At 47.5% G+C, this 143229-nt stretch overlaps 6 protein-coding genes and 1 non-coding gene across 16 annotated transcripts; 5 read left to right on the top strand and 2 right to left on the bottom strand.

Annotated features, from left to right (window-relative positions):
* The first annotated feature begins 27041 nt into the window (after nt 1-27041).
* LOC100284211 (uncharacterized) lies at nt 27042-28134 on the top strand. Its single transcript, NM_001157106.2, has one exon. The coding sequence runs from the start codon at nt 27109-27111 to the stop codon at nt 27886-27888; it is 780 nt and encodes a 259-aa protein (NP_001150578.2). The 5' UTR covers nt 27042-27108; the 3' UTR covers nt 27889-28134.
* A 2399-nt stretch (nt 28135-30533) lies between these two features.
* LOC100280409 (uncharacterized) lies at nt 30534-32960 on the top strand. Of its 2 annotated transcripts, NR_160409.1 has the most exons (2): nt 30534-32429; nt 32554-32960. NR_160409.1 is itself a non-coding variant. In NM_001367932.1 (1 exon), exon 1 carries the CDS (start codon nt 30643-30645, stop codon nt 32278-32280), a length of 1638 nt encoding a protein of 545 aa, NP_001354861.1. In that variant the 5' UTR covers nt 30534-30642; the 3' UTR covers nt 32281-32506. The 2 variants fall into 2 exon arrangements, 1 of the variants encoding a protein (NP_001354861.1); NM_001367932.1 differs by lacking the exon at nt 32554-32960 and having other exon boundaries at nt 30534-32506.
* Nucleotides 32961-72999: 40039 nt separating this feature from the next.
* Nucleotides 73000-79835, top strand: LOC100191835 (uncharacterized). Of its 9 annotated transcripts, none has more exons than XM_008668844.4 (16): nt 73000-73337; nt 73459-73721; nt 74463-74762; nt 74857-74936; nt 75033-75133; nt 75247-75372; nt 77435-77504; nt 77615-77701; nt 77779-77844; nt 77953-78045; nt 78130-78186; nt 78273-78401; nt 78463-78553; nt 78626-78714; nt 78989-79179; nt 79324-79835. In XM_008668844.4, the coding sequence occupies exons 3-16, from the start codon at nt 74528-74530 to the stop codon at nt 79421-79423; spliced, it is 1515 nt and encodes a 504-aa protein (XP_008667066.1). In that variant the 5' UTR covers nt 73000-73337; nt 73459-73721; nt 74463-74527; the 3' UTR covers nt 79424-79835. The 9 variants fall into 9 exon arrangements, with proteins under 9 accessions (XP_008667066.1, XP_020402948.1, XP_008667068.1 ...); XM_008668845.4 differs by having other exon boundaries at nt 73037-73337; nt 74498-74762; XM_020547358.2 differs by having other exon boundaries at nt 73064-73337; nt 73588-73721; nt 74498-74762.
* A 433-nt stretch (nt 79836-80268) lies between these two features.
* Nucleotides 80269-84836, bottom strand: LOC100384792 (uncharacterized). Its single transcript, NM_001362470.1, has 8 exons — nt 84481-84836; nt 82467-82574; nt 82143-82331; nt 81948-82036; nt 81138-81464; nt 80915-81063; nt 80725-80817; nt 80269-80652 (listed from the first exon to the last, which is right to left on the bottom strand). Exons 1-8 carry the CDS (start codon nt 84755-84757, stop codon nt 80328-80330), a joined length of 1557 nt encoding a protein of 518 aa, NP_001349399.1. The 5' UTR covers nt 84758-84836; the 3' UTR covers nt 80269-80327.
* Nucleotides 84837-89985: 5149 nt separating this feature from the next.
* LOC107228385 (Nicotinamidase 2) lies at nt 89986-90907 on the bottom strand. Its single transcript, NM_001320430.1, has one exon. It carries the CDS (start codon nt 90816-90818, stop codon nt 90219-90221), a length of 600 nt encoding a protein of 199 aa, NP_001307359.1. The 5' UTR covers nt 90819-90907; the 3' UTR covers nt 89986-90218.
* Nucleotides 90908-99296: 8389 nt separating this feature from the next.
* LOC100285732 (uncharacterized) lies at nt 99297-135431 on the top strand. Its single transcript, NM_001372328.1, has 16 exons — nt 99297-99675; nt 101073-101201; nt 101459-101560; nt 115409-115513; nt 115618-115693; nt 116742-116816; nt 117243-117345; nt 117633-117698; nt 118277-118352; nt 118773-118870; nt 118962-119038; nt 119178-119291; nt 133323-133442; nt 133694-133822; nt 134430-134508; nt 135081-135431. Exons 1-16 carry the CDS (start codon nt 99341-99343, stop codon nt 135200-135202), a joined length of 1806 nt encoding a protein of 601 aa, NP_001359257.1. The 5' UTR covers nt 99297-99340; the 3' UTR covers nt 135203-135431.
* On the top strand, nt 132119-132191 carry TRNAK-CUU (transfer RNA lysine (anticodon CUU)). The gene has a single exon. It is a non-coding gene; the product is annotated as a tRNA-Lys (tRNA).
* Nucleotides 135432-143229: the final 7798 nt, after the last annotated feature.

The following is a 143229-nucleotide window of genomic DNA, read 5'->3' as shown; positions in this document are numbered from 1 at the left end:
ATCAACGACACGTCCGAGCCCGAGGCACCCTCGGCCCAGCCCGAGGTACCCTCGGCTCAGTCCGAGGCACCCTCGGCTCAACCCGAGGCACCCTCAGCTCGGCCCGAGGCACCCTCGGTTCAGCCCAAGGTACCCTCGGCCCCCGAGGGTGAGGCACTGTGCGTCGAGGAGGAGCGAAGCGGGGTCACGCCTAATCGAAACTGGCAGACCCTGTACCTGCAATATCTCCACCGAGGAGAGCTACCCCTCGACCGAGCCGAAGCTCGGTGGTTGGCGCGGCGCGCCAAGTCGTTTGTCTTGGTGGGGGACGGGAAAGAGCTCTACCACCGCAGCCCCTCAGGCATCCTCCAGCGATGCATTTCCATCGCCGAAGGCCAGGAGCTCCTACAAGAGATACACTCGGGGGCTTGCGGCCATCATGCAGCACCTCGAGCCCTTGTTGGAAACGCCTTCCGACAAGGTTTCTACTGGCCGATGGTGGTGGCCGACGCTACTAGAATTGTCCGCACCTGCGAAGGGTGTCAGTTCTACGCGAGGCAGACCCGCCTACCCGCTCAGGCTCTGCAGACGATACCCATCACCTGGCCTTTTGCTGTGTGGGGTCTGGACCTCGTCGGCCCCTTGCAGAAGGCACCCGGGAGCTACACGCACCCCTGGGAAGGGCTGTTCGTCATCGCCAAAGTTCTGAAGCCCGGAACGAACGAGCTGGCCGACAGTCAAGGCGAGGTCTACACCAACACTCGGAACATCCAACAGCTACGTCGCTTCTACCCTTAAGATGTTTTCAAGTTGTTCGTATACCTCGTTCCTGAGAGCACCTAGAGGGGGGGGTGAATAGGTGATCCTGTAAAACTTCAAAACTTAAACCACAAAAACTAGTTAAGTGTTAGCACAATTATGGCCAAGTGGCTAAGGAGGAGATCTTGCACAATATGACAATCACAGAGAAGACACAGAGATTTATCCCGTGGTTCGGCCAAGTACAAAACTTGCCTACTTCCACGTTGTGGCGTCCCAACGGACGAGAGTTGCACTCAACTCCTCTCAAGCGATCCAATGATCAACTTGAATACCACGGTGTTCTTGCTTTTCTTTTCTCAATCCCGTTTGCGAGGAATCTCCACGACTTGGAGCCTCTCGCCCTTACAACAGATGTTCACAGAGAATCACGGAGTAAGGAAGGGGATGAGCAACACACACAAGACTTCAAAAGATCAGAGCAACAGCACGCACACAAGTCGCAACAAGAGCTCGCAACACAACTCAAAGAGTTCACAACTCCACAAGAGCTCTATATGCTATCACAATGAAACAAATGCGCGAGATCGATGTCTTGGTGCTTAGGAGTGTTGTAGGAATGCTTGGTGTTCTCCTCCATGCGCCTAGGGGCCCCTTTTATAGCCCCAAGGCAGCTAGGAGCCGTTGAGAACACATCTGGAAGGCTATCCTTGCCTTCTGTCGTCGGGCGCACCGGACAGTCCGGTGCACACCGGACACTGTCCGGTGCCCGATTCGTTTCCATAAAAAGCTCATCCGACCGTTGCTTTCTGCTGCAGATCTGGGCGCCGTTGGCGCACCGGACATGTCCGGTGCACACCGGACAGTCCGGTGCCCCATTCCGACCGTTGGCTCGGCCACGTGTCGCGCGCCGATCGCGCGGCCGACCGTTGGCCCGGCCGACCGTTGGCTCACCGGACAGTCCGGTGCACACCGGACAGTCCGGTGAATTTTAGCCGAAGTCGCCGGAGAAAAAACCGAGAGCGGCCTCTTCGGCCGAGGCAGCCTGGCGCATCGGACACTGTCCGGTGCACCACCGGACAGTCCGGTGCCCCAGACCGAAACAGCCCCTTGGCTGTACACAGCCAAGTCTTCTCTTCTCTTCTTCTATCTGTTTCTAACACTTAGACAAATATATTAGTACACAAAACCAATGTACTAAGACTTAGAAACATACCTTTGTTGTAGATTTGCACTTTGTTCAACCATAGGCATTGATTCTCATATAAGCACTTGTGTTGACACTCAATCACCAAAATACTTAGAAATGGCCCAAGGGCACATTTCCCTTTCAATCTCCCCCTTTTTGGTGATTTATGCCAACACAACATAAAGCAACTAGAACAAGTGCAAAATCACTTCAAATAAAACTCAAATTGATTTTGACTCAATTTTGGCATATATGGATCATCCTTTGCCACCACTTGGTTTGTTTTTGCAAATCAAACTCAAATCTCTATCTCTAAGTCAAACACACATGTTGAAGCATAAAGAGAGTCATTCCAAAAGAGATTGATCAAAGATTTCAAAAACTCCCCCTATTTCCCATAATCAATACTTCTCCCCACAAGAAGCCAACTTTTGACAAGAGAGACAATAATAGACAATAAAAGCGTTTGACAAAACAAAAACTCTATTCTACTATTTTCTAAATCTCTCAAGTGGTAGCTGATCCATTTATCGCTTTTGGCCTTTATTTTCTCCCCCTTTGGCATCAAGCACCAAAACGGGATCAATCTTGGCCCACTAACCCCATTGCCTCACCAAGATCTTCAATAAGAATACAAAGGCAATAAGATTGCATGAGATGAACTTGGAATTAGTTACCCTCTCATCGGAGTGCAGTGGAAGTCTTTCATGGTCCAAGTCCACCTTTTCCCTTTCAATCCTCCTTCGAGACTAAATCATCAAACTCAAGCACATGGTTAGTCTCAAAGGGTCAAGTTGTAACACATCTCCCCCTAAACATGTGCATCACTTTGCAACGGACTTGTGAGGTCCAGGAAGTGTTTGTACAACTTGAGCACCATAATAAGCAACAAAATGCAGAATGAACATGATCAAAGGCATAAACACATGTATGCTACAGTTCAATCCAGGTTCCGCGAATCTAAGACATTTAGTTCACTACGCAGCCTGCAAAAGGTCTTCTCATCTAGAGGCTTGGTAAAGATATCGGCTAGCTGGTTCTCGGTGCTAACATGAAACACTTCGATATCCCCCTTTTGCTGGTGGTCTCTCAGAAAGTGATGCCGGATGTCTATGTGCTTTGTGCGGCTGTGTGAAAGGGAAATGTGCCCTTGGGCCATTTCTATGTATTTTGGTGATTGAGTGTCAACACATGTGCTTAATTGGGAATTTATGTACAAGGATGAACAAAGTGTAAATCACAAGTAAAGGTATGTTTCTAAGCCTTAGTACATTGGTTTTAAGTACTAATATATTTGTCTAAGTGTTAGAAACAGAAAGAAGAAGAATAGAGAAAAGGAGAAGGGACTTGGCTGTGTGCTGCCAAGACCCAGCTCGGTCTGGAGCACCGGACTGTCCGGTGTGCACCGGACAGTGTCCGGTGCGCCAGGCTGGCACGACTCGAACTTGCCGCTCTCGGGAAATTGGCCGGCGGCGTACGGCTAAAATTCACCGGACTGTCCGGTGTGCACCGGACTGTCCGGTGAGCCAACGGTCGGCCGGGCCAACGGTCGGCCGCGCGATCGGCGCGCGACACGTGGCCGAGCCAACGGTCGGAAGACGGCACCGGACTGTCCGGTGTGCACCGGACATGTCCGGTGCGCCAACAGCGCCAGATCTGCCAACGGTCTGCAACGGTCGTCTTCGCCGTTTAAGGAAACAAATCGGGCACCGGACAGTGTCCGGTGTGCACTGGACTGTCCGGTGCCCCCGACGACAGAAGGCAAGGATGGCCTTCCGGATTTGCTCTCAACGGCTCCTAGCTGCCTTGGGGCTATAAAAGGAGCCCCTAGGCGCATGGAGGAGACACACAAGCAACCTTTGAGCATTCTTGATCATCCACACTAAGTCTCTGCGCATTCGTTTGTGTTTCTAAGTGATTCGAGCTCTGTTCTAAGTGAGAACTCTGAGATAGTCTTGTGAGCTCGATTCTTGGCCGTGTGTGTGCGCTTTTGCTGTGGATTTGTGTGTGTTGCTTCCCTCCCTTACTCTGTGTTTCATTTGTGATCATATACTTGTAAGGGCAAGAGACTCCAATTTGTGGAGATTCCTTGCAAACGGGATAGTGAAAGGAAAACAAAACACCGTGGTATTCAAGTGGGTCTTTGGACCGCTTGAGAGGGGTTGATTGCAACCCTCGTCCGTTGGGACGCCACAACGTGGAGTAGGCAAGCGTTGGTCTTGGCCGAACCACGGGATAAAACCACTGTGTCACTCTGTGCTTGATTCTCTTGTGGTACTGTGTTTTGTTGAGACTTCACCTTAGCCACTTGGCAATAATCGTGCTAACACTTAACAAGTTTTTGTGGCTTAAGTTTGAAGTTTTTACAGGATCACCTATTCACCCCCCCCCCCCTCTAGGTGCTCTCAATTGGTATCAGAGCCGTTCTCTTCACAAAGGGACTAACCGCCCGAAGAGATGGATCCTAAGGGGAAGGGTATAGTGATCAACGACAAAGAGAAGGAATCCTTCGTCAACGAGCCGAAGGACGATAAGCCTACCGACTCCGGCTCGGGCCAAAGACGGAAGGAAGGGAAGAAGAAGAAGACCAGGCGCATCAAGGAGATCGTCTACTACGACAGCGACGAGTCTACTTCTTCCCAAAAGGACGAGGACCACAACGACTACGAGAGAAGAAAACCGGTTAATTCGAACTTTTCTTTTGATTACTCTCGTATTCCGCAAAGTTCACATTCTCATTTGCTCTCCATTCCACTCGGCAAGCCCCCACACTTTGATGGAGAGGACTACGGATTTTGGAGCCACAAAATGCGTAGTCACCTATTCTCTCTCCATCCTAGTATATGGGAGATTGTAGAGAGTGGAATGCATTTTGATAGTTCGGATAGTCCCATGTTCATTAATGAACAAATTCATAAGAATGCACAAGCTACTACTGTTCTTCTAGCTTCCTTGTGCAGGAATGAATACCATAAGGTGAGCGGCTTGGATAACGCCAAGCAAATCTGGGACACCCTCAAGATTTCTCATGAGGGGAACGACGTCACCTTACTCACCAAGATGGAGTTGGTGGAGGGCGAGCTTGGACGGTTCGCAATGATAAGGGGCGAGGAGCCAACGCAAACATACAATCGGCTCAAGACCCTCATCAACAAGATAAGAAGCTACGGGAGCACGCGATGGACGGACCACGACGTCGTCCGCCTAATGCTAAGGTCATTTACCGTTCTTGATCCTCACTTGGTGAACAATATACGTGAAAATCCCAGGTACACCAAGATGTCGCCCGAAGAAGTTCTTGGGAAATTTGTTAGCGGGCGAATGATGATCAAGGAGGCGAGATATGTGGACGACGCCTTGAATGATCCGATCAACGAGCCGCAACCTCTCGCTCTCAAGGCAACACGAAGCAAGGAGGCGCTACCTAGCAAGGTGGCACAAATTGAGGCGGCCGGACTCAACGATGAAGAGATGGCTCTCATCATCAAGAGATTCAAGACGGCGCTAAATGGTCGCAAGGGGCAGCCAAGCAAGACCAAGACCAAGGGGAAGCGCTCATGCTTCAAATGCGGTAAGCTTGGTCATTTTATCGCTAACTGTCCCGATAATGAAAGTGACCAGGAAAAGGGGAACAAAAGAGAAAAGAAGAAGCAATACAAGAAGGCAAAGGGCGAGGCGCATCTAGGAAAGGAGTGGGACTCGGATTGCTCCTCCTCCGACTCCGACAACGAAGGACTCGCCGCCACTGCCTTCAACAAATCGGCTCTCTTCCCCAACGAGCGTCTCACATGTCTTATGGCAAGGGAGAAGAAGGTGAGTACTCAAGACTCCACTTATGCTTCTTCTAGTGATAGTGAGTCTAGTGATGATGACATAGATTATTCATGCTTGTTCAAGGGCTTAGATAGATCTAAGATAGATAAAATCAATGAATTGATTGATGCATTGAATGAAAAGGATAGGCTTTTAGAAAAGCAGGAGGATTTATTGTATGATGAACATGATAAATTTGTAGAGGCACAAAAATCATATGCTTTAGAAGTAAAAAGAAATGAAATGCTTTCTTATGAACTATCTACTTGTCATGAAACCATTTCTACTTTACAAGGTGTTAACAATGATTTAAATGCTAAGTTAGAAGTAGCAAATAAATCTAATTCTTGTGTAGAACATGTTAAGATTTGCACTAGGTGTAAGGATTTCGATGTTGATGCCTGTAGTGAACATCTAGTTTTAATTTCCAAATTAAATAAGGAAGTGGCTAGTCTTAATGCCCAACTTAAGACTAGCAAGAATGAAGTTGATAAAATAAAATTTGCAAGGGATGCCTATACGGTTGGTAGACACCCCTCAATTAAGGATGGTCTTGGCTTCAAGAGAGAGGCCAAGAACTTAACAAGCCATAAGGCTCCCATCTTCGTCAAGGAGAAAGGGAAGGCCCCTATGGCTAGTAATGCTAAAAAGAACCATGCTTTTATGTATTATGATAGGAGAAATGCTAGAAATGCTTATAATGATTTTGATTCACATGTTTATGATTCTCATGCCATGTTTGCCTCTAGTTCTTCTTATAAGCATGATAGGGATATGCCTAGGAGAAATATTGCTCATGTGCCTAGAAAGAATGTTATTCATGCTCCTAGGAAAGTAGTGAATGAACCTTCTATAATTTATTGTGCTTTAAACACTTCCTTTGCTATTTGTAGAAAGGATAGGAAAATAGTTGCTAGGAAGTTAGGGGCAAAATGCAAGGGAGACAGGACTTGCATTTGGGTCCCTAAGGACATTTGTGCTAACCTTGCAGGACCCAACATGAGTTGGGTACCTAAGACCCAAGCCTAAATTTGCCTTGCAGGTTTATGCATCCGGGGGTTCAAGCTGGATTATTGACAGCGGATGCACAAACCATATGACGGGGGAGAAGAAGATGTTCACCTCCTACGTCAAAAATAAGGATTCCCAAGATTCAATTATATTCGGTGATGGGAATCAAGGCAAGGTAAAAGGGCTAGGTAAAATTGCAATTTCTAATGAGCATTCTATATCAAATGTATTCTTAGTGGAGAGTCTTGGATATAATTTGCTATCTGTCAGTCAATTATGTCAAATGGGATATAATTGTTTATTTACAAATGTAGATGTGTCTGTCTTTAGAAGAAGTGATGGTTCACTAGCTTTTAAGGGTGTATTAGACGGCAAACTTTATTTAGTTGATTTTTGCAAAAGAAGAGGCCGGTCTAGATGCATGCTTAATGGCTAAGACTTGCATGGGCTGGCTGTGGCATCGCCGCTTAGCACATGTGGGGATGAAGAACCTCCACAAGCTTCTAAAGGGAGAACATGTGATAGGTCTAACCAATGTTCATTTCGAAAAAGATAGACCTTGTGCAGCTTGTCAAGCAGGGAAACAGGTGGGAGGAGCGCATCACAGCAAGAATGTGATGACCACTTCAAGACCCCTGGAGCTGCTGCATATGGATCTCTTCGGACCCGTCGCCTATCTAAGCATAGGGGGAAGTAAGTATGGTCTAGTTATTGTTGATGACTTTTCCCGCTTCACTTGGGTGTTCTTTTTGCAGGATAAGTCTGAAACCCAAGGGACCCTCAAGCGCTTCCTCAGGAGGGCTCAAAATGAGTTTGAGCTCAAAGTGAAAAAGATAAGAAGCGACAACGGGTCCGAGTTCAAGAACCTTCAAGTGGAGGAGTTCCTTGAAGAGGAAGGGATCAAGCACGAGTTCTCCGCTCCCTACACACCACAGCAAAATGGTGTGGTAGAGAGGAAGAACAGGACGCTCATCGACATGGCGAGGACGATGCTAGGAGAGTTCAAGACCCCCGAGTGCTTTTGGACGGAAGCCGTGAACACGGCGTGCCACGCCATCAACAGGGTCTACCTTCATCGCCTCCTCAAGAAGACGTCGTATGAGCTACTAACCGGTAACAAACCCAATGTATCGTACTTTCGTGTATTTGGGAGTAAATGCTACATTCTAGTAAAGAAGGGTAGAAATTCTAAGTTTGCTCCCAAAGCTGTAGAAGGGTTTTTATTAGGTTATGACTCAAATACAAAGGCGTATAGAGTCTTCAACAAATCATCGGGTTTGGTTGAAGTCTCTAGCGACGTTGTATTTGATGAGACTAATGGCTCTCCAAGAGAGCAAGTTGTTGATTGTGATGATGTAGATGAAGAAGATGTTCCGACGGCCGCTATACGGACCATGGCGATTGGAGAAGTACGGCCACAGGAACAAGATGAACGAGATCAACCTTCTTCCTCAACTATGGTGCATCCCCCAACCAAAGATGACGAACAGGTACCTCAAGTGGAGGCGCTTGATCAAGGGGGAGCACAAGATAATCAAGTGATGGAGGAAGAAGTGCAACCGACACCTCCAACCCAAGTTCGAGCGATGATTCAAAGGGATCATCCCGTCGACCAAATTCTGGGTGACATTAGCAAGGGAGTAACTACTCGATCTCGATTAGTTAATTTTTGTGAGCATTACTCCTTTGTCTCTTCTATTGAGCCTTTCAGGGTAGAAGAGGCCTTGCTAGATCCGGACTGGGTGTTGGCCATGCAAGAGGAGTTAAACAATTTCAAGCGCAATGAAGTTTGGACACTGGTGCCTCGTCCGAAGCAAAATGTTGTGGGAACCAAGTGGGTGTTCCGCAACAAACAGGACGAGCACGGGGTGGTGACGAGAAACAAGGCTCGACTTGTGGCAAAAGGTTATGCCCAAGTCGCAGGTTTGGATTTCGAGGAGACTTTTGCTCCTGTGGCTAGGCTAGAATCAATTCGTATCTTGCTAGCATATGCCGCTCACCATTCTTTCAGGTTGTTTCAAATGGATGTGAAGAGCGCTTTCCTCAACGGGCCAATCAAGGAGGAGGTGTACGTGGAGCAACCCCCTGGCTTCGAGGATGAACGGTACCCCGACCATGTGTGTAAGCTCTCTAAGGCGCTCTATGGACTTAAGCAAGCCCCAAGAGCATGGTATGAATGCCTTAGAGATTTCTTAATTGTTAATGCTTTCAAGGTTGGGAAAGCCGATCCAACTCTTTTTACTAAGACTTGTAATGGTGATTTGTTTGTGTGCCAAATTTATGTCGATGACATAATATTTGGTTCTACTAACCAAAAGTCTTGTGAAGAGTTTAGCAGGGTGATGACGCAGAAATTCGAGATGTCGATGATGGGCGAGTTGAACTACTTCCTTGGGTTCCAAGTGAAGCAACTCAAGGACGGCACCTTCATCTCCCAAACGAAGTACACGCAAGATCTGCTAAAGCGGTTTGGGATGAAGGACGCCAAGCCCGCAAAGACTCCGATGGGGACCGACGGACACACCGACCTCAACAAAGGAGGTAAGTCCGTTGATCAAAAAGCATACCGGTCAATGATAGGTTCTTTGCTTTACTTATGTGCTAGTAGACCGGATATTATGCTTAGCGTATGCATGTGTGCTAGATTTCAATCCGATCCTAAGGAGTGTCACTTAGTGGCGGTGAAGCGAATTCTTAGATATTTGGTTGCTACGCCTTGCTTCGGGCTCTGGTATCCAAAGGGGTCTACCTTTGACTTAGTTGGATACTCAGACTCCGACTATGCTGGATGTAAGGTCGATAGGAAGAGTACATCGGGGACGTGCCAATTCTTAGGAAGGTCCCTGGTGTCATGGAACTCTAAGAAACAAACTTCCGTTGCCCTATCCACCGCTGAGGCCGAGTATGTTGCCGCAGGACAGTGTTGCGCGCAACTACTTTGGATGAGGCAAACCCTCAGGGACTTTGGCTACAATCTGAGCAAAGTCCCACTCCTATGTGATAATGAGAGTGCTATCCGCATGGCGGAAAATCCTGTTGAACACAGCCGCACAAAGCACATAGACATCCGGCATCACTTTTTGAGAGACCACCAGCAAAAGGGAGATATCGAAGTGTTTCATGTTAGCACCGAGAACCAGCTAGCCGATATCTTCACTAAGCCTCTAGATGAGAAGACCTTTTGCAGGTTGCGTAGTGAGCTAAATGTCTTAGATTCGCGGAACCTGGATTGAATTGTAGCATACATGTACTTATGCTTTTGATCATGCTCCTTTTTGCATTTTGTTGCTTATTGTGGTGCTCAAGTTGTACAAACACTCCCTGGACCTCACAAGTCCGTTGCAAAGTGATGCACATGTTTAGGGGGAGATGTGTTACAACTTGACCCTTTGAGACTAACCATGTGCTTGAGTTTGATGATTTAGTCTCGAAGGAGGATTGAAAGGGAAAGGTGGACTTGGACCATGAAAGACTTCCACTGCACTCCGATGAGAGGGTAACTAATTCCAAGTTCATCTCATGAACTCTCATTGCCATTTGCTCTTAATTGAAGATTTTGGTGAGGCAATGGGGTTATGGGGCCAAGATTGATCCCGTTTTGGTGCTTGATGCCAAAGGGGGAGAAAATAAAGGCCAAAGTGATAAATGGATCAGCTACCACTTGAGAGATTTTGAAAATAGTAGAATAGAGTTTTTGTTTTGTCAAAAGCTTTTATTGTCTCTTATTGTCTCTCTTGTCAAAAGTTGGCTTCTTGTTGGGAGAAGTATTGATTATGGGAAATAGGGGGAGTTTTTGAAATCTTTGATCAATCTCTTTTGGAATGACTCTCTTTATACTTCAACATGTGTGTTTGACTTAGAGATAGAGATTTGAGTTTGATTTGCAAAAACAAACCAAGTGGTGGCAAAGGATGATCCATATATGCCAAAATTGAATAAAACCAATTTGAGTTTTTATTTAAAGAGATTTTGCACTTGTTCTAGTTGCTTTATGTTGTGTTGGCATAAATCACCAAAAAGGGGGAGATTGAAAGGGAAATGTGCCCTTGGGCCATTTCTATGTATTTTGGTGATTGAGTGTCAACACATGTGCTTAATTGGGAATTTATGTACAAGGATGAACAAAGTGTAAATCACAAGTAAAGGTATGTTTCTAAGCCTTAGTACATTGGTTTTAAGTACTAATATATTTGTCTAAGTGTTAGAAACAGAAAGAAGAAGAATAGAGAAAAGGAGAAGGGACTTGGCTGTGTGCTGCCAAGACCCAGCTCGGTCTGGAGCACCGGACTGTCCGGTGTGCACCGGACAGTGTCCGGTGCGCCAGGCTGGCACGACTCGAACTTGCCGCTCTCGGGAAATTGGCCGGCGGCGTACGGCTAAAATTCACCGGACTGTCCGGTGTGCACCGGACTGTCCGGTGAGCCAACGGTCGGCCGGGCCAACGGTCGGCCGCGCGATCGGCGCGCGACACGTGGCCGAGCCAACGGTCGGAAGACGGCACCGGACTGTCCGGTGTGCACCGGACATGTCCGGTGCGCCAACAGCGCCAGATCTGCCAACGGTCTGCAACGGTCGTCTTCGCCGTTTAAGGAAACAAATCGGGCACCGGACAGTGTCCGGTGTGCACCGGACTGTCCGGTGCCCCCGACGACAGAAGGCAAGGATGGCCTTCCGGATTTGCTCTCAACGGCTCCTAGCTGCCTTGGGGCTATAAAAGGAGCCCCTAGGCGCATGGAGGAGACACACAAGCAACCTTTGAGCATTCTTGATCATCCACACTAAGTCTCTGCGCATTCGTTTGTGTTTCTAAGTGATTCGAGCTCTGTTCTAAGTGAGAACTCTGAGATAGTCTTGTGAGCTCGATTCTTGGCCGTGTGTGTGCGCTTTTGCTGTGGATTTGTGTGTGTTGCTTCCCTCCCTTACTCTGTGTTTCATTTGTGATCATATACTTGTAAGGGCAAGAGACTCCAATTTGTGGAGATTCCTTGCAAACGGGATAGTGAAAGGAAAACAAAACACCGTGGTATTCAAGTGGGTCTTTGGACCGCTTGAGAGGGGTTGATTGCAACCCTCGTCCGTTGGGACGCCACAACGTGGAGTAGGCAAGCGTTGGTCTTGGCCGAACCACGGGATAAAACCACTGTGTCACTCTGTGCTTGATTCTCTTGTGGTACTGTGTTTTGTTGAGACTTCACCTTAGCCACTTGGCAATAATCGTGCTAACACTTAACAAGTTTTTGTGGCTTAAGTTTGAAGTTTTTACAGGATCACCTATTCACCCCCCCCCCTCTAGGTGCTCTCACTGTGCTCAACAGGATTCTCCGCCATGCGGATAGCACTCTCATTATCACATAGGAGTGGGACTTTGCTCAGATTGTAGCCAAAGTCCCGGAGGGTTTGCCTCATCCAAAGTAGTTGCGCGCAACACTGTCCTGCGGCAACATACTCGGCCTCAGCGGTGGATAGGGCAACGGAAGTTTGTTTCTTAGAATTCCATGACACCAGGGACCTTCCTAAGAATTGGCACGTCCCCGATGTACTCTTCCTATCGACCTTACATCCAGCATAGTCGGAATCTGAGTATCCAACCAAGTCAAAGGTAGACCGCTTTGGATACCAGAGCCCGAAGCAAGGCGTAGCAACCAAATATCTAAGAATCCGCTTCACCGCCACTAAGTGACACTCCTTAGGATCAGATTGAAATCTAGCACACATGCATACGCTAAGCATAATATCCGGTCTACTAGCACATAAGTAAAGTAATGACCCTATCATTGACCGGTATGCTTTTTGATCAACGGACTTACCTCCTTTGTTGAGGTCGGTGTGTCCGTCGGTTCCCATCGGAGTCTTTGCGGGCTTGGCATCCTTCATCCCAAACCGCTTTAGCAGATCTTGCGTGTACTTCGTTTGGGAGATGAAGGTGCCGTCTTTGAGTTGCTTCACTTGGAACCCAAGGAAGTAGTTCAACTCCCCCATCATCGACATCTCGAATTTCTGCGTCATCACCCTGCTAAACTCTTCACAAGACTTTTGGTTAGTAGAACCAAATATTATGTCATCGACATAAATTTGGCACACAAACAAATCACCATCACATGTCTTTGTAAAAAGAGTTGGATCGGCTTTCCCAACCTTGAAAGCATTAGCTATTAAAAAGTCTCTAAGGCATTCATACCATGCTCTCGGGGCTTGCTTAAGTCCATAGAGCGCCTTAGAGAGCTTACACACATGGTCGGGGTACCGTTCATCCTCGAAGCCAGGGGGTTGCTCTACGTACACCTCCTCCTTGATTGGCCCGTTGAGGAAAGCGCTCTTCACATCCATTTGGAACAACCTGAAAGAATGGTGAGCGGCATATGCTAGCAAGATACGAATGGACTCTAGCCTAGCCACAGGAGCGAAAGTCTCCTCAAAGTCCAAACCTGCGACTTGGGCATAACCTTTTGCCACAAGTCGAGCCTTGTTCCTCGTCACCACCCCGTGCTCGTCCTGTTTGTTGCGAAACACCCACTTGGTTCCCACAACATTTTGCTTCGGACGAGGCACCAGTGTCCAAACTTCATTGCGCTTGAAGTTGTTGAGCTCCTCCTGCATGGCCAACACCCAGTCCGGATCTAGCAAGGCCTCCTCTACCCTGAAAGGCTCAATAGAAGAGACAAAAGAGTAATGCTCACAAAAATTAACTAATCTAGATCGAGTAGTTACTCCCTTGCTAATATCACCCAGAATTTGGTCGACGGGATGATCCCTTTGAATCATCGCTCGAACTTGGGTTGGAGGTGCCGGTTGCGCTTCTTCCTCCATCACATGATCAACTTGTGCTCCCCCTTGATCACATGCCTCCTTTTGATGAACCTGTTCATCGTCTTGAGTCGGGGGATTCACCATAATTGAGGAAGAGGGTTGATCTTGCTCATCTTGTTCCTGTGGCCGCACTTCTCCAATCGCCATGGTGCGTATGGCGGCCGTCGGAACATCTTCTTCATCTACATCATCACAATCAACAACTTGCTCTCTTGGAGAGCCATTAGTCTCATCAAATACAACGTCGCTAGAGACTTCAACCAAACCCGATGATTTGTTGAAGACTCTATACGCCTTTGTATTTGAGTCATAACCTAACAAAAACCCTTCTACAGCTTTGGGAGCAAACTTAGAATTTCTACCTTTCTTCACTAGAATGTAGCACTTGCTCCCAAATACACGAAAGTACGATACATTGGGTTTATTACCGGTTAGTAGCTCATAAGACGTCTTCTTGAGGAGGCGATGAAGGTAGACCCTGTTGATGGCGTGGCAAGCAGTGTTAACGGCTTCCGTCCAAAAGCACTCGGGGGTCTTGAACTCTCCTAGCATCGTCCTCGCCATATCGATGAGCGTCCTGTTCTTCCTCTCTACCACACCATTTTGTTGTGGTGTGTAGGGAGCGGAGAACTCATGCTTGATCCCTTCTTCTTCAAGGAACTCCTCCACTTGAAGGTTCTTGAACTCGGACCCGTTGTCGCTTCTTATCTTCTTCACCTTGAGCTCAAACTCATTTTGAGCTCTCCTGAGGAAGCGCTTGAGGGTCCCTTGGGTTTCAGACTTATCCTGCAAAAAGAACACCCAAGTGAAGCGGGAAAAATCATCTACAATAACTAGACCATACTTACTCCCTCCTATGCTCAGATAGGCGACGGGTCCGAAGAGGTCCATATGCAGCATCTCCAAGGGTCTTGATGTCGTCATCACATTTTTGGTGTGATGAGAGCCTCCTACTTGTTTCCCTGCTTGACAAGCTGCACAAGGTCTATCTTTTTCGAATTGAACATTAGTTAGACCTATTACATGTTCTCCCTTTAGAAGCTTGTGAAGGTTCTTCATCCCCACATGCGCTAAGCGGCGATGCCACAGCCAGCCCATGCTAGTCTTAGCAATTAAGCATGCATCTAGACCGGCCTCCTCTTTTGCAAAATCAACTAAGTAAAGTTTGCCGTCTAATACACCCTTAAAAGCTAGTGAACCATCACTTCTTCTAAAGACAGACACATCTACATTTGTAAATAGACAGTTATACCCCATGTTGCATAATTGACTGACAGATATCAAATTATAACCAAGAGACTCTACTAAAAACACATTAGATATAGAGTGCTCATTAGAAATTGCAATTTTACCTAACCCTTTTACCTTGCCTTGATTCCCATCACCGAATATAATTGAATCTTGGGAATCCTTATTCTTGACGTAGGAGGTGAACATCTTCTTCTCCCCCGTCATATGGTTTGTGCATCCGCTGTCTATAATCCAGCTTGAACCCCCGGATGCATAAACCTGCAAGGCAAATTTAGGCTTGGGTTTTAGGTACCCAACTCATGTTGGGTCCTGCAAGGTTAGCACAAATATTCTTAGGGACCCAAATGCAAGTTTTATCTCCCTTGCATCTTGCCCCTAACTTCCTAGCAATTACCTTTTTACCCTTTCTACAAATAGCAAAGGGAGCATTGCAAGCATAATAAATGGTAGAAGGTTCATTTGCTACTTTCCTAGGAGCATGAATAACATTCTTTTTAGGAACAACATTTTTCCTAGTAACATTTCTATCATACACATATGAAGAACTAGGAGCAAACATGGTATGAGAATCATAAACATATGAATCATTACAAGCATTTCTAGCATGTCTCCTATCATGGTACATAAAGGCATGGTTCCTTTTTGCACTACTAGCCATAGGGGCCTTCCCTTTCTCCTTGGCGGGAATGGGAGCCTTATGGCTTGTTAAGTTCTTGGCTTCCCTCTTGAAGCCAAGTCCATCCTTAATTGAGGGGTGTCTACCAACCGTGTAGGCATCCCTAGCAAATTTTAGTTTTTCAAAATCACTTTTGCTAGTCTTAAGTTGAGCATTAAGACTAGCCACTTCATCATTTAGTTTTGAAATTGAAACTAAGTGTTCACTACAAGCATTAATATCAACATCCTTACACCTAGTGCAAACTTCAACATATTCAACACAAGAGTTGGATTTATTTGCTTCTACTAGTTTAGCATTTAAATCATCGTTTATGCTCTTTAAGTTAGAAATAGAATCATGGCATGATGATACTTCACAAGCAAGCATTTCATTCCTCTTAATTTCTAATGCAAGGGATTTTTGAGCCTCTACAAACTTATCATGTTCTTCATACAACAAATCCTCTTGCTTTTCTAAAAGTATATCCTTTTCATTCAAGGCATCAATTAATTCATTAATTTTGTCTATCTTAGATCTATCTAAGCCCTTGAATAAACATGAATAATCTACTTCATCCTCACTAGATTCATCATCACTAGAAGAATCATAAGTATTAGCATTACGAGTGATTACCTTCTTTTCCCTTGCCATGAGGCAAGTGTGATGCTCGTTGGGGAAGAGAGCCGATTTGTTGAAGGCAGTGGCGGTGAGTCCCTCATTGTCGGAGTCGGAGGAGGAGCAATCCGAATCCCACTCCTTGCCGAGATGCGCCTCGCCCTTGGCCTTCTTGTAATTCTTTTTCTTTTCCCATTTTCCACTCTTCTTTTCCTGGTCACTATCATTATCGGGACAATTAGCGATAAAGTGACCAATCTTACCACACTTGAAGCATGAGCGCTTCCCCTTCGTCTTGGTCTTGTTGGGATGCTCCTTGCGACCCCTTAGCGCCGTCTTGAAGCGCTTAATGATGAGAGCCATTTCTTCATCATTAAGCCCGGCCGCCTCAATTTGCGCCACCTTGCTAGGTAGCGACTCCTTGCTCCTTGTTGCCTTTAGAGCAATGGGTTGAGACTCGTGGAGTGGACCGTTCAACGCGTCGTCGACGTATCTTGCCTCCTTGATCATCATCCGCCCGCTCACGAATTTTCCAAGTACTTCTTCGGGCGTCATCATCGTGTACCTGGGATTCTCACGAATATTGTTCACGAGATGAGGATCAAGAACGGTAAATGACCTGAGCATTAGACGGACGACGTCGTGATCCGTCCAACGCGTGCTTCCGTAGCTCCTTATCTTGTTGATAAGGGTCTTGAGCCGGTTGTAAGTTTGAGTTGGCTCTTCTCCCCTTATCATGGCGAATCGTCCAAGCTCGCCCTCCACCAACTCCATCTTGGTGAGCATGGTGATGTCGTTCCCCTCGTGAGAGATCTTGAGGGTGTCCCATATCTGCTTGGCATTGTCCAAGCCGCTCACCTTATTGTACTCTTCCCTGCACAAAGATGCTAAGAGAACAGTAGTAGCTTGTGCATTTTTATGAATTTGTTCATTGATAAACATAGGGCTATCCGAGCTATCAAATTTCATTCCATTCTCTACAATCTCCCATATGCTTGGATGGAGAGAGAATAAATGACTACGCATTTTGTGACTCCAAAATCCGTAGTCCTCCCCATCAAAGTGTGGAGGTTTACCAAGAGGAATGGAAAGCAAATGCGAATTCGAACTATGTGGAATACGAGAATAATCAAATGAAAAGTTCGAATTGACCGTCTTCCTGTAGTCGTTGTCGTCGTCCTTTTGGGAAGAAGAGGACTCATCGCTGTCGTAGTAGACGATCTCCTTGATGCGTCTTGTCTTCTTCTTCTTCCCATCTTTTCGCTTGTGGCCCGAGCCCGAGTTGTTGGACTTGTCATCCCTTGGCTCGTTGACGAAGGACTCCTTCTCCTTGTCGTTGATCACAATTCCCTTCCCCTTAGGATCCATCTCTTCGGGCGGTTAGTCCCTTTCTTGAAGAGAACGGCTCCGATACCAATTGAGAGCACCTAGAGGGGGGGTGAATAGGTGATCCTGTAAAACTTCAAAACTTAAACCACAAAAACTAGTTAAGTGTTAGCACAATTATGGCCAAGTGGCTAAGGAGGAGATCTTGCACAATATGACAATCACAGAGAAGACACAGAGATTTATCCCGTGGTTCGGCCAAGTACAAAACTTGCCTACTTCCACGTTGTGGCGTCCCAACGGACGAGAGTTGCACTCAACTCCTCTCAAGCGATCCAATGATCAACTTGAATACCACGGTGTTCTTGCTTTTCTTTTCTCAATCCCGTTTGCGAGGAATCTCCACGACTTGGAGCCTCTCGCCCTTACAACAGATGTTCACAGAGAATCACGGAGTAAGGAAGGGGATGAGCAACACACACAAGACTTCAAAAGATCAGAGCAACAGCACGCACACAAGTCGCAACAAGAGCTCGCAACACAACTCAAAGAGTTCACAACTCCACAAGAGCTCTATATGCTATCACAATGAAACAAATGCGCGAGATCGATGTCTTGGTGCTTAGGAGTGTTGTAGGAATGCTTGGTGTTCTCCTCCATGCGCCTAGGGGCCCCTTTTATAGCCCCAAGGCAGCTAGGAGCCGTTGAGAACACATCTGGAAGGCTATCCTTGCCTTCTGTCGTCGGGCGCACCGGACAGTCCGGTGCACACCGGACACTGTCCGGTGCCCGATTCGTTTCCATAAAAAGCTCATCCGACCGTTGCTTTCTGCTGCAGATCTGGGCGCCGTTGGCGCACCGGACATGTCCGGTGCACACCGGACAGTCCGGTGCCCCATTCCGACCGTTGGCTCGGCCACGTGTCGCGCGCCGATCGCGCGGCCGACCGTTGGCCCGGCCGACCGTTGGCTCACCGGACAGTCCGGTGCACACCGGACAGTCCGGTGAATTTTAGCCGAAGTCGCCGGAGAAAAAACCGAGAGCGGCCTCTTCGGCCGAGGCAGCCTGGCGCACCGGACACTGTCCGGTGCACCACCGGACAGTCCGGTGCCCCAGACCGAAACAGCCCCTTGGCTGTACACAGCCAAGTCTTCTCTTCTCTTCTTCTATCTGTTTCTAACACTTAGACAAATATATTAGTACACAAAACCAATGTACTAAGACTTAGAAACATACCTTTGTTGTAGATTTGCACTTTGTTCAACCATAGGCATTGATTCTCATATAAGCACTTGTGTTGACACTCAATCACCAAAATACTTAGAAATGGCCCAAGGGCACATTTCCCTTTCAGTTCCCACGCAAAATTTGGTCATCAAGGAAGGGTCAGCCTTGCCTCGGCAAAGCCCGACCCTCCCTCGGGGGCTAAAAAGGGGGGAACCCCCTCCACATCAAAATTTTCAATCAAAAAGGCTTCTGCGTTCCCCCGGCTATGTCGGTAGCAGGACCCCAAGAAGCGAACGCGGGTGCATGTAAGTGGCAAGGCTGACTGAGCCGAGGGACTCCTACGCCTCTGGGTTCCGGATACCTCACTCGTCACCTACCCCGAAAAATGACTCCTACTTGGGCAAGCCACCCCGCTACTGACGAGCGGGGCCGAACACGCAAAATGAAAAGGAAAAGGGGCACGACTTTATACTACGATAATAAAGTGTTCAGGCCTCAGCGGCCGCAAAAGACACACGTGCATTCAAAGGAAACTGCTCCAACAGTGTTAGGCGCCGCCCGGGGAAGGAGCCGCGCCTTCGGCTTCGTCCCCACCCTCGGCAAAGTCCACCCCGGCTTCGGACGACGGCGCAGGCGGGAGGATCTCTGCCTCGAAGGTGGTCGCCAGCACTGCGCTCGGGCCCGCGGCGGCCGCGTCGAGCCTCTAGACTTTAGCCAGGACGGCTTCATCTTCGTCAGGAAGGCAATACCCATCGCTGACCCGCTCCAGATCCACGACGTAGTGGGAAGCAAGCACGACGAAGGCCCGCCTGACGTCGTGGTGTAGCGCCTCGCGGAGTCTGCCGCGCACGTGATCGCCCAAGGCCTGCAGGCGACTTTGAGGGGAGCTTCCTGAGGGGACGTCGCCGAAGCCAAAGACCCGGCAGAAGTTCGAGATGGCCTCGGACATGGCCGCGTGGTCGGCCTCCCTCTGCTCGGCCGCCCCGGCAAGCGCCCTGGTGGACTCATCAAGGGCGGACTCGAGCTCTGCGAACAGCCAGAACGCAAGGCCTCAAACACAAGCGGAGGAAACAAGCTGAAACGAAAACCGAAAATGGCCAGGACATACCTCTGGCTCGGGCACGCTGCTCCGAGACTGCGGCCTGGGCTACGGCTAGGTCTGCTGCAAGGGCTCCAGCCCGGCTTTCGGCCTCGGCAGCCCGGCCCCGAGATTGGTCTCGCTCATTGGCGACCTGGTCGAACTCCGACTGCCGTCGTTGCACCTCTGCGCGTGCCACTGCCGCCTCTGCTCTCAGATCGGCGCAGAGCAACCGAAGGTCCGCCACCTCGGCGCCCTGCTGGGAGAGGCGCGCAGTAGCCCCGGCGAGCGAGGTCCTCAGGGATCGCAGCGAGCCCCAGATGTCGACCTCGTGGCGGATGAACGACGACTTGGCGGCGCTCAGATCCGTCAGATCCTGAGGGAAGGAAGCGGGGCGTCACAAAAGACGCCTTGGTCACAAAAAAGGTATGCCTGAAACCATTACCTGGAGGATCTTGGGGACGTCCCTGCAAAAGACCTCCAGCGATGACCGGAGCGACCCCACCGTTGCTTCGGCACACTCGCGGAGCTCGTCCCAAGACTGCTCCTCCCGTTCATCGTCAAGAACGAAGAAGGGATCCAAAGCCTCACGGGTCCGGAACCGGAGCAACTAGCGCCGCCCCTCGGAGCTCCGCTGCGCAGGGACAAGGCTGCGGCTCGGCGGGACGGATCGCGTTTCCACGCCCCCTCCTCCGAGGCACCGAGCGCCGACGCCTCGGCCATCTCAGCGTCGGCAGCAATAGGTCGCTCCCCGACTGGGACGGCAGTGGCTTCAGCAGCAGCAGGCGCCAGCACCGGCGACATGTCCGGTGGGCCCGAGGCCATGTCCGCGCCAGCCGCCTCCTCCAGCACGATGGCCGCCTCGGCAGAAGAGCCGGCCTCGGGAACTTGCTCCACGGCGACTGGTGCCACCTGAGCCCCCCCCGCTGTGGAGCGCCTTGCGAGAAGGTTAGCTGAACAGCGAGGCCCGGCGCGGCACCGGCCACGGAAGCCGATGCCGTCTTAAGGGCTTTCCAGGGAGCCAGATCGGTCAGGCCATGGCTTCGCTTGCTGAGGAGGAAAGAAAAGTCGCGGTCGGGACATATGAATGAGGAGCCAGGGCGAAGACGTTCCAAAGTACTTACCCGCTCCGGGCCATGATCAACCGCGCCTGAGGAGTGGTCTCTCGGATCTCGACCCCCGAAGGTACCGCCGAGATCCGCCTCGCCGCCAGCTTCGGTACCGCCCTCGCCTGGGGCACCTTGGACGCCCGGGTGACGGACTGCCCAAGCGCTGCCACGGCGACCTGAGGGCCGCTCTCTTGCGCTGCCGGCGTGGGCGACGGCTCTCGGGGAACAGACGCCTCGGCCTGACTCCCCGGGGTCACCTCGACTTCCCCGGCCGAGGGGTCAAGTACCCCCTCGGTCTGCCCCTGCTCTTCGGGCCGGGACCTCGGCGTCCCGAGTCCGGGAACTGACGGCGCCAGCCTGCTCGGGGGTTGGCTTTACGACTCCTGGCCTAGCCTCAAACCCGGGCTGAGGCCGAGGCGGGCAGCCATGTCGTCGTCCTCGTCATCGTCTTCATCATCGTCGTCGTCGTCAGGCGTTTCCGGCGACGGCTCCCTCGGGAGTCCATCCCTCTCCTGCCGACGACAGAGCTTTTCCAAGGCATCTTGGGCCCGCGTCCGCTCGCGGGCCTGAGCCTTCTCCGCGTCTTTCTTCTTCTTCTTCTCCTCCGCGGCAACCCGCCGCGCTGCTCGGTCCACCGCGTCCTCTGGGACCCATGGCCGGGAAGGCTTGTGCCACCCCACCTCCTGGAGACAGATGAAAGGTCTCGACCGTAAGGACCAAGGGCAATCCGACGCAGGGAGAAAGAAGGAACGGACACTCACCAGGGTCACACACCCGTGGTCGGGGCGCATCAAGGGCTGAGAGAAGGCGCTGGCGTCCGGTTTTTCCAACGCGACGGCTACCCGCCCGTGGAGAACGTCGATGGGAAGGGGATCCGAGGACATCCGCGAGCCCTCCAAGTCGGCCTCCGGCGTCATCTCCCAAAGCGGCAACCGCCGCTCCGCCAAGGGAAGCACCCTACGACGGTGAATCGCGGCAATCACTCCCGCGGTGGTGAGTCCCCCTTTCCGCAACGCCTCCAGGGCCTTGAGAAGGGGCTCGAGGTTCTTCTATCTGTCGTGCAGGGTCCCGTAGCGCCAAGCATCGGCGGCGACGGTGACCACTCGCTGGGAAAACGGCGGGAGCATCTCGCCGTCATTACGGAGGTAGAACCACCGGCGCTGCCACCCTTTATTCGAGGACGCAAGGATGGCGGGAATGTACAGCGATGCCCGCGACTGCCTCAGCTGGAGGATGCAGCCGCCAGCCCGCACTGCCACGCGGACCCTTCTCTCCCCCGTCGGCGAGGCAAAAAGCTCCACGGAAAAGAGATGAGTCCACAAGTCCCAGTGGGGGGCGATCCCCAAGTACCCTTCGCACACCGCTACGAAGATGGCGGCTTGCGAGATGGAGTTGGGGCTGAGGTTGTGCAACTCCACCCCATAGTTGTGTAGGATCGCCCGCATGAAGCGGCTTGCCGGCACCCCGAATCCCCGCTCGTGGAAGGAGACGAAGCTCACAACATACCCCGGCGGCGGGGACGGAGCGGCTCCGCTCGCGGGGGGAATCCACTACGGCTGCCTCTCATCAGAGAGAGGGCAAAGTAAACCCTCAACAACAAGATCCTCCAGGTCATCCGCCGTGACTGTGGAGAAAGGCCATGGGTCGCGCGGCGAGACGATGGTCACCCGGTCGGCCATCACCGAGCAAAAGGGGTGGCAGCGGAAAGGACTGGGTGGGCGGTTTCCTTTTCTCTGGCTAAAACTCTCAGGTTGCGAAAACCTAAGAAGGAGGCGAGAAGCGGAGCAAAGAACCGTCGCCAGACCCTCCCCCGAGTATATAAAGACCAAGGCGAGACCCGTTCAACGTTTCGCCCGGACCCGCCGCGGGATTCAAAAACTCAAAGCGAAACGGCCGGTCCTCGAACCGCTTGCCCCATCGCATTAACTCCGCGGCGGGAAAGGCGGCGCCTCTGGCAGGGGAAGCAAGCGACGCTTCGCCTTCGCCATAATGACCGCGTCAAAAGAGGTACGCAACGTCATTCGATTTCGTATCCTTTTCCTTTTTCCTCTTTCTCTCTCTTACAACAGGGACCGGGAAAGGGGGATACCCCAAAAAGGATCCTTCTCCGTGAAGGAAACAGGCTCCGAGCCTCCCTACTGATCAGAGGTTCGAAGGCTGGCCCCTCGCAGGGGTTCAACAGCCGTCTCAGAGCGCCTGGGTTCTGCGCCCACTACTGGTCAGAGGTTCGAAGGACGGCCCCTCGAAAGGGTTCAATGGCCGCCTCAGGCTACTCGGGCTCCGCGCCCACTACTGATCAGGGGGTCGTAGGCTGGCCCTCGAAGGGTTCACAGCCGCCTCAGACATAGAGCGAGGGATGACCATGGGTACGTTCGATACATAACCAAGGCTCGGGCTACGCTCCCGAGGTACCCTAGGACATTTCCGAGACCAGCGGGAACGATCTTGTAACGGAATCCCATCAGAGGGAGGCATCGAGCCCTCGGACCCCGTCGACAGGGGACCGGGTCCGGCAGATCACCCGCAGGTACTTTTGAGCGCGCCTCCGGGCCTCTAGCCGACCCCTAACAAATGGGGCACATGCGTCCACTCGGATTACCAGCCAGCAGCTCACCGGAGACACCATGTTCGACGCCCTCCGAGGGCAACATGGCGCTTTCCCCCCCTCCTCCTTGCGGAAAGGCGACACAGGGGCGTATGTTAAAAAGTCGAGTCTGTCCTTGACCGTCCTCTCGCCCTGTGCGGAGGCTCGGGGGCTGCTCTCGCAAACCCGGCTCCGGCCAAACCGTTGACAGCGTCAACATACCAGCCCGAGAACTTGGGACCCGACCGTGCACCCGAGCTACGGCCAGCTCGCATGAGGGAACGACCAGACCAGCCGAAGCATTGCGCGAGGCATTAAGACCTCGGAGGAGTCAAACCACTCCTCCGAGGCCTCGGGGGCTACACCCGGAGGGTGCGCTCGCGCGCACCCACCGGAACAAAACGCAACCGAGAAAGGCTGGTCCCCTTGCAAAAAAGTGCGACAAAAGCCTCCAAGCGAGTGTTAACACTCCCTTCGAGGCTCGGGGGCTACTGTCGGGGACCATAATTAGGGGTACCCTCAAGACTCCTAATTCTCAGCTGGTAACCCCCATTAGCACAAAGCTGCAAAGGCCTGATGGGTGCGACTAAGTCAGGGATCGGTCCATTCGAGGGACTCGATCACGCCTCGCCCGAGCCTAGCCTCGGGCCAGGGCAGCCGACCCTGGAGGATCTCCGTCTCGCCCGAGGCCCCCCTCCAGCGACGAACATACTTCCAGCTCGCCCGAGGCCCAGTCTTCGCCAAGAAGCAACCCCGGACAAATCGCCACGCTAACCGACCAAATCACAGGTGCATTTAATGCAAAGGTGGCCTGACACCTTTATCCTGACGCACGCCCTCCAGTCGACAGAGCCGAAGTGATCGCAGTCACTTCGCCGCTCCACTGACCGGCCTGACAGAAGGACAGCGCCGTCTACGCCGCTCCGACTGCTGTGCCACTCGACAGAGTGAGGCTGACCGACAGTTAGGCCCGACCTCAGGCACCATAGGAAACTCCGCTCCGCCCGACCTAGGGCTCGGACTCGGGCTCAGCCCCGGAAGACGGCGAACTCGGCTCCGCCCGACCCAGGGCTCGGACTCGGGCTCAGCCCCGGAAGACGGTGAACTCCGCTCCGCCCGACCCAGGGCTCGGACTCGGGCTCAGCCCCGGAAGACGGCGAACTCCGCTCCGCCCGACCCAGGGCTCGGACTCGGGCTCAACCCCGAAAAACGGCGAACTCCGCTTCGCCCGACCCCAGGGCTCGGACTCAGCCCTGACATCCGCCGACGGTCTCCGCCTCGCCCGACCCTGGGGCTCGGACTCGACCTCGGCCTCGGAAGACAGACTCGACCTCGACCTCGGAGAAGCCTCCACATCGCCCAACCTAAGGCACGGACCGACCACGTCAACAGGAGGCGCCATCATTACCCTACCCCAAGCTGACTCAGACTACGGGGAACAAGACCGGCGTCCCATCTGGCTCGCTCCGCCAGACAAGTAATGATGGCACCCCGCACGCTCTATGACGACGGCGGCTCCCAGCCCCCTTACGGAAGCAAGAGGACGTCAGCAAGGACTCGACAGCCCCGACAGCTGTCCTTCCGCCAGGCTCCAGCGCTCCTCCGACGGCCACGACACCACACGAACCGGGTGCCAAAACCTCTCCGACTGCCACGATGGCATGTACTTAGGGCGCTAGCTCTCCTCCGCTAGACACGTTAGCACTCTGCTACACCCCCCCATTGTACACATGGATCCTCTCCTTACGCCTATAAAAGGAAGGACCAGGGCCCTCTTACAGAGGGTTGGCCGTGCGGGGAAGAGGACGGGACAGGCGCTCGCGTGAGGCCGCTCGCTCCCCTCCCGCGTGGACGCTTGTAACCTCCTACTGCAAGCGCACCCGACCCGGGCGCGGGACAAACACGAAGACCGCGGGATTCCCACCTCTCTCTCTCGCTCCGGCTGCCTTTTCCCCCCCTTCGCGCTCCGTCTCGCGCCGACCTATCTGGGCTGGGGCACGCGGCGACATCTTCACTCGTCGGCCCAGGGACCCCCCGGTCTCGAAACGTCGACACTACTCTCTCTAGCAAAATAATAATAAAAAATCTCGACATGTTTAACTCTCCATAAAAGACTATATTTATCTAGAGTTGTGTTGCGTAAACATGTATTAAATTCTTTAATCTAAGTTCTCTAAGAATCGAGTACAACCAAATTGCTTGATTAGTTTACATTGTCTATTGATTTATACTCTGTTGCTGGTTGCTTTTAGCACTCTACAAAATCAAATTTGGTTTGAAGAAGATTGCAAAATTAATGTTGATTTTCAATCATACAGATGTCCAGTCTGTATTTGAGAAGGCACTTCACTTGGTCGAGATCGACTTCTTAAACAATAAACCAAGATCAATTATTTTTAAATAAATCTAATAATTCTCTTAACAACATTCTAACTATAGTTGGTGCATAAAGATAATGAAGTTCTTTTTAACTGTATAAACTATATCAGGTTCGATGATTATCAAGTATTGAAAAGCGCCAACAATACCTTTAAAATTTGTACTGTTCACGACTATATGTAGATAATTTGTCTGATACAATGAGATGAGTAGAAGTTAACTTACTTTTGTTAAGACAAAACTAAATCATCGTAAACTTTTTTTAACTTCAATTTTAATAAAATAATACAGATATCCAAGATCTTTCAATATAAAATTCTCTCTTAAATATTTAAGCAATTTAGAAAACTAAATGATGTGTCTATCTTCTGTTCTCTCCTTCCCCTGAGGGCCCAATCTTCTGATCTTGGCATAAGGCCTTCGACGAAGAACCTAAGCCCAGCCCATACAGAAAACCGATAACAACCTCACCATGTGGCCATGTCTACCGGATGTCCGGGTAGATAGATGCCGCAGTTTCCTTTTCCCCGCTGCCGTCTCACACTCTCACCTACTCATCACGCTCAGGGCAGGGCTTATTCGGTTACACCAATCCAGAGGGGATTGGAGGGGATTAAGGCTATACGCAGAGACGGACTGTAAATGCCTCCCTACTCAGATCGAGTAACGTTTGCAATAAAAAAATCCCGCAGCGGTGAACTGTAAAGCCCACTGGAAACATACGGTTGGCAACGAAAACCTCATATGTAGGGTACCATTTTCTCCTACTGAAAATTCTCTCTCCTCCAATTGGCTGGCATGATGCATGGAGCTTGGGAAAAAAAAGTCCAAGCGTAGAAACAACGGAGGAACGTCACTATTGTCGGGTCAAAATGTGAAATCAAACCGCTCGTTGTCGACAGCGTTGACAGGCCATTAATAGGGTGGGGATAAAAAAGTGTAAGGAAAAATGATAGAATATGGGGTAGTTGGTATAGGGTAGATATTTAGGGTGAATATGAACGCGGAGTATTATAGGATAGAGTAGAGAATCTCGCTGACCAGGATAAAATATTCCTTTTAGAGTAGAAATTTAGGGTTCCACGAGTGCGGATAGTCTAAATCCTCTCCTAGTTATTGTAACCGAACTGCCCTCACGGGGCCACCAATGGATTTCTTTGGAACCCACGGAGGCACGGACCCACCTCCCTGCCCCACCATGCCACCCCCTGGTCCCACTCGTCTGACACGACCCCTACCTCCCCTTCCCAACTCCCAAGCTCGTGTAATTGCTGCGGCGACAGTGCCCAAATAAAATCCCCTAAACCTAGCGCCGCCGCCGCCATGCTTCGCCGTCTCGCCGCCGTCGCCCAGCGGACCTTCTCCTCCTCTTCCCCGCACGCCCCGCCGCTGGCTGCGTCGGGCTACACCCCGCGCCGCGAGTACGGCCTGGTGCCCATGGTGATCGAGCATACCTCCCGCGGGGAGCGCGCCTACGACATCTTCTCGCGCTTGCTCAAGGAGCGCATCGTATGCATCCATGGCCCCATCACTGACGATACGGCGTCCCTCGTCGTCGCCCAGCTGCTCTTCCTTGAATCCGAGAACCCCGCCAAGCCCGTCCACCTCTACATCAACTCCCCGGGGGGCGTCGTCACTGCGGGCCTCGCCATCTACGATACCATGCAGTACATCCGCTCCCCCGTCACCACGCTCTGCATCGGTCAGGCCGCCTCCATGGCGTCGCTACTCCTCGCCGCTGGGGCGAGCGGGGAGAGGCGGGCGCTGCCGAACGCGCGGGTCATGATCCACCAGCCCTCCGGTGGCGCGTCGGGGCAGGCGTCAGACATCGCCATCCACGCCAAGGAGATCCTTAAGGTGCGGGACCGGCTCAACAAAATCTATGCCAAGCACACGGGCCAGGCCATCGACCGCATCGAGCAGTGTATGGAGAGGGACATGTTCATGGACCCGGAGGAGGCACATGATTGGGGGCTTATCGACGAGGTCATCGAGCACCGCCCTGTCTCTCTTGTGTCTGATGCTGTTGGCAGTGATTCGCAAAACCTCGGTGGAGGCGGAGCTGGGGTGAATAAAGGAGCGGATGAGCCATCCTCAGCGTGATGGCATTGGACAGTCGCAAGGTGCAATCGTTGTCATGCTCCTGTAGCTGTCTTATTTGGATTTGAGGTTTAATTCGTACATGAGGTGAATAACTTAATTTTCTGGTTGCTGGGCTAATCCACTAGCAACGCTGTTGTTTTGATACTTTAATTGATCTGTTGCTGATAACGAATGCTATCTGGTATGAGCCCTCAACAGCGTTGTTAAAGATTTGTTGTCTGGAATCAATGAGTCCTGTTTAACCCACAGCCTTGCAAAATTATGTTTATTTCATCCCGGGGCTAATTCAGAGTGCCATTTCTGTATTACACAAAATTCGAATTTCTAATTATCATTGCAGGTTACCTGATCTTTTCAGCCGTGTTATGACTCTTAGCGTTATAAGATGTTAATATTTTATAAGTTAGTTGAACAGTTCATGAGTATTGTGAAATCTCTGAATAAGAGGTTTTCTCTCACTTGTTTTTTTTCATAGCACTTGATAGCTTTCTCGAGTGAGAAGCTGATTTAACATAGAATTTTCTATTGACTATTGAGAACTGAGTGCAGCTTTCATTTTATTTCTGCTCTTGAGGAGCTGGATACCGAATTTTCTTTGTCAGAAACTAGAAGAGACCCTGTCATCATTTACTTTGAATGTAGATTATAAATCATATGAACCATTACCCAATGGTAATCATCTTTTTAACTGCTTCTCTTATTTCATAATTTCATTTAGGCATTGTCCTTACCCCGGTACTACACATGAAATTGAGCGTAGGAGTATATTTGCTATGTAGACTAAATGGCTAAAACCATCCAATATTTCCATAATCTGAAAAATGCAGAGAAGGCTACAAAGTTTGTATAAGTACAGGCTTAGTAGGAGCTTCTAGTATCTAGCACTAATAATATGTAGACATACTTCCTCTGTACCAAAATAAAATTCGTTTTAGGCAAATAGTGGATTCATCAAAGACTACTTCATGTATGTGTTTTATATATATATGTCTAGATTCATTATCATTCATTTGAATATAGACATAAAGAACAAGAACTAAAACGAGTACTATTTTAGGACGGATGGAGTATGACTGAACAAACAATCTGAGGACTAATGAGTGATGACAATATTTCCTTCGCTAATAGAGCTTAGATTAGATACAATGATTTGTTTCGATGTGGTTTTTCGAGTCCTATGTAGGACTTGAATATCATCCTTTTAGCCCATGGTCTGCCTGTTAACCCACCTTTGTTTTACCACCTCAATATATACATGTCAAGTTACTTTTCAAGAACCTCAAAGCAATTAATAGTTGGAAGCAGTTTCTCTTTGTTAACTTGTTCTGCTGCAACCCCCCCTATTATGCACTGTTGGCTGTGCATATATCTTGAGTCTGAGGTCTGAGCTGTCATCTTTGCTTTTAGCTGTGCGAGGAACAGACTTACAGACATCATGTTTAGCAGGTACAATAGTTGAACAGAACATGTGTAAATCATCAACTCCATTATGTTATTACAGGATATATCTTAGCATCCAACTATATGTTCAACTCGACCAAAGATTAATGCCAAATGACAGCGGGCTTGATCCAGGCCCCTCCACTGGAGATTTTATGGTGTCAAATGATTTTCATGACTCAGACCCTGTTTGTTTACCTTCTAGGTTATATAATCTAGCTTAAATAAGCTCAGAGGTAAACAAACAACACATATTATTAGGTGGATTATGTAATCTATATACCTAGATTATGATAATCCATAAGCAAGTCAATATGTGCTTATATAATACATAAGCTGGATTATATAATCGTGGAAGGAAACAAACAGAGCCTCAATAGTTTTATGAGAGCATGCTACATAGAGCTATGTTCGGTTTGTAGCACGCAATCAGATTATTCATCTTATGTTTTATCCAGCTATAGTTTGAGTTTTGGAACATGGTACTTCGATGTTGTGATCTGTATCACGGCCGAGAACTTGAGCGTATCGTTTAATTGTATTGTTTCAGATGGAACACTCTACTTCACTGCGTTCTTCTAGCCACCCTTATCACAAATAAATGCGGGCTTCAGATGATACTAGAATCGTTACCTTGTTACTATTGTCACTGAGGCCTTGAGGGCGTGGTCTGATTATCTTTTTAGGCACTGGGTCTGTTTGGTCTCAACCTGGCAGGCAGTCGCTGGCCAGGTACCTCCGTCGCTCGTTAATTTATTTATGAACTTAAACATGATAAATAAAAAAGAACTCAAATATTTGTCTTTATTTATGAACTAAAACGTGATAAATAAAAAAGAAAGGAGTGAATGAAGCGTTTGAAATCGAACGTCTGGCGATGTCGTTCTCCACGCACCTGGCCGAACCAAACAAGCCTGTATCGAGTGAGTGCTTGCCTGCAGTTAGTGCTGCCGAAGTGCCGATCAAGCTGGACAGCTATACGCGAACAATGGCACAAGAGGAAAAAGTGGCTATGTCTTGTGCCTCTTGTTGCACATAAGAGGGACAAATAGTTCCGTGGAACCATGCATCAGTTTTTCAATTGGATTTTCCCGTTCGGTACAAAATGCAGCGGTACGTTAACGACGCCATTGCATCACCTACACGACGAGTATTTATGCTCGAGGTACCTTCATGGGCTCATGGCTTCATCGACGGGGTAACTAGCCACCGCAAAGCCTCTATCAGGCGGCACTTAGCCGAAGGATAGATTTGAGCACAACACACCCGCCGGCCGATTCGTGGAACACCTCGCCGCTGTTGGCTGTTGATGCCATGGCGGCGCGGTCGCTGTGGCAGCTGGAGGACGCGATCATCGCGAGGCTCCGCACCTGCGCCACTTTCCGGGACCTCCTCCGAGCGCACGGCCTCGCCGTGCGGTTGTGCCTCTCGCAGAGCAGCTACGTTGCCACCCAGATCGTGCACATCTGCAACGCCCACGGCCGCGCCGCGCACGCCGCGCGGGTTTTCGCCCAGATCCCCGCCCCGAACCTCCACCTCCACAACGCCATGATCAAGGCCTACGCGCAGAACCACCTCCACCGCGACGCGGTCGAGGTCTACGTCCGCATGCTTAGGTGCCTCCCGCACCCTTCGACTGCTGGCTTCTCCGTCGGCGACCGGTTCACGTACCCGTTCCTCCTCAAGGCCTGCGGCGCCCTCGCTGCTTCTCGGCTCGGCAGGCAGGTGCACGCGCACGTGGCGAGGTCCGGGTGCGAGTCACACGCTGTCGTACAGAACTCCCTGATCGAGATGTACACGCGCTGCGGGGATCTGTCGACCGCACGCAAGGCGTTCGATGGAATGCGGGAGAAGGACGTGGTCTCCTGGAACACGCTCATCTCCGCGCACGCGAGAATGGGGCAGATGAGGAGGGCACGGGAGTTGTTCTATTCGATGCCCGACAAGACCGTGGTTTCCTGGACCGCCTTGGTGTCCGGATACACCGCCGTTGGGGACTTCACAGGTGCAGTAGAGGTGTTCAGGCTGATGCAAATGGAAGGATTCGAACCAGATGACGTGAGCATCGTCGCGGTGCTGCCGGCCTGTGCCCAGCTTGGCGCTCTGGAGCTTGGCCGGTGGATATATGCTTACTGCAGCAAGCACGGCATGCTGGGAAAGGTATACATTTGCAACGCGCTGATGGAGATGTACGCGAAGTGCGGGTGCATCGAGGAAGCGCTGCAGCTGTTCCACGGCATGTCCGAGAAGGACGTCATCTCATGGAGCACAGCGATCGGCGGCCTCGCGGCACACGGGAGAGCACGCGAGGCTGTCAGGTTGTTTGAGGTGATGGATAGAGAAGGAAGGGTGATGCCAAATGGCATCACATTCGTGGGGCTCTTGTCGGCCTGCTCCCACGCGGGCCTCGTGGACGAAGGCCTGCGCTACTTGGATCAAATGAAGGAAGATTATGGTGTGGAACCCGGCGTCGAGCACTATGGCTGCGTCGTCGACCTCCTCGGCCGGTCAGGGCGAATCCAACGCGCGCTCGACACCATACGAGGCATGCCGGTCCCTCCAGATGGCAAGATATGGGGGTCGCTGCTCAGCGCTTGCCGCAGCCATGGCGACGTCGAAACAGCCGTGGTGGCGGCCGAGCGGCTCGTCGAGCTGGAGCCAGGGGACGTGGGCAATCTCGTCATGCTGGCCAACGTGTACGGCGCTGCAGGCCGATGGGGCGAAGTGGCGAGTACGAGGAAGGAGATACGGAGCCGGAGCACGAGGAAGACGCCCGGGTGCAGCATGATTGAGGTGGACAACGTGGTGCGCGAGTTCGTCGCCGGGCAGGACCTGGGGCCTGAGTTGGGAGGCATTGCTACCGTACTGGATATCCTTGCCTCGAAGCTTGCCGACGATGAAGAATTAGTTGATTCAGATTGTGGGGATGCCATTGTGTTTGTTAGTGGGTAGTACTGATACTATATTGGAAGAGGTGGTCCGATGGTGGAATGGGAGAGGAGAATAACATCAGGAGAGCTAGTAAATGGCGATAGCTTTCAGGTGTTGTTCTGGTCTTTGACCAAAGATTCATTTCCTGGATAGCTTCCATCAGTGTTGTGGTAAAAACTTTTCCCACCTTTTTACTGGTTCATACAGGCTGATACAATTCAAGAATTATGAAGGTGATATATTTTGTAATTTGTATATAGCACGTTATCTTAACCTTAATCTTTGACATTGAAGGAGTCGATGGCTATGGTCCCGTCTCATTACTCAGCCTTCTACCTATGCTCCAGTGGAGGGGCTTTACCTCTATGGTGGACGGTGGTGTCGGTACAGGGAAGATGATGCTTATCGATCTGTCCTATGAACAGCTGTAAGTCTCCGTCACACTACTTTGTGATGGTGTTCCAAAGTTTTGGTCTAGTAATAGAGCAACAGCTTATCAGTTCGTCACACTGATTGATCACTGATGTATGGTTCTTGCTTTCTTTCAGTCTCTCACTTTATTACGTTCAAGTTTGTCTCAGCCTCAATATGTGCAGACAACCATTTGTTCTGTATTTGAACTTTGTGCCATCTAAAAAGTTCAACATTCAGTGTGGTTGACTTAAGGAGGTTTTTATCATAGAATAAATCTGGTACCACCTAAAATCAGTGCCACATCATCAAAACCGCCAACTAAAATTGTCTAATTTTGTGAAGTTGAGGGGGTTAAATAACCAATTTTGAAAGGGACGAGGTGAAGCAGACCATCCTCTAAAGGTCAGGGGATCATATAGACTTATTCCTCATCCAAAGTGAGTTTGAGTTCATTGGCATTTGATAAGCTTTCACATAGATCTTGTTTGACCTTAAGATCATGTCGACCAGGCCTCCAAACGATCATGACAAGTTGTCGTTGTTTGTGTCAAGAGTTGTGTCGTCATTGTGAGTGAGCTTGATATTCACCCTTTAGACTTTGGCTCAGTTGGACTATACCCGACCACAAGGAGATAGAGAACACAAGGAAGATTTTGGACGTTCCTCCTTGGCAATCATCTTTGGAGGCTAGCATGAACGTCTAAGCTAAATTGGAGACCTAGCCACTACCCAAATTAAGGTTTGAATTTTGATTTAGATCAATCTATCATTGAACAATCATAGTTATTGGTTGTGAAACCCTAATTTTAAGTGATTAACCATTTATTTGCAATCATCACTTCAATTGAGTTGCCTATTATCTTGTTCTTGCCTGTGTTTTTTAATTCATAATATGGGTTATTCTTCTTGGCGAGGTCAATTGGATTATGACATGGTTGATAACCAGAGAAAATATGATGCTAAGATTGTAAGGTTCAAATCTTTGTGATATGAAGTTGGATCGGTGTGTTACTCTTCAATAATTGATAAAAAAACACAACCTTGCAACATTGTGTTTGTGTTGTTAAGGCCATAGTCACAATGGTCTCGGGTGAATTGGATCGAGGAACGGGGTCGTGGGTCATGGGTCGACATTTGAAAAAAACATGGTACAAGGGTGTATACCTCTATAGGATGTGAATTGGGAGTACCAGTGAACCCTTATCTCATGGGTCGATGATCTCATGTCCTATTCCAAAATCCCAAGGACCCTACGTGCTATGCCCCAGTGGTCCAGCCTAATACTAGCTTAACACAACCTAACATATTAACACCAGCCTATTATAGCAATGAAACACTATACTTCTGCCCTAGACGCATAGGAGCCATAGAGCTCGCGAGGCAGAAGTGGCACCACCCAACCTAAGACCTTTGCAACCTGCAAGAGGAGCGATGGCGCAGGAAGCCAGAGAGCCATCTCTAGCTAGCCACGGGAGGATCCCTGTTCTTGCCACCATACATGTCGCCCTACTGTAACCTTTGTTGCCCTGCTCCTGCCCCAACTAGCATGATCCACCTCTGTCATAAATGAGCATCGACCGTTGTTCCATCTGCATTGGTATAGTTACTCCCTAGCGTTCGGGTCGATGACCCTCCCAACCCACAATTTAGGACAATGACCCAGGTCAGGGAACACGACATCTACCCCGTTTCATGTGTGTATCACTAATAATATGTAGAATTGCATATTACTGGATGAATAATCTGAGGTGTTGATAATATTTGGTTCGTTGGTAGGGATTTGACTGGATACGATGATTTGTTTCAAATACCAAGTACACATGTGTTTTTTCCAATTCTATGTTGACATGAAGGTCATCCTTTGACTCGTTTTATGGCTTCTTAGCCTATGATGCCATAAGATAAATTTAAGAGTTGTTGGTGTATTTTACTCATTTATTATTGGAAAACAATTTCTCATGCCTAACTTCTTATAGTACAATTATTATATTAACATTATTTATAAAAAGAAACTACTATTATCATCGTGGTACAATAACTAGGTACTATAAGTACACACAAGTGAAAAAAAGTTTATGGATAGAGCAAGGGACGTTGGCTGGAGGCAAAGTGATCCTAGGCATAGCCCAGTTACTGGCACACGAGCGGTTTATAGAGGTTAGAGCCTCAATATACATAATACCCTACGTTCTCTTTGAGTATGATCAATTGATGAACACAAAGATGAATAAGATTAAAAACTCAAATAACAACTAGGTGTCATAATCTTCTAGCTCTCCTTTATGTATGATTATGGTGAGAGTCTAAATTATTGATCTCTAGTTCACCTCTATGTATACCTTTTAATACATTTGAACAAATCATTGAACTGTTTGCGAACCTCTCTCTATGTTGTTCTACTCTTACTTCTTATAGGCTAAGGGAGGAGAGGGTTACATGGCTGCTAGGTGGAAGGCCCATCGAACAAAGGCTCACCAACACCTATCTCATTGTAGTCGTGGAGTTATACGCAACGATACAATTTGGTCATACCATTGTGTTGAACATGTCTTGTTGTAATGACAGATATGTCTTATCATGGAGGCATATCTATATTGTCATAGTAGAAAGTACTAGAGTCCACTCCTTTCGTTATGATACAGTTAGTAATTGTTGTAGCAGTCTGTATTTTATAATGCTTGCTGGTACGTTGGCTCATTCAAGTGTGACAAGGATCAATGACATACATTGAATATTGTCTTAGGTACGTCCGTTGTCTATATCAATATAATAATGTCTCTTTGATTGTTATATCATTCAACACATTTAATGTAATGGATGAGAGTCTTATCATGACTATCAATACCATAAGATTGTTTGGAGTAGAATTGGATGTGGTACTAGGGCCATACCTTCAAGGTCGTCTTATTGTAGGGCATGACCAACCATATTTAGTCTGCAGATGCTCTTGTACTTAGCCGAGTCAAGAGCCCTATTTTCCACATAAAAGGCATCAAGCCCTGTGACGTGACCATTGATCAAGACTTTGAAGCTAGAGATCTCAGAGAGCCTGAAGGGTGAGGACAGAGGGCTCTCGTGACCATGAGAGCTCTAGAAGTTTAGGAGCGCCCTAAAGCCTGGGGAGCCTCTAGGGCCCTGGGGACCTCAATCTCATATGTTCTGACATGTGACGAAGGTTGGAAAAGCCTTAGAGATCTAGGAGGCTCTGAGATTGGATTCTCCAGAGCATAATGGGTCCTTAGCTAGATCCGGGGTAGGTCCTCCGTGGCTTGTGGCCGGCATTAGTTGTTCCCCGTGCATTGCTCTAAAAACATCTTGGCAACTTTCAGAAGTATGGTCATTCATGAACACTGACAAATATCTACCGGTGGATGTACATATATCATGGATCTAAACTGGCCGTCATTCTTGCTTTTAGCTTTGCAAGGAACATACACATCATGTTTGGCAGGAAAATAGCTGGGCAGGAACATGTGTAAGTCATCAACTCCACGGTGTTATTGTAGGATATACCTGATCACCCAACTATATGTAATTTTTTTTAATTTTACGAAAAGAGCTCAACTATATGTTCAACTCGATCAAAGATATGTTGTCAGGTGGAATAGCTGAACAAGGAACATGTGTAAATCATCTAACTCCATGCTGCCATTGCAGGATCTATCTAAGCACCCAACTATATGTTCAACTCGACCAAAGATAAATGCCAAATGATGCAGCTGGCTTGATTACCTACAAATTGCTTGCTGAGCTAGTGGTCGTGCGCGGCCGGCCGGCAGCATGTGAGTGCCCATCAATTGCAAATCGTTTCCGACTGGTCAAGGCAGATTCCATGTAGATTCCTTTCACACCTTCCTCCAAATAAACAAGAGTACAGTGCAGCTACGTGCAGTACTATCATGCACGGTCCATTGTCTGCAGCACAAGTCGCGCACGCTTCCTTCTTTCTCAGAAGGATCCATGGACTCCTCCTTGGTAAGTACATGCGCACACGGCGCCATGGCGTGTTCCCTTCCCTTCGCCCTTGGCCGGTTGGCCCCTTGCGCGCGCGTCTTCCCTGGTTTTTGTTTTTGTTTTTGTTTTCTTGTGGAGCAGGCATCATCTGCGCCGCGGCACAACACGGTGCGACGTACGGTACGGGTGCGCCGCGGCGGCTTGCCTGCGACCCTCACGTGTTCATCTGCGCACAGCAACTTTGTGGCCATGTCGTTGTGTCACTAGGCTGCCTGTCGTTTACTTGCGCCAGAACCGAGGGATTCGCATGGGGCCTTGGCCGCTTGGCGCACATGCACACTGTCAGTATGGTTCGCTAGCCTACTAACCTTATACAAGTTGTGACGCCGTTAATCGCGAACAACACTATGATCTTCGAGATATACATTAACAACACTATCACAAAAAATAATGTTACATAAAATAAAGACCAAGTAGAAAAAAGAATAATGTATTGGATAAAGTAGAATCTTACGGAAAAACAAAAAGGTACAGTAGATATACCAAACTCTCAGATCTAGAAATATGAGCAAAGCTCACTACCTCAACTCTAACTCCTACGCTAGACTACCCTAATAGACTAATGATATAATGGATTTCTCCAGTGGCGGATCCAGAAATAGATGAAAAGAGGGGCTGAATTATGTATTGAGAGACTAAACATGGCCCCCACAATGTGAATTAATGGAACCACTATGGAGAGGATGCGCGAATTACATGGACGCCTGTTACCATCATGGATCAACAATTATGGAGCGTTCTTCCAATGACTATGCTAAAATTACTATAAAATAGTATAGAGTAACAACTTTGTCAAGATATAAAACTAAAATTCTAATAGAAAAAATGGGCTAGAATAAAAAAAAATCATCACTGCAACGCCGTTTGCGTGGCGGCTGAAAACGACAAGCGGTGCCCATGCGTGCTTCGTCTTCACCTTCTCAGCACACTGCTGGGAGCGGCGCCACCTCGAGTTCGACTGTGCAGATGTAAAACAAAGACCAAATAGACGTGCGTATGTAGCGGGCTAACGACTACTCACATAGAGGGTATGTTCACTTTATAGATCATCTTTGTGATATGACAGATTAGTTGGCCGAGAAGAAATGACAGAATCAGGAAAGTGCAAAGTTCTGAGGAGACATAGGCTACTGGACCGGGGCTCCCCGGTCCTAGATCCGCCTCTGGATTTCTCTACTCTTTACTCGAAGCAAACTTTGAGTCATGAATAGAGATAGGGTGTTAGCCTCTTTTGTAGTGGTTTAGAGGTGAATTCATAGGCCATACCCTCGAGCTGGATTGACACGACGTGGCCTCCTTCCGACCCTAGAATCATCAGCTGACCCTCCAGCGGACCCCATGCAGAGTGAGGACCAAAGGACAAAAGGCTCTAGGGAGGCGACGGGCAGACAACCACTCAGAGCTTATAAAGGGGGAAAAGGTACCCAACTCCGCCCTAAGGAGACAGCCTGAGTCCCAAGGGCATAAGTACCACAATCGCTCAAAAGGCGAAAGGACAAACGTCACCTGACCCTTCATCAGCCCCCGAGAGGAGATACTCATTCAGGGGCTCGAGGGCTACTATCAGGGATAAGATCCCTAGTCCCTAGGGCCCATCGGTTAGCGAGCGTGCTGGGGAAAAGCCTCTGGCAACTGGGGCCCGTCGGTCAGCTGGAGGAGAAAGGAAATGTCTACCCTAGAACCAGTCGCCCCCGGACGAATCCCGCGGCACCGAGCTCAGGGTCGGGCGTGGCGGAACTAGATAGGGAGGCATTGCAAACCGAAGTAAGCCACTCGAGTGGATCCCTCGCTCGGTCTGAGACCGACCTGCCATAAGTGACCGACCATATTAACTACGCATGGCACCGAGCCACTGCAAGGGCACCGATTCGCCTCCCACTCATGGCCTATAAGCCATTAAGCCCCTCGGGTTGCAGCGCACTCATAACCTACCAACCCCTCGAGCTACGACACATTTATGGTTCGCTCTCCCTCCGTCCTATGACACACTCATGACCTATCGGGATAAGGTCTGAGTGCGCAAACCGCCTATAGGGCACAACAAGACAAGCCGCGTAGAGCCCCAGGCTACGGAGGCCAGGGGTCGGCGTAGCTTGAATGATGGCGCTCGAGCCCCACGCTACCCATGTCATCCGCTATAAAGAATATAAGACAACTAGGCGACCCCGGAGCTCACAAATGCGCGTGGCTTCACTGGGGTACAACGCTTGGTTTTACCATCGCCTGTTGACTCCTTCTTGAGGAAGCCACCGCTGGCGGACTCCCTCCTTGGCCTATAAAAGGAGGTCGACCACCACACGGAAGGGACACACACACGGACGCCCAGACGGACACCAGACGCAAAGACGATGGACCGACAGGAGAAAGGATGACGCACCGACGAGGACTAGAGGCTGGATCTCACCCTTGCCAAGCCAAGACTTAGTTAGGACTCCACTCTGTAGCCCTTAGCTCCACCTTCTCCACCACAAGAGAGTTGGGAGCCTCTCATCCATCTCTCACTCGCTTGTAACCCCTACTATGAACATTGATCAGCAATGGTGTCGGTAGCGCAAGCTGCCGAAGACTGGATATGGGAACGTTCTATTCGAACCACTATAAATCTTACGCCCAGCACGCACACCGTCCGGAACCTGGAACACACACACAAATTTACTTGTTGGAGCTGGGCTTGAAACATCGACATGTGGGTACATAAGAAAATAATTCAAGAAGATCAATTCTCAACTCAGCATATCGTGAACCGTTCGGATTCTGGTCGCAGACCGCTTGAGGTACAAAAAAACTATTCGGACAGGAACTATGTCAAAATGATGATATGAACTACGGATCGTCCGAAGAAAAAAAAGGTATTGTCCGACACCCCTATGTGGACCATCCGGCCATAAGTGCAGACCGTCCGCATGTTTAGAATCAGACCAACCCGAAGGTGACAGGTTCAGTAAAATGAATTGGAATTTACATAATAAATTAACCTATTTAGCTTGGAATTTAACATTCCACCACTTTACAAAGTTCAGATATAAATCTATCTCAAATTCATGGGGTGAAAGATGAAAAATGATTTTATATATCAATAGAATTTGTTTCTACTCTACAACTTATAGGACGCTCTTCGGCTCACTCCTATATAGTAAAAATATAGCACATAAATATCTCCGACATCTTGTTAATAATAGTATACAAATATATTTTGAATAAAACTGAATTAACTTAATTGATATGTGCCTAAATTATTTTTATTAGAATGAAATTTAATTTCAAGGATCTAAACTGGATGCAAAATGAATGGATCCAAACGACCGTAATGGTTTATCTAATGACGAGGGTGATTTCGTAGACAGTTTTCAGAAGAACAGGTCTCTGGATACACAGCATGAAGAAGGTGACGCTCGAGGAGGATCCTGCTGAAGCTTCAGGCGACGGAGCAGCTGCCCCGGGCTCGACGTCGCGCAAAAGCCTCCGCGCGCGTAAAGGAGACAACACGTATGGGAGGGAGTGAGTGACCGAGCAGCTCTTCGCGTACATACTACGGCGGTGGCTCCCACGCGCACCCTGGACGGATCAAGCGCACCAGTCTCGCTCCGACACATCTCCTGCTACTCAACTGTCGATCGCGCTGGGCCGGGCACAACGGATACGCGCGCGGAAGACGTCGACACGCGCCGACCACGGCTGGGTCGGGGATTCGATAGGAGAAGGTAGATATAACGACGGCACTGTTAAAATATGGTCGCTTTACTTCACTTGGTATGGATAACCACAGAATCTACAAAAAGCTTTGCACAATAAAGATTCATCCGGAGAACCACAGACTTTAGAAAAAGCTTTGCAGGGTAAAGATTCGTCTGAAGAATCGCAAATTTTAGAATAGTTTTTACATGATAAAGATTGAAAGAAGTATATATTCAGAGTGTATGGCTCGTATGAAAAATAAAACATGCCATTTATTAGTTCTACCTAAGAAAGCGAGAAATATTGTAGAATGCAAACGAGTCTATAAAATCAAAAGAAAGTTAGCTGCCACTTACCACTAAAACCTAGTGACTATTAACTAGTTAGGGCGTCCAGTGAACCCTGCTACACTTCCTCGAAAGATTTAGGCTTGCTGCCTTTCTTCCATTTGTTCATGGCCGTAATAGTGTTGTCTGTACCCCTTTTCCTACATGTTGAGTTTCACTGTTTGTTCTTCGGATTCTTGCCTCTGTTGTCTCAGTGGTTTTGATCATCATATTTGTTAAAATAACAACGGCACTGTTAAAATAATATGGTCGCTTTACTTCACTTGGTATGGAGAACCACAGAATTTACAAAAAGCTTTGCACAATAAAGATTCATCCGGAGAACCACAGACTTTAGAAAAAGCTTTGCAGGATAAAGATTCGTCTGAAGAATCGCAAATTTTAGAATAGTTTTTACATGATAAAGATTGAAAGAAGTATATATTCAGAGTGTATGGCTCGTATGAAAAATAAAACATGTCATTTATTAGTTCTACCTAAAAAAGCGAGAAATATTGTAGAATGCAAATGAGTCTATAAAATCAAAAGAAAGTTACCTGCCACTTACCACTAAAAGCTAGTGACTATTAACTAGTTAGGGCGTCTAGAGAAAGGTTATATAGTGAAACCTTGCTACACTTCCTCGAAAGATTTAGGCTTGCTGCCTTTCTTCGACTTCTTCATGGTCGTGATAGTGTTGTCTATACCCCCTCTTCCTACATATCGAGTTTCGCTGTTGTTCTTCAGATTCTTGCCTTTATTGTCTCAGTGGTTTTGATCACCATATTTGTCGCATATTCTGTCTTATGTGTTTGTCCGCCTATCGACCATGTCCCAAAACTTGCCTAAGTTTTAGTGGTTTCGACCACCATATTAGAAAACAATAGATATTTCATATTTGTCTCTAACTCCATCGTCGAAAGTAGTCAATGGCATCTCTATCAGATATGTCCACCAATGTGCAGTGGATATCAGTGAAGCGCCTGTAATAGTCGATGTGCTTTCTCTATCTTTTTTGCTTCCAACTCTAGAGGTCATGGCGATTGGGTGGATGAACCCATGCACATGCACCCTAGAATTTCTCCACAATTTTTTTGGAGAGCACATGTTAGCTATTGTTAAACTTTGTTCTGAGTTGTTTGAGCTAGGTTAGTAGAGTAACCTCAAGCACCATTGGAAGCAGTCTACATAGATACAATCATTCCCTCTAGCAAGGTTGATGGTGGACAAGTAACATTGGATCTACTGATTTGAATATTCCTTTCCATAATACATGTCAATGTTGATAGGCATGAACTTTCTCATGTACTTGATGGAGTTTAGCCTTTTGAAAGTAGGGAAAGATATCCACTCGTATCATGTCATCGTCGTACCCAGTCACATTGGAAGACTCTGTGAGATCATGATCCTAATGTATAAATTTTAGTTGTTCATGGAGGTCATGAGTGCGGAGTCATTCATGTTGGTTGCCCTAATATTGATTGGGCTTAGGATGGCATATGCCTCCCCTATTTTGATGTTGATCGCCCTGAGAGTGGATTAAGCCTTCCCTATTTTGGCCATTGTTCCTTGGTCTTTCTAGGTTCAATTGTCTACTTTGATGCATCCAAATGGATCCTATGCATGATGAAGCTTGCTACTATACGGAGCATCAAAGTTGTAGATTCCATCATAACTTTAAATCGTTCATATTAAGGTGGCAAATTCAGTTCCTGATGTAACACATCTGCTACAAACATAATATTAACCTTGGGAGTGCTATAATTCATTTGTCATCTAACTTTCTAAAAATCAAAATCACGATTGCGTGCGACGGAGCCGCCTAGGTGGTTGTCAAGTTGATATCTTGCCAATTCACAATGTTGTTCTTTGGCTAACCGTTGTTTGAGTGCTTCGTGATTGTAATACCCAAAATCCTATTTTAGGATTTATAAAAGTTCCTCCATAATATTTGAGTTAAAATGCCTTTTAATAGTAGATTCCTTTCTTATAAAGTATTTCCCTAAAGTAAATAAATAGAAATATTAAAGTTTTGGTAGTTCGAAAGTTAGAGTTAAACTTTGAAACTAGAATTGAATTAAATAGGAAATATAAGACAAAGTACAAAGGTCCTCAATTGATTTATTTGGTGAAACTATTGTTTATGGAAACATTCTCTAAGTAGAAAGTAAATAAGAGATCCTTTTGTGAATAAGATTATTTAGGATGATTTAAAATTTAAAGAATATTCATTCAAATATTTAATATAATATATGGGAAATTGTTTTCTTACAATGGTATCTTTTGTGTATATGAATTTCATATTGAAAAGTATTTATAAATAAAACAATAAATAAATAAAAATTAAACTATGCATATATGTTCAGTATTTTATTGATTTGTGCATTTAACTAGTGCTTGATTTTAAAATAGATTTAAATTTGAAGATTAGAAATTAGAAATAAAAAAGAAAAAGCTCACCTATACTTACTTGGGCCCAACTCATTTACTTGTCGTCGACCCATCTTCTCGCGCCCCACTTCAACTCACTAACAGGTGAGCCCCAACCGTGAGCCGCACGTGCAGCCAATCCACAAGCTCCCTCATGCGTGCTGCCGATCGTTCGAGAATCTCGGATCGTTTGCCACCACCCAGTCTCCCCCGCGTATAAGAGTCGACTCCCTCGCCCCCTCGTTCCATTGTGTAGGCGTCCAGACACCTGAGCCCCATTGCCGAGAGAGGGAAGCGCAGAACAAACGTCGTGGAAGGGGATCAGAGGGCCACCATCGTCGACCGAAGGATTGAGCGACCTCCGTCCTCGGTAGACCATTTAAGCGAACCACCGTGTGTTTGTGGCCTCTCGGTGATCGGAACTGGTGCATATGGTGGGACCACGTCTCTCGCCCGGGGATGGCCTCGGGCGAGTCATGATTGCGTCTCCTGCCCGGGCTTGGCCTCGGGCGAGCTGTGACTGCTTCTCTCACCCGAGATTGGCCTCGGACGAGTCTTGACTGCTTCTTCCGCTCGAGGTTGGCCTCAGACGAGTCGTGACTGTGTCTCCCACTCGAGGTTGGCCGCGGTCGAGTCGTGACTGCGTCTCCCACTCGAGGTTGGCCGCGGTCGAGTCATGACTGTGTCTCCCGCCCGGGTAAAAGTCGCCTAGAGGGGGGGTGAATAGGCGAAACCTAAAATTTATAAACTTAAACACACACTAAAGGTCGGGGTTAGCGTTAGAATTAAATCCAATGCAAAAGATTATTACTCTTGCCACGAGTTGCTCAAATGATGCGGATGACGTTTGGGAGCAAACTCAAATCAATATTGGCAAGGAAACTTTAGAGAGAGGAAATAGGGCAAACAAATCAAATGGAAATCACACAAGTGGACACGATGATTTGTTTTACCGAGGTTCGGTTCCAAAGAACCTAGTCCCCGTTGAGGAGGCCATAAAGGCCGGGTCTATTTCAACCCTTTCCCTCTCTCTCAAACAGTCACTTAGACCGAGTGAGCCTTCTCTTAATCACACAGGTCACTAAACCCCGCAAGGACCACCACACACTTGGTGTCTCTTGCTTGGCTTTACAAAGCACTCAAGAATTGGAATGAGAAAGGAAGAAGGCAATCCAAGTAACAAGAGCGGAAATCAACACAAAAACTCTCTCTCTCTCTCTCAAGTCACTAAGTGATGGAGTTGATTTTGGGACTTGGAGAGGATTTTGACTATTGAATGTGTCTTGGAGTGGAGTCTTTTGCTCTTGTATTGAATGTTGAATTCAGAACATGAGAGGGAATTAGGCTTACACCTATTTCCTAATTGATTTTGGTGGTTGAATTGCCCAATACAAATAATTGGACTAACTAGTTTGCTCTAGTCTATAAGTTCTACAGGTGCCAAAGGTTCACAAAAAGTCAATAAAAAGACCAAGAATGGGTTCAAACAAAGAGAGCAAGGGACAACCGAAGTGTGCCCTGGTCTGACACACTGGACTGTCCGGTGCACCACCGGACAGTGTCCGGTGCACCAGGTGACTCCAAGCTGAACTCTTCACCTTCGGGAAATCTCAGAGGCGCTTCGCTATAATTCACCGGACTGTCCGGTGCACCACCGGACAGTGTCCGGTGCTCCAGGGGAGAGCAACTCTGAACTCGCCAGCTTCGGAAATCCGCTCCGCTAAAATTCACCAGACTGTCCGGTGAGTCACCGGACAGTGTCCGGTGCACACCGGACTGTCCGGTGTGACATCGGAGCAACGGCTACTTCGCGCGCAACGGTCGACTGCAACGCATTAAATGTGCGCCTGCGCGTGCAGAGGAGCAGAGCACACGCGGGTGACACACCGGACAGCCTACAGGGCCTGTCTGGTGCACCACCGGACAGCCAGGCGGGCCCACAAGACAGAGCTCCAATGGTCGGAACCCAACGGCAGGCTGACGTGGCTGGCGCACCGGACTGTCCGGTGCGCCATGCGACTGCAGCCCTCCAACGACCATTTTTTGTGGTTGGGGCTATAAATACCCCAACCACTCCTCATTCAATGGCATCTAAGTTTTCCACCTTCCAACTACTTACAAGAGCTCTAGCATTCAATTCTAGACACACCAAAGAGATCAAATCCTCTCCCAAATTCCACTCAAAGCTATAGTGATTAGAGAGAGTGATTGTTGTGTTCATTTGAGCTCTTGCGCTTGGATTGCTTCTTTTTCTCATTCTTTCTTGCGATCACCTCAATTGTAATCAAGGTAAGAGACACCAATTGTGTGGTGGTCCTTGCGGGGAAGTTTGGTTCCCATTTGATTGAGAAGAGAAGCTCACTCGGTCCGAGGGACCGTTTGAGAGAGGGAAAGGGTTGAAAGAGACCCGGTCTTTGTGACCACCTCAACGGGGAGTAGGTTTGAGAGAACCGAACCTCGGTAAAACAAATCCTTGTGTCTCACTTCCTTATTTGCTTGCGATTTGTTTTTACGCCCTCTCTCGGACTCGCATTATATTTCTAACGCTAACCCGGCTTATAGTTGTGATTAAGTTTGTAAATTTCAGATTCGCCCTATTCACCCCCCCTCTAGGCAACTTTCAATTGGTATCAGAGCCCGGTGCTTCATTAGAGCCTAACCGCTCGAAGTGATGTCGGGAGATCACACCAAGAGGGAAATGGAGACTGGCGACAAGCCCACTACAAGCCACGGGAAGGCTTCATCAGAAGAGTCCCGCAACAAGGGGAAGGGGAAGGAGAAGAAATCCTCTTCCCACAAGTCGCATCGGAGTGGTGACAAAAAGAAGAAGATGAGGAAGGTGGTCTACTACGAGACCGACACTTCATCACCATCGACCTCCGGCTCCGACGCGCCGTCCATTACTTCTAAGCGCCATGAGCGCAAGAAGTTTAGTAAGATCCCCTACGCTATCCTCGCATTCCTAAACATACGCCTTTACTTTCCGTCCCATTAGGCAAACCACCAACGTTTGATGGTGAAGATTATGCTAGGTGGAGTGATATGATGCAATATCACCTAACTTCACTCCACAAAAGTATATGGGATGTTGTTGAGTTTGGTGTACAGGTACCATCTGTAGGGGATGAAGATTATGATGAGGACGAAGTGGCCCAAATCCAACACTTCAACTCCCAAGCCACAACTATACTCCTTGCCTCTCTAAGTCGAGAGGAGTATAATAAGGTGCAAGGGTTGAAGAGTGCTAAGGAAATTTGGGATGTACTAAAGACCGCACACGAAGGAGACGAGGTGACCAAAATCACCAAGCGGGAAACGATCGAGGGGGAGCTCGGTCGCTTCCGTCTCCGCCAAGGGGAGGAGCCACAAGACATGTACAACCGGCTCAAAACCTTGGTGAACCAAGTGCGCAACCTCGGGAGCAAAAAATGGGATGACCACGAAGTGGTTAAGGTTATTCTTAGATCACTTGTTTTCCTTAACCCTACTCAAGTTCAATTAATTCGTGGCAATCCTAGATATACACTAATGACTCCCGAGGAAGTAATCGGGAATTTTGTGAGCTTTGAATTGATGATCAAAGGCTCAAAGAAGATCAACGAGCTTGATGGCCCTTCCACGTCCGAAGCACAACCGGTCGCATTCAAAGCGATGGAGGAGAAGAAGGAGGAGTCTACATCAAGTAGACAACCAATCGACGCCTCAAAGCTCGATAATGAGGAGATGGCGCTCATCATCAAGAGCTTCCGCCAAATCCTCAAGCAAAGGAGGGTGAAGGATTACAAGCCCCGCTCCAAGAAAGTTTGCTACAAATATGGTAAGCTCGGTCATTTCATTGCTAAATGTCCATTATCTAGTGATAGTGACAGGGGCGACGACAAGAAGGGGAGAAGAAAGGAGAAGAAAAGGTACTACAAGAAGAGGGGAGGCGATGCCCATGTGTGCCGCGAGTGGGACTCCGAGGAGAGCTCCTCCGACTCCTCCTCCGACGAGGACGCCGCCAACATCGCTGTCACCAAGGGACTCCTCTTCCCCAACGTCGGCCACAAGTGTCTCATGGCAAAGGACAGCAAAAAGAAGAAGGTTAAATCCAAATCCTCCACTAAATATGAGTCCTCTAGTGATGATAATGCTAGTGATGAGGAGGATAATTTGCGTACCTTTTTGCCAACCTAAACATGCAACAAAAGGAAAAATTAAATGAATTAATTAGTGCCATCCATGAAAAGGATGAACTCTTGGACACCCAAGAGGACTTCCTAATCAAGGAAAACAAAAAGCATGTTAAGGTTAAAAATGCAAATGCTCTAGAAGTTGAAAAATGTGAAAAATTGTCTAGTGAGCTAAGCACTTGCCATGATACTATTGCCAACCTTAGAAATGAAAATGCTAAACTTATTGCTAAGGTTGATTCTAATATTTGTAATATTTCAATTCCCAATCTTAGAGATGATAATGTTGATTTACTTGCTAAGATTGAAGAATTGAATGATTCTCTTGCTAGCCTTAGGATTGAAAATGAAAAATTGCTTGCTAAGGCTAAAGAATTAGATGTTTGCAATGCTTCCATTTCCGACCTTAGAAGTAAAAATGACATATTGCATGCTAAGGTTGTAGAATTAAAATCTTGCAAACCCTCTACATCTACCGTTGAACATACTTCCATTTGTACTAAATGTAGAGACATTAATGTTGATGCTATCCATGATCACCTAGCCTTAATTAAGAAACAAAATGATCACATAGCTCAACTTAATGCTAAAATAAATGAGCATGACTTAGAAAATGAAAAGTTTAAATTTGCTAGAAGCATGCTCTACAGTGGGAGACACCCTGGCATAAAGGATGGCATTGGCTTCCAAAAGGGGGACAATGTCAAACTTAATGCCCCTCCTAAAAGATTGTCTAATTTTGTTAAGGGCAAGGCTCCCATGCCTCAGGATAACGAGGGTTACATTTTGTACCCTGCCGGCTATCCCGAGAGCAAAATTAGGAGAATTCATTCTAGGAAGTCTCACTCTGGCCCTAATCACGCTTTCATGTATAAGGGTGAGACATCTAGCTCTAGGCAACCAACCCGTGCTAAGTTTCCTAAGAAGAAAACTCCTACTACATCAAATGATCATAGCATTTCATTCAAAACTTTTGATGCTTCTTATGTGCTAACCAACAAATCAGGCAAGGTAGTTGCCAAGTATATTGGGGGCAAACACAAGAGCTCCAAAACTTGTGTTTGGGTACCCAAAGTTCTTGTATCTAATGCCAAAGGACCCAAAACAGTTTGGGTACCTAAAACAAAGAACTAAACTTGTTTTGTAGGGTTATGCATCCGGGGGCTCAAGTTGGATCATCGATAGCGGGTGCACAAACCACATGACAGGGGAGAAGAAGATGTTCTCCTCCTACGAGAAAAACCAAGATCCCCAAAGAGCTATCACATTCGGGGATGGAAATCAAGGTTTGGTCAAAGGTTTGGGTAAAATTGCTATTTCACCTGATCATTCCATTTCAAATGTTTTTCTTGTAGATTCTTTAGACTACAACTTGCTTTCCGTATCTCAATTATGTCAAATGGGCTACAACTGTCTATTTACTGATGTAGGTGTCACTGTCTTTAGAAGAAGTGATGATTCAGTAGCATTTAAGGGAGTGTTAGAGGGTCAGCTATACTTAGTTGATTTTGATAGAGCTGAACTCGACACTTGTTTAATTGCTAAGACTAACATGGGTTGGCTCTGGCACCACCGACTAGCCCATGTTGGAATGAAGAATCTTCATAAGCTTCTAAAGGGAGAACACATTTTAGGATTAATAAATGTTCATTTTGAGAAAGACAGGATTTGTAGTGCATGCCAAGTAGGAAAGCAAGTTGGTGTTCATCATCCGCATAAGAACATCATGACGACTGACAGGCCACTGGAGCTCCTACACATGGATTTATTCGGCCCGATTGCTTACATAAGCATCGGCGGGAGTAAGTACTGTCTAGTCATTGTGGATGATTATTCTCGCTTCACTTGGGTGTTCTTTTTGCAGGAAAAAATCTCAAACCCAAGAAACCTTAAAGGGATTCTTGAGACGGGCTCAAAATGAGTTTGGCTTAAGGATCAAGAAAATTAGAAGCCACAACGGAACGGAGTTCAAGAATTCACAAATTGAAGGCTTCCTTGAGAAGGAGGGCATCAAGCAAGAGTTCTCTTCTCCCTACACGCCACAACAAAATGGTGTAGTGGAGAGGAAGAATAGAACTCTATTGGTGTCGGGGACCATAATTAGGGGTACCCTCAAGGCCCCTAAATCTCAGCTGGTAACCCCCATTAGCACAAAGCTGCAAAGGCCTGATGGGTGCGATTAAATCAAGGATCGGTCCATTCAAGGGACACGATCGTGCCTCACCCGAGCCTAGCCTCGGGCAAGGGAAGCCGACCCTGGAGAACCTACGTCTCGCCCGAGGACCCCCCTCCAGCAACAAGCATACTATCGGCTCGTCCGAGGCCCGGTCTTCACCAAGAAGCAACCTTGGCCACATCGCCACGCCGACCGACCAAATCGCAGGGGCATTTAATGCAAAGGTGGCCTGACACCTTTATCCTGACGCACGCCCTCCAGTCGACAGGGCCGAAGTGACCGCAGTCACTTCGCCGCCCCACTGACCGGTCTGATAAGAGGACAGCGCTACCTGCGCTGCTCCGACTGCTGAGCCACCCGACAGAGTGAGGCTGACAGCAGCCAAGGCCGGCCTCGGGCGTCATAGGAAACTCCGCCTCGCCCGACCCCAGGGCTCGGACTCGGGCTCAGCCCCGGAAGACGGCGAACTCCGCTCCGCCCGACCCAGGGCTCGGACTCGGGCTCAGCCCCGGAAGACGGCGAACTCCGCTCCGCCCGACCCAGGGCTCGGACTCGGGCTCAGCCCCGGAAGATGGCGAACTCCGCTCCGCCCGACCCAGGGCTCGGACTCGGGCTCAGCCCCGGAAGACGACAAACTCCGCCTCGCCCGACCCCAGGGCTCGGACATGGGCTCGACCCCGGAAGACGACGGACTCCGCTTCGCCCGACCCCAGGGCTCGGACTCAGCCCTGGCCTCAGCCGACGGTCTCCGCCTCGCTCGACCCAGGGGCTCGGACTCGGCCACGGCCACGGAAGACAGACTCGACCTCGACCTCGGAGGAGCCTCCACATCGCCCAACCTAGGGCGCGGACCGACCATGTCGACAGGAGGCGCCATCATTACCCTACCCCGAGCTGACTCAGGCTACGGGGAACAAGACCGGCGTCCCATCTGGCTCGCTCCGCCAGATAGGCAATGATGGCGCCCCGCACGCTCTGTGACGACGGCGGCTCTCGGCCCCCTTACGGAAGCAAGAGGACGTCAGTAAGGACTCGACAGCCCCAACAGCTGTCCTCTCGCCAGGCTCCAGCACTCCTCCGACGGCCACGACACCACACGAACTGGGTGCCAAAACCTCTCCGGCTGCCACGACGGCGTGTACTTAGGGCGCTAGCTCTCCTCCGCTAGACACGTAGCACTCCGCTACACCCCCCATTGTACACCTAGATCCACTCCTTACGCCTATAAAAGGAAGGACCAGGGCCCTCTTACAGAGGGTTGGCCCGCGCGGAGAAGGACGGGACGGCGCTCGCTCAAGGCCGCTCGCTCCCACTCCCGCGTGGACGCTTGTATCCCCCTACTGCAAGCGCACCCGACTCAGGCGTGGGGCTAACACGAAGGCCGCGGGATTCGCTCTCTCACACGCCTGCCTCCCTCCGGCTGCTTCCTTTCCCCCCTTCGCGTTCCGCCTTGCGTCGACCCATCTGGGCTGGGGCACGCGGCGACAATTCACTCGTCGGTCCAGGGACCCCCTGGGTTTCGAAACACCGACATTTGGCGCGCCAGGTAGGGGCCTGCTGCATGTTGACGAACAGCTTCCCGTCAAGCTCCAGATGGGCAGTCTCCAGCAACCTTTCCAGCCCGGGACGGTGCTCCGTTTCGGGAATCTTGAGTTCATGTCCCTCGACGGCAGCTACGACATGATACTCCTTCCCCCGCCGTGTGACAGCGACAATGGCGGTCGACAACCCGCTCGCCGGCGGGGAAATCGACGACGCCTTCCCCACGTGGTGGAAGGACGACATTCGGGCTTGTCTCATCCCCTCCCCCGCCGACGGAGGAGGAGGCGGGGCAACCAAGGCCAAGCGGGAAGCGGCATCTCGTTGGCTGTCGAGCGAGTCGACGGCGCCGGCACCCCAACGGAGGGCGCGTCGGGCATCGATCTCGCGTCTGAGACGAAGACAAGCGCCGCCTCCCCGCAACGTGCTGATCTCAAGCAAACGCACGACGCCAGCACGCTCGCGAAGGACTTGCTAGGCGTCACCCTTGTACCTGAGACGACGGTGCAGTCAGTCCCAGACGCGACCTCGTCACCGACCGTCGACCGAAAGGTACCGACCGATTCCCATCTCGTGTCTTTTGGATTCGGCCTCGACCCACCAAGCGACTCCGCTTCGGTGAGCACTCTCTTAGAGGCGAGCCCAAACCCTCTGGGGTATCGTGTACGATCACCCTGGGACCGACTGACGGTCGACTCAATCTACGAGTCCTCGGGGTCCGAGGAAGATGGCGAGCCCGACCTCTGTTGGGATTTCTCCGGACTTGGTAACCCCAGTGCCATGCGGGACTTCATGACCGCATGTGACTACTGCCTTTCTAACTGTTCCGACGGCAGCCGCGGCCTCGACAGCGAGGACCGCGGCCCGAGTCGTGAATGTTTCCACGTCGATCTAGGGGGTCTCGGCGAAGGCAACCATCTTGGTATGCCGGAAAGCGGTGATCCCCCTAGGCCCGTGCCTCACGTTGACATCCTTCGGGAGCTAGCTGTGGTCCCCGTCCCGGCGGGGGGTCCTGACCCACAGCTCGAGCAAATCCACGAGAGGCAGGCCAGGCTCGACGAGGGAGCAGGAACGCTTGTGCCGATCCGCCGGGACGTCGGGCAGGAATGGGCGATCCAACCCCCGGCCGGAGAAGCGCATCATCTCCCCCAGGACATCCAGCACCGCATCGCCGACGACGTCAGGGTGAGGCCGCCGCCGGATTCCAGCGGAGTCGGCCGGAACCTGGCTGCAGCGGCAGTACTCCTCCGCGCGATGCCGGAGCCATCAACCACCGAGGGGCGACGTATCCAGGGAGAGCTCAAGAATCTCCTGGAGGACGCCGCGGTCCGACGGGCCAAAAGCTCTGCCTCCCGAAGGCAGGGGTTCCCCTCGGAACATCACGCCGTGACTTCCCGATTCATGCGGGAAGCCTCGGTCCACTCCGGGCGCACGCGCAACACAGCGCCTGCGGCCCCGGGTCGCCTCGGCAACGAGCGCCATCATCACAGCCGACGGGCCCACCTCGACGACAGGGCGCGCCGAGGCTACCACCCCAGGCGTGGGGGACGCTACGACAGCGGGGAGGATCGGAGTCCTTCGCCCGAACCACCCGGTCCGCAGGCTTTCAGCCACGCCATACGACGGGCACCGTTCCCGACCCGGTTCCGAACCCCGACTACTATCACAAAGTACTCGGGGGAGACGAGACCGGAACTGTGGCTCGCGGACTATCGGCTGGCCTGCCAACTAGGTGGAACGGACGATGACAACCTCATCATCTGCAACCTCCCCCTGTTCCTCTCCGACACCGCTCGAGCCTGGCTAGAGCATCTGCCCCCGGGGCAGATCTCCAACTGGGACGACCTGGTCCAAGCTTTCGTCGGCAATTTCCAGGGCACGTACTGAGAGCACCTAGAGGGGGGGGGGTGAATAGGTGATCCTGTAAAAACTTAAACTTAAGCCACAAAAACTTGTTAAGGGTTAGTACAAGTATGGCCAAGTGGCTAGAGAGAATTCAAAACACGATAACCACAAGAAAGCAATCACAGAGTTGACACGGTGGTTATCCCGTGGTTCGGCCAAGTACAAAACTTGCCTACTCCACGTTGTGGCGTCCCAATGGACGAGAGTTGCACTCAACTCCTCTCAAGTGATCCAATGATCAACTTGAATACCACGGTGTTTTTCTTTCCTTTGATCTTTTCCCGTTTGCGAGGAATCTCCACAACTTGGAGTCTCTCGCCCTTACAATTGAGTTCACAAAGAAATACGGAGTAAGGTGGGAATGAGCAACGCACACAAGACTCGAAAATCAGAGCAACAACACGCACACAAGTCGCAACAAGAGCTCGCAACGCAACACAAAGAGTTCACAACTCCACAAGAGCTCTATATGCTATCACAATGAAACGAATGCGTGAGATTGATGTCTTGGTGCTTAGAAGAGTTGTAGGAATGCTTGGTGTACTCCTCCATGCGCCTAGGGGTCCCTTTTATAGCCCCAAGGCAGCTAGGAGCCGTTGAGAGCACATCTGGAAGGCTATCCTTGCCTTCTGTCGTCGGGCGCACCGGACAGTCCGGTGCACACCGGACACTGTCCGGTGCCCGATTTCTTTCCTTAACAGGCGCAGCCGACCGTTGCCGACCACTGCAGATCTGGCGCACCGGACAGTCCGGTGCACACCGGACAGTCCGGTGCTTTCTTCCGACCGTTGGCTCAGCCACGTGTCGCGCGGCGATCGCGCGGCCGACCGTTGGCCCGGCCGACCGTTGGCTCACCGGACAGTCCGGTGCACACCGGACAGTCCGGTGAATTTTAGCCGAAGTTGCCAGAGAAAAACCCGAGAGCGGCCTCTTCGGTCGAGGCAGCCTGGCGCACCGGACACTGTCCGGTGCACCACCGGACACTGTCCGGTGCACCACCGGACAGTCCGGTGCCCCAGACCGAAACAGCCCCTTGGCTGCACACAGCCAAGTCTTCTCTTCTCTTCTTCTTTCTGTTTCTAACACTTAGACAAATATATTAGTACACAAAACCAATGTACTAAGACTTAGAAACATACCTTTGTTGAAGATTTGCACTTTGTTCATCCATGGGCATTGATTTACATTTAAGCACTTGTGTTGACACTCAATCACCAAAATACTTAGAATTGGCCCAAGGGCACATTTCCCTTTCAATCTCCCCCTTTTTGGTGATTTATGCCAACACAACATAAAGCAACTAGAACAAGTGCAAAATCACTTCAAATAAAAACTTAAATTGATTTTGATTCAATTTTGGCATATATGGATCATCCTTTGCCACCACTTGGTGTGTTTTTGCAAATCAACTCAAATCTCTATCTCTAAGTCAAACACACATGTTGAAGCATAAAGAGAGTCATTCCAAAAGAGATTGATCAAAGATATCAAAAACTCCCCCTATTTCCCATAATCAATACTTCTCCCCACAAGAAGCCAATTTTTGACAAGAGAGACAATAAAAGCTTTTGACAAAACAAAAACTCTATTCTACTATTTTCAAAATCTCTCAAGTGGTAGCTGATCCATTTATCGCTTTGGCCTTTATTTTCTCCCCCTTTGGCATCAAGCACCAAAACGGGATCAATCTTGGCCCGTTAACCCCATTGCCTCACCAAAGTCTTCAATTAAGAGCAAATGGCAATAAGATTTCATGAGATGAACTTGGAATTAGTTACCCTCTCATCGGAGTGCAGTGGAAGTCTTTCATGGTCCAAGTCCACCTTTTCCCTTTCAATCCTCCTTCGAGACTAAATTATCAAACTCAAGCACATGGTTAGTCTCAAAGGGTCAAGTTGTAACACATCTCCCCCTACACATGTGCATCACTTTGCAACGGACTTGTGAGGTCCAGGGAGTGTTTGTACAACTTGAGCACCATAATAAGCAACATAATGCAAAAAGGAACATGATCAAAAGCATAACTACATGTATGCTACAATTCAATCCAGGTTCCGCGAATCTAAGACATTTAGCTCACTACGCAACCTGCAAAAGGTCTTCTCATCTAGAGGCTTAGTGAAGATATCGGCTAGCTGGTTCTCGGTGCTAACATGAAACACTTCGATATCTCCCTTTTGTTGGTGGTCTCTCAAAAAGTGATGTCGGATGTCTATGTGCTTTGTGCGGCTGTGTTCAACAGGATTTTCCGCCATGCGGATAGCACTCTCATTATCACATAGGAGTGGGACTTTGCTCAGATTGTAGCCAAAGTCCCTGAGGGTTTGCCTCATCCAAAGTAGTTGCGCGCAACACTGTCCTGCGGCAACATACTCGGCCTCAGCGGTGGATAGGGCAACGGAAGTTTGTTTCTTAGAGTTCCATGACACCAGGGACCTTCCTAAGAATTGGCACGTCCCCGATGTACTCTTCCTATCGACCTTACATCCAGCATAGTCGGAGTCTGAGTATCCAACTAAGTCAAAGGTAGACCCCTTTGGATACCAGAGCCCGAAGCAAGGCGTAGCAACCAAATATCTAAGAATTCGCTTCACCGCCACTAAGTGACACTCCTTAGGATCGGATTGAAATCTAGCACACATGCATACGCTAAGCATAATATCCGGTCTACTAGCACATAAGTAAAGCAAAGAACCTATCATTGACCGGTATGCTTTTTGATCAACGGACTTACCTCCTTTGTTGAGGTCGGTGTGTCCGTCGGTCCCCATCGGAGTCTTTGCGGGCTTGGCGTCCTTCATCCCAAACCGCTTTAGCAGATCTTGCGTGTACTTCGTTTGGGAGATGAAGGTGCCGTCCTTGAGTTGCTTCACTTGGAACCCAAGGAAGTAGTTCAACTCGCCCATCATCGACATCTCGAATTTCTGCGTCATCACCCTGCTAAACTCTTCACAAGACTTTTGGTTAGTAGAACCAAATATTATGTCATCGACATAAATTTGGCACACAAACAAATCACCATTACAAGTCTTAGTAAAAAGAGTTGGATCGGCTTTCCCAACCTTGAAAGCATTAGCAATTAAGAAATCTCTAAGGCATTCATACCATGCTCTTGGGGCTTGCTTAAGTCCATAGAGCGCCTTAGAGAGCTTACACACATGGTCGGGGTACCGTTCATCCTCGAAGCCAGGGGGTTGCTCCACGTACACCTCCTCCTTGATTGGCCCGTTGAGGAAGGCGCTCTTCACATCCATTTGAAACAACCTGAAAGAATGGTGAGCGGCATATGCTAGCAAGATACGAATTGATTCTAGCCTAGCCACAGGAGCAAAAGTCTCCTCGAAATCCAAACCTGCGACTTGGGCATAACCTTTTGCCACAAGTCGAGCCTTGTTCCTCGTCACCACCCCGTGCTCGTCCTGTTTGTTGCGGAACACCCACTTGGTTCCCACAACATTTTGCTTCGGACGAGGCACCAGTGTCCAAACTTCATTGCGCTTGAAGTTGTTTAACTCCTCTTGCATGGCCAACACCCAGTCCGGATCTAGCAAGGCCTCTTCTACCCTGAAAGGCTCAATAGAAGAGACAAAGGAGTAATGCTCACAAAAATTAACTAATCGAGATCGAGTAGTTACTCCCTTGCTAATGTCACCCAGAATTTGGTCGACGGGATGATCCCTTTGAATCATCGCTCGAACTTGAGTTGGAGGTGCCGGTTGCGCTTCTTCCTCTATCACTTGATCATCTTGTGCTCCCCCTTGATCAAGCGCCTCCACTTGAGGTACCTGTTCGTCATCTTCGGTTGGGGGTTGCACCATAGTTGAGGAAGAAGGTTGATCTCGTTTATCTTGTTCCTGTGGCCGTACTTCTCCAATCGCCATGGTTCGTATAGCGGCTGTCGGAACATCTTCTTCATCTACATCATCACAATCAACAACTTGCTCTCTTGGAGAGCCATTAGTCTCATCAAATACAACGTCGCTAGAGACTTCAACCAAACCCGATGATTTGTTGAAGACTCTATACGCCTTTGTATTTGAGTCATAACCTAACAAAAACCCTTCTACAGCTTTGGGAGCAAACTTAGAATTTCTACCCTTCTTCACTAGAATGTAGCATTTACTCCCAAATACACGAAAGTACGATACATTGGGTTTGTTACCGGTTAGTAGCTCATACGACGTCTTCTTGAGGAGGCGATGAAGGTAGACCCTGTTGATGGCGTGGCACGCCGTGTTCACGGCTTCCGTCCAAAAGTACTCGGGGGTCTTGAACTCTCCTAGCATCGTCCTCGCCATGTCGATGAGCGTCCTGTTCTTCCTCTCTACCACACCATTCTGCTGTGGTGTGTAGGGAGCGGAGAACTCGTGCTTGATCCCTTCCTCTTCAAGGAACTCCTCCACTTGAAGGTTCTTGAACTCGGATCCGTTGTCGCTCCTTATCTTCTTCACTTTGAGCTCAAACTCATTTTGAGCTCTCCTGAGGAAGCGTTTGAGGGTTCCTTGGGTTTCGGACTTTTCCTGCAAAAAGAACACCCAAGTGAAGCGGGAAAAGTCATCAACAATAACTAAACCATACTTACTTCCTCCTATGCTCAGATAGGCGACGGGTCCAAAAAGGTCCATATGCAGCATCTCCAAGGGTCTTGATGTTGTCATCACATTCTTGTTGTGATGTGCTCCTCCCACTTGTTTACCTGCCTGACAAGCTGCACAAGGTCTATCTTTTTCGAAATACACGTTAGTCAAACCTATCACATGTTCTCCCTTTAGAAGCTTGTGAAGGTTCTTCATCCCCACATGTGCTAAGCGGCGATGCCACAGCCAGCCCATGCAAGTCTTAGCCATTAAGCATGCATCTAGACCGGCCTCTTCTTTTGCAAAATCAACTAAATAAAGTTTGCCGTCTAATACACCCTTAAAAGCTAATGAACCATCGCTTCTTCTAAAGACAGACACATCTATATTTGTAAATAGACAATTATATCCCATATGACATAATTGACTCACAGATAGCAGATTGTATCCAAGACTCTCTACTAAAAATACATTAGAGATAGAATGCTCATTAGAAATCGCAATTTTACCTAAACCTTTTACCTTGCCTTGATTCCCATCACCGAATACAATTGAATCTTGGGAATCTTTATTCTTGACGTAGGAGGTGAACATCTTCTTCTCCCCCGTCATATGGTTTGTGCATCCGCTGTCGATAATCCAGCTTGAACCCCCGGATGCATAAACCTGCAAGGCAAATTTAGGCTTGGGACTTAGGTACCCAACTCTTGTTGGGTCCTACAAGGTTAGTCACAATTTCCTTAGGGACCCAAATGCAAGTTTTATCACCTTTGCATTTTGCCCCTAACTTCCTAGCAATTACTTTTCTATCCTTTCTACAAATTGCAAATGAAGCATTCAAAGCACAATAAATTGTAGAAGGTTCATTTGCTATTTTCCTAGGAGCATGAATAACATTCCTTCTAGGCACATGATGAATAGCATTTCTTTTAGGAACAACATTTCTCCTAGTAACATTTCTATCATACACATAAGAGGAACTAGGAGCAGTCATAGCATAAGAGTCATAAGCATGTGAATCAAACACATCATGACCTCTAAAAGCATTTCTAGAATATCTCCTATCATAGTACATAAAAGCATGGTTCTTTTGCACATTACTAGCCATAGGGGCCTTCCCTTTCTCCTTGGCGAGAATGGGAGCCTTATGGCTTGTTAAGTTCTTAGCTTCTCTCTTGAAGCCAAGTCCATCCTTAATTGAGGGGTGTCTGCCAATTGTGTAGGCATCCCTTGCAAATTTTAGCTTATCAAAATCATTCTTGCTAGTCTTAAGTTGAGCATTAAGACTAGCCAGTTCATCATTAAGCTTGGAAATTGAAACTAGGTGTTCACTACAAGCATCAATGTCAAAATCTTTACACCTAGTACAAATTTCAACATGTTCTACACAAGAATTGGATTTATTTGCTACTTCTAATTTAGCATTTAAATCATTGTTGACACCTTTCAAAGTAGAAATGGTTTCATGACAAGTAGATAGTTCAAAAGAAAGCATTTCATTTCTTTTAACTTCTAAAGTATAGGATTTTTGTGCCTCAACAAATTTATCATGCTCTTCATACAACAAATCCTCTTGCTTTTCTAAAAGTATATTCTTTTCATTCAAGGCATCAATTAATTCATTAATTTTGTCTATCTTAGATCTATCTAAGCCCTTGAACAAACATGAATAATCTACTTCATCCTCATCACTAGATTCGTCCTCACTTGAAGAAGCATAGGTAGAGTTGCGAGTACATACCTTCTTCTCCCTTGCCATAAGGCATGTGTGACGCTCGTTGGGGAAGAGGGTTGATTTGTTGAAGGCGGTGGCGGCGAGTCCTTCATTGTCGGAGTCGGACGAGGAGCAATCCGAGTCCCACTCCTTGCCTAGATGCGCCTCGCCCTTTGCCTTCTTGTAATGCTTCTTCTTTTCCCTCTTGTTTCCCTTTTCCTGGTCACTATCATTATCGGGACAGTTAGCAATAAAATGACCAAGCTTACCGCATTTGAAGCATGATCGCTTCCCCTTGGTCTTAGTCTTGCTCGGCTGTCCATTGCGACCCTTTAGCACCGTCTTGAATCTCTTGATAATGAGGGCCATTTCTTCTTCATTAAGACCGGCCGCCTCAATTTGCGCCACCTTGCTGGGTAGCGCCTCCTTGTTCCCTGTGGCTTTGAGAGCAAAAGGTTGCGGCTCGTTGATCGGTCCATTCAAGGCGTCGTCCACATACCTTGCCTCCTTGATCATCATTCGCCCGCTGACGAATTTTCCTAGGACTTCTTCGGGCGACATTTTGGTGTACCTGGGATTCTCACGAATATTATTCACCAAATGAGGATCAAGAACGGTAAAGGACCTGAGCATTAGTCGGACGACGTCGTGGTCCGTCCATCGCGTGCTTCCGTAGCTCCTTATTTTGTTGATAAGGGTCTTGAGCCGGTTGTATGTCTGAGTTGGCTCCTCGCCCCTTATCATTGCGAACCGTCCAAGCTCGCCCTCCACCAACTCCATTTTGGTGAGCAAGGTAGCGTCATTTCCCTCATGAGAGATCTTGAGGGTATCCCAGATTTGCTTGGCGTTATCCAAGCCACTCACTTTATTATATTCATCCCTGCACAATGAGGCTAGAAGAACAGTAGTAGCTTGTGCATTCTTATGGATTTGCTCATTAATGAATATAGGACTATCCGAACTATTAAAGTGCATTCCACTATCTACAATCTCCCATATGCTAGGATGGAGAGAGAATAGGTGACTACGCATTTTGTGGCTCCAAAATCCGTAGTCCTCCCCATCAAAGTGTGGGGGCTTGCCGAGTGGAATAGAAAGCAAATGTGAATTTGAACTTTGCGGAATACGAGAGTAGTCAAAAGAAAAGTTAGAATTAACCGGTTTCCTTTGTTTGTCGTGGTCGTCGTCCTTTTGGGAAGAAGAGGACTTATCGCTGTCGTAGTAGACGATCTCCTTGATGCGTCTTGTCTTCTTCTTCTTCCCATCTCTTCGCTTGTGGCCCGAGCCCGAGTCATTGGACTTGTCATCCCTTGGCTCGTTGACGAAGGACTCCTTCTCCTTGTCGTTGATCACAATTCCCTTCCCCTTAGGATCCATCTCTTCGGGCGGTTAGTCCCTTTCTCGAAGAGAACGGCTCTGATACCAATTGAGAGCACCTAGAGGGGGGGGGTGAATAGGTGATCCTGTAAAAACTTAAACTTAAGCCACAAAAACTTGTTAAGGGTTAGTACAAGTATGGCCAAGTGGCTAGAGAGAATTCAAAACACGATAACCACAAGAAAGCAATCACAGAGTTGACACGGTGGTTATCCCGTGGTTCGGCCAAGTACAAAACTTGCCTACTCCACGTTGTGGCGTCCCAATGGACGAGAGTTGCACTCAACTCCTCTCAAGTGATCCAATGATCAACTTGAATACCACGGTGTTTTTCTTTCCTTTGATCTTTTCCCGTTTGCGAGGAATCTCCACAACTTGGAGTCTCTCGCCCTTACAATTGAGTTCACAAAGAAATACGGAGTAAGGTGGGAATGAGCAACGCACACAAGACTCGAAAATCAGAGCAACAACACGCACACAAGTCGCAACAAGAGCTCGCAACGCAACACAAAGAGTTCACAACTCCACAAGAGCTCTATATGCTATCACAATGAAACGAATGCGTGAGATTGATGTCTTGGTGCTTAGAAGAGTTGTAGGAATGCTTGGTGTACTCCTCCATGCGCCTAGGGGTCCCTTTTATAGCCCCAAGGCAGCTAGGAGCCGTTGAGAGCACATCTGGAAGGCTATCCTTGCCTTCTGTCGTCGGGCGCACCGGACAGTCCGGTGCACACCGGACACTGTCCGGTGCCCGATTTCTTTCCTTAACAGGCGCAGCCGACCGTTGCCGACCACTGCAGATCTGGCGCACCGGACAGTCCGGTGCACACCGGACAGTCCGGTGCTTTCTTCCGACCGTTGGCTCAGCCACGTGTCGCGCGGCGATCGCGCGGCCGACCGTTGGCCCGGCCGACCGTTGGCTCACCGGACAGTCCGGTGCACACCGGACAGTCCGGTGAATTTTAGCCGAAGTTGCCAGAGAAAAACCCGAGAGCGGCCTCTTCGGTCGAGGCAGCCTGGCGCACCGGACACTGTCCGGTGCACCACCGGACACTGTCCGGTGCACCACCGGACAGTCCGGTGCCCCAGACCGAAACAGCCCCTTGGCTGCACACAGCCAAGTCTTCTCTTCTCTTCTTCTTTCTGTTTCTAACACTTAGACAAATATATTAGTACACAAAACCAATGTACTAAGACTTAGAAACATACCTTTGTTGAAGATTTGCACTTTGTTCATCCATGGGCATTGATTTACATTTAAGCACTTGTGTTGACACTCAATCACCAAAATACTTAGAATTGGCCCAAGGGCACATTTCCCTTTCACGTACGTGCGCCCTGGGAACTCCTGGGATCTCTGGAGCTGCCGCCAGCAGCCGGGAGAGTCTCTCTGGGACTACATCCGGCGATTCTCGAAGCAGCGCACAGAGCTGCCCAACGTCACCGATTCAGATGTCATCGACGCGTTCCTCGCCGGCACCACCTGTCGCGACCTGGTGAGCAAGCTGGGTCGCAAGACCCCCACCAGGGCAAGCGAGCTGATGGACATCGCCACCAAGTTCGCCTCTGGCCACGAGGCGGTTGAGGCCATTTTCCGGAAGGACAAGCAGCCCCAGGGCCGCCCACCGAAAGATGCTCCCGAGGCGTCAACTCAGCGCGGCGCCAAGAAGAAGGGCAAGAAGAAGTCGCAAGCGAAACGCGACGCTGCCGACGCGGACCTTGTCGCCGCCGCCGAGTACAAGAACCCTCGGAAACCTCCCGGAGGTGCCAACCTCTTCGACAAGATGCTCAAGGAGCCGTGCCCCTATCATCAGGGGCCCGTCAAGCACACCCTTGAGGAGTGTGCCATGCTTCGACGACACTTCCACAAGGCCGGGCCACCCGCGGAGGGTGGCAAGGCCCCCAACGACGCGAAGGAGGAAGATCGCAAGGCAGGAGGGTTCCCCGAGGTCCACTGCTTCATGATCTACAGCGGGCAAGTGGCGAACGCCTCGGCTCGGCACCGCAAGCAAGAGCGTCGGGAGGTCTGCTCGGTAAAGGTGGCGGCGCCAGTCTACCTAGACTGGTCCGATGAGCCCATCACCTTTGACCGGGCCGACCATCCAGACTACGTGCCGAGCCCAGGGAGATACCCACTCGTTGTCGACCCCATCATCGGCAACGTCAGGCTCACCAAGGTCCTCATGGACGGAGGCAGCAGCCTCAACATCATCTACGCCGAGACCCTCAAGCTCCTGCGGATCGATCTGTCCTCGGTCCGGACGGGCACTGCGCCTTTCCACGAGATCGTCCCCGGGAAGCGCGTTCATCCCCTCGGACAACTCGACCTACCCGTCTGCTTCTGGACGCCCTCCAACTTTCGAAGGGAGACCCTCACGTTCGAGGTGGTCGGGTTCCGAGGAACCTACCATGCGGTACTGGGAAGGCCATGCTACGCGAAGTTCATGGCCGTCCCCAACTACACCTACCTCAAGATCAAGATGTCGGGCCCCAACGGGGTCATCACCGTCAGGCCCACGTACCGACACGCATTCGAATGCGATGTGGAGTGCGTGGAGTACGCCGAGGCCCTCACCGAATCCGAGGCCCTCATCGCTGACCTAGAGAGCCTCTCTAGGGAGGCGCCCGACGTGAAGCGCCACGCCGGCAACTTCGGACCAGCAGAGACGGTCAAGTCCGTCCCTCTCGACCCCGGCAACGACGCCTCAAAGCAGATCCGGATCGGTTCCGAGCTCGACCCCAAATAGGAAGCAGTGCTCGTCGACTTTCTCCGCGCGAACGCCGACGTCTTTGCCTGGAGTCCCTCAGACATGCCCGGCATACCGAGGGAAGTCGCCGAGCACTCTCTGGATATTCGAGCTGGGGCCCGACCCGTGAAGCAACCTCTGCGCCGATTCGACGAAGAAAAGCGCAGAGCCATAGGTGAGGAGATCCACAAGCTACTGGCGGCAGGGTTCATCAAAAAGGTATTCTATCCTGAATGGCTTGCCAACCCTGTGCTAGAAAGAAAGAAAGGGGGGAAATGGCGGATGTGTGTAGACTACACTGGTCTAAACAAAGCATGCCCGAAGGTTCCCTACCCTCTGCCTTGCATCGATCAGATCGTGGATTCCACTGCTGGGTGCGAAACCCTGTCTTTCCTCGATGCCTACTCAGGGTATCACCAGATCAAGATGAAAGAGTCCGACCAGCTTGCGACTTCATTCATCACACCCTTCGGCATGTACTGCTATGTTACAATGTTGTTTGGTTTGAGGAATGCGGGGGCAACGTACCAGCGATGCATGGACCATGTGTTTGGAGAACACATCGGCCGAACGGTCGAGGCTTACATCGATGACATCGTAGTCAAGACGAGGAAGGCCTCCGACCTCCTTTCCGACCTTGAAGCGACATTCCGATGTCTCAAGGCAAAAGGCGTGAAGCTTAATCCCGAAAAGTGTGTCTTCGGGGTCCCCCGAGGCATGCTCTTGGGGTTCATCGTCTCCGAGCGGGGCATCGAAGCCAACCCGGAGAAGATTGCGGCCATCACCAGCATGGGGCCAATCAAGGACTTGAAAGGCGTACAGAGGGTCATGGGATGTCTCGCGGCTCTGAGCCGCTTCATCTCCCGCCTCGGCAAAAGAGGTCTGCCTCTGTACCGCCTCTTAAGGAAAGCTAAGTGCTTCACTTAGACCCCTGAGGCCGAGGAAGCCCTCGGGAACCTGAAGGCGCTTCTCACGAACGCGCTCATCTTGGTGCCCCCCGCTGCCGGAGAAGCCCTCTTGATCTACGTCGCAGCAACCACCCAGGTGGTTAGCGCCGCGATCGTGGTTGAGAGACGAGAAGAAGGGCATGCATTGCCCGTCCAGAGGCCAGTCTACTTCATCAGTGAGGTACTGTCCGAGACCATGATCCGCTACCCACAAATCCAGAAGCTGCTGTACGCGGTGATCCTGACACGGCAGAAGTTGCGACACTACTTCGAGTCTCATCCGGTGACTGTGGTGTCCTCCTTCCCCTTGGGAGAGATCATCCAGTCCCGAGAGGCCTCGGGTAGGATTGCGAAGTGGGCGGTGGAGATCATGGGCGAGGCGATCTCTTTTGCCCCTCGGAAGGCCATCAAGTCCCAGGTCTTGGCGGACTTCGTGGCTGAATGGGCTGACACCCAGCTCCCAACGGCTCCGATCCAACTGGAGCTCTGGACCATGTTTTTCGACGGGTCGCTGATGAAGACGGGGGCCGGCGCAGGCCTCCTCTTCGTCTCGCCCCTCGGGAAGCATCTACGCTACGTGCTACGCCTCCACTTCCCGGCGTCCAACAATGTGGCAGAGTACGAGGCTCTGGTAAATGGGTTGCGAATTGCCATCGAGCTAGGGGTCCGACGCCTCGACGCTCGCGGTGACTCGCAGCTCGTCATCGACCAAGTCATGAAGAACTCCCACTGCCGCGACCCGAAGATGGAAGCCTACTGCGATGAGGTTCGGCGCCTGGAAGACAAGTTCTACGGGCTCGAGCTCAACCACATCGCCCGACGCTACAACGAGACTGCGGACGAGCTGGCTAAAATAGCCTCGGGACGAACAACAGTTCCCCTGGACGTATTCTCCCGAGACCTGCATCAACCCTCCGTCAAGACCGAGGACACGCCCGAGCCCGAGGCACCTTCGGCTCTGCCTGAGGCACCCTCGCTCAGTCCGAGGTACCCTCGGCCTAGTCCAAGGTACTCTCGGCTCATCCCGAGGTACCCTTGGCCCTCGAGGGTGAGGCACTACGCGTCGAAGGGGAACCAAGCGAGGTCATGCCTAATCAAAGCTGGCAGGCCCCGTACCTACAATATCTCCACCGAGGGGAGCTGCCCCTCGACCAAGCCGAAGCTCGGCGGTTGGCGCGGCGCGCCAAGTCTTTCGTCTTGCTGGGAGACGGGAAGGAGCTCTACCACCACAGCCCCTCAGGCATCCTCCAGCGATGCATTTCCATCGACGAAGGCCAGCAGCTCTTGCAAGAGATACACTCGGGGGCTTGCGGCCATCACGTAGCACCTCGGACCCTCGTTGGAAACGCCTTCCGACAAGGATTCTACTGGCCGACGGTGGTGGCCGACGCTACTAGAATTGTCCGCACCTGCGAAGGGTGTCAGTTTTACGCGAGGCAGACCCACCTGCCCGCTCAGGATCTGCAGACCATACCCATTACCTGGCCGTTTGCTGTGTGGGGTCTGGACCTCGTTGGCCCCTTGTAGAAGGCACTCGGGGCTACACGCACCTGTTGGTCGCCATCGACAAATTCTCCAAGTGGATCGAGGTCCGACCCCTAAACAGCATCAGGTCCGAGCAGGCGGTGGCGTTCTTCACCAACATCATCCATCGCTTTGGGGTCCCGAACTCCATCATCACCGACAACGGTACCCAGTTCACCGGCAGAAAGTTCCTGGACTTTTGCGAGGATCACCACATCCGGGTGGACTGGGCTGCCGTGGCTCACCCCATGACAAATGGGCAAGTGGAGCGGGCCAACGGCATGATCCTGCAAGGACTCAAGCCTCGGATCTATAACGACCTCAACAAGTTCGGCAAGCGGTGGATGAAGGAACTCCCCTCGGTGGTCTGGAGTCTGAGGACAACGCCGAGCCGAGCCACGGGCTTCACACCGTTCTTTCTAGTCTATGGGGCCGAGGCCATCTTGCCGACAAACCTAGAATACGGTTCCCCGAGGGCGAGGGCCTACACCGACCAAAGCAACCAAGCCAACCGAGAAGACTCACTGGACCAGTTGGAGGAGGCTCGGGACATGGCCTTACTACACTCGGCGCGGTACCAGCAGTCCCTGCGACGCTACCACGCCCGAGGGGTTAGGTCCCGAGACCTCCAGGTGGGCGACCTGGTGCTTCAGCTGCGACAAGACGCCCGAGGGCGGCACAAGCTCACGCCTCCCTGGGAAGGGCCGTTCGTCATCGCCAAGGTCTTGAAGCCCGGAACGTACAAGCTGGCCAACAGCTAAGGCGAGGTCTACAGCAACGCCTGGAACATCCAACAGCTACGTCGCTTCTACCCTTAAGATGCTTTCAAGTTGCTCGTATACTTCGTTCACACACCAAGTCTGGTCGTCAAGGAAGGGTTAGCCTTGCCTCGGCAAAGCCCGACCCTCCCTCGGGGGCTAGAAGGGGGCAACCCCCTCTGCGTCAAAATTTTCCTCGAAAAAAGAAAAAAAATTTCTGCCAGAATGGTTTTCGTGCTCTTCGACTACTTCAAAAGTGGATCCTGAAAACGACGGAGTACACGTAAGCAGCCAAGGCTGACCGAGCCGAGGGACTCCTAACACAAAGGCCACGGGATTCGCTCTCTCACACGCCTGCCTCCCTCCGGCTGCTTCCTTTCCCCCTTCGCGTTCCACCTTGCGTCGACCCATCTGGGCTGGGGCATGCGGCGACAATTCACTCGTCGGTCCAGGGACCCCCCGGGTTTCGAAACACCGACAATTGGACATGGCAAGAACCATGCTTGATGAGTACAAGACGCCGAATCGGTTTTGGGCCGAGGCGGTCAACACCGCCTGCTACGCCATCAACCGGTTGTATCTACATCGAATCCTCAAGAAGACATCATACGAACTCCTAACCAGTAAAAAGCCCAACATTTCATATTTTAGAGTCTTTGGTAGCAAATGCTTTATTCTTGTTAAAAGAGGTAGAAAATCTAAATTTGCTCCTAAGACAGTAGAAGGCTTTTTACTAGGATATGATTCAAACACAAGGGCTTATAGAGTCTTTAACAAGTCCTCAGGACTAGTTGAAGTTTCTTGTGACGTTGTGTTTGATGAAACTAACGGCTCTCAAGTAGAGCAAGTTGATCTTGATGAGATAGGTAATGAAGAGGCTCCGTGCATCACGCTAAGGAACATGTCCATTGGGGATGTGTGTCCTAAGGAATCCGAAGAGCCACCACATGCACAAGATCAACCACCCTCCTCCACGCAAGCATCTCCACCAACTCAAAATGAGGACGAAGCTCAAGTTGATGAAGGAAAAAATCAAAATGATGAGCCACCTCAAGATGACGGTAATGATCAAGGGGGAGATGCAAATGATCAAGACAAGGAGGATGAAGAACCAAGACCGACACACCCAAGAGTCCACCAAGCAATCCAACGAGATCACCCCGTCGACACCATCCTCGGCGACATTCATAAGGGGGTAACCACTAGATCTCGTGTTGCACATTTTTGTGAGCATTACTCTTTTGTTTCTTCTATTGAGCCACACAGGGTAGAGGAAGCACTTCAAGATTCGGATTGGGTGATGGCGATGCAAGAGGAGCTCAACAATTTCACTAGGAACGAGGTATGGCATTTAGTTCCACGTCCTAACCAAAATATTGTAGGAACCAAATGGGTCTTCCGCAACAAACAAGATGAGCATGGTGTGGTGACAAGGAACAAAGCCCGACTTGTGGCCAAGGGATATTCATAAGTCGAAGGTTTGGATTTTGGTGAAACCTATGCACCCGTAGCTAGGCTTGAGTCAATTCGCATATTATTAGCCTATGCTACTTACCATGGCTTCAAGCTTTACCAAATGGACGTGAAGAGTGCTTTCCTCAATGGACCAATCAAGGAAGAGGTCTATGTTGAGCAACCTCCCGGCTTTGAAGATAGTGAGTATCCTAACCATGTCTATAGGCTCTCTAAGGCGCTTTATGGGCTCAAGCAAGCCCCAAGAGCATGGTATGAATGCCTAAGAGATTTCCTTATTGCTAATGGCTTCAAAGTCGGCAAGACCGATCCTACTTTATTTACTAAAACTCTTGCAAATGATTTGTTCGTATGCCAAATCTATGTTGATGATATTATATTTGGGTCTACTAACGAATCTACATGTGAGGAATTTAGTAGGATCATGACGCAAAAGTTCGAGATGTCTATGATGGGGGAGTTGAAGTATTTTCTAGGATTCCAAGTCAAACAACTCCAAGAGGGCACCTTCATTAGCCAAACGAAGTATACTCAAGACATTTTAAACAAGTTTGGAATGAAGGATGCCAAGCCCATCAAGACTCCCATGGGAACCAATGGGCATCTCGACCTCGACACGGAAGGTAAATCCGTAGATCAAAAGGTATACCGGTCGATGATAGGTTCCTTACTCTATTTATGTGCTTCACGACCGGACATTATGCTTTCCGTATGCATGTGTGCAAGATTCCAAGCCGACCCTAAGGAAGCTCACCTTACGGCCGTAAAACGAATCTTGAGATATTTGGCTTATACTCCTAAGTTTGGGCTTTGGTACCCTCGGGGATCCACATTTGATTTAATTGGTTATTCGGATGCCGATTGGGCGGGGTGTAAAATTAATAGAAAGAGCACATCGGGGACTTGCCAGTTCTTGGGGAGATCCTTGGTGTCTTGGACTTCAAAGAAGCAAAATTCCGTAGCTCTTTCTACTGCCGAAGCCGAGTATATTGCCGCAGGCCATTGTTGCGCTCAATTGCTTTGGATGAGGCAAACCCTTAGGGACTATGGTTACAAATTAACCAAAGTTCCTCTTCTATGTGATAATGAGAGTGCTATTCGCATGGCGGATAATCCCGTTGAGCATAGCCGCACTAAACATATAGCCATTCGGTATCATTTTCTAAGGGATCACCAACAAAAGGGAGATATCAAGATTGCATATATTAACACTAAAGATCAACTAGCCGATATCTTTACCAAGCCACTAGATGAACAAACCTTTACCAAACTTAGGCATGAGCTAAATATTCTTGATTCTAGGAATTTCTTTTGATGTCTTGCACACAAAGCTCATATATATACCTTTGATCATGTCTCTTTCATATGCTATGACTAATGTGTTTTCAAGTGAATTTAAAAACCAAGTCATAGGTGTATTGAAAGGGAATTGGAGTCTTCGGCGAATACAAAGGCTTCCACTCCATAACTCATCCTTCGCCGTCGCTCCGAGCAACTCTCCATCTTTGGTATAATCTTCACTCATATGTTCTACTTGCCAAAAGGGAGAATGTAGTTAGTAAAGGGCTTATATTTCACTCAAGCATCCGCTTTTGGCGATTCATGCCAAAGGGGGAGAGAGTATTAGCCCAAAGCAAAAGGGCCGCACCACCACTAAATTTTAAAACTTATGATTTTCAAATTGGTATCTCATTGTGTTCAAAAAGGGGGAGAGAGTAGTATTTTCAAAATTGATATCTTAAAACCCTCTTGAACACTAAGAGGAAGATTTTATTAAGGGGGAGTTTTGTTTAAGTCAAAGGAAAAGCATTTGGAACAGGGGGAGAAAATTTCAAATCTTGAAAATGCTTCTCTAAATCTTATTCATTTACCTTTGACTAGTTGCAAAATGTCTTTGAAAAGATTTTACAAAAAATTGCAAAAACAAAACATGTGGTGCAAGCGTGGTCCAAAATGTTAAAATTATAAAGAAACAATCCATGCATATCTTATGAATTTATATTGGCTCAATTCTAAGTAACCTTTGCACTTACAAATATGCAAACTAGTTCAATTATGCACTTCTATACTTGCTTTGGTTTGTGTTGGCATCAATCACCAAAAAGGGGGAGATTGAAAGCGAATTAGGCTTACACCTATTTCCTAATTGATTTTGGTGGTTGAATTGCCCAACACAAATAATTGGACTAACTAGTTTGCTCTAGTCTATAAGTTCTACAGGTGCCAAAGGTTCACAAAAAGTCAATAAAAAGACCAAGAATGGGTTCAAACAAAGAGAGCAAGGGACAACCAAAGTGTGCCCTGGTCTGGCACACCGGACAGTGTCCGGTGCACCAGATGACTCCAAGCTGAACTCTTCACCTTTGGGAAATCTCAGAGGCGCTTCGCTATAATTCATCGGACTGTCCGGTGCATCACCGGATAGTGTTCGGTGCTCCAGGGGAGAGCAACTCTGAACTCGCCAGCTTCGGAAATCCGCTCCGCTAAAATTCACCGGACTGTCCAGTGAGTCACCGGACAGTGTTCGGTGCACACCGAACTGTCCGGTGTGACATCGGAGCAACGACTACTTCGTGCGCAACGGTCGACTGCAACACATTAAATGTGCGCCTGCGCGCGCAGAGGAGCAGAGCACGCGCGGGTGGCACACCGGACAGCCTACAGGGCCTGTCCGGTGCACCACCGGACAGCCAGGCGGGCCCACAAGACAGAGCTCCAACGGTCGGAACCCAACAGCAGGCTGACGTGGCTGGCGCACCGGACAGTGTCCGGTGGCGCACCGGACTGTCCGGTGCGCCATGCGACTGCAGCCCTCCAACGGCCATTTTTTGTGGTTGGGGCTATAAATACCCCAACCACTCATTCAATGGCATCCAAGTTTTCCACCTTCCAACTACTTACAAGAGCTCTAACATTCAATTCTATACACACCAAAGAGATCAAATTCTCTCCCAAATTCCACTCAAAGCTTTAGTGATTAGAGAGAGTGATTGTTGTGTTCATTTGAGCTCTTGCGCTTGGATTGCTTCTTTTTCTCATTCTTTCTTGCGATCACCTCAATTGTAATCAAGGCAAGAGACACCAATTGTGTGGTGGTCCTTGCGGGGAAGTTTGGTTCTCATTTGATTGAGAAGAGAAGCTCACTCGGTCCGAGGGACTGTTTGAGAGAGGGAAAGGGTTGAAAGAGACCTGGTCTTTGTGACCACCTCAACGGGGAGTAGGTTTGAGAGAACCGAACCTCGGTAAAACAAATCCTTGTGTCTCACTTCCTTATTTGCTTGCGATTTGTTTTTACGCCCTCTCTCGGACTCGCATTATATTTCTAACGCTAACCCGGCTTATAGTTGTGATTAAGTTTGTAAATTTTAGATTCGCCCTATTCACCCCCCTCTAGGCGACTTTCAGAACACTTGGATGCCAATCAATGAGGTGGTTGGGGGTATTTATAGCCCCCAACCACTTCCTAGCCGTTGGCAAAGTCTGCTGGCGTTGGGCACACCGGACAGTCCGGTGGCACACCGGACAGTGACCGGTGGCGCACCGGACAGTCACTGTTCACTGTCCGATGAGTGCCACGTCAGCGCGCCCGTTAGGGTTTGGAGCTGTTGACCTTTGGAGCCTTTTGTCTTTTTGCTGCACCGGACAGTCTGGTGCCATACCGGACAGTCCGATGACCTCTGACTTTTGCGCTCCGATTTCTGTCGCGACACTGTTCATCACTGTTCCTCTGCACAGTTGATCGTTGGCGCGCAGGGAGCTGTTGCTCCGCTGGCTCACCAGATAGTCCGGTGAATTATAGTGGAGCGCGCTCAAAAGAAACCCGAGAGTGGCTGGTTCGCTGGCTGCCTGGCCTGGTGCTCCGAACAGTGTCCGGTGCGCCACAGGCAGCACACTCTAAGTCCTTTTGCTCCAAATAAATTTGAGTCTCCAACTTGAATTCTTTCTTGGTTTATACTGAACCTTATGCACCTTAGATACATGACATCTAGACAAACTAGTTAGTCTACGTGATTTGTGTTGGACGTCAACCACCAAAATCAATTATAGGAAATGATTAAATCCATTTCCCTTTCACCGGGGATGGCCTCAGGCGAGTCGTAACTGCGTCTCCTGCTTGGGCTTGGCCTCGGGCGAGTCGTAGCCTCGCAGTCGTCGTCCTCAACGGTGGCAAGCGAGGAGGCAGTAGTGAAGCCGAGCGGATGCACAGGGGGAGCCGGGGAGGGGAAGCGAGTGGGGGCGCGGTCAAGGGCGGGACAGGGAGGTTGCAATGGAGGAGGCAGAGCTCGACCTCATAGAGGAACCTAGGGTGACGGGAGCGTGGAGGAGCGACAGATCCGACAGTTTTGCGTACCGAGGATGGGGGCGGCCAGGGGGCACCAACACCATGTCCCATGGGTTCCTCGTTGAGGAGGCGGCGCCCACCGTTGTCATCGCATCGCCCTAGATTTGTCGTCGCCGCCAGGGGAACCGGGGTGTGTCACGTGCGTCCCCTCCTCCGGGGGGTCGCCACCGGCATGGTCCATGGGCGTCTCATTGAGGAGGCGGGCACGATCCCTAGGGTTTGGGAGAGGGAGTTAGGCTATCTGGTGGGAAAGAAGAAACGAGCTGAGAGGAGTCGAGCGGGGAAGAGGCGGGATGGAAGGGGATTGGCGGGGGCGGCGTTGGCGCGAGAATGGCGTGGCGCGGAGGCGTGAATGACGGGGCGCGAAGGATGTCGGGGGCGGACGGGGGCATGAATGGTGTGGCGCGGTAGAGGGTAGGCGGAGGCGCACGGGCAGAGGCAGGGGTAGATGCTGACGCTACACTCTTAATAGAGTATTATATATTTTTATGTTTTATTAAAACAAAATCTACCCATATGACGTATAGAAACTGTATAATGTACTGTTGTAACATAAAGTAGTTCTTTTACTGTTGCACGGTTTAAAGGAATTGCGTTGTCCAGGCTCTAACTCAAAGCCGTCCATGGAACTGTTAATTAATCGCCTATCCAAGCGCAGTAGCAGTGTAGCACCCCCACAATTCCAGCTCACGCTGCACTCCTCCATCCCAGTCGACCTGTTCCCAACTTCCCATCCCCTCGGCACCGGCCCGACTACCGGAGCCTCTTGCCGCATTTTTCAGACTGTCCTGTTTCGTGACGTCCCAGGATTCTAGGAGAAGAGAACACCCTCGCCCCCCTGGGGCATAGTCGCTGCCGAGCCAGTGGTACTGGCCGCGACGGAGCGGTCAGAAGCTGCGGCGGCCGGCGCGGTTTCGGTTTCGGTTTCCTGGCTGGCCCGAGGAGTTTGACTCCTCTCCTGATTTGTGGTGCGTGCGTATATGCCGTATTCTTCCCAGTTTCGGTTCATTGTCCGGGTTTCTTTGTTACGTACAATTCTGATTCGATTGTTCTCGACTTCTTTCCGTTCTCTATTAATTGTTTGAATAGGAAAAGTGGTTCTAGTACAGAGTTGTCTTGAGGCCCCGTCGCTGTCTGTCTCCTCACGCTTGACTGCTCGCCGGCGGCGCCACTGTCGGTGGCAGCTACTAATCGCCGCGTCCGGTGGCCGCGTTGCAGCGCCGGGGCGTCTCTTGTTCTGCTGCAGCGGATTGTCGCGGACTGGACGCGGTGAGGCGGACATCCCTGTGCGGAAGGCGTGCTCGGGCAGGGCCAGCCCAACCGCCGTTCGTGCGCTAGAGTTCCTCGCTCAGGTGAATCGGGCGGCTGGTCTTCTTGTTCCAACTTGAATCGTTCCATCTGGGTCGCTGTCTGGATCGGTCTCGATTTGCTCTGTAATAATTCCGCAAAAATTGGAGCTCAGATTTCCCGATTTGGTTTATTTCTTGTTACCTGCTGCTGGTTGTAGTTGTAGATGCTAATCCTGTTTCATCTTCCTCGATCTGTAGCAAGTTTCAATCTTTGAGACGTGATGAGATGCACTCGTAAGAGTACTCCCGTCTTCCTGGAGCTGGCGTTACCTTTAGCCCGTCGTGCAAGAATTTGCCGATCTCGGGCTCTTGGTTTCCTACTTTGAAGGGCTTATAAATATATTTCGTCTGGCCGTGAAACTTTAGCCAATCGATGGAGCTGTAGTGGTCAATATGATACAGATTTCTAGTTCTTCTCGGGAAACTTTAAGTGCTCTTGGTATTTTTATTGACCTAATTATTAATTGCAGTGTAGTAGTATGTACTAGCAGCGGCATTTCTTTTCACTACTAAGTACCCTTTCCATGTCATTTTCTTGATTACCTTTTAACTTTTATGATGGTAGATTCTATGTCTCATGCTCCCACCCCATGTTTTAACTTGTTTGCTTACTTTTGCCATTCCCTTGTTGATGGCACATGATTGCTGCTTGTTTCCTCACAAGGCCGGTAATATGTTACTATTAGGATATGTCATATGTACTCTATCATTCTTTAATGATTCTTTGGTCTGCTGCATCTGTAGGCTCATAACTTCTTTATGGTGTTTGGTGTGCCTAGAAAGTGGAGAAATAAGATACACAGTGGAAGATGAGATCAGTTGTTCGGTCACTTCGCCAGCTTCGCCGTTTCACTCAGCACCATGCAGAGGGGCACTCACAAGCAACCAGATTGTTCGGGCAGCAGAACGCTTTAATCATGTGCGGTTCGACATCTGGTTCACTGAGCACGTTACGTTGTAATGGTGAAATTAGCAGATTTGCAAGCCCTGGCGTCGAGTTGATGAGGTCCATGTTCTCTACTGTAGTGACTGATCCGATCAAAGGTTCACTTCTCATTTCTCTTTTACGGGTGGTGATATCTATCTTCTATTTTTGGGTGCCATTTGAATCAACCTATTTTCTTGAACTTTGCTGTAGATATTGGAAGAGGTGGTCCAATGGTGGAATATGAGAGGAGAATAGCATCAGGAGAGCTAGTAGACGGTGATAGCTTTCAGGTGTTGTTCTGGTCTTTGACCAAAGTTCGTTTCTTGGATAGTTTCCGTTCAATGCTGTGGTAAAAAGTTTCCCCACCTTTTCACTGGTTCATACAGGTTGATACAATTCAACAATTACAAAGGCTCTATGAGGAGTTGATTGAGAATGAAGAAGACTGTCAGCTGGATAGATATAAATCATCTGAGAAATCAGGCCGGTAAGAGCAGTTTCCGTGCACTAAGGTGACATATTTTGTATGTAGTGTATTATCTTAAGTTTTAGCCTTATTCTTTTTTTGAAAAAACATAAACTTAGTCTTTGATATTGAAGGAGTCGATGGCTATGGTCCCGCCTCATTACTCAGCCTTCTACGTATGCTCCTATTAAGGGCCTTTACCTCTATGGTGGTGTTGGTACAGGGAAGACAATGCTTATGGACTTGTTCTATGAACAGCTGTAAGTCCATCAGTTCTAGCCTTCTAGGATAAGATCTACGTCACACCACTTTGTGACAACAATGTTATGAATCGTCCATTTGTAACCTGCATCATTATTCCTAGTCCATCACAAAGTAGTTGTGAATAATATTAATGTTCCGCTGGTGCATCAGCCTATATAAGTGATTCTGTATCACAACTGTTATGGCAATTATTCACATTCTAAGGGTCATTATTCTTTCTGTCACTCTTTTCAAATCATGCACAATTGTGAATTAACAGAACACCTAACGAATGCATTAGTATTAATATTAGCATCCATTACTGTCAGAATTTTTGAAGACCAGTGGCATGTAATCAGAAGATGGTAGCTGGCTATCAGTAGGAAAATGACCTCCTTTTTCAGTAATGTAATTTTAATTGGTTGCTCTAGTATTCAAGTTTTCTAGACAGTTGGCTTGTACTCTGAAAATTTGGCATATTTACATTTTTTTTATCTATGAGGATATTTAGGAATTAGCAGTATGAAGGTTGCAGTTTTTCCTGTAACTCCTTGTCACTGGGTGCTACCTACGCAGAGATACGACAACTGCCTTATATTTGAGAATTCTCAATGCTAAACTTTGACATTCATCTGCTTAGGTGAAACATGTTCGATAATGTCATCCAAACATTCGTTTGTATCAAGTATGTTTGTTTTGTTCACATATAAAATATACCTCAATTTATTGCATTGCTAAAATACACTTGAAAACAGAAATAGTTCACTGCAAGTTGCATTCTTAGGCACTTTACGTGGTGATGAAACCATTGGTCCTTGTTCATTGAGAATCAACTACACTTCTTAATTAAGGAATTCCATTGCCTATATTTCTTGAAATATGAATTGGTCTGGGTCAATGAAGCTAGATTGATTACCATGACCTATACATACCAGAAATAACCTTCAGCGGACTGTTGGTTAAAAACTTTTTTCAGACTCTTAAGAGCAAAACTATTCTAGTTTCTTGTGTCTTGTCCTGGGAGATGGACTAAATTTCTTCTCTTTGTGGACTGCCAGTCGTTGCCTCCTAACCTAATATGTTTTACTCAGCATGGTGACGCTTGCAGTCAGCAAAGTACCTAAGAAGACAAGGAAAGGGTTTAACTCTCTATTTATTTTTGTCGCTTGGATTCTGTGGAAGCATAGGAACGCTTGTGTGTTTAGGGTATTAGTCCTAGTGTCTCCATAGTTTTCTAGGAAGTGGAGGAGAGCAGGCTCTGGTGTTTAGCCAGAAACATCTGCGCTTCACGAGCTGCTCGCCAGGGTGCGGAGGCTGAACGGTTGAGTTGCCCTGTACCGGTCATGTTACTTTGTGTGTGGCTCGTTTGTAATCTATAATGGTGGTGTGGACCGGGGGGGGGGGTGGGGAGGGGGGCTCGGCTCCCCCCATCATGCTTTTGTTATGTTTTTCTACCTTAACGAAATGACACGCAGCTCTCCTGCGTCGTTCGAGAAGAAGAAACTAGGCTAAGAAATTGGCTGGAAATCATTCACCATTATTATACTACTATAAATATTGGTCATTAAGGTAATGACTGAATCATTAGTGGAAATTTGTGAGGCTTTCCGATTTTGGGATTGACCAGTTTATAAATCTTCCCTGATTACATCCCAGTACTGTATGTAGAACATATCACAAAATTTATGCGATGATGGTTATGCCAATGTATGGAGTATGGACTCCCAGGATAAATGGCTAGATGAAATATAAGCAAATTGTCAAAATTTGTGTTTGATGCCTTCGCAGTTCTCCAATTTTTAGTTGGAACCTGTAGACTGTAGTGCATATGACCAACACAAATCCTGTCATATACTCATATTTCTCTTGTTGATGGAAAAACTAGATGGAGAGAATGAAATGCTGCCATAACTTTCTTGTCATTTTATACATTTAGAAACATATTTTTATTCCAAATAATATTGAAATAACAGAGCTTCATACAAATCTTATGACTTCACAATAATATTTAAACAAACTGTAGGTACTTCCATGCATTCTTCACTTTAGGTAACTGATATTATTATTTTGTCATGGCAGGCCATTTAATTGGAGAAAAAAACGTATTCACTTTCATGATTTCATGCTGAATGTACATAGTCGTCTTCAGGTAATTTGTTTATATGTGCAAACTGCCTTCAGAAGTACCCTGTTCCAAGCTTCAGCCTTCAGTAAGATATGATAATTGTTGTCATGGCTGACACTCTTGTCTATATACAGATGCACAAAGGTGTTTCAGATCCCCTTGATGTTGTAGCAGCTGAGATTTCAGATGAGGCCATCATATTATGTCTTGATGAGTTTATGGTATGCTTTTCTGAGGTTAAATATTCCACCAGTGTTCTAATACATATGTTTGTAACAAGCCCAACTATACTGCACAGGTAACTGATGTTGCTGATGCTATGATTCTGAACCGTCTGTTCAGACAATTGTTCAGCAAAGGCGTTGTATGTGGCTACTATTTTCTTCCATTTTCTTATGGGACTAAACTACTCAGGTCATCTATACAATGCATCAACTTTTGACATGGATTTATTTGCATGTTTTGTGCTCAGATTCTTGTTTCGACTTCTAACCGTGCTCCAGATAAGCTTTATGAAGGTGGCTTACAACGGGACCTTTTCTTGCCATTTATTGACACCTTGAAAGTACGAGTTGTTTTACATTTATCAATTTCTCTGCATGGTCCATTAAGCTAGTATGTCGGTCTTTACTTTTGTGGACCATTGCAGGAAAGATGCATCGTGCATGCCATTGGATCTGCGGTGGACTATCGTCAACTGGGTTCTGTATGTTACCATCTTCTGCAAGCTTAGTAGTCCTTGGTTTCTTCCCCCCTCTCTTCGCTGACATCTTTGAACTGATGTCTGAGCAGGCTGAACAAGGTTTCTATTTTGTCGGAAAACATTACAGTACGCTTCTGAAACAGAAGCTCCAGTCTTTAATTGGAGATGAGAAACCCAGCCCACAAACTGTTGAAGTAATTATGGGAAGGAAATTACAGGTATGGTATTCAAAAACAGCCCACTAAAGACATTTTTTATTACTTACGATGATTTTTGCAGGTTCCCCTAGGAGCAAATGGTTGTGCATATTTTCCTTTTGAAGACCTTTGTGATAAACCTTTAGGTGCAGCAGATTACTTTGGACTCTTTAGTAAGTATATTGCTGCCTGATTAATTTGGACTTTAATAACCTGTTAACTGATAACCAATTTTTTCCCTACAGAAAAATTTCACACCCTGGCACTTGATGGTATTCCAAAGCTTGGGTCTAGTAACAGAACAGCAGCTTATCGGTTCGTCACACTGATTGATGTATGGTCCTTGTTCTCTCTAAATTTATTAGGTTTAAGTACGTCTCAGACTCATGTGTGAACTTAAAATTCAACATTCAGTGTGGTTGTCTTAAGGAAGGTTCGATCATAAACTAGATCTGATTACATGCAGTAATACCTCATACTTACAAGTTAGATACTTGGATGTAAATAATAGAAATGTATTTTCCCTCAATCTGAATAACTCTCTGCCAATAGATTCTGCATACTACAGCCTACGTTTTGTTATCTTGAAACACTGAATGATTTCGTAGGTTATGTACGAGAACAAGGCAAGGCTGTTATGTACAGCCGAGGCTGGACCAGTAGGACTGTTCGAGAATATCGTGACTGTTGCTGAAGCACGGAAGGTTTCACCAAGATCTTCACGCTCACAGAAAAGCGACGACACTGACCTATGCGTGGACAATGAGCTTGGATTTGCCAAGGATCGTACGATTAGCAGGTAACTTGAAGTGTGTGCATGCTATTGCTGATGGACGTAGATTTCAGATTAGTGCTCTTCCTGCCATGTCGAATCACAGATCCCAATCAACCCTTGATGCTCGTATTTTACTGGTGCCTTCTGTTCTGGCTTGTGATTTCTCAGGTTGACAGAGATCAACAGCAGAGAATATTTGGAGGACTTCGAAATGAGATTGAGGCAACAGCAGCAGCTGCCCTTGCAAGGTCTAGATAAAAGGTGGTGATGCTGTACTAAACATAAGAAGCAGAAGGCTTCTGCGCCTCATCTTGAAATTCTTGTATTCACACCCACCTGGCTTACATAGGCAACTGAGAAGCTATGCTTTTCCAACAGTGGTGCATGTAAATGTCCAATAAAGCTATGTAAGGGCATTTTTGCTAACAGGTGAGTGATCTATAAAATGGCCCAACCTGGGGGAGGGGGGATACCATATCGTTTTTTTTAGTGTATCACATATTTCCAAACCTTTAGAGAGGCCTCCTAAGGCTCAAAAACAGCATGAGTTACACTGCATAAAGCCATATATAGGCTGAAAGCTTTCGCTGAACTTTGTGAATTGAGGGAAAAAAAGTCTAACAATTGTTCATGTTTTTCTATTGTACGAGCTTTTCTGACATGCTTGACGTAGTAAGGAAGATCTGGTTATTATTGTTGCGTCATGTCTGGAGCAGATTTGCTTTATTTTCCATGGAAACCTGCCTTTTCCAAGAACTGTAATGCACGAAACAGGTATTTTAAGGATGCATGACGACACTAATATAAGAAAATTAAGCGTAATTGATGCCTAGTAATTTTTCTGTGTGAGAACTGATCAAAATACGTCCTGTCTCTCTTGTGAGTGATGCTGTTGTCAGTGATTCGCCAAACGCCCAAACCTCACTGTCTCAGTCGAGGAGGAACTTGGGTGAGGAGCGGAAAAGCGCCATCCTCAGCGTAATGAGGAGAGGGACAATCTGTTTCATCTGAAACCTTGCATCAATTTCTCCACTGGATTAATTTTCCCGTTTTATCGGTACAGATTGCAGTGGCACATTGGCAACGCCTACCCAGCTTGTAGCTAACCAGAACGATCTACCGCTTGAGCAGCGAGGGTCAGGTTAACCACCTATGTGACCGGTGACGGTGAGCTAGCCGGAGGAGCGCGCGGCCGGCAGGGCCTGGCCCCGGAGGAAATGGTAGAGCATGGCGAGCGAGCGGTCCGGCGCGAAGAGCGGCACCTGGTGGCCCGCGCCGCGCACCGTGACGAGCGTCAGCCCTTCCTCGTACTCCACCGCCCACCCGGCCACCTGCTGCCGGTAGTACCACGCCCGCCACCCGCCCCACTCCGCCGCCGCTCCGCCTGCCGAAGCGGCCGACCGGCTCGCCGCCCTCTGCCGCGGCCGCGGCCGCAGCCCCATCGTGTTGATGCTGTACCGCGTCGACGTCACCGGCACCCGCCCGTCCGTGTCGCCGCTGCAACGTGCCAGGGTTTCGAGCTCAGCGTCATCAGGGACAAGACAACAAGGCTATGGTCGAGTGGAGTACCTGTAGACCCAGACGCGCAGCCCGGCGCCCATGAGCTTCTTGAGGATGGGCAGCACGGTAGCCGGCGAGTCGTTCCATTTCCTTATGACCTCGCTGTAGCACAGACACGGAATGAGTACAGTACACAACAACCATTTTACGTTCCCGTCAGAACGGACGCTGAGACAGTGACTGACTGCGGAGTGCTGACCTGCAGGGCGAGTACGGGTAGGGCAGGCCTGTCCGGTTGGCGTGCAGCGCGCGCTGCACGTCCCCGCGGTTGAAGTACTTGGTCACGTACGCCTCCGTGCACGGGTCGTATCCTGCCGGCACACGCTTCATCAGCCTATGCCACTCCTCCTGCGCGCCACAGCAGGCAAGTCAGTCGCGTGCCAGCAGCAGCCGCATTCACACAGACGGCGTACGTAACGTACATGCTTGGAGAGGAGGCGCGGCGCCGCGACGAGCCTCGCCGGCCGCGGCCTAGCGCTGCCGGCCGCGGCGCTAGCGGAGGAGAGGTTGCTCAGCAGGCACGTCGGCGTGTAGATGCTGTAGATGTCGATGTCGTCGTAGGCGCCCAGGAACGCGCGGAGCGCCGGGGAGCAGCCCTTGCCGGGCCGCCCGCCGTCGGCCTCCTCCTTGAAGGAGTCGCAGTCCCGCCGCACCGCCGAGTAGAGCTCGTCCGAGATGATGGCGTGGCTCCACGCGTACTCCACCATGCCCAGCTGGTCCGTCGCGTCGTTCAGCACCGCGTTCCCGATCTGCGCGCGCCGTGTTCGCACGTCAGGCGTCAGCATGTGGAGAGAGAGAGAGAGAGAGAGAGAGAGAGAGAAACATTCGCGGTTGCAGCCAGCGTTGCAGATGCAGAAATGGACAAATGGTTCTGCTTTTTTCACAGAGCCGCGCACGATGCCATGCAATGCACTGCAGCATGCGTATTCGAAACAAACGGGGCCTAAATAACAAAAAAAAAACGAGTAATAAAGCTCGCAGGGCGGGGTGGGGGTATCCGAATATCTACTTTTCTACCACGGCGCAGGCAGCACCGACTCATCTCTATCTCCCCGTTGGCTTTATCTTTCTAGAACACTAGCTAATGCCCGATTTATTTGCTGCGTGAAAGCTGTTTGTCTGGAACCAAGCAAGCAGTCCTACTGGCATGACAGCAACTTGGCAAGCGTTAAGAGGGGTCTCGACTTTTCTTTTATCACACTGATGAGGTTCCTTGTGAGAGGCATGCTTACCATGAAACCTTTGATGCTGATGGCTCTGTCCCTGCTCGCCCCTTTGTTCCCTTCGTAGATGAGCTCCGCGAGCTGTGGGACGTAGTGCCCTACAAGATAAAAAGACGTACGTAACTACGTATGCGGCGGGCGGCGGCTCGCAGAACGCGATGCAGCAGCTTAAGAACACACAGGTTGTGAAGGCTTTTATATTACCGGCGTAGCTCTCTCCGGCGATGTACAAGTCGCGGCCCTTGAACTCGGGGAACCTGTCCAGCCAGCCGAGGAGGAAGGCGTACGAGTCCTGCGCCGTGACGCGGTCGCCCAGCCGCCGCAGGTCCGACGTCCGGTTCGCGTACGAGAACCCCACGCCCACCGGCGCTTCCAGGAACAGCAGGTTCGCGGCTGAAAGAAATAATTTTTTTTTAAAAAAAAAGGCATTTCCAAATGCCAATCCAACGGAACGCAGCAGCCACACGAGATTTTTCATTTCGTGAGAGAAGTAGATTCAGGATTCCAGAGCAATAATGAGCTGCTTGCCTTTGTTCCATGCGTAGGCGTTGCGCGTGAGGTTCGCGCCGTAGCTCCTCACCAGGAACGGGCCCAGCTCCTGGGCGGCTCCGTAGGCCACCGACGAGCACCCGGGCCCTGCATTGCAACGGCGAGTCGCGTAGAGAGGGATGGCTCCGTGAGGGCTAATTTTGGTGAGCATGGATGGATTCATGGGACAGAAATCAATTGCTATTCAAATATGAATATTATAATGCACTCGGTCTGCTGTCATCAGTCGGCACCGACACGGAGCCATCCCCTCTGCGCGAGAGAAAAGGCGAGTCGCCTGGTACTACTGGTACTTGAGAAGCGTAGAGGGATGGCATCCATTTCAAATCGGTCGTCAGTATGCACAGGAATTTTTTATCGCAAGTATGACACACGCGCTGCTACAGTACAGTACTACAGGGAGAGAGACCAGATCGAGTGTTTTTTTCCACTCGCCAGCCTTATCCGTTCTCCATTGGCCGCTAGCTACTGAAGTTCTCAGAAGTGGCCTACGCTACGGGAATTGTTAACAGCCTGAGCCTAGCTACTCCTACTATACTACTACTACATGCGTAGGCTTTCTGAGTAGTACTGTCTACATCGAGTACCAGTAAACAAGAAAAAAAAACTGCCTGCCTTGCCGGAGAAAAGAGAAAGCAAATGCGCAAAGGTAGAACAGAGCGTCAGAGCGGACAGCAGACGGCTGATTTGCCAAGCAGAAAGGCTTCTCTGCCTGCCCATAGTGCCCTTCACTGGTGGTCAAAAAGCGTCAGGGACTCGTACTTCTATGTGTAGCTGAATACGATCGTAATTCCTTCCAATCTTTTTCTCCACTCTATAAAGATCACATTCGACGACTATCTTTTTTTCTCAAATAAGAAAGAAGAAAATCACTGAAGCCTGACTGATACTGATACGCGTGGCGTGAAGCGTCATGACAAAAGAGTACTTGCTCCTCTCTCTCTCTCTCTCTCTTACCTTAACTCTTCGATTCTATAGTTTTGTTTCAAATGAAGACACGCTCACATGGTACTCCCGCCCATGTGCAGCTCTAGATAATATAATATAATGTGATCTAGGATAGTATTAGTACTGCTCATATTCTCTCTTTATCTTTACCGTATCGTCCTCCTCTGGTTCTGTGCTGCTGCCCCATTGCCCATTGGCCTCCCTAGAGCCATGTGAAGGAAAGCGAGTCGCGAGACAACAGCATCTGGTCGTCCGATCGTTAACACTGTCACCGCACCGGTGCTGCAGACCGAGTGCGAGAAACTGCATCGCACTCGCTATGTCCCTCCCCCTCCAGCTTTGTTGCCCCTGTCGCCGGCCGGCCGGAGCGGAGCGGGCTTTCTCTTCCGGGACCAGGGCGTACGGCGGCCTCGAGCCTTCTTTTGCCCTTTGGCAGCGTCTTTTTTTTTTTCCCTGCGCCGTGAGGGGAGGACGTGGCTGAGTGGCTCTTCTCAACTGCCGTAATAAGATCCGAACGCGCGCTCTCGCCTCTCAGTCTCGTCCTCCCTCTCCCTCTCCCTCGTCTAGATTCTAGCGCTTTGCTTTGGGGAGCAGCTTTTGCTGCCGGAAAGCACTGTTCTTCAGTTGCTGCACTGTCACCACACGGGCCACGGCCTGTGCTTTCCGACTTGCCGACGCGTTTTTTTTTTTTGGGCGGAAAGAAACAAAGAGGACAAGAGGTAGTAATACGAGCACAGTATCGATGCCTCGCTGCCATTTTCACTAGGATTCGTTCCAACTGCCGCCGTATTCGGCAATAGCTATTTACCCAATTATAAATACGTCGTAAACCGGAGGCGGACAGGGCATGCGACTAAATGTAGGCAGATCCGCGAACAGAGAGAAGCATTTTTTTAAGTGCCGCTATGCAATGCACTGCGGTGATGGACTGGAAGATGAGAAGCAGATTCGAAAGAAAACCCGAAATTGACAGCAATTACAGGATCTACAGAACTACGAGAACGGAACAGCCCCCAGTGGCGAGTGCCTCAGAAGTCGTTCGTACCTCCGTTGAGCCAGAGCAGGAGCGGCTTCTTGTCCGGCTCCCGCTCCGCCTCGAAGAACCAGTAGAAGAGAGCCTTGCCGCCGCCGCCGCCCGAGGTGACGTCGACGTAGCCGGCGTAGTGGCTGAACCCGACCGCCGGCTGCCCGGGCAGCCCGGTCACCAGGTCGGCCTCCGGCCTCGGCCTCCTGCTCCTCCAGGGCGCGCCGGCGCCGCTGACCGCTGCCGACGCCGTTGCCAGCGCGAGCATGAGCAATGCCGAGGCCATAGCCACAGCCATGGTCGTCGCTGTGCGCTGGCCGCGGCGTCTGGTGGTGGGGGCGTGGCAGCGCTCCCTGCTCTGCGCGTGTGGAAGGGGGAGAGCCGTGGTGAAACGGGGCGAGGGAAGCTCGGTTTAAAAACAGAGGAGGACGGGGAATAAAGTGGAGGTGAGGGGGTTGGCAGTAAATGGTTCGTTTTTAGTGCCGTAGTGGGAGCAGTTGACAAATGAATTTGCTAACTGCAGTGCAGAGTCGTGCCACAGCAGAGCACAGTCTGGTCTTATTAGTTTAGGGTGGATGTAAGGGTTTGTTTGGTTCGTGGCTATCTATATTACACTTTAGTAAGGTTAGTTGTTTAAATTAAAGAATTAATTTAGACAGAAAAGTTAGGAAAATATGGCGAGTTAGATAACGAATCAAACTTACTCTAAATTTATATAAGATTGGTGTTATCGGAGGAGATATAACAGGTGGGAGGGGCCTTCTATCGCCTGACCTGGGGCGAGAGGTTGGCAAGAGTCAGCTGGGCGACGCTGCCACACGCGTTGGAGCACGCCCCCGGGCGAGAGGCAGCGGTAGTGAGACATGGGCAAGAGTGATTTGGTGACCTCTGATTGGTCCATGCAAGTCACGACAGTGCCACGCGTACTAGTCATTAGTGATTGTTTGGAGTCTTTTAGGAAAAATTGTAAAAAATATATAAATTTCACTCTCAACCCATTTATAAATACTCTTACATAGTTGGAACTTATTCCACACACTATTTCGTCTCAAGCATTTTTTTAATTATTATGTAGTTTTATTTTATTTATTATGTGATACATAATTTTTAATTCAACAAATAAAATTAAAATTGTGTTGTGTAATTTTTAAGTGTTGAAATAAATTAGTATGAATAGTTAATTCTGAATTAGAAAAGATGATGTGGTTGTAGGTTGAGGTTATAGTATGTGCGCTGGAGCAGCAGGGACGATGGTGGAGTCGAAAGTTGATGTGGCAGGGGCGAGAAAGAAATGGTGCACTGGAACCAGCCCTAAGAGTGGATTTAATCCCTCTCAATCTACCTCTAACTAAACAAGCCCTTTTGATTTTCTTTTTGGCAACATTCAAAGTTTGATCCCTACTAACTACATGTGAGAGTAATTGTTTATATGTATCTTTTTTTATCTCCATGGTGTGAACAATAGGTTTCGAATTCCAAGCGAAATTGTTGTATGATTTTGACCATTTTCAAGCATTTTTTATAGCGTGGCTCCGGTTGAATTCCCATGGGATTAGGGTTTAGTCGGAGTCATCAACACTCCTCACATTTTTGTTACTTTGAAAATATATAGTGTGGATCCACAGAGGTCATACTTGGCAAGCATATACTCGGGGCCCTTTGTTTTCCCTAATTCTTAATGAACATGACGAAGTTTGGTGCTAGGTGAGCAAGTGGACTTAGAAAAACTTTAGATTTTTCTCTATTTTTTTTCTTAATTGTTTCTTAATCACTCACAAGCATTTAACCCTCTTTTCTTTACTTGGGTCCACAACCTATTAGTTGTTTATAAGATTATTTACTTCTTTTATTTAGATACCTCACTTATTTAGCCATTTTCACTAAGTTAAATTCACTACTCCTAAACTCGATTAAGTCAACTCAAAAAGGAAAAAAACTCAATCCAACAAATGGATCCAAACAAACCATCACATAAAATAACCTCCATACTGATCTTAACAAATCTTAGGAGTTACTAATCTTTTCTTAACTTGATTTACTATGATACACAGTGAAACAAGCAGATCCAACATTAGGCAAACATACCACAAGTTTAGCGGGCAATCACTACATGTGATAATGGTTCACAAATCTTGAACAGGCAAGTCTAACTCAATCTAGGCTATTTTAGCACACCTACACTACTCCCTAGTAGTAAAGAATTCAAGGATATAAGCTTCTAGTGTTTCAAGCACATTCACAAACCACATCAAATGACAAGCAACTCATGAATTAAATTCAAGTTATGAGTGATTAGTGATGCTTATGACGATGCTTTCATGATGCATACGAGATGTATAAGCATGCTTAACACCAAAGTTGTTACAATTTCCCTAACACCCATAAAAAAGTGGTGCTTGTGGTGATCGTTGAGAATGTCCAGGTGATTGTTGGTGTCTCAGTGTTGGCTATTGTGAAGGGATTTGTTCTTGTTCCTATGGGAGAATCACAAAGAGTAGCTATAGTGAAATCAATCGGTGCTTACAAAGGTCCATAGTGATCAACCATCTTCTATGTAAAGTAGTGTTATTTGGGTCTACCTCAATGGGGACGTAGGTTTTAGACAAGTAATTGAACCTTGGTGAAAAATTCATTAGGTCAATTGTCCTCTGTTGTGGACCTATCAAGATTTCAAGAAGAAACACAATAGGACAACATGAGTATTGATTTATGTCCTTCTCTCCTTTGAAGGTACCGAAGAGTTGAAGGATGGTTAGGGAAACATTTAATCAACTCAACGAGATAATGCTATCAATATCAAATTCAAATATACTATGGCGTGAGGTGAGGCATACTTTGTAGAGTCAGCAAGTTGCATTTAATTCTATTAACAACAAAGTTTTGCTTTGATCGTTATGAAATGAAAATTTATAGTGATGAAATACATCAAAACTTTTTGTTGTTACCTTCAAAAGTTTTATTGGGAAAGCTATTACAAGTGTTGGGTTATGGAACAGTTGAACTCTATAGCCACGAAATTGTTCACCTATTTATAAGTTCAAACAAATATACATTTTTATGGAATTACAAGAATGTAATTTATATTATATGATACTTAAGAGAATAAAATTGTGTATTTTTATAACAAAGACGTGGCATACACGTCTTTTCTTCTCCCTAACTTTATGTTCTGCTTCCTTTCCTGAAGGCAACTTCGAATGCACTAGGACTTCATTTTTCCTTCAGCTATGCTTCATAGTTTCGCCATGTTTGATAGTTCTTCACTTACTTTGGCTTTTTAGCAACCAACTTCGTAGATTAGACAGTAACTTTGGGGTTACTTCTTGATCCGAAGCTTTTTTTCTCTTTGTACCTAAACCTTGAATTGGGTCCCTTTCCTGAAAATATTTCAATAATGATTTTGGTTAATATGGACCTTCTACCATAGACCTTCTCCCAAACACCCTCACTGGTTCACTCTTTCAACACTTGCAATTTTAAGTTATATCATGTGCTTGTGTTGTTGCTTATTATCTCTAGCTCTCTAGTTGTCTTTACTTGTTAATGCTAGCTCTCTTGTTAGTTGTGTAGTTTAGTTGTTCTTATAGCTAGCTTCTTAGTTGTTTAGTATAGCCTCTAGTTGCTTATTTGGTTTATCGCTTAATTCTCTTATATTAACACCTTTTCCCAGTGTTTGTGAGTTTGTAGAAAGTTTAAATAGAGTCTATCCCCCCTCTAGACATCCATAGATCCTTTGAGTTAAGTTTTTGGTTGTAGAACACACCTATCAAGGTTTAAGTCTTGATTTGACCTAGGTATTCTTTTTTTTGGTTTATTCTAGGTTCTAACAACGTTGTTCTTTCAATGGTAGATGATGTAGCTACGATGACTTCGTCACTCTTGAGATTTGTCGAGCTACTGATAGGGATGGGGTGTGTGTTCGTATAGACGTGAGTATCTGCATCTATACTGGGTCTCACAAAAAACAATTATTACTTCAAATATACATTAAATTAGTGTCTCATGCATATTCAGCTCACGGGGAGTGCCAGATCGGCCACTTGTCAGGGCACGTGGCAAATTTATACCGGGATGTACACTAAAATAGATTAGAGAGTCTAAAGTACAATTTGTCAATTTAGGACATGTACAACCCTATGTAAATGCTCTGTATCTTAAGGGGTATCAGCTATCAAGAGAGTAAGTGCAAAAAATATAAGAGATGGTATCTTGGTGAATGATTGTCTCTAGCACGATTCTCTAAGTCTAGATACGGTTCTACCCCTACAATCCACAAATGAGTCGTATATTGAGAGATTATAGTAAATAAGATACAAGACTATACATTGGGTTGTATGAAGAGGTTTCTTAGGTATATCTAGTACTTGGAGAACCGAAGCATAGTATCTAGATTGTACACGCCTTAAGGAACGAGACGAAGATTCAATAATACTTCAACTTAATTTTTTTATGAGAACATATATTTTATGATAAATATATTGAAACATATAATATATTAATGTACAGGTATCTTTTATATAAATTTAGTCAAAGACATAAACAATATTCTAAAGTCATATGCTTTATCCAATTTGAGGTAGTGATAATACTCATGTCGAGCGCTAAGAACAGTGCGCCGAGCAAAGCATGCATGCATGGCGCTTTGCGGACTTGCGGCACCTTTTCCTCCTCTAGGTAGCATATCCAACCTTCAAAAAGGTGACTTAAACTAATAATCTAAAAATTAAAATGCTACATAATTTAAAGTATTTAGGACACTAAAAATAAATTGCACTCTAATACTTAAACCCTAGATCATGTTTTTAGGAAGTAAACTACATTATTAGAAATGAAAGTATTAAAATGATCTAGGAAACAAAAAATATGACATAAATATAGGGTATACTACATCCGTTCACAAATATATGACACCGTTGACTTTTTTGAAAACTTTGATCACTCATCTTATTTAAAATATTTATTTAAAAATGTAAAATTTTAAGTCAAACTCAAACTACCAAAAAAACAAAATTACAATAATAACTTATTATTATTTAAATAAGTTAAGTGGTCAAAGTTTTTTTAAAAAAATCATCGGTGTCATATATTTATAAACAGATGGAGTAGTATATTTGAGTCACTGTATTGTGGCACAGTTAAAGCTGTTTTTTATAAGTTAAGCCATACGTTTTAGGATAGAGCATTGATTTAACACAATGTCCTTACGTGACGCGGCCTCGTTTCTGCTTCTAGTTGAGGTAGAATGTTATACACAGATGTCGCGGTAGAGCAAAATACAGTTCAGTTAACCAGCACGATTGGAGGCAATAACCTGTTGGAAGTCTGAACGGATAATAAGCGCCATCGGCAACAGAACTGATAGGAGAGAGGACAGAACCCATACAAGGTTGCCTAGATATTACCCTCCAGATCTTCAGATATTGCAAGTCCCGTTACTTCATGTGACAGACAACGGCACTGCACCAGAGATCTGAATACAAGTATCGTTGCAAAACGAGATCTGAACAAGCAGGCGTTAGCGGTTGTGACTATGTTTTTCTTTTTCTTTTTTACGTATACATAGGTTCTATACATTCGCATCATAGCCGATCGATCCAACGAAGGCCTGAAAGCAGACACAAGGGCCAATGGGCCAGCGTGCATCTTGTATGCAAGCAAACTCAGCAGCGCAGTTCAACAAGCATAGGCACAACCGTAAAGGTATAAATACAAGGTGCAGAGCATCTGGATCACAAGTTCACAACGTCGCACACACCTCATCACTGGGCCGCCTTCCCCAGCGCCGCCTCGAGCCGCTTGCAATCGACGAGGTAAGCGAACCCGTACGCCATGTTGGCGAGCGTGGCATCCTGCAGGTCCTGGCTGGCCGTGGCCGTGGCGTCGGCGGAGAAGAACACGCGGAACCCCCTGACGAAGGCGTCCCGCGCGGTGGTCTCGCAGCACAGGTTGGTCATCACGCCGGCCACGATCACCTCCCCGGCGCCCATCCGCCGCAGCGTCGCCTCCAGCCCCGTGCCCACGAAGGCGCTGTACGTGCCCTTCTCCACCACGAGGTCCCCCTGGGCGCGGCCGGCCCCCGGGAGCAGCTCGGCCGCGGGCGTGCCGGCGTCGATGCGGTCGCCGGGCCACCACTCGCCGAGCGGGGGCAGGCGCGGGACCGGGTCCACGTGGCGGGTGTACACGACCGGCACGCCCGCGGCGCGGCACAGAGCGACGGTGGACGCGATGGCCGGCATGATCGGGGCGGCCAGCGAGGCGAAGTGGCCCTGCACGTCGATCACGAGGAGCACGGCCGCGCGGGGGTCCGGATCTCGGCGGCGGGTCTCGTACTTGGTGTACGTGGTGGCGAGAGGCGGCATGGTGATTGAGCGGCGGGCGGTGCGATCCCCGCTACGCTACGTGCGCGGATAGGATGAGGCCGGAGGACAGCTGTTGCAGAGACGCGATTGAGGGAATAGCTGGTTCCCGCGCGGACTTAACATCCGTCACCCGGTTGCTTAGAGTAGGTCCGGTGTCATCTGATGCCACGTGAAGCACGAGGTATATTCTACGGTCTTCCTCCGATTTAAAATCCTACGCCCATCCATCTGCCTGGCCTTATACGCTGCTCACGTTTCAGCACTCTCCACATCTCCGAGTTCGACGAACCACCCAGGCACCCACACGCCAACACGGTGGCCACCAGCTCGTGCACAACATCCGTGTGCACATCCGTCCGACTCGGCCACGCCGCCGGCCCAAACGCTGTGTTGAGTGGTACTGGTACAGCGTGGCCCGAGCCTTCTCCATTCCATCGTGTGTGCTCTTTCTCTTCCATGACAATGACTGGGCGCCGACCTACGCCAGGTGGTGGTCAGGTATTCGTTAGGCACTTCGCCACATCTTAACTTGCCACTTAGAGCAAGTATAATATAATAATCGATTTTTTAAGGTGGTGTTCTAGTTTTGCTGATGTCCTTATTTTACCTTTATTTGTGTTTTTGCTCAGCATGTTTATATATAACATTTTTAGTTGTAGAGGAGATGGTCTCTGACGCAAGAGTCCGGTACTACAAAGGCTCAAGACAAAATGATGGAGAGAAAAAGATAAAGAATTAATCGAAGAGCCAATCTTATAGACTTATAGTCAGCTTTATTATATAAGTGTATTTATTGTTGATTCTAGATGATATGTCCAATGAGTTAGAACCACCAATAGACTCTATTATTAAACTGGCTCTTATAAGCAAAGAGAACTACCAGCTGTGTCAAATTCCTTCTCTTCCTTACTATGGAGCAAAACGGAGCACCAAAACCCTCTTCCTTAAGTAAATTATCTGCATCGACTGCGAATAGCATGTGTTATCGACAGATTCTGAAATATGACCACATTGCACTGCGAGAATCTAAGAATGTACACATCATTCAGGAACATATGTTACATATAGATGTATTCTGTGCCAAAGGGGGTTATCTTGGAGCCTCGAGTACTTAGCAGAGCTCACCTAGATGATATCTACACTCCAGAATATTGAGGAAAAAGATTCAGGAGTGAAGCTTGTAACCATGTCACTGGCTTGCTTCTCGCCACTGAACAGTTCTACCGTGCTGGGTTGCAGCAGACAGGGCAGGGAAAATATGTTGAGACCACCAGATAACTAGAATCAATCTGAAACCGTGACATGTTTTCAGTGTACGTACTGAACACTGGCATTAGAATTTCATCCCACACGAAATAACAGTTTGCGCGGTGGCAGGGCCTGTTTGTTTCCGTGTTTCTCCAACGCGCGTCTAAGCGCAGCGCGGTCAGAAAACACGCGATTCTTGCGTCGTTTCGCGATTCTCGTGTTTCAGTATAAAATCTGCCTAGTTTATGAACCCGCGGCCACGAGAATCGACAGAAACGCGAGGCGTTTTTCGTCATTCTCGTGTTTCCATATAGAAACACCAATTTTAATTGAATCCAAACAGGCCCGGCCCATAGTTTAAGTGCACCAGATCGCCTTCCCGTGCTTGAAGCCCAGACAAGGTACAAATCCAGGCAAAAGAAATTGAACTAACATTATCAAAGGAAATAATCTTGTTTATGCTTGCAAGGCTAATAGTCAACAGCATACAAGAGCATAAAACACTGATAAGTGATCTTGGATCTCAACATCTGGAATGAATGGTAAAAAAACTGCAAAATGCATAGCTATTGCATATAAAAAATAATAATTTGGCACATCAGTAAGCATGAGAATAAGAACTGCTAAAACCAAACTGCATAAGAGTGATGGCTATTAGGGATATGTGCATTCTGAAACCACAAAATCAAATCAATTCATGTATGCAATTAGAATAATCAGCGCTATTCGAAGTCATGTATGCAAGCATGTGTGATACTTATCCTATCGCGGTTGCGAAGTGTGTAGAAATGTGAGTTAGAAATCAGGGTCGGGATTTTCGACTTCGGGAAGACGCCATGGTGGCTTAGGTGTAGAGCGGCAGCGAGCGAGGGAGAGAGAACATGTAGGGGAAGCTCTTGAGGCTGGGCAAGCTGTTTGTCTTGTTTGTCTTCATTTGGTCACATGGCTCCTGTATTTATAGTCCCTAGAGGATTTGGTTCCCAAACAAACTAGAGGATGAATTCTTATATATTTGGACTCCCCTTCTCTAACGAGGAATCTTTATAGATTTGGATTTTCCCCCTAGCAAACTAATTCTATTTTCTAAGAACGTAATGTTGACGTCAATTGTAGTTTCGGCCCAACACTTGTATGGCATGTTTTCTGGCGAGCATAGGAGAAAACAGTCATAAAATCTCTCCTAACCACTTCAAACACCTCATCCAACAGCTGCACATTTGGGTAGCAGTCCTTGAAGTTGTGTAGTGGCTCCCAAGTAATGTCATCGATGGTCAGGCCCTATCATTGTATTACTATATGCTAGATGCCACGACACAACTGGACACACAACACACGCTCTAGAGTAGGCACAACCGACCATCCTGAATGGGTGACACTTATGGCAGAGTCGTTGAATGGTCCTATAGAACGTCTTGAGTAGCCCTACGTGGAACATGTCAAGGAGACAGGTGCCGACCGAGAGCTGAAGGCGGTACACCACCTACCCAATTTGCTCGGACACCTGAAAGGGACCTGCATAGTGAGGCCCAAGCTTACCATTGGGACGTAGATTCAGCGACCACGTCCAGCGATAGAGAAGGCGGAGCCACACCCAATCATCCACCTTGAACTCGAGCTCGTGACGTTGGTCGTTGTAGTACCACTTGACGTACTGCTGAGCCTAGAGAAGGCGCTGGCGAACCTCCACGAGTAATTCATTGTGGTCATGCAAGAGGGAGTCCACCATCTTCTTTTGAGCAACTGTGTTATGTGTGTTAATAGATGCGACGAGGACTGATTGTACAACACCCGGGAAGGGAGTGGTGCGGAGCGTCATATGGGACGAGGTATTGTAGCAATATTCTGACTGTGGAAGCCAGTCAACCCAAGCACATGGTCGGTCCCTCGTGGCGCAATGGAGGTACATGGCTATCACATTGTTGACAGCCTCTGACTTGCCATTCATCTGGGGTGGAATCCTATGCTTAGGAGGATTCGATGCCAACCATCTTGAAGAGGGCATGTCACATGTGATTAGTGAAGACAGGATCACAGTCATGGGTGATGGAGGTGGGGAAACTCGTATAGACGAACAATGTCCTTAAAATATGGTGTGGCCAACTAATACAAGCGAGTATGGGTGATTCAGAGCAATGAAGTGCACGAATTTGGAGAAGCAATCGACAATGGTGAGAACAACATACTTCTCGTGGACCTTAGGAGGCCCTCGATGAAATTCATTGAGATGTCTGTGCACACCTGGTATGACACGTCGAATGGCTGAAAAAATCGATCGGCTGTAGGGTCAGTGTCTGATTGTGCTGACATGTGACACACGCGGAAACGAAGTCACAAACATAATGGGCTAGTGTGACCACCTGGTGGTTCAAATCATGCTATGATGGTCCGAAGATGTGCTTATTGTGTAGAAGAAAGTCATCGGTGATGGACCAGACCAAGACAAAGAGGTGCCTTAGGTGCCAGCACAAGAGATGCCCTGAGGGCTGAGGAAAGAGGTGCCTTATGTGCTAGCACAAGACCAGCTAAATGTTGGTGGTGATGGCACGACAGTTGTCACATCTCCACCAACATTTAGCTGATCGGTCTCATTGGTAGTCTACAACGTGAGGCGATATAGCGCATTAGGGTTCTTTGGCCATGCTAGAAAGATTGGCGTGACTAAATTGCTAGTTTCAAAAATAAGACTATAATAGTATTTTCCAAAATAATTTTTTTAAAAAATAATTTTTAAAAATAATTAAAATAAAAGGTGCCCTATAAAGATTGGCTACATCAGTCAAGCTTTTGCCACCTTGGAAAGGAAAACAATGTCGAAAGCTCGTAATCTAGCTTTTGCTCTCAGTGAGACTGAGCGCAGCGGTTGCGCTACCGCGCCCTCTCCCGTTGCGTAGGGGGACTCTACGCGCGCAGCGGCTGACGCTAGAGAGCCCTCTACGCGCTGCAGCCGTAGGGGTGGGAGCGGGAGTCCCCCAGATCAAGGGATTCACTATTCACCCCCTACAACACTGTGCTGTGGGGCCACGAGTAATTGTTAGTAGATAAAAATTGGTAGTAGATATAGAAAATGATATTTTATAGTTGTAGTGGGGTATAGGGGGTATTTAGGGGGAACCGCTGCGGGAGATAAAAACATAGGGGGTGAAATGTTGATGATGTGACCCAAAAAAGTGATATAGGGGGAAAAATTTAGGGGTAACGCTTGCGGATAGCCCGATGGACGCCATGTGTGCCCCTTAGATGATTAGATCCTCTAGATGCATAAAGACCCCGTTATTGTTACCCTTGATAATAATTAATATATAGCCCTTCCTTGTAAAAAGAGGTAACATGAGAGAAAAAACGAGACAGGACACTATGATCAGAGGCGCTTCATCAAAGACAACTCAATAAAAACCATCTCATAAAATATTTCAAAAGACCGGTCATTACATTCAATTTTCAAAAAAAAAACCTTATATTTTCAGAGGTTGTTGACAACACCAGTACTGTCCATAAATTATTTTTTGGCAACAACCTTCAAAAATAAAGGTTACTTTTAGATTTTTTTAGGATTCTTAGAGATGGTTGACAATGTGGTCCACATTTAAAATAGACAACAAATCATAACTTTTCAAATAAAGTTGTCAAACAAAATTTATACAAAACATGTAGAACTCAAATATACCTACAATTTATAGTTGACGATTTTCTTATCTAGAGTTATTTAGAGTCCCAAAATTATATTGTAAGTTCGTAGTTTATTATATATTTGAGTTTTTAAGGCTACGTACAATGCCAACGTTACCAACACCTTGTCCTAGTCGGTATTGATCATAGTGGTATCAATCACGGTCAATTGAGCCGACCGATCCACGAGACTACCGACCACGTTGATCGGTGTTACCCATTCGGATAGGTAGATACCGACTAACTTTAGTGATTTAGTGTGCTCTGATTGATCCATGCATGCGCCATGTTATTAGCTATTTTTAACCATTTGAAATCCAAAAAATTCAAACAAAATCCTGTAATCTAATCTATAAATTCTATTATATTAACGAGTTATTCATTTTTTTTATTTTTATGCTTAAGGTATGTTTTTACTTATAAATCATGTATTTATTATTATGTTATTTTAAATTGGTTTTTAATAAAGTATGCAATTTTATTAACTTAATTACGTGCCAGATGTATTTAAATTATAATAAAAAATTGTGTTTCATATCAACTAAAAGTTAATGTAGCGTTGAGGTGGCTATAGACTGATGATAAAGATTACACAGTAGAGCGTTGCGGTAGATAATGAACGAAGATTGTGGATACAGATCAATCAAACCAGGCTAAACGAGCTTGGATGGAAAGACATCCTAGAGTAAAGTTATAGTATTCGATGATAGTTAAAGACTCTACGGTTTAAAGTTTTGTTTTAAAAATATTCAGTATAAAACTCATATATTTTAAAAGAAAATGGTTAGATCCAGAGTTTGGCCACAAATGACCGTGAGAGCATCTCCAAAAGACTAGCCAAATGGCTAGTAAGTCAAATTTTCACTAGTCAACAACAAAATAACTATCCAACAGACTAGCCAAATAAATTGTCAAGCTAAATTTTGACTACTGAACGGTAAAATAAATCTTCAACAGACTAGCTATCTGACTCGTTAGGTTATCCGATTCTCCAAATTGACCCTCTCACTAGCTAAACTTGGCTAACCACCTAACTAGTCAAACTAGACTATGATATATATATATATATATATATATATATATATATATATATATATATATATATATATATATATATATATATATATATATATATATAGTGTATTTTTTATGAAAATGTAAATAGAGAGCCAAACAAAAATTGAAGAACCTCTTGAAAATGTTCTCAGGTGGAGTGGTATGAAGAATGTAAAAAGTTTTGCTAAGTTTTCATGATATTTTTTATTTTCTAAAAAAAATCTACCAGTGCATCATGTTGCCAACTATATATATCTGTTGTAAACCGTTTTTTATAGTGGGTGCACATGACTGCATGTACGCAAAGCGTACGACACGTCATGCATGGATGGATCATGGATGGGTCGTGTCGTGTATTTCCTTTATCTTTTGACGAAACGATGAGTGCAGTGCACTTGGGTGAATCAAAGATACGTCTGGACCATCTGAAATCGTGAGCGAGTTAGGTTAAGAAAGCACACGGCACGGTGAAGTGGAGTGGAAGACAAAACAGGGTAGCCCCAAGCCCCAGAGAACTTATATTAGGCGTGACTCCTGGTCCTGGAGCTCACCCACCTGCTACAATTTCACGCCGCTGCCCACTCGCGGCGACGACGGAATTACGGTTAGAGCTAGCTACTAGCGCATGTTTTCTAGAGGAGGAGCACAGCAACGCTCTTTTTTCGTGTCCAAAGCAAGCACGGCCGTCTCGTGCCTGCAATGATCATTTGCGGGCTAAAAGCAACACACCTCTCACGGTCTCACCGCACTTGGAAAAAATCTTTAGAGGCCTTTATACACGTCCGCGCGTTAAAGCTTGGCACGCCTTTCAAACTTTAGACTGGTGTGAGCATTGACGGTGACGGCGGACAGGCCATTGCAAGGCACGGAGCGGATCGGAACTGTTCAACGACGTTGCATGCAGCTTCGATTTGCTTACCGGGTCCAGAAACCAGAACCGAAAAGGCGCATATATCGGAGAGAACTGCTGATTTTGTGCCTTGCCATTGCCAAGCGCCAACTGAACGGCCTGGAGAGAACGAATTTCGGACGTGAGTTCTTCTTGAATCACGCCGATTGGAACCGCCTGGAGAAGAAGATGGAGCCGAAAAATAATCTTCACTTCACCCCTCCAACCAACCCTTGTGCCGTTGTGCGGACTCCGCAAGGCCGGCGGAGCGCGGGAGCAAGCGAGAGGCAGAACCGCAGAACGCGGGCGCGGACCTACACCTACTCCGTTCACGACTTTAAATATAGCTGTTGCGCACAAAAATTTTTTTCTAAAAAAATAAAAAGAAAGAAAGAAAAACACTTGAGAACGTTGGTAGGGTGGCGGAGCAATGGCTCGAGTTATTGGAATTTGGAAGACAAGCAGAAAGGCACGGTCTGCTACGTACTGTTGACAGCACGAGACATTAGGCAGATCCCGATTGATGCCTAGACGGATGATTGGGAATAATAATTGCAGGATAGGGGGCCGGGGCCAAGCCAAGGGCGCATGGCCGCTCGGTGGAGCTAAGCAGCCTCGCCGAACAGCTAATCTCCCCTGTCGTTGGTTCGTCCAAGGTCGCAGGTAAATAAAAAAATACCCGGAAAAGAAAGAAAGAAAGAAAAAAAAAGCAAGAATGTTGGCACGAGCAGCGTGCCCCCTCCTGCACCGCACCGCACCGCACCTTTGTGATTGTGAACCAGGCGGCCCCACACGCCGCGCTATATACTTCTTCCAAAACACAAGTTCAAGACGGGGCAGTAAAAGCCAGTAAACGCAGAAGATGCGGTCCAATTCACAATCATTGCAGCTGGTGCGGAATGGTACTGCTGGATCGGGATGCAACGAGTGCCTCATCAGTCTCACAGCCTGTCACATTTACACATAATGAAATATTAGAGTAGGATCTAGTTTACTGAGCAGTGTAATTATTATGAATCATATATATATAGTATCCAACAAGAAATTTGACTGTAACAATCATATATATAGTTGTCAGTAAAGGTGATTTGCTAAACAATATTGCAACTACTCCAGCTACCATCTCCATCTATCTATAATATAAATCGCGCATTAAAAAGCGTCACAGTAGTTTGCTGTATGCCAGATAAGCGGCCGGTCCATGAGCCTGGTCCACGCGCCGCGTGCCCCGCACGTCCACTAGCGCCTGTCTCCCTCGTTGCAATCACCACGCCGCCGGAGTCCGGAGGGCAGCGTGCGAACTGCGAAACCGAACTCGGGGAGAGGAAGGAATCTCCTACCAGCCGGCAGCCAACACCCAGCATTCGTGCTCCCGTAGCCTTCGTCGTCCCCAGCCCCACGGCCGCTGCGTCGCCTTCCCCTCTCGGTCGAAACCACAACGGCCTCTTCCGGCATAACAATATGCACCGAATATTCAGCTCATCCGCTCTCCTATAAAAACGAAGCGCAAATCCAAAAAAAAAAAAACCCCGCCCGCACGACGCATTGTCCGTTCCGTTTGGACCCATGATATATCTCGCTGGGATCTTGACCGTGCGCGAGACGAATCTCCTCGTGCGGTAACCGATACCCCCCAAGTCAAAAATCAGCCCATAAAATTTTTATGGGCGGAGGATCACCCGTCGCCGCAGTTCAGGACGCGAGCGACGACGGCGCCAGGGTCGTGGTGCTAGTCGCGGGTTCTCCCGTCGATTCCGCCTCCGATTCCCTCCCTCCTCCCGTTGCGGCGACTCCTGCTCCTGCGGCGGAGGCCAAGCAGGAGTCGGTGTCGGAGACGGAGGAAACTAAGCAGGCGGCGGCGGCGGCGGCAGCACCAGCAACAGCGGCAGGAGGTGTGCAGGCCATGGCGGTCACCGTAGTGCGGGACGTCGAGACGGGCCTGGACGCGAGCACCAGCGACCGGGACGGTGACAAGCCTTCCTGGTTCACACCTAAGAGGTAATCCCCCCCAACCCGTAGCAGAGCTCGATTGAGTACCATCGTCGTAGGCTCGGCTGTGGTAGGCTTTATCTGTTTCCGTTGCATCTGGTTTGAGGAGCTCTGAGGGCGGTGTTGACCTCGGGTTTGGGCGATTTGCTTGCTTATTTGTTCTGAGGATTTTTTTTGCTTCTCTTGAGCCCCAATTGGTCGTACTGGGACTCGATTTGCTGGGTCTGAGAAATTGGGTTATCCGGAGCTCCAGTTCGACGTTGTGCTGTAGCTCATTTAAGCTGTTGGGTTGCTTGCCAGCTGCTCGGGATTAACTTAAGCTTCTGGCGATGTTCAAGTGCGGTGGGATCTGAGCAGGCCAGCGGAGGTAGCGGTTTAGTAGTTCGAACTGGAGCAACAAATCATTTGGTGCGGTGTGTTTCATTAGTTAATTCGGAGCTTGCTTGTCGCTCTGGTTGTTCCATTCGTGACTCGGAGTTCTCGAATTTCTACGTTTCTCCTCGTTCGCTCGCTTTCGTGGTATGGAATTGCGTTTTCAATTCAGTGTTGGCCCGATGCACCTTTTTTTTTATTAGGCAACTGCTGTGCTGGCAACCCTTTTCAGCCAGATAGCCAGATTGGTTAAATTTATTTTACTGTACATTGCAATTGGAAGGGACCTTTTTCAGTTTAGGTCAACTGTAGGCTGTACCTTCTATTGCCTGCATGTATATTCTGCTGAGACAGGGCGACCGTTGGATCCCAATATTATCGAGATGGAAGCTGGAGAGTTGGTTATTTGGTTTCCCACCTGTCCTCCGGTCATATGAGCATTTGATATGAAAGTTTGGTTCTGTTCTGTTGTATGGTTACTGCCTCTGAGTTGATTATTTAGTATTGTAATCATATTCTCAGGATGCTGCTGAATTTTATTCAAGTTTTCAAGCTCATCTTTTCTCATTTTTTTCTGTTGGGTTTCAAATGTAGCCTGACATGACTTATTGCCACAATAAACTGTTATGTAGTCTTTAGTACGAATTTTTCTTTATGTAGATTGTATCAGCAATTCGAATTAAGTTCGGCTGTTTGAACTGTTGCACAGCTGCAGTTGTAATCTATAGAGACAAAGTAGAAGCCGATACAGATTAAAGCCAAGCGAACAGCCTGGCTTTAATCCGTATCGGCTTCTACTGCTTCTACAGTGAAGCTTGGCTATAATCCGTACCGGCTTCTATAGTGTTTTTATCTCTATAGATTACAACTGCAGCTGTGCAACAGTTCAAACAGCCGACCTTAATCCGAAGCTAACAGCCCCACGGTTTACTTTGGCATACGACATAAACAATTCAGTATATCTATCTACCTATCTATCTATATATATATATATATAGACACACACTGATTTGTTTATTATTCTACACATGCAGATTACTTGTCATGTTCTGCATTATCAACATGCTGAACTATATTGATCGAGGAGTAATAGCAAGTAATGGGGTCAATGGTACCCGCAAAAGTTGTTCTGGTGGCACATGCACCTCGGGCTCAGGAATTCAGTAAGCTCTACAAGAATTCTTTTTCTCAAACTGATGGATTTTATATGATATAAATGATTTAATATACTTTGGTTTATGAGATAAAATGAGTGCCAGGATTACCAGAAAGTTATTTATGCTATTGTCTTCTGCTGACACGATTCCTCTCCTATCCTGTCATTTTTTATATTACTTAAGTCACCACCTGTCTACTGCCTTAAGGTGCAATATGTTAGCCTTACCTCGTCCTATTTACTTAGTATCTGTCTTACCTACAGAGGAGACTTCAATCTTAATAATCTTGAAGATGGTACACTGTCCTCAGCATTTATGGTTGGGTTGTTGGTGTCTTCGTTGATATTTGCAAGCCTTGTAAAAAGGTTAGCTCTCTCTTTATTATTCTATTTAAATATAATAACATTCCGGAATGCTAAATTCAGTCTGCATCTTTGGTAGCATTACATGCACAATACACTGCTACTAAACTGAATCTACAAGTACTAGAAGTCTAGAACTCTAAATTTTATTAGCTGACATCATTTTTTCTCATTCATTCGCAGTTTCTTTTTTTTATTGTTGGGTTTGTGTATAGAATTCAAATTTGGGTCTATGGTGTATTCAAATTTGGTGAATTCAAGTTTGAAGAGAACAATTAGGGCGAGTGGGCGATCATTCTCTATGGTTCACATACTGGCAGAAAGTTTAATGATTAGTTGATTACAATTTAGATTAAATGCAACATCTCTGCATTTAGCTATGTACGTGCAGTTGTCATTTTTAGTAATCTAGTCTATGCTAGTTTATTTAACTCATAAACTGGACACCAAAATTCTCCGTGTTTGGTTTGAGGCCAAGGTTGGGTTGGATATGACCATCCAAGTTTTAGTAATATGGACATAAGTCTTTTGTTTGGTAGGGTGGATCAGTGGATGTGACAAGCCAGTTTTTGTACAGTTGGAGGGACGAGGGTGGATGGTATGTTGATAGTCAAAATCACAATTTACAAAGCTTACAAAGACTTATTATTTTTTCTTGCCATGATAATTCTTAATTAAGAATGCAGCATGCTAACTATCATAAATACTACTCTAATAGACACATCAGTTGTCCACTATTCAATGCACTAATACTCTCTCTAGTCACAGATAAGTGTCGCTTTGGGGCCTTTTGAAGTCATTTTTTTCCAAACACCACTTGTCTGTGAAGGATTAACTTCAGCCAACCTCAAACATGACTTGTTTGTGACTTAAAGGAGTACCGATCAATATGATCTCGCAGTATAAATACTAATCAGTAATACTGCATCCTTTGTTCCAAGTTGTGATTTGTTTCAGCTTTTCTTGATACATAGCTTTTGATACGCACCTAGACATAGGTTCTGTATATAGTTTTTACTACACATCTAGAAAAGCTAAAACGACATAATTTGGAAGGGAGGGAGTACTAATTATCACTATTGATCAATATTAGACATGGAGGATGACCTCATCAGACTGGGAAATAGAAGGCAGATCAGTAGATCAATCCATTCAGCATCAATGAGGAATATCCATATAAGTTAGAACTGATAGCCTTTTCCATCTGCCCTGCAACCAAACACCACGAAAAAGTGGATGGCCAGCCCTCATCCACACAAGCAAGTATCTAGTGTCTTGGTGCTCCTTCCGTCCCCAAAAGAATGTCATTCCAACTTTGTTCTCCGTCAAACCATTTTAAGTTTGACCAAGTTATTAAAGAAATCTATGATACAAAATATGTACCATTTGATTCCTCGTGAAATATATTTTCACAGCGTATCTGTTTAGTGCCACAAATGTTAATAATCTTTTCTATAAAATAGCCAAACTTAAATCTAGAATGACACTCTTTTTGGGAAGGAGGGAATATGTTTTAATTAACAATGCCAATTTACTCTGATGTCATTGGTCGAGAAAAAGTAAATAAATGACCAAACAGAAACTGTGGTTTCATCACTATGTTGCCTCTGCTGTAATTATGTTCTTAGCTCTTTTTAGAGGCCTCAATAGTAATAACTAATAAGTTCTCTTAAGTGACAACGGTTAGATTCTATGGTGCCTAGGATCGATTCCTAAGCCCCTAGAATACCAATCCGTATCTACAATACCTCGATGATGAGTAGATCTATTCTACTGAGGGGTATAGGTACACATACCTTCGTTGTTGTTCCTGGCCACCATCGCGGCGGCGTCTTGCAGCGAAGACCCGCCTCCTCCTCTTCGATCTCCCTGCATGTGACGAGGAGATTAGTTCCCATCGTTGATCGGCGGTGGATCAACTCCTTCAGTAGCATCTGCAAGGGGAGGCTTAGATCCGGTTCCCAATGGGGAGATGGGGAACGATTAGGATTAATCCTACCCCGGTTACTGTTAATTGGCTAATATAGAGGACACATCCTAACAATCTAACCTTTGTTCTCTACATACCTTTCACTCAAAACTTTTATGAATTCCATCCTTTGACAAGTTTACACATAGAGTCCATTGCGTGACAATGATTTATTAAGTATCACTGCACTCATTGACTACAACATGCTCCCCTGCTTCAGAACGAAAAGACTTTACTAGGTTGCAATCCGTAGCCCCTGTGATTCAGGATCATAGGTACTCCTTTAAGCCCATGCCGGCTGCGTGCTTACTAAACACGCTGGGTGGAAGACCTTTTGTGAGCGGATCCGCAAGCATATGATGGGTTCTTATATGCTCAACTTCAATGGTGTGATCCAGAATCTTCTCCTTAACAATATGACACTTAATGTCAATATACTTGGCAGAGCCACTTGACTTATTGTTATGGGAGAAAAATACCGCTGCCTCATTGTCGCAGTAAATTCTCAGTGGTCACTCTATGCTATCAAACACTCTTAATCCGGGTACGAATTTCTTTATCCATATCGTCTGTCCAATTGCCTCACACGTAGCTACAAACTCAGTGTGCATTGTCGACGATGCTCTCGCTGTCTGTTTGCAACTCTTCCAAGAAATAGCTCCCCCAGAGAGCATAAATATATACCCTGAAGTGGACTTCAGTGTATCTGTACACCCTCCCCAGTTGGTATCTGCATGACTGCATATCCAACTATTTGTAGGGGACTAGATCTTCTGTACGTAATATGAGACCTTTAGTACCTTTAATGTACCTTAGAGCCTTCTTGACTGCTTTGCAGTTATCTATGTCTGGATTCTTCTGATAGCGTCCTAGCATCCCGGTGGTAAAAGCTAAGTCAGGACGAATACATACTTGAGCATACATAATGCTTCCGATATCTGAAGCATATGGTACTGACTTCATCTTGTTTTTCCCATACTGATTCTTGGGACACTGATATTCCCCAAACTTATCACCTTGACTATTGGACCAGGCGAGACATTACACTTGTGCATGTTGTACCTCTTTAGTACATTTTCTATATATGACTTCTGTGAGAGTCCTAATACTCCCTTTTGTCTGTTTTTGAATTTCTATTCTAAGAACATAAGATTCTTCTCTCATATCTTTCATATCAAAGTTCGAGGAAAGAAACCTTTTTGTTTCCGCCAGTAGATCCTTATCACTACTAGCTAAGAGTATGTCATCGACATACAGAACAAGAAAGATATACTTTCCTTTCCTAAATTTCGCATAAATGCAATTGTCTTCCTTGTTTTACTCGAAACCAAACCTTCTGATAGTCTGATCAAATTTGATGTACCACTGTCTGGAGGCCTGTTTTAATCCATAAATGGACCTCCTTAAGTGACATCCCATGTGTTATTTACCGTTCACGACAAAACCCTTTGGTTGTGCCATGAACACGTTTTCTACTAACTCTCCATTTATGAATGTTGTCTTTACATCCATCTGATGGAGCTCTAGATCAAAATGAGCAACAAGTGCCATAATGATCCTGAATGAATCTTTTGTTGAGACAGGTGAGAAGGTTTCATGGTAGTCAATGCCTTTTCTCTGTGTGAACCCTTTGGCCACAAGTCTAGTCTTGTATCTTTCTACATTCCCTCTGGAGTCACGCTTGGTCTTGTAGACCCACTTACAGCCTACTGTCTTGGCTTCTTGAGGAATGACTTCTAAGTCTCAAACTTTGTTCATTCTCATGAATTCTAATTCATCTTTCATGGTCGATAACCATTTGGATGAATTTGCGCTTCTCATAGCGGCTTCAAATGTAGTGGGATCACCTTCTGTATCAATGTCCTCACTCATATAAATCTCATCACTTCCTGTGTCTTCTGTTGTATAGACTTTATAGTCATCAGGGATTGCAGATTTTCTGTGCCTCTGTGACCTCCTGAGACTTGGTTCTGGTTCAGGTTCAGGTTCAATCTGGGGCTCCTGCAATGGTGCGTCACTTGGCGCAACACTGTCTTCTGAACTTTCCTATGCAGCTAGATCAGGGCCTAGATGCGCAGAAGGTGAAGCTACTTGCTCTGTAGTAGTTGCACTAAGTGATGCAACATTTGCAGTAGGGATTTCACCCACAATCGGTATGACTATTGGTGGGACCACAGTGGGTATCGAGAAGTATGGTTTTTCAACCATCGTTAACGGGACATACGTCCTCTTTTCCTGAATGTCAACCTCTCTGAGTACCTTACTCCCCTTGATCATGTCGTTGTTTGTTTTAGCTTTTTTCAGATTCTGGCCACCAGAAGCTGTTGCAGACTACCAAACGACTAGCTTTTCAGCCCGCTTCTATAAAAATCAACGTGAATATAGAATCGGCTGAGTCGTTATGATAGTAGTAAACTATCACTTTCGGCATCATAAACCCTATTGACTCTTTTATCTTTCTTCACATGTAATCACCACGATACTCAGATTCTTTCCACAACCAGATTCTGATCGCAGCCAGATTATCAGAAAAGCTCCTCAGAAAAAGATGAACCAAATAGGCCCCATGTCATCCTCTAGGAAAATGACATGTCTGGTTTCTATAAACTTGATTTGTCTGCCTGGGCAGTAAAATCTATAACCCTTCGATCTCTCAGGGTATCCAATAAAATGGAATCTAGTGGTTCTCTCATCTAGCTTTCCCTATTCAGGATTAAATATTCTAGCTTCTTCTGGACAACCCTATTTGTGGAATATTCTAGCTTCTGCTGGACAACCCTATTTGTGGAAGTAGTTGAGCGTGGGGTTTCTGCTAGTCCACAACTCATATGGAGTTTTAGCCACTGATTTACTAGGAACTCTGTTGAGTATATATATACATAGCGGGTTTTAAAGTCTCCATCCATGGACCCAATGGTAAGTTAGAGTAACTAAGCATACTCCTTACCATATCCATTAGCCTTTTGTTACACCTTTTGGCAACCCCATTCTGTTGAGGTTCACCAGGTGTTGAATATTGAGCAACAATACCATTTTCACTTACGATCTGATCTGACAATCTTTATTTTCAAATCGTGTCGAGTTAAACCCATATACTGTCCTAACTGAAAAAGGACCACAAATATCTGTATGAATAATTTCTAACACTCTCGTATTATGCTTAGCATTTTTCTTAACCTGCTTCGCAAATTTACCCTTAATGCAATCTCTGCATTGCTCTAAGTCTGTGAAGTCTAGGGGATGAAGAATCTGTTCTCTAACGAGACATTCTATTCCTCCTCGAAATATGACCCAAACGATAGTGCCATAATTTCGACGAGGTTTCTCCATCACTTCGTTTTCTTTTTCTGCCACTGTTGGTTGGATCGTTCTCTGGTGTATCTAATACATTAACAACATCGTTGTGCGAAAGTAAATAAAGCATATCTCGTCCGATGGCGAGACCAACATCTTTATTATCAAACTGAATGACATATTGTCTATCACCGAAATGACATTGAATGTGCTGATCATCTAATTTATAAACTGAAATAAGGTTTCTTCGCAAGGAAGTAGAGTATGTCTCTCAACAACAGTACAAAACCATTAGGTAAACTAAGATGTAGATCTCCAATGGCCTCGACTGCTGCTTCGACTCCATTTATCACTCTAATTGTTCTTCGACCCTTTGAGAGCCTTTGGCTTGAACAGAGTCACTGTAGATAGTTGGCAACATGAACAGTTGCACCTAAGTCAATCCACCAATAATAACTGGTATATTCTAAGCATAAAGCCTCATTTATAAATGTAACTTGGTCCTTACCACTCTCTAGAAGAAACTGTAGGAATTTAGGGCACTTCTTTTTATAATGATCTGTCTTCTTGTAGTAGAGGCAGATATCAGGGGGAACTGAGAAGCTGCCTCCTTGTTTTGACTGATTGTTGTTGCTGGAAGAAGTCTGGTTATACTGTTTACCCTACTTCTTGAACTTCTCTGAGTTCTTATTCTGTTTAGGGATATTGCCTTTTACGAAGTTAATTGAGTTTCCAGTCTGCTTCAACCTTTCTTCCTCCTGGACACACTGTGTCAAGAGTTGATCTATGTTCCACTTATCAGTGACACTGGTGTTATACTGGATATGAAAAGTCTCAAACTCCTTGCACAGAGACTTCATTATTATAAACACCACAAATTTCTCGTGCAAAGGAGACCCGAGTTATTTGTTTATCTTATCAACGATGGATATCTTTTTCTGGATAAATGGTCTGACACCATTTTCATCGTATTTTGCATTTACAAACTCGGTCATTAGAGAGCAAGCATGTCTTAGAGGACGCTTTATGATGAGAGGCTACCCTCTTAAGGTACTCTTTGGCAGTTTCAAAGTCTGGTACTCTGGTATGAAACTTTTAAGAGGCTCCTTGGTGCTTCTCTTAAGAATAATCATACATTTATCATTTGACCTCTCTCACTTGACTTTGTCGATGCTGTATTGCATCCACGTGTGATCAAGTTGGAAGTGTCCACTGTAGGCTCTGTTGGTCTATCAAACCGCAATGAGTAATCTATTTCACTCACTGTGGTTATTATATAAATATCCTCTCGCCAAGAATGGTAATTACTACCATCTAGCGGTTTAATCTGAGCATTCTTTTTTTTTTTTCGAACACGCAGGAGAGCTGCGTATTATTGAATTAAGAAGAGGGGTCTAAAATTAGACCAAATACAAACACAACAGAAAAAAAGAAATAAAGAAGAAAAACGAAGAAAGAAAGAAAATAAACAAGGCCTACTGGACTCTCTACTAGAGCCCTACAAGACACCTGGAATGGGAGCTGTAATAAGGGCAAGATGCTTGGCCCCCGCAAACTTCCAAATAATAATTTCTTCTTCAGCTCTTCTAATAGCCCCCTCCAGGCTAGGTGTAACTCTATCAAAAACACATCCATTTCTATGGTTCCAGAGAGTCCAAAGCCCAAGGGTAATCAAGGAATTGAGCCCTTTTTTAGCAATTCCCTGAACCAGCTCACTGCTTCTGCTCCACCATTCCATTGCTTTAGTTTCTCCCACCACAGGAGCAAAGGCGGATAAGTTGACCTGTCCCAACAGCTGAAACCAAAAACTCCTAGCAAAAACACACCCCACCAAGATGTGATCTATAGTTTCTTCCTCTTGGTCACACAAGACACATTTGTCAGGATGGCTAAGTCCTCTCTTCTGCAGACGATCTGCTGTCCAACATCTTCCAAGATCAGCAAGCCATAAAAAGAATTTACATTTGGGAGGGGACCAGGTTTTCCAAATAAGATCCCAATACTTAGCCATGGTCGACCCGATGAAGAGGCCATTATACGCTGCTTTTGCTGAATAAATTCCATCATTAGCGAACCTGAAAATATGCTTATCCTCCCTGTCTGGATAAAGCTGGACATTTTGAAGTTCATCCCAGAGATCAAGCAGATCGGCAAAGACACCTACTGTCAAGGCCCCTTTAATATCAGTTAACCATTTTCTGTCTGTCAAGGCCTCAAGCACAGTTCTGTTGTTCCTAATCCTTTTTGGCACCGCTGCAAGCAGCCGAGGAGCAATGTCTTCAATATTCTTTCCGTGGACCCAACGATCTTGCCAAAATAAGGTTGAAGACCCATTCCCAATGTTAGTGAGCAGGGCAGTGTAGAAAAAGGCCTTTATTTTGTTGGATATCTGCAAGGGCAATGAGGCCCAAGGCCTATCCGGATCTGTTTTGCGCAGCCACAGCCATCTCATTCTTAAGGCCCATCCTAGTTCTTTAAGACTAGAAATCCCAAGTCCACCAATTTCCAGAGGTCTACAGACTCTTCCCCAAGCTACTAAACAATGTCCTCCTCTGACCTCTTTCCTTCCACGCCAGAGAAAACCTTTTCTGATCTTGTCAATAGCTTTGAGCGAGGCTGTGGGTATGTCAACTGCCATGACTAGATATATAAGCATGCCAGTCATCACATACTGAACCTGCACTCTTCTGCCTGCCCTTGTCATGAGATCCGCTTTCCACCCAGAAAGTTGATCAGCCACTTTGTCAATAATGGGCTGCATCTGATTTTTGGACAGCCTTTTTAGAGACAAAGGCAGACCAAGGTATTTGCAGGGGAAAGACGAGAGATCGCAGGGGAGCCAATCATTGAGGGTGACCAGCTCTTCCTGACCACATCGAATTGGATACACACTGCTTTTCTGAATATTAGTTTTTAATCCTGAAGCTTCTCCAAACAGATTCAGAATGCCTAGAACAGTATGGATTTCACTCTCCCTTGGGTGGAAGAATAGAACTGCGTCATCAGCATAAAGCGAAATTCTGTGGTGTAGTGGTTTGGAGGAGAGAGGCTGAAGCTGTCCCTCCTCATCCGCTTTAGCCACCATACATCCAAGGATGTCCATTACTAAAATAAAAAGCATAGGGGAGAGGGGATCCCCTTGCCGCAGTCCTCTCAAATGGTGGATGGTGTGCCCCGGAACTCCATTGAGTAGAACCTGTGTGGAGGCAGTTGCTAAAAGGCCACACAAGGTATCTCTCCAAATCTGCCCAAAACCCAATTGCTGGAGGACTTCAAGCAGAAAAGGCCAAGATACAGAATCAAAGGCTTTAGTGATGTCAAGCTTTAAAAGAACCCTTGGTTGGCCTTGCTGGTGAAGCAATCTAGCAGTCTGCTGGACCAACATGAAGTTGTCTTGGATGAAACGGCCTTTAATAAAGGCACTCTGCCTTAGAGACACTAGATCATGCAGTCGCTGGGACAATCTGTTGGCCATCAACTTGGTGACAAGCTTAGCAATGCTATGTACCAAACTGATAGGTCAAAAGTCTTTCACCTCCTCAGCCCCCTCCTTCTTAGGGATAAGGGTAACAAATGCAGTGTTAAGTCTCCCAAACTGCTGAAATTTTCTGCACCAAATTGCAGCAATAACAGCCATCACATCCCTTTTGATAATTGGCCAACAAACCTTATAAAATCTACCTGTGTACCCATCAGGCCCTGGAGCCTTGTCTGAAGGAAGCTGCATTATGGATTCCAGAACCTCATTTTCACCAATCTGCGCATCTAAATCAGACAGGTCATGTGAAGGTAGACCCAGGTAATCCAAATCAACAGTCAAGGATCTGTCCTCCTTGCAGCCCAGAAGCTTGAAATAAAACTCATCTACCGCTCTGGCCTTCTCGCCGTGGTCAGTGAATGTGTGCACCCCTGAAACAATCTTGGCAACAAAGTTCTTCCTTTGCCTGTGCCTAGCATGCATATGAAAAAGTTTGGAGTTGGCATCGCCTTCCTTAATCCAACTGATTCTGGACCGAAGGCGGGCAATAGTGCGCTTGAGGGAGGCAAGGGCTAAGGAATGCTTTTTAAGACCTCTCAAGAGCCAAACCTCCAATGGTGACAAGAGTCGAGAGTCTTGGGCGATCTCCAACTGATGAAGAATTTCTCTAGCAAGTGCCAACTGGGAGGACACATGGCCAACCTTCTTAGCACTCCATCCCTGCAGAGCCTTGGCAGTTGATTTCAATTTCAGATCAAATGTCAGGAAAGGGCAGCTTCTTTCACTAACTGAATTCCAAGCTTCCGAAACTACATCTTGGAACCCTTCCAATTTTGGCCAAAAGGATTCAAAATGAAACCGACGCTTGCCAGAACACATACTGTTAAGCCCAAGAATCAGTGGGCAGTGATCTGAGTCCTCTGAAGCAGCACTTTGAAGGAGATGGTTAGGAAACAATGCATCCCAATCGGTAGTGCATAGAACTCTATCCAGTCTGACCAGTGTTGGTGAAGTTTGATGGTTAGACCACGTATATTTGCGACCAACAAGGGGAGTATCAATCAGGCCAACATCATTGATAAACTTTCTGAAACGACCCATCATAGTTCTATTAATATTATCATTATTCTTGTCTTCAGCCTTGTAGATGAGATTAAAGTCTCCCACAATTACCCAAGGCTCAGAGCAGATGCTTCTGATATGCCTCAACTCTTGGAGAAAAAGGATCTTTTCAGTATTACTTTGAGGTCCGTAGACACAGGTCAGCCACCAAGACTGCCCAGTAATTCTCTGAAATTGCAAGGAGATACTATAAGAATCCACTCTGTTAAGCCCTGTCACCTTGATATGCTTTTTCCATGAAATCAGAATTCCCCCACTAGCACCATCTGATGGCAGCATTATATACTGATCAAAATCTGCTCCCAAAATAGTCAGCATCTTTCCTCTGCTGATTTCCTGCATTTTTGTTTCCTGAAGACAGATAACGTCTGCACCACAAGCATCAATGCACGTTCTAACAGAACATTGTCTAGATGCAGAATTCAGACCCCTTACATTCCAGCTCAAGATTTTTTTGGATCCATTACAAACCACTTACATCAGCGACCTCTAAACGACAATTTAACAGGCACTAATGCCAACACTGGTACTTCCCAACTTGAGATCATCTGGCACCACCCATCCAAAAAAGGACGCCAGCGCCTCAATATGTGAAACAGGAAGTTCAGTGGAGAACACTTTCAGATAGTCTTCTCTGGCTTGCTGGGTGACTGCCCCAGGGTCCCCAATCACTTTCAAGGCCTGCATGACTTTCTTTGTGGTTCTTGAAGATAAGTCCATCTTGTCAAATTCAACTCCCACGCCAGCAATTCGACGGCTGCGGCGTGGGATAATTTCTGCAATTTGGGCATTTTTCAACGTCATAAAAGGGGGGTCCCCTGGTGTTGCAAGAAGGCCTGAGATCTTTTTGGAAAGTTTATCCAGGAATTGTTTGTTCATGGGCTGTGTACTGTTTGTTTGGGTCTCCTGTAAAGCTGACTGACTATCATCAGTAGTAACTGCCAGGCTGACCTCTCGCGCCGTGGGCACTGCATTTTCATCAGAGTCCGTGCCTGGAATTGCTGGTGCTGGCAGAATACCAGAGACTTCTTCCACAATTTGTTTAAGGAATACCTCTTTTTTGGCTGTTACAGGGTCCGTGCCTTCCATCTGCAGGGCTGGAATAATATTATTTTCCGTTGTTTCTTCAGCAATTTCAACTAGCGGCTTATTATGCTTCTTTTTTCTATGATAAACGAGCAGGCTTGGTGCCTCTATGAGCCTTCTTTCTGATGTTGCAGCGGCCTGTCTTTGGAAACAATGCTGATGGGAATGTTCCTCAAAATGCACCGGAGCCGAGGCCTCTCCTAAGGGAGCCTCCAGGCCCGCACGGTGTTTGGTACTTGGAACCGAGCACAATTCTCTAGTAATACTCTGCTGCCCACTAGGATTGCAGTTCGACTGGTCAGAAAAAACAGCATGTTGAGCTTGCTCTTCAGTGTGCACCGGAGCCGAGTCATCCCCGTGGGGATTCTCAAGGCCCGCACGGTGTTCAGTAGTGTGGTCGCTGCATTGGTTTTCAATGTGCACCGGAGCCGAAGCCTCTCCGAAGGGAGCCTCAAGGCCCGCACGGTGAATGAGATTTGGAACCAAGCACAAATCTCCAGTGAAATTCTGCTGCCCAAAGAGAATGCAGTCCATTTGATCAGAAAAAACAGCATGTTGGGCTTGCTCTTCAATGTGCACCGGAGCCGAGTCATCCCCGTGGGGAGTCTCTAGGCCCGCACGGTGTTCTCCGTTGAGATCGCAGCAAGGGCCATCCACAGAATTGTCCAAATCAGAAGGGATATGATTCGTTTGTTTGGAATCCAAGCATCTGGGACCCAGTCTATCTTTGGCTGAACGACGTTGCTGTCCCAGCTCCTCAAGATTGCTAGCATTGATGCCATCCCGTGGTCGCCCACGTGGAGAGTGTGACCGGAACCGCCGGTATGACCGAGGGCCATCATCATGATCACGGGGCGACGACGGTGAGGCAGAGACCAAAGGAGCAGCAGCAGCTAAAGAAGAAATAGACCATCTGATCTTCACTGTATAACCCAGAGAAATGACTCCTTGCGAATCTCCAGTAGGTGCCTGCAGAGGCTCAGTAATCCAGAGCTCCCGTGACTCCGGAATCATGGATGTATCAATGCACCAGGCAGAACATCTGAAGGAAACCAGGTCACTCAGGCCAGAGGTATCTGAGTGCACCTTAAATAGCCAAGCAAATGGATTTATTAAATGCTCCACCGTAGCCGTCTCCCACACGTGCACTGGGATGCCATCTAATTCCAGGTTAACCAGCTGAGGAAGGGTTCTGCCAGAAGAGTTGAAAAATCTAGACCATCGCTTGCAGACCACTGTGAAAGTTGCAGCCCGCTGAATGGACCACCTCGTGTCGAGCCTTTGAGCCATGTCTTCAGACGGGAGAACCAGCAGAAAACTACTTGGTGATAAGCGACGGAGAACAAGGGAGTCTTCAGTGATTTCCAATCTTGGTGAGAGCAGGGATGCCACTTCGAATTCAGAAACTGAGTCACGGTTGCTGATCACCGAGACAACCACTGCCAAACGAAGATCTTCCTCGGCAACAGTCATGGCGTGGCTCCAACCTAGCAAACATGGGGGTACGAGTCCTGAAGAAGGCAGATGGGGCTGCAAACAAATCCTGCTCCCATCATCTCTGGGAGGGGTGGGTGGTTTCCGTCTCTTGCGAGAGTGACGCCGGCGAGAGCGGCCCCTAATATTGACGGCATCAGCACCCCCAGCAAGGTCAGAAACCATTTCTGGAGACAAATACTGGCTGCCTGAAGTTGCAGCCACCGAAGTCTTCCTACGCCAAACCTTCCGAGGCGCTGCAGGTTGAATAGATCGCTTCGTCAGGCACAAACCACCAGAAGACGGAGGGGAAAGTCTGCTCCAGACAGACTGCAAGTTCCCAGGAGGTTGCTGCTTTCGAAGACGGGACCAGACAGAAGCTTTGCCTGGGGCGACACCACCAAGACGTGACCACACCGACTGCTTGGGAACAGCTGTGGAAATCTGAGCACGATCTGGAGCCTCCGAGCACCGGGATGCCTTATGTCCAAGCCCACAGCACTTGAAGCATCTTGTCCTTGAACGACAGTCACGTACCAGGTGATTATGGGAGAAGCAGTTGAAGCACCTGCCGGAGAGATTGGTAGGTGCAGTGCGCTGGAAATTGGCAGCCTTCAGGCGCAGCCGCCTGGAGCGCCGGGACTCAACAGTCTTCCATCCATCAGCAGCGCCGGCGTCCTTCACAGTGCCCCCCACGACCGACGGCTGAAGAGCCGCAGCCCGGAGCTCCCTACACCGCGACGCCCGTGGCTCAGACCTGGGAGTCCGACTGGCCGGAGAAGAGGGCCAGGAGCGCAGGACCACGTCGCGGAAGGAAGGGCCAGCAGGGACGCTCCCAGCGGAGCTGCAGGATCCGCCACAGTCCGCGCGCCAGCGATCCTGTTTGGTCCGCCCACCAGTCCTGGACGGAGCTTCGCACAGAGGGGGAGGATGGGAGGGAGCGGCCGCCTGCAGGGGGGCTAAATGGGAGGAGGGAGGAGCGGCGGCGCTCCCCTGTAAGGTGGCCGCCGGACCCGGAGTGGGCGCCGGCGAGGGGCATTGGGGAGTGCAAGCGTCGGCAGGGGAGGGGCGGGGTCGCGCGGGAAGGGAGGGGAAGGGACGTACCTGACGGTCCATTGGGTTAATCTGAGCATTCTGTCTAATCAGAATAGCAGTACGTGCACCTTTGCAAGTAAAACAGAAAATATTTAGGACGTCTGAAATAAATACTGAGTCGTAGAATATGCATGAATTAAATATTCAACATTGGTCAAATAATAACCATGCCAGATCTATGAAAAAAAATTCTGGTCACAAAATTCTAAACCATCGTTGGATAATCTAGAATGTTGTTACCTGTTTCATGCTCCCTTCTCTCTCCCCCCCCTATCCCAACCTTTTGGAATGCTATCAGTTCAGTTTTCCAACCAGTTATATCCCTTCTCTGCAGATATAATCCTTTCAGGCTTATTGGTGTTGGCTTGTTAGTGTGGACTATCGCAACAGCTGGTTGTGGAGTATCATTTGATTTCTGGTCAATTACTATATGCCGCATGTAAGTGCTTTATCATTGCTACCAACTATCAAGTATCTGTTAAGAAAGATTCATTGGCACTCTTCTAATCACATTGTCATTTATTCAAAATTTTTGAAACTCAGGTTTGTTGGCGTTGGCGAAGCTTCATTTATAAGTCTCGCAGCTCCATTCATTGATGACAATGCACCGGTAGCTCAGGTTATGTTGTTGCACTATTGCTCTTGTGATTTCTCTACTGTAACACATATCCAATTTATTTTTTAATACGTACGAGAGCTGCATATCATTATATCAATGAGAATAAAGGGGGATTAGAGCCTGTACATTTCCAAATAAGAGGGAGATTACACACTCCTAACAGAAAATAAAACATGAAAAATGACCCGGATCAATCATTAGATTCCAAAGTGGGGGTGGGGGGGAGATAAGACACACCGCAAAGCCCTGGCCAAACTCCAAAAGCTAAACTCAAAACTAGAGACACAATATGACCACCAATCAGAAAGGGGGAAACACTGTCGAAAACACATTGATTGCGGTGAGTCCGGATTGCCAATGCTCCTAGATGATGATTGGATTTAAGCCTTTACGGACCTGGCCATCAACTCTATCGCTGACAGAAGCCCACCAATTCAAAGGAGGTGGCATCTGACTGTGGAGACAAGGATTATAAACCAACCTTCCGCAGGACATAAAGTCACATTTGCGGGCAAAAACACGAGTGGTGAGCAGGTGGTTTAGCATTTCATCAGTCTAATCACATAATGGTCATCTTTCAGGATGAGGGAGACCATATCAGACAAGGCCATGTGTGGTCCAGTATCTGTTGTGTGCCACCAACCACATAAAGAACCTGCACTTACCAGGTGCCCAGGTCTTCCGAATTCTTTTCCAAAGCCTGAATATGTGTGCACCTTGAAACATACCTTCATAGGCAGGACACTTGTCCAAAATATATAGTTGCCTATGTTCTAACTGCAGGGAGTTTAATCCCAGACTGGATACTTGGATAGTGAAATTGTATAATTCTAGGTTTGCCTTTCTGTATGAAACAAGGACAAATGTCCAGGGGGCCTGGTACCTATGGGATAGACTTGTCCAGAGTTGGGTTTGGGCCATAGGTGCGCATAAGATTAATTCAAACAATTCTTTCATGAAGCTATGCTACAATTTTTCGCTAGTGGTTACTGTTATTTATAGTATGTCATGTCTCTTACGGCCAATGACTTCTACTTACTGTTACCAGAAAACAGCATGGCTTGGTATGTTCTACATGTGTATACCAACTGGGATAGCATTAGGCTATGTTTATGGCGGACTGGTAAGTCTTATAATGAACTCTGTTTTTCTTGTTATTTTGTTTGTGTAACAAATGTTTTCAGAATTATTTTATGAAGCACCTGATCCTTGCAATCTCATCTCTGGCGTCTCTGCCCACTAAATACCCCGTCAAATTACTATTTGTTTTCCGTTCCATGGCTTCTTTGTTTCTGGCAGTGGAAATGGGTACTGTTTTGGTAGTCAAATGATACTATAAATTATCTTTCAAAATGATAATAAAAAGGTGGCTTCTGTTGGGTTTCAACTCTAGCCTACCCCAACTGGCTTGAGACTAAAAGACTTAGTTATTGTTGTTGTATGGTCATTAAAAGAATGGGACTCATTCTTTATTATTGAGCTTATTTTTGCAAAGCTATATTGTCAATTTGCATGAACAGACTAAAAAAAATATGTTACTTCTCTTTAGGTTGGAAAATATCTGAACTGGCGTGCTGCTTTCTGGGGAGAGTCAATATTGATGGTTCCTTTTGTTATTCTTGGTTTTGTAATAAAGCCACTAAACCTCAAAGGTATTGCTTTCTCTTCTGTGTGTTTCTTATTTCATAAGCAAACAATACTGTGGGAAACCTTAACCCTAACCCGGGGTTGGGTGTTTGTATTAATAGACCAAGTTAGATGGGCCTGGCCCATTACACAGGGGTGAGACTGTAATTACAAGGGGCTAACCCCAAAACCCTAACGGGTACTCTAACAAATACTAGTATGCAATAGAAATTACAGCTTGGTATTTATCTAGTGATACATAATTTTCTTCACCTTTTGTGCCTCTTTGGGGACTTGCGGTTTTCTTTACCAGGATTTGCTCACAACACAACAAAAGAATATGGCCAGATGCTTAATCCTGAGGTTCAAGATCAGATAAGTATGTGCCTTTACCCTAGTACTGGAGACTTAATGGTTCTTGAATGCAATTTAGTTTTTGACAGAGCAATAGAAACAGTAGTCTCCATCAGAGCACTTTATTCTTTATGCTGATTCCTGAAGTTTCTTTGGATTCTGTCATCTTCTCGCGCTTCCGTCCGTCTTTGTTAAAGAAACAATTCAGAGTTGCAGAGAAGTAATTCTATAATGGGTTAACGCAATTTCTGTTTTTCTTGAAGACGAATACTAGGTTGGCATTCATAAGCATCTCAAATTTTGATAACGTAAACAATGGTTCTTGAATAAGACGGGTGTTTTAGCAAGGACATTGCCTTATTTTAATTTCCCTTTTAAATACAAAATGGTAACTTTATTTCTAGGGAAGAAATATCAACCAAGTTATATATATGTTTCCTTGGTGACCTTCTCAATACGCCTAAAGCCTGTTTGCTAAGGCCTAGTTTTATTATGCAACATGGTTCATGATAAGTAGAAGCTGGCAAGCTGCCTCCTCTTGGGTTATGGCTAATTCAGTAATTCTCCCTTATTTTGCATGTCTATATGATTTCTTCTTTCCAGATAATAATGCGACAAAGCATGTTTTGCCTGGTGGAATTGAGGATCTTTCAGGGAAGGTTCCACAAAAGTTCTCCTTGTAAGAACCTCCAGAAATCTCATTTTTCTGCAAGTGGTGAAATATTGGGTTGTTTCATATGTATTGCCTTCGTATAATGTAGTCCCTCTATTCCAAATTATAACTTTATAAGATGTTTTGACTTTTCTAGATACATAGATTTTGCTATGCACTTAGATATACCCTATGTGTCTAAATACATAATTAAAGGAATGTATCTAGAAAAGCCAAAATATCTTATAATTTATAACAAAGGGAGTATTGTTTAATATGATAAATTGATAATTTACCTGAGTTGTACACGTGTATAAAAATAATTGCCTTAGCTTTTAAAGTGATTATGAGTTACCAACTTGCTGGTTTACTGCTGTTATGTGCATAAAGGTCTTTTCTGGACCTTTTAATGATATATAAAGGCTTAGTACTGTTTTGATCCTCCAGGTCCAGTTTTTGCCACGGTATCATGACTGAAATTGGTCGCTTCAGCAAAGATATGAAAGAACTACTACAAGAGAAGGTTTTTGTCATCGTTGTTTTAGGTTAGATTGCCTCTCGTTGTCTTATGTGTACCATTGTTTTTGTACCTCTACTTATGGTTTTGGAGTTTACTTTATACCTACATTATTTCAGGTTATATATCCTACAATTTCGTCATTGGTGCTTATTCCTACTGGGGCCCAAAGGCAGGTCAAGAGATCTACAATATGGTAAATGCCCTGTCTTTAACTCACATTCGGCAATGTCTTAGCATATTTGTTCATTATAACGCTGTATTTCATAATCCATCACAACTCAGTACATTATTTGTTCACTGGGTAACTTTTCACTTTGCATTTTGGACATCAGGGGAGTGCAGATCTTATGTTTGGTGGAATTACTATAGTGTGTGGAATTATTGGATCACTAGCAGGAGGTTTCATCCTTGACAAGATAGGGTCTACTATTCCTAATGCCTTCAAGGTAATAAAATACTAGTCCCTCCGTCCCAAAATAGTACCCCCTCCGTCCCAAAATATAGTTCGTTTTAGGCTAAATATACATTAATTAATTAATCTACGGATGTAGTTTGTATGTATGTCTACATTCGCTATCATTCATTCGAATGTGCACGGAAAAGAGGCTAGAAAAACTATATTTTAGGATAGAGGGAGTATTTGTTTTAGCTCTTGATTTTTATGTCTATATTTGTATGGATGATGATGAATCTAGACACATATTATCTCCAAGTGAGGATTGGTTAAGGCGTACCCTTAAGAAGCACATCTTGGTGCTCTCCTCCTTGTCGAGATCTATAGCCCGTCTTCGGTCCAGAATTAATTGGTTGAAAGAAGGGGACGCTCATACTTCCCTGTTCCATGCTCAGGCTAGATTAAGAAAGAAGAAGAATTTTATTGGCTCATTATCTACAAGTGAAGGGCTTATTTTGACATCACATGAGGATAAGGCTGATGAGTTGTTCCATTTCTATGATGCCTTGCTCGGGACTGCTTTGGGGAGAGAAAATTCTCTTAATCTTGATGCCCTGGAGATGCCTTCGTTCAATCTCAATGAGCTAGATGTGCCTTTCTCAGAGGAAGAAGTTTGGGGTACTGTAAAATCTATGCCGTCGGATAAAGCTCCGGGCCCGGATGGTTTCACCGGCCGTTTCTACAAGGTTTGTTGGGTAACAATCAAAGCTGATGTTATGGCAGCGATCTCTTGTGTTTGGGCTCGGAAATTTAGGAACATGGGGCTGCTCAATTCAGCGTTTATCACTCTTCTGCCTAAGGTTGAGGGTGCAACCCAAGTGAAAGATTTTCGTCCGATCAGCCTTGTCCATAGTTTCGCAAAGTTAGTAACAAAGATGATGGCCAACAGATTGGCTCGGCATTTGAATGATATGGTTTCTCCGAATCAAACAGCGTTCATTAAGAAAAGATTTATCTTAGACAATTTCATGCTTGTGCAGCACACTGCAAGGTTTCTTCATCGTCAAAGGCAAGCCCGCATTCTTTTCAAGCTCGACATTTCTAAGGCTTTTGATTCGGTATCTTGGGCTTTCTTGCTAGAAGTCTTGCAGAAGTTGGGTTTTGGGCAGATCTGGCGTGACATCATTTGTGGGCTGTTAGCCTCTTCTTCGACGAGAATTTTATTAAATGGTGTTCCCGGGGACTACATTGCTCACCAGCGGGGTCTTCGGCAGGGGGACCCTTTATCTCCAATGTTGTTCATCTTAGTCATGGACACTCTCAACTTGCTGATCCAGAGGGCCTCTGATGAAGGGCTGCTTCACTCTCTTTCCACGAACAGTTTGCAGCACCGATTCTCTTTATACGCGGATGATGCGGTGGTTTTCCTCAAGCTGGTGCCTTCAGACATAAATCTGATTCTGGAAATCCTTCGGATTTTTGGGGATGCGTCCGGTCTAAAGACCAACGTTCAGAAGAGTAATGTTTTTCCTATCCGATGTTCTGAGGCGGATCTTGCTTGTGTTCAGGAGCTCCTTCCATGTTCCATTTCGGAATTTCCCTCTCAGTACCTTGGCCTCCCGCTTTCTCTTGGAAAGCTTAGGAGAAGTCAAATTCAAGCAATTGTCGATAAAACTGCAGCACAGTTGCCTGGGTGGAAAGCTGATCTGATGACAAAGGCTGGTAGAGCCATTTATGTTCAATTTGTGATGACATCAAGAATGATTTATGCTGCTCTGGCGTTGGACATCCCTTCTTGGGCTTTTAAAGCAATTGATAAGCTTAGACGAGGCTTTCTGTGGAGAGGGAGGAAGGAGGTGAATGGTGGCCATTGTCTGCTGACTTGGCCCAAAGTCACTAGACCCAAGGACCTGGGGGGTCTGGGTATTAGTGATCTTCAGATCATGAGCTGGGCGCTGCGGGCTAGGTGGCCTTGGCTGCAAAAATCTGATAGGACTAAGCCATGGTCGGACTTCCAGATTCAAACTTGCGACATTGTGCAAAGCTTGTTGGCTGCGGCTGTTATCACTCATTTGGGAGATGGGTCTGATACTCTGTTTTGGAAGGATCGTTGGCTGAATGGCAAATGTATTAAGGAGGTGGCACCTGCTGTCTTCGGTATGGTGCCCAAGCGTATTGCCTCTAGGCGCCTGGTCAAGGATGCCTTGCCTGATCTCAATTGGTTGGCTGATCTGAGAGGGGCTATTTCTGTTACAGCCCTTGCTAATCTCATGGACCTTTGTGACTTACTCGAGGGGATGGTTCTGCAGCCGGATGTTCCTGATGTACATACCTGGGGGTTCAGTGAATCAGGTGAATACTCGGCTAGTTCAGCTTACAGGGCTTTGCTTCTTGGCTCTGTTAGCTTTGAGCCTGCTGAACGCATTTGGAAATCCTGGGCTCCAGGAAAGTGTAAATTCTTCCTCTGGCTTGTGGAGCACGATAGATGTTGGACGGCTGACAGACTTGCTAAGCGTGGCCTGGATCACCCAGAGTCCTGCCCTTTATGCGACCAGATGGAAGAAACTATCAACCATTTGCTGGTTCAGTGCAGTTTTGCAAAACAGTTTTGGTTCAGCCTTCTGCGGTCGGGTGGTTTCCAGGAGCTCTGCCCTTCCCATGATGACGTCTGTTTTGAAACCTGGTGGAGGAATAGTGCTGCCAGGGTGGGCATGCCTTTATCCAAGGGATTCAATTCTCTTGTCATTTTGGGTGCATGGACTTTGTGGAAGCATAGAAATAGGTGTGTTTTTTATAACTGTAACCCTAGCGCTGCGGTGGTGTTGGCAGCTGCAAGGGAGGAGTTGATGGGTTGGCGTATGGCTGGAGCCAAAGCGCTCTCTTTCTTTCATTTAGAAGAGGTGTCTTAGGTGTCTTAGTTGTTTGGGGAGTGTTTTTTGGTTTTGGATTGCCAAATGTAATACCTTTGTACTGGGGTTTTTTCTCCCCATTTTATTCTTCTTCTTAATACAAAAATACGCAGCTCTCCTGCGTATTCAAGAGAAAAAAATCTAGACACATATTTTAAACATCTAAAATGAATTTTGATTTGGGACGGAGGGAGTATATATTTCAATATTTTCATAAATGACAGTTTTGTCTTTGTCCATTAGAAACACATCTTTGTTTTGTTTTTAATTTATGAAGTAGGATGCAAGCTAACATTTTCAGAAGCCTTAATATATGCTTTTTAATTGCCTTTTCATGAGTCAGCTAGATGGTTGACCTCAAATGTCAGTGCATTTACCATTTTTATATATGACACTGACATGTAATAATCAGTTCATGCATTTACCATTTGAATATTAACTAAGGACAGGGCATACAGTATCAATTCATGTACTTTTCTATTTTATATTCATTTATGGCCCATTTAGATCGTTGGAACTGAATTAATTCTAATAATTATAACTTGTACACAGATTAATTAAGCTAATATGATTGTATCGGTCCATTTTGGACCTTTTTTCGCATCTTAATATAATGATGCACATTTCTCCTGCGCGTTCGAGAAAAAAATATTTCTATACTATTGATAGTCATACAAGGGAAATCCTTATATGTTGCATTTTTAATATAGTGAAGCGAGCTGAAGAGTGCGCTATAAGTTGCAGGGTAGGAACACAGCATGGCCCCCACCCTATGAAATTTAAAACAGGCTTATATATTGACTTAGGAAAGCCGTGGAATAACAAATTCTAAGCCAAATAGCCTAATCCATTTAGTTGATTCCAATTCCTCTAACGCCCCGTTTGGATCACTGGAATTGAATTCCATTCTAATAATAGTAATTTAGGCATATATTAATTAAGATAATTCGCTTTTATACAAAATATATTTGTATACTATTATTAGCAAGATGTCATAGATATTTATGTGCTACATTTTTACTATAGAAGAGTGGAATGAAGAGTGTCATATACGTTACAGAGTAGAAACAAATTCTACTCATGCATAAAATCATTTCCTATCATCCACCCTATGAATTTGAGATAAGCTTATATCTGAACTTTGGAAAGTGGTGGAATGCCAAATTCCAAACTAAATAAGTTATTTTATTGAGTGAATTCTAATTCCTTTAAAATGAAGGGATCCAAACGCCCCGTAAAATGAAAGGATCCAAACGGCTCTAGGTAGGGATAGGTAGGGATGGTAATGGATTATGATCCAAATGTCACTTTAGAATTCGTTTGAGCCCTTAATTAATTTGAGTTCAAAAAATGAATAGAAATAGAGCCCGATCCTTAATTTTTTTTTTCTCGAACACGCAGGAGAACTGCGCGTCATTATATTGAAAGAGAGAAAGGTCCGAAATGGACCAAAGTACAAAGCCCTAACAGGCAAAAAAACAAAGAAAATAAAACAGTGTAGCCTCATACACTAGGAAAAGCCCTAGCCCCCCTAGCAAATGCAGCCAGAAGCCCAAGACTCTCGAGCTGCTTCGCACCAGCCAAACACCAGCACTCCACCTCATCCAAGAAAAGCCTCTGAATGGTGCTTAATGACGGGCTGACACCATCAAAAACCGCCCTATTGCGATGCAGCCATAAACACCAGGCCCCCAGGATAATGAGACTATGGAAACCTTTTCTGATATGTTTGGGGACCCTTCTATGCACCTTGCCCCACCAATCCACAAAAGAGCCCGCCTCCCTAGTAGGCGTAAGATGACCCATCCTCAAAGCTGAAAATATAATATGCCAAAATTGTCTAGCGAAACTGCAGGAGCACAAGAGGTGCAATATAGTTTCCTGCTCTTGATCACAAAGTGGACAGACCACCGGGTGAGGTAATCCTTTCCTCTGAAGTCTATCCGCAGTCCAACATTTATTCCTTATCGCCAGCCAAATAAAAAATTTGCATTTGGGGGGTGCCCACGACTTCCACACCCATTTCCATGGCTGGAAAATAATAGCTCCCATAAACAACGCCGAATAACAAGATTTGGAAGAGAAAACACCAGAGCTCGAGTGCACCCACACATGTCTGTCCTCCTCCAGATTAAGCACCACTCCACTTAAAGCATCCCACAGCTGCAAATACTGATGAAGACCAATCAAAGATAAAGGATTCGTGATATCGCGAACCCATTGCCCATTATGCAACGCCTGAGCAACAGTTCTCGAACTAAATGGCTTGCTGCTCACCATATTAACAACTTCAGGTGCGAAATCCTGTATCCTCTGCCCATTCAGCCATCTGTCTGACCAGAAAAAAATATTGGTCCCATTCCCAACAACAGAGATCACCGAAGCATTAAAAAATTGTCTAACTTGCTGCTGCACAGGGATACACAAACCAAGCCACGGCCGAGTTGGATCAGTCTTCTCTAGCCAAAGCCACTTAGCCTGCAGTGCCCAACTCATCAATTGCAAATTAGGAACACCAAGACCCCCTAAACTTAATGGCCTTGTCACACTCTCCCAGGGAACAGCACAACTTCCACCATTCACCTCCTTTCGCCCTTTCCAAAGAAACCCTCTGCGAATCTTGTCAATTGATTTAATAACCCATTTGGGAATTTTAATTGCAATAAGGAGATAAATTGGGATGGCTGATAAGACAAACCGCACCAATGTTGTCCTGCCGGCCAGGTTCAATAAACGAGCCTTCCAGTTAGGGAGTCTGTCTGCAATTTTATCTATCCACATCTTAAGATCATTTCGCTTCAGCTTCCTGTCTGAGATTGGCAGCCCCAAGTAAGAGCAAGGAAATGAGGCCAAACTGCACCTCAGCACATTGCAGCCCTCTTGAACCACATGCTCCTCACATCTGATAGGAATAGCATAACTCTTATTCAAATTGGTAACCAATCCAGAGGCTGACCCAAAACAATTCAGAATTAATCTAACACATTTCAGATCTTCCTCAATAGGTTTAACAAACAGGACCACATCATCAGCGTAGATAGAAAGCCTATTACGGACTCCTGCCCTTTCCAAACTATGCAGCAATCCCCTACATTCAGCAGCCCTAAATAGACTGCTAAGCACGTCCATGATCAGCACAAACAACATAGGAGAGAGAGGGTCTCCCTGACGAAGACCTCTCCGATGCTTTATATGGATTCCAGGAGACCCATTTAATAACACTTGCGTAGAAGCTGTAGCCAGCAGATTTGAAATCAAATTGCGCCAAATAGGACCGAAACCCAGGTGAGATAAAACTTCAAGAAGGAAAGCCCACGATACCGAGTCAAAGGCCTTAGAAATGTCAAGCTTCAGAAACAGGCTGTCAACCTTTCTCTTGTGAAGGGATTTAATCTGTTGGAACTTGCTCTCTGCTGCAAGTGGGCCAACGGGGGTGAACAACGGCGACAACAGGGTTACGTGCACGGGGGCAATAGCTCTGTTGATCTAGCCTCTCACGGGCACTGTGCGGGGGTATTTATAGGTGTCTGAGTGCCCAGCGTCTTGTGTTAAGGACGCATGTGCCCTCAGACGCCTAGTTTATCCCCGGAATATTCCCATAAAGCAGGGTTACAAGCTGTAATTACAAGTTTGCCTTTACAAGTCAGGCCCGTAATACAGAGGCGGCCACGCGGGGCCCGTTACAATGGGCCGGATCACACGTGGGCCTTGGGGCTGAACGAGGCCGCGCCGTGTGAGGTCGTCGCCGCAGGCCTTCGTCAAAGCGCCGAGTCCTGCGAAGGGTGTCCCTGCCCGCTTTGCCTCCGGCGGACCAGCGGCTGCAGCGAAGGCCTCGAGCGAAGGGTGGCGTCTTTGCCTTCGCTCCAACATTTGCCCTCCGAGGGACCAGTTCGACAAAGTCACCTGGTGCCGAAGACGTCGCTAGATGGCGGAGACGCTGCCCTCGCTCGAAGTGGTTCCGCGGGGGTTTTTGATGTGACCGTTGATGGACGGCGTACTGTTGGATTGCGGGTTTCCCGAAGCGTCGCGGCCTGTCGGGTTGTGGGTTTCCCGAGGAGCCGCGCCCTGCCTATAAAAGGGGGCGGGGGCGGCGCTGTTTGAATTCTGCTTTCCGCGCTCCGTAAAACCCTAGCCGCCCGCCGTCTTGCTGCTCCTTTTCCTCCGCTGCTCCCTTTGGCGCCCACCGTTCGTGCTACGACAAAACCACCCGCGATGGCACCCAAGAGAGCTAACCCCAAGGCTGACGAGGCTGCGAAGGCAGCACTGCTGGCCGCAAGAAAGGGCAAGGCCCTCGCCCTCACCCAATCCACCCACCAAGAGCCCATTGAGGACAATGTCCCCCACACCGGCGAAGACGACACCTTCCGCACCTGCGGAACCGAAGGACAGTCGCAGCCGCCCCCAGGCTTCGCCCCACTGGAAGGCGCCGACCTCACCGAGGATGGTGAGGCCCTCGGCGTCTCAACAGAAGAACAGCTGCAGCTGCGCGCCCTGCGCCTCAGGAACCGCAATCTCCAGAGGCAGAAAGAGATACTGGAGGCCAAGCGCCAACGTGTTTCCGCATTAGCCAAAGTGCGACAAATGATACGCGACGAGGAGCAGAAAGCCCAAGACCTCGAGCGCGAGATCGCGCTGATGCAGCGCGAAGGCCACCTCGGTTTGCAGCAAGAACCACCCCTCCAACAACGCGCTCAGCCGGAGGACATGCGCGAAGGCTACCTCGGCCGACAGCACGGCCAACCCCTGCAGCACCGGGCGCAGCCGGAGAACCCGCGTTTCCCCCAGCATGACTACGCCCCCCAGCACGGCGCGCCATTCTAAGGGATCAACTACCTCGACGAGCGAAGTCCCCTGGCGCCACACCTGCAAGTGACGCCTTGGCCAGCCAACTTTCGAGCGGGGGCATACCCCAAGTACAACGGCAGCACCGATCCGGCGCAATACATCATGAGTTACCAAGTCGCCGTTGCATCAGCCGGAGGGGACGACGTCACAATGGCAAAGTCTTTCATCATCGCCCTAGAGGGCCCAGCACTCACCTGGTTCACCAGATTGCCCCCGCTGTCCATTGATTCGTGGCGAAGTCTCAGGGATAAGTTCCTCCTCAACTTCCAGGGGTACCGTCCAGACACCGACGCTTTGGCCGAGCTCTCGCTTTGCAAACAGCTGGAAAAGGAGACTCTGCGGGAGTATTACCGCAAGTTCTTAACACTCAAGTCACAGCTGCCCTCTGTCGACGATCAGATCGCTATCCACTACGCCATCAATGGCCTTCGGGCCGGCGTCCTCTACAGCCATTGTATCAGGGATCCACCCAAGAGCTTGCAGGAGCTATATCAGCTCTTCGAAAAATATGCCAAATCCGAAGAGCTCCACCAGCGCAAGGTCGAGTCGCAACGGAAACCCAACAGTCAGACTCCGCAGTCCAGCCGCACGTGGACAAGGACTTCGCAGCCAGACTCCAGTCGAGACAGCCGCAGTCAGCAGCAAGTCCACAACATCGTCAACCAACAGCCTGCTGCTGACCCCCCTCGCCGCCAGGAATATCCCCCCCAAGGCCGCGGAAATGGAACGCGCGGCAGGGGTCGAGGGCGGGCGCAGCAGCCGCCGCGCCGGTTCTATTGCCTTTTCCACGGCGAAGACTGCGCCCACCAGACCAAAGACTGCCCCGAGACGAAGGCCACCAGAGATAGAATGGCGAGGGCGCAGCCGGCCGACAATCCCAGAATTGTCGCGCATAACTACCAGCCACCCCCTCCACCATACGTCCACGCCCCCGCTCCGCATCCACCGCACCACGCTTACCAACATCATCAGGAAGTACAAATCGTACCTCCTCCACCCCCACCACCACACCAGCAACACCAAAACATTCCCCATCCCCCAAAGCAAGAAGACTTCGCCGATCAACCTTATCGCGGAGTCATTCACATGATAACAGGGGGGTCAAGCACCGACTTCGACACCAAGCGGCAGAAGCGGGACCACTACCGCAGCATCAACCATGTCGCCGTCACTGGCCCAGTCGTGCAGACGAAGTGGTCCCACATACCGCTAACCTTCGACGCGCGAGACGTCGACCTGCGCAGCACCCCCCACATCGACGCAATGGTCATCAACTGCAGCGTGGCAGGTTGGGACTTACACAAAGTCCTTGTCGACAACGGCAGTCAGGCGGACATCATCTTCCTCCACGCCTTCGACCGCATGGGTATAAGCCACAGCTTGCTGAAGCCTTCGGACAACCCGTTGTATGGTTTCGGCGGCAAGGGCACCTTTCCAGTTGGCAAGATAGAGTTGCCCCTCTCCTTCGGTGTAGCACCCAATGCCCGAAGTGAGCAAATAACCTTCGACATTGTCGACATGGTATATCCATACAACGCCATCATGGGCCGAGGCTCCATCAACAAATTCGAAGCCGCCATCCACGGGTTGTACCTATGTATGAAGATACCAGGCCCGCTGGGCGCCATCACAATCTACGGCAACCAGCAGATGGCGCGCAACATAGAGCGGGACTTCGTGCCCGGTCAGAGAAATGTACACTGTCTCACGACCCAGCGCGAAGTCCCTGCGCCGGCTAGCCCAACCGACAAGCAGCACGACAAGGCACAGTTGCAGTGCCAAGACGGGACCAAGACTGTCCCCCTCGATCAGGCCACGCCCAAGCAGACTGTAACTATCAGCGAAGACCTCACGTCACTTGAAGAAGAGAAACTTCTCTGCTGCCTGGCCAAGAATAAAGATGTCTTCGCCTGGTCTGCCCTCGATCTGGTCGGAGTCAGCCGAGCCATAATCGAACACAGCCTGGGGATTGACCCTTCGGTGCGACCCAAAAAGCAGAAGCTTCGCAAGATGTCAGATGAAAAGACAGAAGCCGCCAAGGCGGAGGTGCATCGCCTCCTGGAGGCTAAATTCATCGAGCCGGTGGCTTACCCCACGTGGCTCTCCAATGTTGTGATGGTGCAGAAGAAAAGCGGAAAATGGCGCATGTGCATAGACTTCACCAGTCTCAATAAGTCCTGCCCAAAGGACAATTTCCCGTTGCCACGGATCGACAAAATAGTCGATAGCGCGGCCGGATGCGAGGTCATGTCCCTCCTCGACTGCTTCTCCGGCTATCACCAGATATACATGAAGGAGGAAGACAAGGCCAGCACCAGCTTTATAACACCCTTCGGCACTTATTGCTTTGTCAGAATGCCGGAGGGTCTCAAGAATGTCGGGTCCACCTTCTCCAGACTCACCAAAACGGTGCTCGAAGGGCAGGTCGGCAGAAACGTATTCACATATGTGGACGACATCGTCGTCGCCAGCAAAAATAAGGAGGACCACCTCGCCGACCTGGCGGAAACATTCGCGAGCATGCGAGATGCACGACTCCGCCTAAACCCGGAAAAGTGCGTTTTCGGTGTCCGCCAGGGCAAGATATTGGGCTACCTGGTGTCCCGCCGAGGCATCGAGGCCAACCCAACCAAGATCCAGGCCATCGTCGATATGTCGCCTCCGCAGTCCGCCAGGGACGTCCAGCGCCTGACAGGCAGGATGGCCGCCCTCAATAGATTCATCTCCAGGTCCGCCGAGCGAAGTCTCCCCTTCCTCAAAACCCTCCGCGGCGCGAAGGACTTCGCTTGGGGACCGGAGCAAGCAGCGGCCTTCGCCTCATTAAAACAGTACCTGGCGGAGCTGGCCATCCTCACAAGCCCAGACTCCTCGCTCCCCTTATTGCTCTATGTCGCGGCTTCGCCGCACGCGGTCAGCGCGGCACTAGTGCAGGAGCAGACAGTCGAAGGCGCAGTCAGACAGTGCCCTGTTTATTATGTCTCCGAAGTCCTGACACCATCCAAATGCAACATGACAGAGCTGGAGAAGATTGCTTACGCAGTTGTTATGTCCTCGCGCAAGCTGCGCCATTATTTTGAAGCATTCAAGGTCCGAGTCACCTCGGACAGGGGACTCGGCGAACTATTCAGGAACCCGGAGGCATCAGTGAGAATCGCCAAGTGGGCAGCCGAGCTCTCCGGCTACCACATCAGCTTCGAGCCCAGGACAGCCATCAAATCGCAAGTCCTGGCAGACTTCGTCGTCGACTGGACTGGGCCAGTAACACAGCCGGACCCATCCACAGAAAAGGTCTGGACTATCCATTGCGACGGCGCATGGTGTCATGCGGGGGCAGGCGTCGCTGCAGTCATCACCTCACCAGCCGGAGTCAAACACAGATATGCAGCACGCCTCAGCTTCGCTCTGGAATCCGACAAATGTACAAACAACATAGCAGAGTATGAAGCAGTCATCCTCGGCCTCCGCAAGCTAAGGGCCCTCGGAGTCACCACCTGTATCATCAAAACAGACTCCAAGATAGTCGCCGGTCAGGTCGAAAAAGACTATGCAGCAAAAGACCCCGCGCTCATGCAATACCTCGCGGCTATCCGAAGTCTCGAGAGGCAGTTCAAGGGATTCACCCTACAGCATGTGGACAGGGCCAAGAATGAGGAGGCCGATGCACTAGCCAAGGCCGCCGCCAGGGGCGAGCCCCTGCCCTCCGACGTATTCTTTCACACCATCGGCACGCCAGCCGTCCGAAGCCCCGAAGGGCTCCAAATAACAAATGATAGCGAGGGCCACCGTATAGTCCACCTAATCATGACCGAAGACTGGCGGGCCCCAATAACCCTGTTTCTACAGGGATACTATCACCCAACCGACGTCAGTGAGGCGAAGCGCCTCGAGCATCGGAGCCGGGACTTCGCGCTAATCGAGGGCCAATTATACAAGCGAAGCCTTTTTGCTGGTGAGGAGCTTAGGATAATGTTATTTAATTATAGAGAGATGGGGATTATTCCTAAGGTTGAGCCGATGTAGGGCGTGGTGCCCTCGCTTGTGTATGTGCAAGGGTTTGTAAAATGGAGTAGTGTGCCCTCGCGTGCTTGTGCCTGCGAGGGCGCTGTGTACTTTGACTGGTGTGATTGATTGTGCTGTGCCAGTGTGATTATAATTGGTCTTGCTGTCGCTTCTGCTTTTGCCATACTGGGTCGGCTGCGCCCTTGGGCGGTTTTTGCGGTAGGCTCCGGCTGCGCCTTTTAGGCGACTTCTGCGCGAAAAGCCTTCGCGATAGACTTTGATTTTTGCGCACTTGTGGAGCTAAGTCCGGCTGCACCCTTAGGCGACTTCTGCGCGGATAGTCTTCGCGATAGACTTTGATTTTTGCGCACTTGTTGTGCTAAGTCCGGCTGCACCCTTAGGCGACTTCTGCGCGGATTGGTCGCACGCGAGGGTGGCTAGCGCTTAGCCTCGCGGTGACTTCGAATTGGTCGAATGCCGAAGACCGTTGTCGCGGTCTTTTTTCGACACATGCTTTTGCGGGGGATTTTTCTCACATATATTACATGGCTCCGCCTCGTTAAAAACCTCACCCCCCGGGAGGAAAAGAGTGCGGGCCGGTACAAGATTGTTTGCGGTGAATTACAAGGGCGAACTCAGCCCTAGGAATTAAACAAAAAATTTACGAAGGTTGTCAATGTTCCAGGAGTGCTCCAGGTCCTCGCCATCTGGCGTTGCGAGCCTGTAAGCGCTGGGGGAAGCTTTTGTCTTGACTATGAAGGGGCCCTCCCACTTGGGCTCCAGCTTGCCCTTGGACTCCGTCCGAGCTGTTCGGATGAGTACGAGGTCCCCCGCGCTGAACTCCTTTGGGATGACTGCGCGGTCGCGCCATGCTTTGGTCTGGGCTTGGTATTTGTTTAAGGCCTGCAGGGCGAAGACCCGGTCTCCGTCAATGAGATCTTTGGAGGTTGGCTCATCCACGTCAGGGGTGGCTGACGGAGCTGTGCGCGGAGACCCGTGTTTTATTTCTTGCGGGGTCATTGCCTCTGATCCGTATAGAAGGCGGAAAGGAGTGAACCCGGTCGCCCTGCACCCGAGACGGCCGGCAAAGACAGCAGCTCCTGCCGACCAACCCTACTAACACAAAGCCCGTCTAGCTCAGTCGGTAGAGCATAAGGCTCTTAACCTTGTGGTTGTGGGTTTGAGCCCCACGGTGGGCGCCAAATGTTGGAACTTGCTCTCTGCTGCAAGTGGGCCAACGGGGGTGAACAACGGCGACAACAGGGTTACGTGCACGGGGGCAATAGCTCTGTTGATCTAGCCTCTCACGGGCACTGTGCGGGGGTATTTATAGGTGTCTGAGTGCCCAGCGTCTTGTGTTAAGGACGCATGTGCCCTCAGACGCCTAGTTTATCCCCGGAATATTCCCATAAAGCAGGGTTACAAGCTGTAATTACAAGTTTGCCTTTACAAGTCAGGCCCGTAATACAGAGGCGGCCACGCGGGGCCCGTTACAATGGGCCGGATCACACGTGGGCCTTGGGGCTGAACGAGGCCGCGCCGTGTGAGGTCGTCGCCGCAGGCCTTCGTCAAAGCGCCGAGTCCTGCGAAGGGTGTCCCTGCCCGCTTTGCCTCCGGCGGACCAGCGGCTGCAGCGAAGGCCTCGAGCGAAGGGTGGCGTCTTTGCCTTCGCTCCAACATAATCGATTGTTGGACCAACATAAAATTGTAGTGTAAAATTTAGAGCCCATTACCACCCCTGACCTTAGGGTAAGTGCTTGCCAATTTGTCTTCATTCTTGTTCCTTTTTTCTCAACCTGACAGTGATATTTAACATGGGCACACTAGTATCTAGGAGTACTAACTACTGAGCACTATATATGAATCATTGACCTCCAAAATGCGTATGAATCTTTAGTTTTGGGGAATAGAGATTAACTAAGGGGGTGTTTGGTTCCCACCTCCTAAACTTTAGTTGACTAGTTTAGTCACTTTTATTCTCTAAACTATCAAACGGTATGACTAAATGAGGCCTCCTAAGAGGGTGTTTGGTTTCTTTAGTCACCCTCCTAAACTTAGAAACTAATTTTAGAAGACCTATTTTAGTCACCATTTTGGTATTTTAGAGACTAAAATTGACTAAACTTTAGTCACTAAAAATTAGGAGGTGAGAATGAGAACCAAACACCACCTAAATAGAAATTTTAGGGACTAAGGTTTAGTCCCTAAAGTTTAGGATGATGACTAAAGAAACCAAACAACCCCAAAGTCATTTTGGTACCGCTTTCAATCGTTGACCCCCAAAAAATTGCTATGTTTATTTCCGTGGATTCATGAGACTTTTCTCGCAGCTTCTTTCGGGTGCGACATTTGTAGGGGCAATATTCTGCTTTGGTGCTTTTTGTTTCAAGAGCCTTTATGGGTTCATACCCTCCTTTGCAGTTGGGGAGCTTTCAGTGTTCGCAACTCAGGTAATTGCTTTGTTCAATTGTTCTGTACAACATTTTCATACTACTTCATTCTATATCTTAATATCATTATTCACCTGCAATGGTAATTTCTGCACGTGTATTGGTACAACAAACAAATAATTGCTTTATGTTACAAACTTGCTTCTTCTTTAGTTTACTTTTCACGCTGTTGAACAGAAGCATTTTTTCAGTGTATTTAAATGCATGCACCTAGTTAACTTCTGCATATGCTTCGTTTTTTTGGTTTGCAGGCACCTGTAAATTTTGTATGCCTTCACGCCGTGAAGCCACATTTGCGGCCATTGGCAATGGCCGTATCCACTGTTTCAATCCATATATTTGGCGATGTGCCTTCTTCACCTCTTGTTGGGCTTCTTCAGGTGCTTCTTCGTTGTAATTGTTGATGGTGCATTCTAGTTAGCAAACTGACTATCCACAACTTGCCATTTTTCTTCTAGATGATTAAGGGGGTGTTTGAATGTACTAAAGCTACTGGTTAGCTGCTAAAATTAGCTAAAGACATTCAAACAGGCTAGCTAATAATTCAGCTATTAACTATTTTTAGCAAGTTAGCTAGCTATTTGTTAACTAGCTAATTCCACCATCAATTTTTAGCCAACTACCTATTAGCTCTATGCCTCTATTGCATTCAAACACTCCCTAAATATAGGTCCACCATGAATATGAGATTGGCACGTGTAGTACAATCACTTGTTTCGGTGTATCAGGATTCTGTGCGAACCATGGATGATCTTTATGGTCTCACCTGAACCCACTTAAAACATGCATGGATGTTTTTCTGTGAATATGAGATTGGCACGTGTAGTACAATCACTTGTTGAAATTTCGGTGTATCAGGATTCTGTGCGAACCATGGATGATCTTTATGGTCTCACCTGAACCCACTTAAAACATGCATGGATGTTTTTCTGTAATATGCTTTTGTTTTGTTTTTTCCCTGAAAGATACTTTTGAACCTTAATGCAGGACAAAATCAATAATTGGAGGGCCACAGCTCTTATTTTGACATCCATCCTTTTCGCTGCTGTTGTGTTCTGGTTCATTGGTAAGTTTCACAATATAATAGGCTACAGTTTCACAAATTATCGGTTCTCTTTTTTTTTCTTTCAGACTTTCACATGCTGATGAAAAACCTTCATTAAAGCATTATCCCACTTCAGGAGCATTTTGATGTTATGACCACTTGCTACTTGGCATTAATTCACCCAAAAAATAATTGCATGCTTATGATCAACAATGTATGTTTTGAATATTCCTGTTCTACCAAGTATACTATGTAATATCCATGAATCAAATAAAATTCCCCACCTAAAGCCCCCGTCGGTTTGACATTGTCGTCCGCAATGCTTAGGACATGTTTGGTTTCTAAAGTCTAATTTTTAGTCCATCTATTTTAGTTCTTTTTAGTCCCTAAATTGCCAAGCAAAGGGACTAAATTAGTCCATTTTAGTCATGTGTTTGGTAATTTAGGAACTAAAATAGGCTAAAATAGCGGGACTAAAATTTAGTCTCTATAAACCAAACAAGCCCTTAGTAGTCAGTACTTGTATATACCTGTTGTATAGATTTGTATTTTATGATAATTCAACTGAAGTTGAGATGATCTTGTCTTTGCAGGCATATTTATCCCCAGCGTCGATCGTTTCAATGAAGAGAGCGAGCATGGCCTTACTGTCGCCGAGAGATCAAATCTCAGGCCGCTCCTTGATGAAAAGGACGAGCCACGGACATCTGACTAAAACCTACGCAAGTCATAACCTTTTATTTCTTGGCTTAGTCCGTAGTTTTTCCCTTATGCCATCAACATGTGAAATGTAAATTTGCATGCCCATTGGCTGTACCTGTACATATACGAGGTTTGTTCGTTTTGCGTTATTCTTTTACTTTTTTTTGTACAGGCTACAGAAACAAGCAAAAGAGTGCTAGAATTCCTTTTTTTACGAATTAAAACATTTTAGAATTTCTTTTTACGAATGTAAAACGTGTTCGGATTGTGACATGGCATAACTTTCTGGTTATGCGGTTATGCTCTGCTCACGGGAGGCTAGGTGATGTCACTGTATGCCTAGATGGATCTGCAACTACTCTTTCGTGGCTACTTTGAGCACCTCGAATCCCCTTGGGGATTGGAGTGGATTAAGAGCTTGTTCGATTAGTTCTTAATCCATGTGGATTTGGGTATTCTAATTTTTTTTAATCTCGTCCAATCCATGTATAACGGGAATAACCGAACAAGGTTTAAGGTGGAAATGAACTAATTTCTTCTTCAATCCTCTTCAATCCTGAACTCTTCAATCCTGAAGGGGATTTGAGTTTCTAAATTAGCCCTCAGTGGCATCGATATAGCCTACCCAATGCTCATCTGCAGCATATTGTACAAAACAGGAGATTTAGGATGTGTTTGTTTTCTTCCTATATTATATAAGTTGAATTATAGTAGAAAGATGGGAGAGTAAAATATCACTTCATAATCGCAAATAAGTTGAACTAAGCTAGTATTAGGTTGCTTATTTCAGCTTTTTTGTAATTCCAAAGTGATATTTTACTTTCCTACCCTTTCACAGTAATCCAACTTATTCTCAAAATGTTGGGTCGGTTAATTTGGGTAATTTAAATTTCAGGTTCTAAGAATTAGTACCTAAAATTACAACGGGTTTTACAATACCCCAAAATTCAGGTACCTGGAATCTCGGGTTCAGATTCGGTTATACCAGAACTACCCAAATTGTTGTGTCAGCTTTATACACACTCTATTAAATTAGTAAAAAATACATTTTAAATAATGATATACATACACTTAAAAACATAGACGATCTACAATCACAAGTTCACAAGTCATACACACTTACACATAATTATAAATGTACAAATTATTAATTAACAATAACATAAGTGCATGTCACATGAAAGTTCAGATATTTCGGGACTCAGTTGTGGTACTTGAATCACTCAAAATAAATTTGGGTTTTACAAGTTGCTATCCGAAATTCTCGAAAGAAATCGGGTTTCGGGTATTTCAGGTTCGGGTTTTGGGTTATGGGTTTATTTGTCCAGCTCTACCCTCCACCCCTCACGAATTCGCGCCAACGCTACGCCTATTGCTAAGTTTAGTCTTGAGCGCATCTTTCTACCATCCCTAGTGGCATTGTACCAAAGTAGCCTGAAAATTTCAGGTGAAGGGGGCAAAGTCCAAGCAGAATATGATATTTTTATTGACAAGGCTGAGAGCACCTAGAGGGGGTGAATAGGTGATCCTGTAAAAACTTGAAATTTAATCCACAAAACTTGATTAGGAGTTAGCACAATTAAAGCCAAGTGGCTAGAGAAGAGTCTTTGCAAGACACGATAACCACAAGAAGATCAATCACAGATAGACACAGTGGTTTATCCCGTGGTTCGGCCAAGTTCAACACTTGCCTACTCCACGTTGTGGCGTCCCAACGGACGAGGGTTGCAATCAACCCCTCTCAAGTGGTCCAAAGACTCACTTGAATACCACGGTGTTTTGCTTTGCTTTACTATATCCCGTTTGCGAGGAATCTCCACAACTTGGAGCCTCTCGCCCTTACACTTTGATGTTCACAAAGAAGCACGGAGTAAGGGAGGGATGAGCAACGCACACAAGACACGAAATCAGAGTATCAACACGCACACAAGTCGCAACAAGAGCTCACAACACAACCCGGCGAGTTCACAACACAAATGAAGCTCTAGTTGTCATCACAAAAAATCAAATGCGCGGAGTCGAAGTCTTGGTGATTAAGAATGCTTAGAGAATGCTTGATGTGCTCCTCCATGCGCCTAGGGGTCCCTTTAATAGCCCCAAGGTAGTTAGGAGCCGTCGAGTGCATTCTAGGAAGGCAATTCTTGCCTTCTGTCGTCTGGCGCACCGGACAGTCCGGTGCACCACCGGACACTGTCCGGTGCAGATTTCTTTCCTTCTTTGGCGAAGCCGACCGTTGACGCTTTGGAGCCGTTGGCGCACCGGACACTATCCGGTGCACACCGGACAGTCCGGTGCCCCCTTCTGACCGTTGGCTTGGCCACGTGTCTCGCGCGGATCGCGCGGCCGACCGTTGGCTCACCGGACAGTCCGGTGCACACCGGACAGTCCGGTGCACACCGGACAGTCCGGTGAATTATAGCCGTACACCGTTAATCACTTCCCGAGAGCAGCAAGTTCGCCTGAGCCAGCCTGGCGCACCGGACAGTCCGGTCTCTGGTGCACCCAGACAGAGCTGACTTTGGCTGAACAAAGCCATCTTTAATTTCAACTTGATTTTTCCTGTTTCCAGCACTTAGACACAATACATTAGTCTCTAAAACAATGTACTAAGTCTGAGAAACATACCTTTATACTTGATTTGTACTTTGTCTATCATTTAACACTTAAGCCCTTGTGTTGGACACTAAATCACCAAAATACTTAGAAATGGCCCAAGGGCACATTTCCCTTTCAATCTCCCCCTTTTTGGTGATTTATGCCAACACAACATAAAGCAAGTATAACAAGTGCAAAATCAATCCAAATAAGAACTCAAAATTGTTTTGATTCAAATTTGGCATATATGGATCATTCTTTTGCCACCACTTGGTTTGTTTTTGCAAATCAAACTCAATTTCCTATCTCTAAGTCAAACACACTTGTTGAAACATAAAGAGAGATATTTCAAGAGAAATTGATCAAAGATTCAAAAACTCCCCCTTTTTCCCATAATTAAGCCTTCTCCCCACAAGAGACAAATAGAAGTATTTCGACAAACAAAAACTCTAACTCTACTATTTTCAAAATTCTCAAGTGGTAGCTGATCCATTTCTTGCTTTGGCCTTATTTTCTCCCCCTTTGGAATCAATTACCAAAACGGGATCAATTTTGGCCCTTTAACCCCATTGCCTCACCAAAATCTTCAACTAAGAGTAAAAAGGCAATAAGAGCATAGAGATGAACTTGGAATAAGTTACTCTTTCATCGGAGTGCAGTGGAAGTCTTGCATGGTCCAAGTCCACATTTTCCCTTTCAATTCACCTTTGAGACTAAATCAAGCAAACTCAAGCACATGGTTAGTCCCAAAGAGTCGAGTTGTAACACATCTCCCCCTAAATATGTGCATCACTTGCAAATGGACTTGTAAGGTCCGGGGAGTGTTTGTACAACTTGAGCACCATAAATAAACAACAAAATGCTTAAGGAACATGATCAAGGCATAAAACGCATGTGCGCTATAAATCAATCCAAGTTTCGCGAATCTAAGACATTTAGCTCACTACGCAACTTGCAAAAGGTCTGCTCATCTAAAGGCTTGGTAAAGATATCGGCTAACTGGTTCTCGGAGCTAACATGAAACACTTTGATATCTCCCTTTTGCTGGTGGTCTCTCAAAAAGTGATGTCGGATGTCTATGTGCTTTGTGTAACACCCTGAATTTGGAGGTATAAAATTTCTTTTCTAATATCCACCAAATTCAGGTGTTACCCTCTCTTTTCCTTGCTTTTCTTTTATTTTTTTTCCTAAATAGCAAAGAGTTATTTTGTTTTATATAAGTTTAAGCCTAGTACAGTAAAACCCTAAAAAAGGGGTCCTTGATTGTTGCATAGCATGTCGAGGCATGTTTTTCCTTATGGTGCATTTATTCAAAATTTAGGAAAACATGTTTGAATTTGAATTCAAAACTAAAACATGTTTCAAAAAGAACGAAAGGAAGGAAAATAAATAAAAGAAACCCCCCTCAGCCCCCTGGCCGGCCTTCGCGCGGCCCAGCTGGCGCAGCGCCTTCCCCCCCCCCCCCCCTCAGCCCATTGCCGCGCGGCCCACCTGGCCCACTCGGCGCCGGCGCGCCCCTCCCTCAAACCCTAGCCGATGTGCCCCCAGCCGCCGCTGCCGCCCCTCGTGGGACCCACCTGTCAGTGCCCCGGTAGCCCCTGTTCATCTCCCTCTCCCCCACGACGCACCTCTCTCTCTCCCTCCTCTTCCCCGCCGCCCCCTCTTCTTCCCCGGTCCCGGCCTCCGCGTGGTGCGGCTGTGGCACGGCGGCCCAGCGCGCTCGCCACCCCGGCTCGGCCCCTCTCTACCCGAGGCGGCCTCGGCCTTTCCCCCACGCGCGGCGGCCCGCCCGGCACGCTCGGCCTTCCCCTCCCCGCGCGGCGTGCCTGCCCCGGTTCGGCCCGGCGCGGCTCTGGCGCCCGGCGTTTGGCACGGGCGCGGCTCCGGCGTGGGCGTGCTGCCCCGGCCCGGCGCGGTTCCGGCGCGGGCGCGCGGCCTCGGCGGCCCAGCGCGGCCCCGACGAGCTTCCCGAGCCAGCCGCTCCTGCCCCATGTCCCCGGCGTGCGGCCCCGGCTCGGCTACCCGGCGTGGTGGCCCGGCGCGGCACCGACGCGACGGCCCGATGGCCAACCTGCCGTGCGCGCGGCCCGACGGCTCTCCCAGCGCGCGGGCGCGGCCTCGGCACGGCAGTGTGGGCGCGCGACCCCGGCGTGGCGGCGTTGCGCGGTTCGGCCCGGCGCGCCGTCGCGCGGCCCAGCCACGGCCTCCCCGGCTGGTTCTCCTCGGGTGTGCATTGTGGCCGAGGGCCCCCCCTTGTGCGCGGCGTGGCCTGTGTGCTCACGACTCGCCCAGGAGTGGCCACGGCATAACTCGCGGCGCCCTCGCTCGACCAGCCTCGGCACGGCTGCTCGCACCCTTGCACGTCGCGCGGGACCAGTTCGTGGGTGAGATGGGCTGTGGCCACGTGAGATCCCCATCGTATCGAATCGTGAACGAGTACGTATTCAATGTGTATGCATAACAGATACATCTGATCATGTTCTAATTGTGATAACTTCGTGATCATGCCGAATGCACGTTAATAATAGTATGTTGTCGCATCACAGGTTTTGGCTAACTAATGTATTGTTTACTTGTCTAATGGTTAATAAAATGACATTCTAATTTAATAGGAATGCGGTATCGATTAGCGATTCTAGCATATCACCGCGTTGTTAGCGGGAGTCGCTATTCGCGCACTTTAATAAAATCGTTGTGTCACTCCATTAATGTTAAATAAGTGATTTCCTATTTATTTATCGGCCATTTAATTAAGAGCTCAATCGAATCAAGTTTATAATGTTAATTATGTGTTTCTCACGCGCCTTTCGCGTGTGTCGCGCGTCTCACCGCGTGTTGCTCGCGCATATTGCATGTGCTATTTCGCGAGTGTCGCGCGTGCTGTCCGCACGTGTTGTCGCTTGACGTTTGCGCGTACTTTATAATATTTTATCTTGTATGGTGTAATGTTCTTATGCAAGTATATGTTTACTTGTGTCTGTTTGTATTCATTACACCTCGTGAACGAACTGCGACCCATTTCCGAACTTTGAGGAATCAACGGTCAAGCTTCGGTGACCAAGAGATCAAACTCTTCGAGTTCCACAAAGTTGAAGACCCTAAGCATCTGTTTGGTGAAGGCAAGTGTCCTTTGACCTATCTCTGTCCTATTCATTATTTAATTCACCCCCCGCTTTACACATTTATGCCTAAGGATTGACTAGCTTTCGTTATCCATGTCCTTGTTTACCTATCTGGGTTGGATTATTATTGTTTAGCTTTATGCTATTGCTCAAACTCTAATCAATGAACATGATGAGATTATCTATGATACGCTGTTTTCCCCTTTCTTATGATGATGTTATACTTGTGGTCTTCAAGGGGGCTCGAGCGGTTTCTCGAGTGCCTCTCCGTAAGGACCTGTTCTATGGATGACCGCCCGGGAAAACAGTGCAACCATGAGGGTGGAATGGGATGCCCTTAGCTGAATAATTAGAGGATCCGGGGTGTAGATCACTTAGCCGTCGTGCCGTCAATGGGGCTCGGTGTATGCGGCTCGCTCTGCCAAGTTTGGGTTCGCCCCTTAGGGAGGAGTGCGGTGCATTTAGGAAACCTAACGGGTGGCTACAGCCCCGGGGAATCTCTGTAAAGGCTACGTAGTGATGTCCTGCTAGGCCACCTAGGTAGTGGTCAATGGGGAGTAGCTCTCTCCGGGCAGAAAGGGAATCACGACTTGTGGGTAAAGTGCACAACCTCTGCAGAGTGTTTGGAAAACTGATATATCAGCCGTGCTCGCGGTTATGAGCGGCCAAGGGAGCTCCAGTGATTAGTGGTACTTGATCAGAGATACTTTGATACAGGTGGCTATGAGATCGATGGTTTTGGTTATGACTATGGTGCTGGTAAGTGGTATTCTTTCCGTTTGGAAAGGGTACATCGGGCTAATAACTTGGGTTAATGCTAAAACCTGGCTTTCTATTAGTAAATAATAATCTGACCAACTAAAAGCAACTGCTTGACTCATCCCCACATAAAGCTAGTCCACTACAGCCAAACAGGATACTTGCTGAGTATGTTGATGTGTACTCACCCTTGCTCTACACACCAAACCCCCCCCATCCCCAGGTTGTCAGCATTGCAACCACTGCTCAGGCGAAGATGAAGCTGTGGAAGGAGACTTCCAGGAGTTCCAAGACTACGACGAGTTCTAGGCGTGGGTTAGCGGCAACCCCCAGTCGGCTGCCTGTGAAGGCCGTGGTTATCTATGTTTCTTTTCCGCACTTTGATTTATTGTAAGGACTATATGGACGTCTCAGACGTATGATGTAATCGACTATTATTTCCCTTTTAATACTATTTTGAGCACTGTGTGATGATGTCCATGTTATGTAACTGCTGTGTACGTGAATAACTGATCCTGGCACGTACATAGTTCGCATTCGGTTTGCCTTCTAAAACCGGGTGTGACATAAGTGGTATCAAAGCCGTGCTGACTGTAGGACCGCTAACCTAGAATAGAATGGTCGTTCTAAGGACTATAGACCTCTGTCCCTGCCTTGACTTTGATATCCCTTCAAAAGTTGGTCATACCGACCAAACCTATGTTCTACTATATATTATACCTTGCTGAAAATCATGTTTTATTCTAATCCTTCATTTATTTATGGTTCATTACTTGCTGGTCTTACTAGTTCTGTTCTCACTCTTTTGCTTGAGACACCTATGTAGATGCCCCCTGACCTTAACCTTCTGATCTTTTGGAATTCTTTCCTCTTTCGTCATCAAGTTTCTACCATTTGACAATCTCTATTCCTTTAGTATTGGCATGCTCGTATCCCTGAATTCTTTAATACTCTTGTTTTAAATACTCGCCTCTAAATTTCTACTGCCTACTTAAACATTTTAGATTATATGTCTTGAACTTCTTGTCTTCTGAGGCCCCTCCCTATTCCATTATGAAGCTATTATCCTTTGCCCTTTTCTATTCTCTTGGTCTTGGTACACTCATACTATTGGGATCTTGCATACTCTTATTTTTATATGCTTACCTTCATACCCCGATGACTGTTCAAGACATTTCAGTTAACATGCCCTTGACCACCCTTGCTTGTTAATGATCCATGATCGGTCAATTTATTTTGCACATCCTTGATGATCTCGTTAATTCTTTGTAACTTCCTTCGGTAATTTTGTTACTTTAACCCTTCTATTGGAACCTTACCTATCTTACCCTTGATTGTTTTCTCCACTTTGTCACTTCGCGAGTCTTGCCTTAACTCTATCCTTGGTTATGCTTTTCGCTATTTTCATCCTTACCATTGTCACATCTATATCTTGCCCTGATGCTTATAGTATACTTGTGCTCTAAAACCTTCTCTCTTCTATCTCAATTTTAAAGTTGTATTTTACCTATTTTCCCCTTGGTTGTATACTCTTCCTCATCGCTCTTGAGTTTTCAACACCACC

This window comes from Zea mays, chromosome 2 (assembly GCF_902167145.1).
Source record: "Zea mays cultivar B73 chromosome 2, Zm-B73-REFERENCE-NAM-5.0, whole genome shotgun sequence".
Classification (NCBI taxonomy): domain Eukaryota; kingdom Viridiplantae; phylum Streptophyta; class Magnoliopsida; order Poales; family Poaceae; genus Zea; species Zea mays.
Note: the sequence above shows the minus strand (reverse complement) of the source record. Positions and strands in the feature narration are given on the sequence as shown.

Excerpts from the sequence above, each read along its gene's own strand:
- LOC100284211 (NM_001157106.2), top strand. The coding sequence starts at position 27,109 with ATGCTTCGCCGTCTCGCCGCCGTCGCCCAGCGGACCTTCTCCTCCTCT.
- LOC100280409 (NM_001367932.1), top strand. The coding sequence starts at position 30,643 with ATGGCGGCGCGGTCGCTGTGGCAGCTGGAGGACGCGATCATCGCGAGG.
- LOC100191835 (XM_008668844.4), top strand. The coding sequence starts at position 74,528 with ATGAGATCAGTTGTTCGGTCACTTCGCCAGCTTCGCCGTTTCACTCAG. Across the intron at positions 74,937-75,032 it reads TAGACGGTGATAGCTTTCAG|GTTGATACAATTCAACAATT; the intron begins GTGTTGTTCTGG and ends TGGTTCATACAG. Across the intron at positions 78,187-78,272 it reads ACTATCGTCAACTGGGTTCT|GCTGAACAAGGTTTCTATTT; the intron begins GTATGTTACCAT and ends ATGTCTGAGCAG.
- LOC100384792 (NM_001362470.1), bottom strand. The coding sequence starts at position 84,757 with ATGGCTGTGGCTATGGCCTCGGCATTGCTCATGCTCGCGCTGGCAACG. Across the intron at positions 82,037-82,142 it reads CGCCGGAGAGAGCTACGCCG|GGCACTACGTCCCACAGCTC; the intron begins GTAATATAAAAG and ends TTTATCTTGTAG. Across the intron at positions 81,465-81,947 it reads TCAGCATCAAAGGTTTCATG|ATCGGGAACGCGGTGCTGAA; the intron begins GTAAGCATGCCT and ends CGGCGCGCGCAG.
- LOC107228385 (NM_001320430.1), bottom strand. The coding sequence starts at position 90,818 with ATGCCGCCTCTCGCCACCACGTACACCAAGTACGAGACCCGCCGCCGA.
- LOC100285732 (NM_001372328.1), top strand. The coding sequence starts at position 99,341 with ATGGGCGGAGGATCACCCGTCGCCGCAGTTCAGGACGCGAGCGACGAC. Across the intron at positions 119,039-119,177 it reads GTCAAGAGATCTACAATATG|GGGAGTGCAGATCTTATGTT; the intron begins GTAAATGCCCTG and ends TTTGGACATCAG. Across the intron at positions 119,292-133,322 it reads CTATTCCTAATGCCTTCAAG|CTTCTTTCGGGTGCGACATT; the intron begins GTAATAAAATAC and ends CTTTTCTCGCAG.